Genomic DNA, 123,202 nt, shown 5'->3' on the forward strand with positions numbered 1-123,202 from the left:
TAGGAGTCTTGGTTGACCACAAACTTGACATGAGCCAACAGTGTGACGCGGCAGCTAAAAAAGCCAATGCAATTCTGGGCTGCATCAATAGGAGTATAGCATCTAGATCAAGGGAAGTAATAGTGCCACTGTATTCTGCTCTGGTCAGACCTCACCTGGAGTACTGTGTCCAGTTCTGGGCACCACAGTTCAAGAAGGACACTGACAAACTGGAACGTGTCCAGAGGAGGGCAACCAAAATGGTCAAAGGCCTGGAAACGATGCCTTATGAGGAATGGCTAAGGGAGCTGGGCATGTTTAGCCTGGAGAAGAGGAGGTTAAGGGGTGATATGATAGCCATGTTCAAATATATAAAAGGATGTCACATAGAGAAAGGTTGTTTTCTGCTGCTCCAGAGAAGCGGACACGGAGCAATGGTTCCAAAGTACAAGAAAAAAGATTCCACCTAAATATTAGGAAGAACTTCCTGACAGTAAGAGCTGTTCGACAGTGGAATTTGCTGCCAAGGAGTGTGGTGGAGTCTCCTTCTTTGGAGGTCTTTAAGCAGAGGCTTGACAACCATATGTCAGGAGTGCTCTGATGGTGTTTCCTGCTTGGCAGGGGGTTGGACTCGATGGCCCTTGTGGTCTCTTCCAACTCTATGATTCTATGATTCTATGAACATCACCAGCTTAATTTCTTTTTAGGCACAGGATTAGAGGCAAAAAAGAAGCACCTGCATTGGGACACCTTCCAGTCTTCCTACCAACTTGACATCTTGAATATATGTGTGAGAGAAGTTTAAGTGAAAATATGGGAAGGGGAGAGGGCTTGTTGGCTTTCTCACTGCCTGAAGAATATGCTGTCATTGGACTATTCCATCTGGAATTTCCACGACATATATGTAATATAGCTGTCTCTAGCAGTGTCCTGGTGGAAATCTGGTAAATGTCTGGGAAAATACGGGTGTATGGCAGCCCATGTTGTCAGTGCCGTTTTGGCCTATCTTCCATAAAAATAAACAGCATTTTTTGCGTTTTTGCTGACAAAAAATCTCTGGGCAAAACTAAAAAAAGTTCAGCATCTTTGCCCCCACCCCAAAAGGACTTCCACTGAAAAGCAACAAGTCCATTAACTTGCCAGCCCCATGTGAAAGTTGAACACGAGAAAGAGACTGAATCCACAATCAATCAATCAATCAATCAATCAATCCATTCTCTCCGCCAAAGTCTTGCGCCCTGCCAAGCCTCTCTATACTCCAATCGTGGATCAAGCGTCTTCATTGAGCTCCTATACAGCGTGCTAACATCCATCGATAACCCAGTAGCGGGACTAACTAAAACAGTTTATAGAAGAGATAGGAATTATCCGCGTCATGATTCTCAAGGCTGCAGCACCGCTTTGATGGATTGCAAGGAGGAAGGCACTTTGGCGAAGGAATTGGTGCGCGTCCTCCTCTGTACAGACGATGCGCACGCACTGGAGTGTATGCTCAGTTCACGTGTCCTGGAAAGCCCTGGCGGACCACGAAGGGTGGAGACAGAGCAGAGCTCTGCTAGAACGACACGTGTGCGTGTGTGACCAGTGGCGTAGCGTGGGGGGTGCAGGGGGGCCGGCCGCACCGGGCGCAACATCTGGGGGTTAGGGTTAGGGGCGCAAATCCACGGGTTAGGGGGCGCAAATCCACGGGTTAGGGGGTGCAAATTACTTGCCTTGCCCCGGGTGCTGACAACCCACGCTATGCCACTGTGTGTGACAAAAGAGTGCGTAACGTTTCATCGAGGGAGACACGCTTTATGGGCAACACCTATTGCGACAGGTGTGGGAGAGCGAGGGAATGGGCATTTCATCTCCTGAGAGAGGGGTTAAGGGCAGAGCTACCAGTTCTCCGCCTTCCTGCGCTAAACGAGTCCGCAAAAAACAAATAGCACTCCTCGTTCAAATTCATTGCGGAAGTGATGCCTTCACTTTCGTTTCTGCTGAATACATCGGCCGAGAAAGACAGTTCGGGTAGTCTGGCAGCGCTCGGCTGTTTTCATGGAAGGTGGCGCTGGTCCCTCGGCGCCTCACGCCTCTGCTTCGACCAGTGCCAGGGAGAAAGAGGGAAGTAAGTGCCCGGTTCATTTCCATACAGGGGAAGGAGTTGCTGCTTCAGTCTCAGACAGTGTTGGCGGGGTCCCCGCCCCGTCCCATAGGCCGTTGTTTTGTAACCTGATTGGAAGCCCCTTATAAGGGGCTCCCTGGCCCTTGTGCGCCCACCATCCGCGTCCTAAGCGAGGCTGGAACGCCCGCCGGGGAAGCCTGGGAGGCCCGGGAAATTCGAGTTTGAGCGGGAAACTGGGGGCAGCAGCGAAGGAAGTAAAGCAGCCCTTCTCAAAATGCCATCCTCCAGAGGATGTGTTTCATTAACAGCCACGTCACAGTTATTTGCTTAATATTATCAGACCCGAAAAGTGAAGATTCTCCTTACAGGTGGTGAGCGAGCAATAGTAGAAAGGGCTGCTAATGTGTTTCCTCCAAAACATGGGGGCATTGGCTTCTTTTGAAAATAACGATCAGATTTGCATCCTTGTCACACAGTAAAATCCCCCCCCCCATACACATATGTACAGTACAGTGGTACCTTGGGTTACAGACGCTTCAGGTTACAGATGCTTCAGGTTACAGACTCCGCTAACCCAGAAATAGTGCTTCAGGTTAAGAACTTTACTTCAGGATAAGAACAGAAATCGTGCTCTGGCAGCAGGAGGCCCCATTAGCTAAAGTGCTTCAGGTTAAGAACAGTTTCAGGTTAAGAACAGACCTCCAGAACAAATTAAGTTCTTAACCCGAGGTACCACTGGACAAGTTTTTCCTGCCTGCCAAAGTTTGGACGAGATGTGTAAGAATAATAATTATTATTTATACCACACCCATCTGGCTGGGTTTCCCCAGCCACTCTGGGTAGCTTCCAGCAAACTATTAAAATACAACAATTCATCAAATATTAAAAGCTTCCCTAAACAGGGCTGCCTTCAGATGTCTTCTAAAAGTCAGATAGTTGTTTATTTCTTTGACATCTGGTGGCAGGGCATTCCACAGGTTGGGCACCACTACCCTCTCCTTGGCGCTTCAAGCTGTGGCAATCTTAAGAGCAGTAAAATACGAAGCATACTCCTTTTAAGCATTTGTCATATTTACAACCTCCTGGGGGGTGGGACTCAAAGTAACAGCTCAGATGGGTGTAGCCAGGATTTATGTTTTTTGGGGGGGGGCAGAACCGAACTATCTGCGACACCGTCAGTTCATTTATTTATTTACTTGATTTAAGGGGGGTGGCTGTCCCCCCCTTGGCTACAGTCATGCCCAGATGGTCTTGCTTCTCCCATTGCCACAGCCTTGGATTCAAGCAGAAACGAAGCATGGCTCTCCCTCTCAGGCTTCTGCCTGCAGCCTGCTTCTAAATCCTGCTATCACATACCATGCTGACTTTTGTCCTTCTTACCACCCACTTGCAAAATGACATCATGCACAGAAGCGGTGAATCGCAACCTGCGCATGCACAGACATGCCGCTGCAGGTTGTGTTCCTTTCATCCCGTTCACAACCAGAGGTACCACTGTACTAACAACCCATGCAGTACTTTGGGGCTAGTGTGGCCCCTGCCTGGCTACTTCAACAAAAGAATCCTCCATTAGATTGCTGGATCCAGGAATTGGAAGGACCCAGGCAGGAGAAGAATTTCACTGTATTTATTTCCCCCGATTTGAATTGCATTTAATTTTCCCTGGTGATGATTTCAGGTTTTTTTTAACATTAATCATTTCCCACATAATCTTCAAGTCTTTATATGTCTTTTCCCAGGCCTTTTTAATAATTTTATATTGCCACCACATATAGTAGCTCTTATGCATTTTACCCTCCCTTCCTGCTTCTTCTCTATCACAGTCAAAGTCTCCCAAATCTCAAGTTGCGGACGTAAACCCTCCCGGAGGCACATCCGCAGCTCGAAGCATTCTTATCTAGAACACGTAGCGTTTCTGCGCATGCACAAGCGGGGGAACTGGGAAGTAACCGTCCCGGTACTTCCAGGTTGCCACGGGACGCAACTTGAAAAGACATAACCTGAAGCAGACGCAACATGAGTTATGACTGTAATATCATTTTTGTCTTGAACTACTCTTACTTTCCTTTGTATCTCCCTCATACCTTGTCTCTCTACCATTTTCACGTTGGTGATTTGTTTGTTTGCCTCTTTTAATTGTCTCACAGCCTCTGAAAGTACATTATTACTTTTACAGATTTGAGAAGCTACCTTATTAACATCTTTTATCTGATCAAACAGTTCTCTTTTCATGACTAAAAGAAAATCATACAATTCATCTCTTAGGTTCTTTTGCATTACGGCCTGGTTAGTTTGTTTTAACATATGGATTTTTTCCTCTGCCATTTCTAGTTTGGAGTAAGGGGGGGCTAACTCCCTGTTTCCCAGCTTCCTCTAGGGTTTACTTTCAAAACAAAAAGTCCTTTCCCACCACTAATAGTGTTATTTTTAGCTTTGTCAATACTTTGCCAAGGACATTTCATTAGGTTCAAAAGAGGAAACCAGTGCTTCCAACTTTATCCTGTTAGAAACTTCAGAATCTAGACCAGAATGGAAAAATCCAGGCAGCAATATTTTTTAAACACAAGTTTTATTGACTTTGGTTTAATTTGTCAGACAAATAAAGCAAAGGGGTGCATTCAGGAAAAATGAGAGAATGCCCACGAACACCAGGGGCAGACAACTTTTATACCTTTTGGCAAAAGCACAGTTCAGCCCTTGACCCAGCCCTCAAACATTCCCCTTTTTCCTATTCATTGAAGCTCAACCAATTAAAGAATTGATGGTGGCCCTTTGGTTCCAGGCTGCATTATCCACTAGGTGGCGCTGCGAGTTTAAAATCTTTCTGACCTAAATGCTTTTTCCCGAAAATGCTCCGGCCCCCCATTTAGCAGGAAGGGGTCTTGTGGTTTTAACAAGTTCTGGTGTAAGTCTTCTTTTAGAATTTTGTGGTGGGCTACATCTTCCTGTTGCTCGCTCTTTCCTCGGTCTGTTTACTGGAATTGGGTCAGCAGCTAGAGCAGGTGTGAAGTGCTCAGACCACATTTGCTGCATTTGCAAAGAATGCTTTTGCAAACAGAAGAGAGATAGCTTTTAGCCTTTTCAGCTTGCTCCTTTTAAAATGGCTTTCAGCTTATAAAATGGCTCCAGCCTGGCTCTCCAAAGTGGACCTCTGGTCTCCACTCCTTCATTCCCCCCTTTCCATCAAGAAAATGCTGACCAGTTACGGTTCCGCATTTTCGATCGATGGACCTATAGGTCATAGAGAGCCAGATGGGAAAAGTTGGCATGGGAGGCCAGGGGACTCTTTCCCGCTTTGGCCAATGCCAGCAAAAATACATGAACATCCAAAGAAATAGGGCAGTACATACCACTCCTACCCACCAACCTCAATATTTCCATAGTTCCTCCCACCAATATTCGGGGGCCATTTTACTGCTGAAGGGCCCACTGATATTCGTATTCTATAAACGCTTGGGCCTCTGGAGTCATTTTCCACCTTATTTCGGAAGCTCCTACCACTTGGATCAACTTCCCAACTATTCCCGGTGGGTGGAGACCCCTGTGGTCTCCTGGGAGAGTACTATATCCAAAAGGGGCTTCTTCTTCCACGTAAATGATGTGGCACCCACAAGAATATATCCACCCCTGCAATGGCCTGACACACACAGGGTGACTATATCAAGGGGTTCTGGTCCCAATACCAAAAGTCCTAGTGGTGCCTCTAAATTTGCTGGAGAGCAAGTTTCTACGTTGGGGACGCTGCCTGCTGGCGCCCCTCCCATCCAATTCTTCTGGAACTAGGTACCCTGTCTGTCTACTGGGTGGCAACTCTTATGCAGCCACAAGAATACCCTGCCACATTCAAGGGTATTAGGTATGGAGTTACCAGGCCCAGTAGTTCAGGCAGTATTCTGGGATTTTGGGAGACTCGAGCCACCACGATAGTCACAGGTGGGACTGCAGAATTTACAGGCACCTGTTCAGCAATTTTAATGTGCACCTGATTCAGACACCCTCCCATGCAACACCCGGAGTAAGATTTGGGCCTGGTTTATCAAATGGGGTTGATATATCGCTTTACCATGCAACCAGCGGGCTATTCTCCCACAACCACAAGAGCAGTCTAGAACTCGATAGATTTCGACCGATCCTGCAGCTCTCCGGAGGAGCCACATCCAAGTGCGCTGGGCAATGCAGTGAATAAAGAGCCACAGTGGGAGAGTGGGATGCTGTACTGCGGCCGCCCTATTGAACCCTCGTTCCCAAGAGCCAACGAGTATGCCGTCTCTTACCACCGGCAAGACGAACCAGTCATAGCAGAGATCAGCAGACCAATAGGGTTGGTATGGCTCGGTAGGGTCAGGGCAATAAGACATAGAGCAAGTCAATAAAGAAAATAAGAGAGAAAAGAGAAAGTCTTTGTGACTGTCCTTGTGATGAGTAGTCGCAGGATCTCGTTGCCCGTGGCCCAACGCTTTTCCTGGTAGCGTCAGACACAAGGTGATGATCAGCTTCAGAGGGTCAGCAGGATTTCAGACGCGTGTGATGTACCCAGGGGATCACCTCGGCTACTTTCACTGCAGTAGGGGATGAGGGGGTCGCCAGACGCTGTCACCCAGAGGAACTGGTGAACCGGCTCAGCGAGACTGCCGCGGGACTGCACGATGTACGCTCGAGGGAATACCTGGAAAGGAAGCAAACACACACACGACAAACAAAGGGATTGTACTTGTCCTTGAGTGATGTGATTTTTTCATCTGCCCCAAACTGGCGGGGATGTCTTGGACGAAAGGGGGTGGCCTGCCATACAAAAGTTAGTCTCAGTCTCTTGGTTGGCGCACAGGACACAGTTTTGGGATGTAGCAGCAGTTAGTTATAGCAGCAGTTAATTGAGATAGGTTGGTGATGTAGAGTATTCTCCCAAGGTGTGCTTTAGCAGCTGGGCTTCCCAAATGGGTGGATTCGTGGCAATTCTTTACAATCACGCTGGCCAGATGCTGGGGCACCAAAAACACGGCTGTCTGGTCCTTCCTGGAGCGTTGCTCCTTCTTGACATGCCCACTGATGTTCATCAAGGGTGTAACGCTGTTCCACATCATCTGGAGTGAGTTCTGGGATTATTCTTTTGGCATAGCAGGCATTTCCTGGAAATCTGGGCTGCCAGTTGATAAAGGTTGGCTATATAGACATACTTTTCCAGCTGCTTGGTTGTGGCATCTGGCCCCATGTGGGTGGACTCATGGTATCTCTGAATTATCTGCTGGGAAAGGGACTCTGGGATCTGTATCCTATCATCGGGGTAAGGTACCATCCTTCTTTGGACAATGTCAACTCCTGGGCATCTGCAGTGTCCCTTTCCTGCTTCGTATGGGCTGGTTTGTTAGCAGTGCTTAAGATCCCTTCTGGGACCACTGCTCCAATAACTGAGGCTGGGGCCGGTTTCCGGGCTGCTTCCTTGGCCACTTCTCCTGGTCCAGTCTTGTGTCCATAACCTCAATGCAATCGTGCGTCTGCTCCTCACCTTCTCCTACCGGCAACAGGGTAGCTGGGTTGAGGGCGGTGGTGCCCACTGGTGGAGGTTTCAGAGCTGCCTCACAAGCTGCATTATCTGCTTTCCGGTTGCCTCTAGTGACCATGTCCCGACCTCTGCCATGGCCTTTGCAGTGCATCACATCAATCTCTTTGGGGGCCCATACAGCTTCTAGTAACGTCTCAACTTCTGGACCGTATTTCAGAGCTTTCCCGTGGGCTCCAATCAAGCCCCGCTCTTTCCATAGGGCGCCATGCGCATGCAGGGTTAAGAAGGCATATTTAGAATCAGTATAGATGTTAGCCTTGCATCCAGCTGCCAATTGCATGGCAATGCCTTTCGCTGTTGGACTTCACCTCAAAGGACAAATAACTCTTGGAGACTTTGGCCTCCTCAGAACTCTTGGAATGGCTTCCCTGGCCTGCACCCCCCACTTTTGGGTGCTCTATTGCCTGAGGAACAGCCTGCAACTGCCTTTTCAGCCTTTCTCCAACACACAGTCCATCATACAGATGCTTTGAACCGTAGAAACAACTTCCCAAAGCAGCCTCAGCCCCCTCTGGGCTTGGTACTCAGCCCCCTCTGGACTTGGTACTCTTTCTGGGCATCCTCTAGGCCCCTCTGGGCTTTCTGGGCGTTCCACAGACCCTTCTGGGCTTCCAGATCCCTCTGGTCTGGCTTCTACTGCGGCCTGACATGCCGTCTTCAGTCCCTGCCACGCAACCCAGGGCTTCTCTAGAGCATCAGCCACGTCTGCTTCACAAGCCTCCACTGCGCCTGTAAACTTCTTAATGGGCTGGGCAAAGCCTGTTTCAGCCTGTGTACTTTCCCATAGCTGCTTTTCTGCCAGTCAGTAATACATGCATTTTGACCAGGCTTCCCAATTGGCTCCATGTAGCCTTTTACAGGGGTAATTCTTATGGCCTTGCTGTTGCTGAGCAGGCATCTTCCTCCCCCTTGGCTGCGGGTCTCTGAATGGCTACGGCGGACCCCTCGGGTCCTTGGGCTGTGAGCCATTGCCGTGCCTAACACTGCTGCCTTTTCTTTCCTCCACTGCTTTTTCTCCCTCTTCTCAGCCTCTCCTCTTTGTTCAAACACCTTCTGGGCGATGGCCATGATCTGAGATCTGGACATGCCCTGGAACCCAGGCTGTTTTTGGATTTTGGTTCTAATGTCCTTTGCACATTGTCCTATGATAGGTACTTAGAGCATTGCGATTGTCCACATTATTTGGGTCCCACTGTGGGTTGGTTAAGGGATATCGTTGAGGCCACTCTGCCTCCTGAACCTGCTGTTCTTTTAGGTGTTCTAGAGCCTGTGTATTAATTCTCCTCCTTTCCTCTGAAGTAAAGAGAGTGTTCAGCTATTGCTGACAGTCTGTCCAGGTAGGCTCATGCGCTGCAAATATAGAGGACAGCAAGTCCACAATTGCCTGGGGCTTCTCAGCAAATGCAGGGGTGTGGGTCTTCCAATTCATCAAATCGGTGGTGGTGAAGGGGACATATTGAAGGGTGAATGTCCTAGGCTGCGGTGGCGGGGCAGGTGGAGAAGGGACATTTTGAGCACCGTCTTGCCCTGCCGGAGGTGCAGGGGGTGGAGGTGGTGGATTGTCAAAAACCACGCGAAGGGGGGGTCAGGACTGCTGTCCCTGCCTCTACATTGGACGTGGGCTGATTGGATCTGCACTGTTTTAGGTACTTTCCAAAGGCTTTTTCTCGACCCCTGTGATAAGCGTCTGCAGCATCTCGATACATAGTGGCCGAACTTCTGTATTTGCTCATCTCTTTCCTCAATTCTTTAAGACTGGGGGTATAATTCATCCAGGACCTGGTCACTGGGCTCTGCCTTGTGTACTTCTGGGCTGGCTGGCAGCCCCCCCCTTTCCTGCTTCGGCTCCTGGGGCCGCATATCGGGGCAGCGGTGGAGCTTTGAGGATATGGGGCTGTCCCTGTCCTCCCAAGGGGGGCCACCACGGCACTTGAATCATATGGGGGTGGGGCCAGGACTTTTGCCTCGGATCCCTGGTAAATGGGCTTCTTGAGGCGTTTTCCTGCCTGTGCTCCTTAATTTTGCATTGATCAGTCTTATATTTCTTCAGCCAGGGGGTTGGGGGGGTTCTCTATTATCACGTGAACCTCTAGAACTTCATCCATGTTCACAAACTCATCCAAGTTAAATGGAGAAAGCTCTTCTTCCTCTTTTGGTTCTGTGCAGTTTTTTTTTGTTTGTTTTTTAACTTCTAATATTTCTTCCAACAGACACCTGCCACATGGCTGCTCACACCCTGTGTCAGCTTCAGGTGTCCGGCTTGTTTCTTCATCTCTTCCTTCATCTTTTTCTGTGGCAACTAACTTGTCAACTGTGGTGGCCACAAAGATGCAGGTCCTCTCTTGAGGCTCCTCTGCCTGAGCCTCAAACTAGGGGTCTATTGCAGTGTTCTCTGAGACACACCTAAACACTGAGCCATCCAGCTGGTGCCTGGTTAAGGACACCAATTAAATTGCCCTCCCTGTCTCAACTGTAACTGCTATAGGTCTGAAACCATTTCGTATTTCCTAGCCATAGACCACCTCTCACTGGTCATCAGAGAAGCTAGGGGGCTGCTGGTGGTTTCCCTGATGTGTTCCAAACTGCCGCTGGTCACAGAGGTACCCAGCTCTTCCCTAACTAAGTTCTGGGATTTAGGTTGGCCTCCCTGGTCAAGCTGTAGTTACTATAGGGATCAAAACTATTGGAGGTCTGCAAGGCTCATGTGCTTCCCAGTTCAGTAATGGGCTTTGGAGAAACTAGGAGGCTTGCCTTACTACCAAAGCCACAGCTCAGCAGAGAATTCTCCAGCTCTGCCTGGCTGAACTCTTGCCTTCATTGAGGTCCAGAGATCTGAAACCTTTGTATACACTCTAGTTCTGTATACTAACTTGGATAACCTAAGGGATCTCTGGAGCGATCCCCTCCATCGCTCCCAAAGCTGAATCTGAGTCTGAAACTCTTCCCTAAATAGATACTCAGCCTCAAAGATACCCCTTGTTGCCCTGTCTCAGTTAGGGCCCCTATGTTACTTCCCAGTTCACACAGAGTGCGCAAGCATTCTGGCGTCATTACAACGCCATAGTCTCTGCTGAATCCTTTCTTGAAATTGTTCAGCATACACTGTAGGGGAGTTACCGGACCTTTTGAGCCACCCATCCCATATTTAATATGGCCCTTGTGCAGCGTCCCCAAACACCAAACACACAGACACGCAGTTCCCAACTTTCCTCGCCCAGTCGAGCTCGCGCTGCTGGGAAACGAAGTACTTATTGGTTCTACCCCAGGGGAATACCCTGGGGTTGCACACACACACGCACCAAGTGCCTCTTTCACTGGACGCTGTACCACACACTAGCCTCCCGGTCCCCCCCTTTTTCCTTTCTGCCTTCCTTTAAATCCTTAAGCGTGGGTGGGTATTAGGGGCCAATCCTTCCCTTACTGCCACCAAGCACGCTTGGACATGTGATCAAGATGTCCCTTCTCCTTAGAAAAGGAGGTTTCCTATGTCCTCAGGGCCCTTTGCCATGTACTCACCCCAGCTGGCTGGTTCCTCCTGCCCTGTCAACCTCGGTCCTTCAATCCGTTGTCTCCTCTCACAGGATCCAGCAGAAGGGTCAAATTGGCTTCGCCCTCCTCCGAAGAAAAACCTCGGTGGCGCCAGGAAAGCGGCCTATTGGCTCTTCCCCTGCGTCCTGCCTAGAAAAGGACAAGGGAGCTGCCTTCTGGTCTTTTTGAGGACTTAAGGTCCTTGATCCGAGTCACGGCACCAGAAATGTTAGAAACTTCAGAATCTAGACCAGAATGGAAAAATCCAGGCAGCAATATTTTTTAAACACAAGTTTTATTGACTTTGGTTTAATTTGTCAGACAAATAAAGCAAAGGGGTGCATTCAGGAAAAATGAGAGAATGCCCACGAACACCAGGGGCAGACAACTTTTATACCTTTTGGCAAAAGCACAGTTCAGCCCTTGACCCAGCCCTCAAACATTCCCCTTTTTCCTATTCATTGAAGCTCAACCAATTAAAGAATTGATGGTGGCCCTTTGGTTCCAGGCTGCATTATCCACTAGGTGGCGCTGCGAGTTTAAAATCTTTCTGACCTAAATGCTTTTTCCCGAAAATGCTCCGGCCCCCCATTTAGCAGGAAGGGGTCTTGTGGTTTTAACAAGTTCTGGTGTAAGTCTTCTTTTAGAATTTTGTGGTGGGCTACATCTTCCTGTTGCTCGCTCTTTCCTCGGTCTGTTTACTGGAATTGGGTCAGCAGCTAGAGCAGGTGTGAAGTGCTCAGACCACATTTGCTGCATTTGCAAAGAATGCTTTTGCAAACAGAAGAGAGATAGCTTTTAGCCTTTTCAGCTTGCTCCTTTTAAAATGGCTTTCAGCTTATAAAATGGCTCCAGCCTGGCTCTCCAAAGTGGACCTCTGGTCTCCACTCCTTCAATCCCTTCCCTCTCCCACCTTACTCACAAATATAATTTATAAGAGTTATATATTCAAATCTTTACATCCATTCACATCCAAATCATTTCTATATATTCAATATAATAAGCCTGTACAATTAAATTTTGATTCTAATTTAGGTAGAGGTAAAGGGACCCCTGACCATTAGGTCCAGCCGTGGCCGACTCTGGGGTTGCGGTGCTCATCTGGCTTTACTGGCCAAGGGAGCCAGCATACAGCTTCCAGGTCATATGGCCAGCATGACTAAGCCGCTTCTGGCGAACCAGAGCAGCGCACGGAAACACCGTTTACCTTCCCGCCGGAGTGGTACCTATTTGCACTTTGACGTGTTTTCGAACTGCTAGGTTGGCAGGAGCAGGGACCAAGCAACGGGAGCTCACCCCCTTGCAGGGATTCGAACCGCTGACCTGATTCTAATTTAGTCCAGTATTAATAATGGATGTTCTAGTCCTCTTCTTTTGATCTTGATTTTAGCCAGCAAGTGCCTTTTAATAAATTAAATCACAGTTATAATTCCATTAGGTTAGACGTCTTCAGCACTTTTATAGAACATAAGTTTCTCTCTCAAAGTTATATGATTTCCCAAGTGCTAATCTTAAAAAAAAAAATTCAGTTTTCTTCCTTCAAGAAACATTGTAATCCTTCTCAGATTTATCCTGCATTCTACATCAAGTTCAGTCTCACCATAAGATCCAGTCAAGTTCAGATTAAGTTCAAGTCAATATCTTGTTTGAAAAGTCTTGAGATTGGTATGAACAAAAGCAATGCATATTCCTTTTAGTCTAATCACTTATTAGTTAACTTATCTCCCAAAGTAAATTTCATCCACACTTCGCTTGTATGTACCGTATTTTTCCCTCTATAACACGCAGATTTTTTCTCCTAAAAAGGAAGGGGAAATGTCTGTGCGTGTTATAGAGCGAATGTGTAGTCCCTGGAGCCGAAAAATCAGGCAAAAATCAAATCGCGGCGCTTCACGGAGAAGGGAAACCTGAAAAGAGGAAGCGGCTGCTTTCCTGCATTCTGTCTCAGGGTCTTACTGCCCACCCTCCTCTGTTTCGTTGCTGTGTTTGCTGAAACGGAACAAAGAGCAGGGAAAGCCCCTCACCTCCAGGCAAGCAGAGGGGAAAGCAGCGTGTGGTCTCTGTGCTCAGGTGCTGCTGGGGGAGAGGGAGAGAGAGGGGGGAAGGGAGAGGGGGGGAGAGAGATGGGGAGGGAGGGGGGAAGGGAGAGAGAGGGGGGGAGAGAGATGGGGAGTTGAGGGAGGCAGGGAGAGAGAGAGAGAGAGAGAGAGAGAGAGAGAGAGAGAGAGATGGCTGGCTGGCTGGCTTGGGTGGGGGAAAACTTTTGCCTTTCTTTCCTCCAACCCGTTAAATCCCTCTCCTGCATTCTTAGCCAGCTGCTTCTCTGCACACCCCTCTAATGTCCCTTTTTTGTTTTTCCTTCGCTCCCCACTTAAAATGTGGTTACAAAGCATAGATCCACATGGGTCCTCAGGATCTTTGCATTGGGTCACCCCAAATTCACCATCAGATCACATAGCATGTCCATGGCTACAGCCTGCCCCCCCCAAAATCACGCACCCACTGTTGCCTGGGGCTGCAATGGTGCAAAAACGTGGTTAAAAAGCATGGATCCACATGGATCCTCAGGATCTTTGCATTGGGTCACCCCAAATTCACCATCAGATCACATAGCGTGTCTATGGCTACAGCCTGCCCCCCCCCCAAAATCACGCACCCACTGTTGCCTGGGGCTGCAATGGTGCAAAAACGTGGTTACAAAGCATGGATCCACAGGAATTCTCAGGATTTTGGCATTGGGTCACCCCAAATTCACCATCAGATCACATGTCTGTGGCCACAGCATGAAGCCCAAAAATGATACATCCACTGTTTCATTCAGAATGTTTTTTCCCTTGTTTTCCTCCTCTAAAAACGATGTGCGTGTTATGGTCAGGTGCGTGTTATAGAGCGAAAAATACGGCATTTGGTGCTCACAGTACCCAGAATGGGAGTGGACTTTCTTTTATCACTCCCATTTTCTTGCCAGATTCGCCAAATTTTATGCTAAGAAAGCTGCTGCACAGGTGATGAGAGAAAGCAATAAAGGCTTCACAATTATGATGAATATGCAGACATAGCTTTACAGATATTCAACATACATTAGATGCCATGCTAAAATGTTTTTCTATAGCCAGGCCTTCAGCTGATTATGTAATCTATGGCTTTTAAAATGTGTTTATGCAAGGATAGTTATTGGTGTATGTCTGTTCTTTTGTTATGTATTTTGTGTTCTCATTTTATATTTTTATATTGTAAACTGCCCTGTGATCTTTGGATGAAGGGCAGTATGCAATTTTAATTAATAATAATAATACATTTTTAGTTACCCAGAATGCTGGAAATAACTCTACTTCAGAAGCGAACAGCAGTGACTTATCAACTTCCACAGATGAACGTGATCCTGATTACTCCTTAGGAAATGGCCGTGAGTACAGTACCAACATGGATATGTAGGGGAGTTTAAGGCATATAGTTCAGGGATGAGAGGTTGGTCATGCAAAGAGCCAGCAAACAAACCATAAAGTCTTTCATTATTTATATTTCCATTTCATCTGAACCAGGAAACTATAGTGAAAAGCTTTGAAACAAGCAGAATATTAAGGCATTGCTTAATATCCTGGCTTGCTCCAAAGCTCTTAAGTGCTGTTTTCTGGTTTGGGTGATGAGAGAAGTTCCATTTAATTGAAATTTGGATAATGTTTCACCAAATTATGATTTAAAATGTGGTAGGGTTTCCAGAACAGTTCAAAGACTTCATGGAGTTTGTCTAGCACTGGGCACTGTCTTTAATGCAGAGTGAAGAAGGAACTAGAAATAAGTGTGTGTAATTAATTGGAAACATTTTCTTAAGGAACAACAAATGCAGTAAAGAGAAAGAGAAAAAGAAGGCATCGAATGCAGTATACTGAAAGATGGAATGGTAGAAGAATTCGAAAAGGTAAAAAGTTAAATGCTGCAGAATGTCACAAACTTTTCATATTGTTGTAAAATTACTAAATAAGCTTGCAGTTTTCTGCTGGCGAAGCCCATCCTTTTCCTCACTGTTTTCTTCATTTAGCCTGCCACTCATGCCTTAGTGTTAATAGTTAAGTAATTCATTCCATCACTCTGTTCTAGAACTTCACTGGAGTGGACTGGCAGATTGTAAACTGCTTAGAGGTTTCATTACAACCAAGCAGTATATAAATTCTGTTGACTAGATGAATATAATTAATCTAGAATTATATCTTTTCACTTCTCTCTCAGATTAAAATTTACTCTTACTACAAGTGTTCTGAATTACTTTCAGATGATATGAAATATTCTGTGCTGCATGTTGGTGGTCTGGAGTTTGGTATCAGATTTATTTTCTAGAAGCCCAAAATATAGGAATTTTAACTATTTTACTTCGATTTCTTGATCTCATCTAGTAAAACGAAGGCAGATTAAAATTCAAGAGGAGGATTTGCAGGGCCCCACCCTTCCTGTGCACTGTGGACAAGTTAAAGGTGTTTTGTATAAGGAGAAATTGGCAGCAGGTAAACTGTTGGTTTTGAAGAGTATATCTGTGTGTATTAAATCTGTACAAGGCATATAATACTAATGGCAGATTTAAAAATTGGGATGGGAAGGAAGCCATCATGTAGTTAGTATATGACTACTATTTGCTTTTGGGGAAGAACACTTTCTTCTACATATCTTCTCTAAACAGAAATAAGTCCCATTTCATTTATTTGTTCATTTAAAAGCATAAATTCAGTGCATTCAAACACACAAAACAGGGTCTGGTCTTATGGGTCAGGGAAAGCTTGGGCAAAAAGCTATATCTTTACATGACATCGGTGTTCACTCAAAATCTGGCCACAGTATTCTTCACCAGCTTCAGCTTCTTGCCAATCCCAAGGGAACTCCCACATAGAGTGCATTATACTAGTTCAATTGGAAGGTTCCTAGGTAAGTGTATATAGAAGCCCCCAAATTTTCCCCAGAAGACAGTTTATTTTATATTATACATATCCCATTCTGCTTATGGAGCTAGGGTAGCTTACAGCAATTACTTCAGTATCATAATGATATTTTCAGTCATTTGATTCCCTCTTAAAAGCACAAGTGATTTCGTCAGCTTTAAGTATTTCAGCATGTAATTTATGAATTTGACTAATTTTTTTTATAGTTTTCACTTCCCATATACTGTGAAGTGAAAAGAAATACCAGTACTTCTCTATTGTCAGAACCAAAAGTGTCCAGAAATGTGATTGTAGAGTTTTCAGATGGATTGCCTCTTCAACCTGCAATTTTACAATGGCTAGCCATGAGACGGTTGCAGTAGCTGCTGCTTCTGCTTCTCCTTTGGCGATCATTCGTAGCTGAGTAATACAGCAAATAGAAGGCACCTTTGCTCAGCAACGTAGCCAAATAATGTAGACTGAAAAATTACCGTACTCAAGGTATCTTAGATTTAATCAAAGCCAGATTGCCATGCTGTACCATTAAAAAATGAGGCTATGCCTGATTCATCTTAAAAATAAGCAATCAAACAATTTTATATACCCAGCATGTACCATATTTTTCGCCGTATAGGATGCACCGTCCCATAAGGCGCACCTAGTGTTTTTGGGGGGAAATAAAGGGAAAAAAATTATTCCCCCCCTCCAGGCGCGGGGCTGGGGCGGGGGAAGCCCGAGCTTCCCCCGACCCCAGCCCCCAGAACAGGCAACTTTCTGCAAGCCGCGGGAGCCCAGTGCCGGGCTCCCGCGCCTTGCGGAGAGCTGCGCAAAGTCTGGGCGCGCTGAGCTCGGCGTGCCCAGCCTTCGGCATGCAGGCAGCTCTCCGCAACCCGCGGGAGCTCAGCGCAGGGCTCCCGTGCCTTGCGGAGAGCTGCGTGAAGTCTTCGGCATGCAGGCAACTCTCTACAAGCTGTGGGAGCCCAGTACGGGCTCCCACGGCTTGCAGAGATCTGCGCGAAGCCTGGAGAGCGAGAGGGGTTTCCCAATAATGAAGGGGAAATGCGTGTGCGTCCTATGGGGCGAATGCAGGCTTTCGCTGCATTCGCCCCATAGGACGCACACACATTTTCTCTTCATTATTGGAGGGGGGAAAATGCGTCCTATGGGGCGAAAAATACGGTAAGCAAATAGTGGAAGATTTCAGCAGAGGAGCTGCTGAAGTATCAAGACTGACTTGTGTTCCCTGATCAGTCGTCTCCAGGGAAGAAAGGGGGCGAGCCAGGGGCTGCCCTGACCTTAAGTGGCCCTACGAAGGCCCGCCCCTGCCGCCAGCCGATTGGCTGGCGCCACAGGGTATGCTAATTGGGGGAATCCCTGTCTCCCGCGAGGCTGACGCCAGCCTCGCGAGAGCGAGTGTGGGCGGGGTCGTGATCCCACAACCCCCCCCTCCTCCTGAAGATCGGAAGGGGCATTGTAGTGCTTGTATCAGAATTTCTGTTCATATGGTTTTTTTCTAAAGTAAAAAGGTAAAGGGACCCCTGACCATTAGGTCCAGTCACGGATGACTCTGGGGTTGCGGCGCTCATCTCGCTTTATTGGCCGAGGGATCTGGTGTACAGCTTCTGGGTCATGTGGCCAGCACGGCTAAGCTGCTTCTGGCAAACCAGAGCAGTGCACGGAAACGCTGTTTTCTAAAGTATATATTGCATAAATTGTTGACAGATTTCTTACATGATTCAGTGAACTTTCCTGATTGGGATAGGTGTGTAACATTCATGTGACATCTCTGTTTGTCATAGGAATTTCGCAGAAGTCCATCAAGGGTTCTGATGGAAAGTGGTTCACGCCACCAGAATTTGAGGCTGAAGGAGGACGTGAAAGCTGGAAATCCTGGAAAAGAAGTATCCGCCATAAAGGGCTTCCTTTAGAAAAATTAATAGTGGTATGCAGTTCACTTGTAATGCCTGTAATTTTATTGCCTTATTTTCTACATGTGATCTGAAAGAAGTATCAGATGATACTTTCAGACAGTCACGCCTTTCCTTCTTATAATCACAAATACAATATCCTGTCCTTATGTAATAATATAGTATTGTTGTACCTTCCTTGTACCTGCTACAACAATGGGAGGTGTTGGTGGTGAGATAGACACAAAATTAGACTAAAAGAATTGGAAACAAAGGAATTCCTTTTGCTTGCATTTTCTGCTACTTTTTATTCTTATACAGTGGTACCTCGGGTTACAGGTGCTTCAGGTTACAGACTCCGCTAACCCTGAAATAGTACCTTGGGTTAAGAACTTTGCTTCAGGATGAGAACAGAAATCGTGCGGTGGTGGCGCAGTGGTAGCAGGAAGCCCCTTTAGTTAAAGTGGTACATCAGGTTAAGAATGGACCTCCAGAACGAATTAAGTTCTTAACCCGAGGTACCACTGTATGTTGCTCAGGTGTGTGCCAGTTAAAGGCAAGAGGTGTATTTCCTGGAGCAAAGATGTATTAACATTTTCAAGCACCTATGACAATAACGCATATAAATATATATGGGAGTGATGTGAGCGGTATCTGTGCTAAGAAATAGAGCCAACTTCTTATATACTGATGTCAAAAAATAGATGTTTCAAAAATAGTTCCCATTTCTTTGTGTGGATTTCCTCATTTCAAATACTATTTTGGGATCCCGCTAATGCATCAGAGTAACTAATTATGTCATGCTTATTCCAGAGTGGATATCTTCCTAATCCAAAACGAATATACGGCAGGAGGAAAAAGGTAACAGTGTATCAACAGTTTTACCATATTGGTGTGTGACAGCCATAGATATTGTCAATTTATTCGTATATTATATTTTCCACAAATACACCTGTGCTCAAAGCAGCTGACATTTTAAAATATATATAAAAAGGAACTGCACTATCAGCATGAAAAAAACCCCCTCAGACTATGGGTGCTGCCTGTGAGCCCTAGAAAGATGAAATGGTTGAGCCCACCACCACCTCCCTGTCAATGCTAGTAGGCCTGTTGTGAATGGAACTGGAAAAAAGTGTTGTCTCTGGAAGATCTAGGGACTTCTACACATAATTAAGAGACGTGCTGCAATAACTGTGGCCTAACTGTGGGGCAGGCATGATGGCCAGGCAATAGTAGCCGTCACCAATTGGAAGCAAGGAAGTATGTTCCACACTGAAACTTTTGCAGGTACAAACAGTATCGGAAGTAGGGTTGTGTAAAGGTAAAAGGTAAAGGTACCCCTGCCTGTACGGGTCAGTCGTGTCCGACTCTAGGGTTACGCGCTCATCTCGTTTAAGAGGCCGGGAGCCAGCGCTGTCCGAAGACACTTCCGGGTCACGTGGCCAGCGTGATGAAGCTGTTCTGGCAAGCCAGCACCAGCGCAGCACACGGAAACGCCATTTACCTTCCCACTATAAAGCGGTACCTATTTATCTACTTGCACTTGGGGGTGCTTTCGAGCTGGGAGCAGGAGCTGGGACCGAAAGACGGGAGCTCACCCCGCTGCGGGGATTCGAACCACCGACCATACGATCGGCAAGTCTTAGGCACTGAGGTTTTACCCACAGTGCCACCCGCCTCCAGGGTTGTGTAGAGCTGCCCTAATAACATCATGAGCACAAGCACTCCTGAAGGCACAGTTAAAAGGATGTCTGGTGAGGGCTTCCCGTTTGGCTTGCCATGATGGCGACTGCCCATTACTTCGGAGCCATTTTGCACGGAATATTTTGAGGATGAGATGGGAGTAATCATCCTCCCAATCGCCCCAGGCCTGGGGGGGGGGAGGAGCTTCACCCGCAGATCAGCCAACACCTGCTCCCAATCCAGGAGGAATGAGGGGGCAGGGAGCGCTAGGTGGAAAACACCATGCGTCTCTTTGGCAACTTTCCAAAGTCACCGCCATGAGCAACAAACTCCTGTTTTTTAAGATGAAAATTCGGACTTAATTAATGGGCATGCTTTGAGTGAGGGGAGATAAACTACTCTGCTAATTGATTCAGCCACTGAGGTGCCAAAAGATTTGAGTGGAAGAAGGATTATCATCAGTACGGGACTGGTATGTCGGAATGGAAGAGGTGAGCCTCCTTTGTTTCTTTTTGATATACTTTGTATTTGCTATTTTACTTGGCAAATCTCCCTGGAAGGACTGACTACTGGATTGTTTATCTACGCAAGCGGGACTGGAGAGTATTGTATTCATTGAAATAATTTTGGTCTAATTATTAACAGTTTGGAAAAGATTTATGAATTTGCAATTGTGGAAATCAAGGTTTCTAGCTAAAGTACAGACTTAATTGCTTTGGAATGAGATAAAATGGAGAAGTTTGGACATATGCCTGGTACAACTGGCAGCCAAATTTCCTCCATTTTGGGATGTGTCGCAGTGGATAATCACAGGCGTGAGGAAGTGAAAGTGAAATGCCACGATCAGATTCAGAGTACAAAGAATATAAAGAGAGAGAAAAGGAATATAAACACCCACACAGAAATATACTGTATTGATTTAACTCGCTTGCCAGAAGAACTTGGAGGCTGTTAAAAACAAATGAAGGATTAACATCGGATTGACTTATGGGAACTACCTGGAAGTACTATGAAAAGCAGCACAAATGTGAGATGATCAGCACTCCCCGACCTCAGAGCATGGGAAGCCAACCAAAGATTTATAATTTGGCATAGTATTTGGACTGTTTGATTGTTGTATGATTTGGAATGTTTTTAATGTGGTTTTATTGGATTGTTAAAATGGAAAATTTAATAAATATCATTATAAAAGGATGTCTGGTGAGGCCACCAGAGAATGGGTCAGATGAAGAGCAGGATCCAGGGACCATGACTGATAACCAAAGAATGATTTATGGGCCAGAAAACAGTAAGGCAAGCTGAGATTCTTGACAGCAGATGAGATGGCCTTTTACTGTATTTGCCCCAAACAAGAGCTTGATAAACTAGGAAAGAGTATAAACAAAATGGGGATAGGCAAAAGCTAAACTGAGAAAAGGTAGTTGGCACAGGCAGTGCCAAACACATCTGGCTGAGATTTTTCTTACTAATAGCTTCTGTGATTGGATGATCCTCTGGGTCCCATCCAACTCTAGAACTCTAGGATTCTATTATAAAAAATGCAAGACTTGTCTTTCTAGACAGCAGGTGCTGTGTTTTGCTGAATGACACGCAGTTTGTCTATGCCTGTTGAATCATCTGTGCCTATTTTTATTTGGCAGGTAAAGAATCCATCAATATCATTTTGCGAATCAGCCCAGTTCCAGTCATCAGGTCAGTGAAAACTTTCTGTGAGGTATGTATTACAAAGCAGCGAGAGTGTTGGGTTATATGTGGGAAGCCCAGGATCAAATTCATGCCTTTGGGTCCAAGGCTGGCTTTATAATGTGGTTGCACCAAAGGTTGCCTGGAATGCCCAATTTTGTATTGTGGTATTGTGATGTATGCCCTTTGCTGGGTGAATCTTTGATGTGCCTCTCACAGAGATAGGCAAAGTCATTCCCTGTTCCCATTAGAATGCTACCATAATTCAGGACATGGATTTCCTGGATGCCCACATATGCGAACGTCATTGAAGCTTTGATTCTTTGGGGAATGACATGGCTACTGTGAAGAATAGAGACAGTCAGTTACTGAGCTTCATCATCTCCCAACCCTAGCTGTGATCTGTCATGATGGCCCAGAAGAGGCCACGCCAGGGCCATCAGAAGAGGCCACACCAGGGCCATCAGAAGAGGCCATGCCCGGGCCATCAGAAGAAACTATTCCAGTGGCACCTCAGTCACCAGGCAGGACCCCACACAAGCACCTTCGAGTGGAGCTGAAGCGTCTCTCACCATCTGTACTCACCAGGGCATGGTGCAACCCTCTGGATTCACCACAGGCGAGCCCACTGGATTCACCACAGGCGAGCCCACCGGATTCACCACAGGCGAGCCCACCGGATTCACCACAGGCGAACCCACCGGATTCACCACAGGCGAACCCACCACCTGTGCTGAGGACACATCGGAGATGCCATTGGCGCCGGAGCATGAAGCCCCATACCATGAGTGAGTCTGATAGCCCCAGGCCCTACACCACGGGGCTACAGTTGCTGCATCCTTTCTGCCTTGATTTTTGGTGGCCATGGGGATTTGGGGGAGGTGGCCGGCAAAGGGAGCTGTCTTGGGTGGGATGGCAGATTTTCTCACTGGCACAGGAGGTGGAATGGGAGTGGCTATAGGGCTAGACAGCTAGGATTCCCTCCACCCACTGGAATGTCAGATGGGCATTGACTCTGCTAGGTCCTCACATCAAGACGTAAACATGTCATTATTGTCTCAATCCTCCCCATGGTCTGGTCTTTGTTTCTTTTTCCCACAGCATCCAGCCTAGGATGTGCCATCCTGCGTTCTGTGCATGAAATGAAACGACTATTCCAAAACACCTTGGGAAATCGCAAAGCCTTGCAGGTGAAGCTCCAAGATATCAATGGCCACCTAATTGGCTTGCGGCATCAACATGCAGACCTAAAGAAAGCCCTGGACCGATGCAGTCGGCTTGATGCAGCCCTGGATGTTTTGACATTGCAGAAGCAAATGAACAGCATCATTGAGCACCAGATGCAACTGGAAACATTAGTGCTGAAGATCCTGACAACACTGGGTGTGGAAAGGTCCTAGCCGTAAGGGATGGTTCCCACCCACCCCTCCCCTGTAGAAAAGGAACGGAAAATTGTGAAATATTAAGTCTCACTTGTCATTTTGTTGCCAATTCACTACTTGGAGCTCCTTTCAATCTTCATAAGATGTGATTTTGTTTCCTTCCTCCTCATCTCTAGTTCTATCTTAGCTATTATCAAACTGTATTCCCATGAACTGAAGAGATGTTCCATGCAGTGTTTTACCATTCACTGATTTATTGGTCCAGATTAGTAAAACAATTCTAAAAGAGGTTGGATTTCCTATTTCACTGGTAAAATATGGCAAAAGCTATGCATTTTACATATTTTGCTAATTAAGAAGCAATGATTCATTTGTTTAAATTGCAACCCATCGTCTCCCAAAGGGGATTCCCCAGGTAACTAACGAAAGTTAAAAACAACAATATTAAAATAAAATGTCCATGATATTCATGCACTAGAAAGCAATAAAATATTTGCTAGTTTTGCCTTACCCTCCAAATGCAGCCCAAATGGTTCTTACTGTTTCAAGTTGACTTTGGGAAAGCTTCCAGGAGAACAATTTTATCATTTAGGAGCAGCCACAACACCTTTAATGTTTTAACTCAGCATATGACATGAATTGCTGCAAGGTGCTCTGCCATTAGTAGCTGTGAGAGACAAGCTATAAGGGACAAGCAGACTCACTCAAGAGCAGTCCACAAACACCTACAATATCACATAATCATAAGCAACACATATTCACTCATATTAGTAAACTCATCAGTTGTTATAAACTTTTAAGCCTGAAGGAGATTTCTTATATACCAGACATGGCTGGTAACCTGTGGGTTTTTGGATATTGTAGGACAGCAATCCCCATCATCCCTTACAAGTGGCCATGCTGGCTGGCGCTGACGGCAGTTTGAGTCCCTGCCCTCTTGAATACTTTTGGTTCTATAATGTCCCGTTAGGCAGCTTGGAGTCCCCACATTTCAGAGCATCTGGGAAATTCTGCTGTGCTTTGTCTGCTTGTTACATGGTTTTTACATAGTTTCCTCTTCATGCTGCCTGAGAACTGGAACCATAGCAATGGCTCCTGTAGAACCTTAAAAGTGTCTGATCATTTAATTTGCAGAGTGATAGGGAAAGGCTTCTGGTTAAATCTAGGCTATAGCACACTATAGGAATGGCATAAAGTAATCTCATTGACGGGACGCAGGTGGCGCTGTGGGTAAAAGCCTCAGCGCCTAGGGCTTGCCGATCGAAAGGTCGGCGGTTCGAATCCCTGCGGCAGGGTGCGCTCCCGTCGTCGGTCCCAGCGCCTGCCAACCTAGCAGTTCGAAAGCACCCCGGGTGCAAGTAGATAAATAGGGACCGCTTACTAGCGGGAAGGTAAACGGCGTTTCCGTGTGCGGCTCTGGCTCTGGCCAGAGCAGCGATGTCACGCTGGCCATGTGACCCGGAAGTGTCTCCGGACAGCGCTGGCCCCCGGCCTCTTGAGTGAGATGGGCGCACCAACCCCAGAGTCTGGCAAGACTGGCCCGTACAGGCAGGGGTACCTTTACCTTTACCTTTAATCTCATGGACAAAGGAAGCATGGAACTTGTCCAGGAAGAATGTTCAGAGGGACTTTGCTTTTGAAACCCTCACCAAAAAAATTTGTGGAAAAAAGACTATCCTACAATTCAATTACTACCCCATTACTCAATTATTTGAAGGGTGATTACGATAATCTACTCAGGTACAAACTGAAAATATCAATTCTCTCAATTGGAGATGAGCAGAGAAGTATCAGTTTAACAGAACTATATCATTGCGGTAATATAGACTACATGAAAGCAAGTAGTTTTGGGTGCCAGTGTTTCAGCAAGAGACAATAGGAACATGTTTGACACAATAGCAAAACGGTGCCAAATCCAGAGTCCTATCAGAAAAATCCTTGAGTGTCTGACAGCGGACGAGGCACGCTCTGGAATGCCCAGTGCAAGATCCCATCAAAGGTATTCTGTAGGATTAGAGAGAAAAGAGACATTTCTATTTGTTCACCAGGTCAACAGTACTGAAATAAGAGTAGCAATTCATCGGAGCAAAATGCAGGCAGTAGACAAATATAGAGCTGCTCTCCTGTTTTGAAGTACACAGACTGCACAGGTCCACCAGGCATAACTGATCTGCCATCCTTTCTAGCAGCCCGGAGGAGTTTCTGCTGTGTTACTGGATGTGATGAAAGTACTCTCAAGTTACAACTACTTGCAACTTGAAAGTGCAAAGTATTGAAATTAAGAACAAATTAAAATCAAGGGGGATCTAAAATCTTCCGAATTATCCCAAGCACTGCGATGAACAGTTCCAGAATCCACAGACCTGTTCAGCACTGGACAAATTATAGCACAAGAAGATTTGTTTTCCATTACCTCCCCCAAGAGAGAGTCTAGATCATCCTTGTTCAGAAGGGGTTCAGTCCCAGCAGATTCTTCCACCACCTAGGCGTGGCAGTTGAAAAAAAGACAGAAGTTGAATATGGTTACTAATCTTGAGATTGATGGGAGAAATATCCAGAATCCTGTGGAAATTAGAAAATGCTTCCAGAGATACTTCAGACAACTTTATACACAGGGGCCGCAGAAAGAGACTGATATAGACCAATTTTTAAGAACTAATGGATTACAAAAATTATCCCAAGAAAACAAGACAATACTGAATTACAAAATAACAGAACAGGAAATTGAAGGTGCCATTCAGAACATGCAATTGGGCAAGTCTCCAGGGCCGGATGGGTTAACCTCCAAGTATTATAAGATGTTGAAAGACTATTTAATTCAACCATTAAAGGAGGTGTGCAACGAGATTATGGAGGGGAAGAAGGCACCGGAGTCGTGGAAAGAAGCTTTCATCACGCTTATACCAAAATCTAAAGCTGAAAAGACACAACTCAAGAACTACTGTCCCATATCCCTTTTAAACGTGGATTACAAAATTTTTGCAGATATTTTAGCTAACAGATTAAAAAGAGTGTTAAATGAAGTGATACACAAAGATCAGGCAGGCTTTCTCCCAGGCAGACATTTGTCTGACAATAGAAGGAACATTATCGATATTTTGGAGTTATTGCAAATGAACACTAATACAAGAGCAGTTTTAATTTTTATTGATGCGGAGAAGGCCTTTGATAACATTTCTTGGAATTTTATGAAGAAAAATCTTAAGGGAATGGGAGTGGGACGGGGGTTTGAAAATGGTATAGATGCAATCTATTCAGAACAAAAAGCAAAATTGATAGTCAATAATGTGGTGTTAGAAGAGTTTAAAATTGAAAAAGGAACACGACAGGGTTGCCGTATATCTCCATTGCTATTTATTTCGGTCCTGGAGGTGCTCTTGAATATGATCAGAAGGGACCGGTTGATTAAAGGAATTCAGGTCGGAGCTAAACAATATAAACTTAAGGCCTTTGCAGATGACCTGGTTCTGACATTACAAGAGCCAGAATGTAGTACGAAAAGGGTTTTAGAATTAATTCAAGAATTTGGTCATGTGGCAGGTTTTAAATTAAACAAGCAAAAAACTAAGGTTTTAGAGAAAAATTTGACAATAACGGAAAAAGAAAGGTTTCAGAAGGAGACAGGTTTAAATGTGGTTAAGAGTGAAATACCTAGGGATTAATATGACGGCGAAAAATCTGAATTTATTTAAAGATAATTATGAAAAATGTTGGTCAGAAGCTAAAAAAGACTTAGAAATTTGGTCAAAATTGAAGCTTTCCTTGTTGGGCCGAATCGCTGCTATAAAGATGAATGTATTGCCAAAAGTGTTGTTTTTGTTTCAAAATTTGCAGATTGTGGACAGGATGGATTGTTTCAAGAGGTGGCAGAGAGATATTTCTAAATTTGTCTGGCAAGGCAAAAAGCCCAGAATAAAATTTAAAATATTGACTGATGCTAAAGAAAGAGGGGGGTTTGCCCTGCCAGACATGAAGCTGTACTATGAATCAGCAGCATTCTGCTGGTTGAAAGATTGGCTACTTCTTGAGAACACTGACATTTTGGATTTGGAAGGGTTTAACAATTCTTTTGGGTGGCATGCTGTCAGGGAACTGCCATCGGAGGGACAGGTGGTGGAGAGGCTCCAGGAGAATAGGAGAGACTCTACAGCAGAAGAAGGAACCAGTAGGGGGAGAGCAGGAGTTCCAGCGGAAGGGGAGTCGGGGGAGAGGCTCTGAGATACTTCTAGTGAGAATAGTGAAGAGGTAACAAGACCCCCGTTAGGAACTCCCACCCTTCGCCGGAAACTGTCACGCAGAGAGTCACGAAGGCGCATGTCCGTCAAACAGCTTTTATGTTGGAGTAAGTTCCGTAGACGCCCACTGTCAGATACTACCAGCGACTGACGGAGTCATGCTTTGGGGGCTCCATTAGTGCCTAGGTTTGGGTGACCAGCCAAACCCCAGAGGGATCAAGCTTTTACGCACAAGCAGCTCATTATCCCATCACAGCAATCTGACAGTCTTTGAAAGCAGCTTGTGCAAGCAGAGGGCATCATGAGCGAACCAGCTGGAGCAGGTCCAAGCCTGGAAGGAAGGTACAGGGCGTTGGAGGTCCAGCTCGCGCTGCAAACGGCGAGGCTCGAGGAGAGGAGGGCTCAAGATGCGGATAAGGGAAAAACCACCCCACTTGCCAGAAAGGTGCCTGGATTGGTGCAGAAATTTGGGGCGGATCCCAGGAACTATCAAGCCTTTAGGACAGAGATGCAATATGCTCTCAATCTACTGTTTGATGACTTCCCCGATGAGAACTCTAGAGTGGCGTACGTGATTGGCCATCTAGAGGGAGGGGCGAGGGACTGGATTAGGCCCCTGATGGAAGCCAATAATGAAATCTTAAAGGACACAATGAAATTTTTTCGCGCCATGGACTTGATGTTTTCCAGCGAGATTGAGCAAGGGGTGGTGCGCAGGCAGTTAATGGCGTGTAAACAGGGGAGCCGATCTGTACGTGAGTACTGGACTGAGTTCACCATGCTGATTCATAGACTGGGGTGGGACCTTGCGAGTGAACCTATTCAAATGCTGTTTGAAGAAGGGCTCTCTCTGGCAGTGAAAGATGAACTTTCCCGGGCGCCTAGGGCGGAGTCTATGGACCAGCTGACTAAATCTGCGCTGTCCATAGGAGCGCGCCAGGAAGCCAGAGCTTTGGAAAAGCGGGAAGGAAAGGGGGAACGTTGGAAGGACTTCCGCATTCCGGAGATTCCAGAGCAGCCTTTCCCGCCAGCAGAGCCGATGGAACTTGGAACAGCGCGCACGCGCGCAGTTTCAAACACCAGTGAGGGGCGGAAGAAGGAGGGAAAGAGCGCCAAGAGATGTTATCTCTGCCAACAGCCAGGTCACTTTGCCAGAGTCTGTCCGCAAAGGAAGGAATGGCAAGGGATGGCGGGAACTGTTGGGGGAAAGGAGGAAGAAGAAATCAAGGAGCAAGTAAAAGCCAACGCCTGGCTGCCAACATCAGGGCACAGCAGCCAGGCCAGGGAGTAGTGAATGTGCCCACGCCGGAACCTCCAAGACCAGCGCTTGTGATAGAGGTGTTGCTGGAACTGGCAAACGGACACCCACTAAAGATAAAAGCGCTATTGGATTCAGGTAGTTCCTGTAATTTCATGAGTAAGGAGTTTGCAGCTGAACACCAGATACAGACTATCCCATTAAGTAAGCCTTTGCAGGTTACCACGATTGATGGGAGGGAACTGTTGGGAGGAGAAGTGAGCCAACAGACTGTACCAATGATAATGAGGGTGGCAAGACACACAGAACTGATAGCATTTAACGTAGCCACCTTGGGAGGAGCTCCTATTATTTTGGGAATGAGCTGGCTGGCACTACACGATCCGCTAGTAGGCTGGCATCAGAGAGTGGTTTCCTTTGGATCAGCACATTGCCTAGAACACTGCAAGGAGGGAGAGGCTCAGGCAGGGGCCAGGGCCACTCTAGCAGGGATGGAAGTGATGGACAAGGGGAAGGTGCCACCACAATACGCTGACTTGATTGACGTCTTTAGCGAAAAGGAAGCAGATAAACTGCCCCCGCACAGACCCTTTGACTGTCAAATTAACTTACTCCCAGGAGCACAATTGCCAGTGGGCAAGCTGTATGCAATGTCAGACAGTGAGATGCAGGAGTTAAGGGAGTTCATTGACAAGAACCTCAAGCGAGGTTTCATCAGAGTCACGAGCGGTGGGGGGCAGCCCAGTGTTCTTTGTGGACAAAAAAAAACACGGGTAAACCCAGGCTTGTGTGTGATTTCAGGGCCCTAAATGCAGTGTCAGAACCAGTGACGTTCCCTATGCCTAGAATTGATGACATTCTGACACGGGTGAGAAAAGGGAAAATTTTTACCAAGCTGGACCTTAGAGGGGCATATAACTTGATACGTGTGAGAAAGGGGGATGAGTGGAAAACCACTATGTTCACCCCCTTGGGGGCCTTTGAGTACCTCGTTATGCCCTTCGGTCTACAGGCGGGCTCGGCCTGTTTTCAATCGTTCATGAATCACGTCCTGGGGCCATTGCTCTACAAGAACTGCGTAGCGTTCTTAGATGACGTCCTGGTATACTCAGAGAATGAGGAGCAGCATGTGCGAGATGTAAGAGAAGTACTGAGCAAACTGCGAGAAAATCGGCTGTGGGTGAAACTGGAGAAGTGTCAGTTTCATACCAGGGAGGTGGAATTCCTGGGGTACCGGTTGTCTGACAAGGATTGGCCATGGATCCCAGCAAGGTTCAAGCGGTACTGGAATGGAAAACACCAAAGACCAAGAAGGACGTGCAAAGATTCCTGGGCTTCGGAAACTTCTATAGGAAGTTCATCAAAAACTTTGCCCATTTAACAGCGCCCATCACGGATTGTCTTAGCAGCAAGAAAAAATTTGTTTGGACGGAAGAAGCGCAGCGGGCGTTCGAACACTTAAAGCAGGCGTTTGCGTCGGAAGAGCAACTTTTGCACGTAGATCTACAACAACCAATGAGGGTGGAGACTGACGCGTCAGACCGAGCGGTGGGGGCCGTGCTTCTCCAGCCGGGAAAAGATACGTCCGAATGGAGACCGTGTGCGTTCTTCTCGCGGAAGTTGAACAAATCCGAGAGGAACTACACAGTATACGACCGAGAACTGCTCGCCATTCATGAAGCATTCCGGAGATGGCGGCACTTGCTGATTGGGGCGCAGCACAAGGTTCAAGTCCGAACTGACCACAAAAATCTGGAATACTGGAGAACAGCACGAGTGCTGAACCAGAGACAAGTGAGATGGGCCCAGGAGTTCTCCAAATTCCACTTTGAGATTCGTTACGTGCCAGGCTCCAAGAACGTGAGGGCGGACGCTCTCTCCAGGAAACCTGAGTACTTAGAGGGGGAGGGAGCGCCTGGGGCAAGGCATGTAATCCCTGAAGACCGCTGGGTGTGTGGGGCGGCATTGGTGGGGCAGAGGGAACTGATAGAGGGTACTGAGAACGATGAATACGCCCAAGAGAAATTCAGAGAACTCAGGAGGACAGAGGAGAACACAGGGGGGTTTGAAGAAAAGAACGGGGCGTTGTATTACAAAGGGGCACTGTACATACCAGATGGAGAACTGAGGGGCAGAGTACTCAAGCAGTTGCATGACAGCCCCACAGCGGGGCATTTTGGACAGCACAAAACCATGTGGTTGGTTACCAGGGAGTTTTGGTGGCCCAAGGTGAGGGAGGACGTACGGGAATATGTCAGGGGTTGCGACAGGTGCCAGCGAGCGAAAGGGGAGAGGGTGGCGCCAGCGGGGCTATTACAACCCTTACCCACACCAGAAAGGCCATGGGAGGCAGTATCCATAGATTTTATGACGGACCTGCCAAATCCAAGGGCAAAACAGCTGTCATGGTGGTGGTAGATCTATTAACTAAGATGTGTCATTTTATAGCCTGTTCCCATGCGGTCACCGCGGAGGAAACCGCCAAGTTATTTGTAGAGCATATTTTCAGGTTGCATGGCGCCCCCTTGAGGGTGGTCAGCGACAGAGGGAAACAGTTTACTTCCAGGTTCTGGAGGAAACTTATGAGCTTACTGCACGTGGAACTCAATTTCTCAACAGCCCGGCACCCAGAAACAAATGGGCAAGCGGAAAGGGCAAACGGGATTTTACAACAATACCTGAGGTGTTATGTAAAAGACAGAGAAAATGACTGGGTAGATAAGTTACCTCTGGCAGAATTTGCCTACAACAACGCGGAGAACGTGTCCACAGGGATGAGTCCTTTTCTGGCAAATTATGGGTGTCATCCCCGGGCATTTCCAGGAGAAGGAGGGGAGAGGTGGAGCGTGCCGGCGGCGGAACACTTTTTTGAAGAGATGGAAGCGATCCACCGTCAGCTTCAACTTAACTTAGAGAAAGCCAAGGAAGAATATAAGAAACAAGCAGACAGAAATAGGAGGGAAGGTGAAACTATAAGGGTGGGAAACCGGGTGTGGCTATCCACCCAAGGACTACCGTTCAAGGGAGGGAGTAAGAAATTGAGACCCAAAAGATTGGGACCCTTTGAGGTCATACAGCAGGTCAACCCAGTAACATTCAAACTCAGACTGCCCAGTCACATGAAATTGCACCCAGTATTTCACAGGTCATTACTGTCGCCGTACCGAGAGGGATGTGAGTGGGGGGAGCGTGAGAGAGAGGTCACCCAAACGCCCGTGATAGAAGAGAGAGAACGCGACATGAACGTGGCAGGAATCATTGATTCCAGGTGGAAGGGGAATCAGGTGGAATATCTGGTAGAATGGGAGGGGGAAGTTGAATCGGAAAACACTTGGGTACCAGCAGAGTTAGTCAAGGACGAGGTTTTAATAGAAACATTTCATCAGCGTTTCCCAAAAAAACCGCAACCCGTGGCACAATTTAGAAGGGAACACTTTGGGACCACCGATGAGGAAGGGGAGTTTGAAGGGTTCCCAGAGTCAGGGGTGGGTGAGGAAGCCGACTCCGACGAAGAAGAGGAAGACGAGGAGAGAGACGGTACGCCGTGGTTAGAAGTGTTTGAATCCTCAGACGACGAGGAGAGTTCCTTCAGGGGCTTTCCGCCCTCACCGCCAGTGGGAGAGGAGGCGGGGGGGTGAAGGGGGCCCTGGGGGGGAGGGGGATGTCAGGGAACTGCCATCGGAGGGACAGGTGGTGGAGAGGCTCCAGGAGAATAGGAGAGACTCTACAGCAGAAGAAGGAACCAGTAGGGGGAGAGCAGGAGTTCCAGCGGAAGGGGAGTCGGGGGAGAGGCTCTGGGATACTTCTAGTGAGAATAGTGAAGGGGTAACAAGACCCCCGTTAGGAACTCCCACCCTTCGCCGGAAACTGTCACGCAGAGAGTCACGAAGGCGCATGTCCGTCAAACAGCTTTTATGTTGGAGTAAGTTTCGTAGACGCCCACTGTCAGATACTACCAGCGACTGACGGAGTCATGCTTTGGGGGCTCCGTTAGTGCCTAGGTTTGGGTGACCAGCCAAACCCCAGAGGGATCAAGCTTTTACGCACAAGCAGCTCATTATCCCATCACACATGCATATCTGTGGTACGACAAGGTTAAAGCTCATAGAGCATTCAAAAACCATATTGTCAGGAGAGCAGTGTTTAATGTCTGGACAAGATATAAAGATTTATTAGAAAACAAGACCCCAAGGTGGTTATTACCGATGGAAGCTAAGGCTCTGAAAAAACTCAATATGGAGGCCAAGTGGCCGAAATATTGGGAGATATTAGAACAAAATGGAGACACATTGAGATTGCAGAGTTTTGAGAAACTAAAAGATAAAGTGCGAGATTGGTTACATTATTATCAAATTAGAGAGGCCTTTAACTTGGATAAAAAAATAGGCTTCCAGGTGGAAAAATCGAAATTAGAAACAGAATTGTTAGAACCTAAAACCAAGATACTTTCAAGAATGTATAACTTGCTGTTAAAATGGAACACTCAGGATGAAACGGTCAAATCAGCTATGATTAAGTGGGCGCAAGATATTGGTCATAATATCATGTTTGCTGACTGGGAACAGCTATGGACCACTGGTGTGAAATTTTAAGGCATGTAATGCCTTAAAAGAAAATATTATGAAAATGATATATAGGTGGTACATGACCCCAGTCAAGCTTGCAAAAATATACCATTTGCCCGATAATAAGTGTTGGAAATGTAAAGAAACTGAGGGAACATTCTTTCACCTGTGGTGGACGTGCCCAAAGGTCAAAGCTTTCTGGGAAATGATCTATAATGAACTGAAGAAGGTATTTAAATATACCTTTCCTAAGAAACCAGAGGCCTTCCTTTTGAGCATTGTCGGCCAATTGGTGTTAAAGAAAGAACATTTTTTATGTATGCAACAACCGCAGCAAGGATACTTATCGCAAAGTATTGGAAGACACAAGATTTGCCCACTCTGGAAGAATGGCAGATGCAAGTGATAGACTATATGGAATTGGCAGAAATGACTGGCAGAATCTGAGATCTGGGAGAAGAGTCGGTGGAGGAGGACTGGAAGAAGTTCAAAGAATATCTCCAAAAACATTGTAAAATGTTTGAATGTTAAAATGATGTTGGATATAAAGATAACATGGCATCAGTGACATTGTTAAAAGAAATATGTAAAAATGTTTTAAAAGAAAAGGGTGAAAAGACCAGAGTAAAATTATGTCGAAACTAAACAAAGTGATATAAGGGATCAAGTTATAAAGAATATGTAAAAATGGATTTAAAAGGAAAGGAAAAATCGGAGACACAACAGGTTGAAATGTACAATATTGAATAAGATTTGAAAGAGGGTAAGGAACTGCTGAATTTGATTGTGTAAAAGGGAACACAGAAAAGGGAGATGCGAGGAGGTCAGAAAAGAGGGTCATAAAGATAATAAGCAAAAAACTAGATCTTTTTTGTTTTATGTCTTTTCTTATTTTTTCTCATGTTTTTTATTGTATTTTTTTTGTCCTGCTGGATTGTGTTGTTTTTCTTTTTACTGTCTTTCTTTTTTGGTTTGTTTGACTGTGATGTTTGTTTTATTATATAAAATCTTAATAAATATTATACAAAATCTCATCTTAACAGTGCAATCCTATGCATGTCTATTCAGAAGTAAGACCCAATTTGTTCAATGGGATTTACCCATTTATTGAATTGCAGCCTTAGTAATTCTCCATTATATAAATGCTGAATAACCTAGTCAACTCTAGGAAACTGGAAATCCCTTCTGCAGGATGTATGTAGCCTACAATCAGGGTAAAGACTGAATAATAGTAATAATAATAATAATAATAATAATAATAATAATAATAATAATAATAATTTATACCCCGCCCATCTGGCTGGGATTCTCCAGCCACTCTGGGCGGCTTCCAAAAAAATATTAAAATACAATAGTCTGTTAAACATTAAAAGCTTCCCTAAACAGGGCTGCCTTCAGATGTCTTCTAAAAGTCAGATAGTTGTTTTTCTCTTTGACATCTGATGGGAGGGCGTTCCACAGGGAGGGTGCCACTACCAAGAAGGCCCTCTGCCTAGTTCCCTGTAACCTCACTTCTCGCAGCGAGGGAACCACCAGAAGGCCTTCGGTGCTGGATCTCAGTGTCTGGGCTGAACAATTGGGGTGGAGACGCTCCTTCAGGTATACTGAGCCCACATGCAGCTTTCTTGTGCAGGGGAGGGGGTTGGTTTGATGGTAACAGACTCCCAGTGTTGTCCCTAAAAATGGCTCTGTCATCCATGGAGCACTTCTTAAAAATAAAGTGATAGATGGATGGATTTTACATACTTTAATTATTTCAGTTGCAAAGTTAAAAGCAAGTGATGTTCAATTTGCAACTGAAGGACAAAGCAAAAAACTTTCTTTTTATATTATTGCTGTCTTCATCATTATATTCAAAGGATAAATACCATGAGATAAATACCAACAATATCAAATTCAACTCGTGTATACTGCAGTTTCCTTGATCCATTCTCCCTTGCTTCTTCCTTTGGCAATTTTTAATCCTCATCTATTGAGGGTAACCAAGTTTTTTGAATGTAACTATTTGCTCACATTCACACTCCCTTCCTGCCTGTTTCTCCTTCCTTCCACTGTATTATTAACACACTGATGTTATAGAAAATTAACAGGTATTAACATTAACAATGAGAACCCGTATAGTGTACGCCTGATTGTTGGACTTTGACTGGGAAGACCGAAGTTCAAGTCTCCACACAACCAGTTATCTCTCATCCTAATGGACCTCCACAGGGGAGCTGCAAAGATTAAACTCACTAGCTACTATAAAGTTGAAAAGATTTCGGAAAATCCAGACCTTTACCGCTCGTAGTGTTGGGGTATTTGAGTTTGTAGCTCCATCCAAGCTGATGGTCATGGGATGGTTGCTAGTGCAGGATTTGCACATTAAGATTCCACTAGAACAAAACACACAAAGGATCTTACCCTTTGAAATCACAAACCTATATTTCAGAAAGCACAGATAACAGGTTAAAGCTGGACTGGACTACTTCAGGTCGAAGAGGGGGCTCGGTTGAATGCTCTTCCATACAAAAACATTACACCCACATAGAAAACAAGATGGCTAGAACCTTTCTTCCTGAAACCTAGTTTTTCATATGCATGGATTCCTTTTTGTATGGAGGTTGAGATACTCAGTCATGTGAGCCCCCACCTGTACTGGTACAGGCCAGGCACATGCTTAGCTACTCAACTACTCTGCAGTGAGAAAAAGCCCTAAGAAGAGAGGAAGGAGAAGCCATGCAAGATTGCCTGGTAAAACTCAAGGCTGATTCGTACAATTGAAAACTGATGTTGACCATCCAACTGTATGAGTGAGCCATGAGACATCAGTTTTGCTAACATTAAGCTCATTATGCAACCAGGCCCAGCTTCCAGTTGTATGATTCAGATTTGCTAGCAGAGAGCGCCTAAGTAATATAAGGACTTCAACATCACCTTTCGTTGGAGAGTAGCTAGTTGAAGTCCACACTGGACACTCCAGGATATAAACGTGGTAAAATGCATGCATTCATTTAGAAAACTCTGGATTTTGTCTGCTTTGAGATCAAGATGTTGCTTTGAGTAAAATACTAGAAGATCTATCTGTGAAGGACTTAGGGTGGTGGCTTCAGGTAAAGTGTCCCCGCCCCCTAGTAAGAATCACCATTCTGGCACACCTGACACCTGTTCAAACAATAAATAGGCCACTCTCCATGTTCATCCTGTTACAGGGTAGCACTATTCAGAAGAGCAGCACTTACATAAACAAAATTCCCATCTTGTGGTGCCTGTCCTGCATTTCTGATCTGGTACTATGACATTGGGGCGCAGGTGGCACTGTGGGTTAAACCACAGAGTCTAGGACTTGCTGATCAGAAGGTAGGCGGTTCGAATCCCCGCGACGGGGTGAGCTCCCGTTGCTCAGTCCCAGCTCCTGCCAACCTAGCAGTTCGAAAGCACGTCAAAGTGCAAGTAGATAAATAGGTACCGCTCTGGCAGGAAGGTAAACAGCGTTTCTGTGCGCTGCTGTGGTTCACCAGAAGCGGCTTAGTCATGCTGGCCACATGACCCGGAAACTGTACGCTGGCTCCCTCGGGGTCCCTTTACCTTTACTATGACATTAAACCAGGCTTAGTAAGCCACCATCTGGACACACTCTCACAAACAAGAACTATAAAGTCTGGGGAGCTATGGATGGCTTAATTCTTGGATGTAAATGTCACCTGATTTGATCTGCATGGGCAGGAAAATGGCAAGACCAGTGGAAAGCCCGGAAACACTTATTGCAGTAGATCAGGTCTCCTCCTTTCCTGCATACTCCACACTTCTCCCCAATAGTCAGCTTCTGTAAAGGGGAAAAAATAAAAATTTGGAGTCAGGTTTGTCCTCTTTTTCTTCTTCAGAGCTACCATGCGCTGCATGTGACCATCCCGTCTTATGCTTGTCTGGTCCACTGCAGTTGCTTTGATTTCTAACTTACCACTTCCATTGGGGCCATTGTAAGATTCTTCAGGGCCTCAGATAAATGAACTAAGCAGAGTATAGTTTCATCACAGCAATGTTAGAATCAAGCAGATACTTAATTTGAGACCTAACAGACTCCGCCAAGACTACCAGCCCAAGCGTAGGGTGGGGTAGGAGAAATAAGGCAACAAAATGTTTTGCAGTTCTTATTTAAAGCATTTGAAATGGCTAAGCCCAGTGAACAGTGGAAAGTTCCACAGGAGGTGAGATACTGACCAGCTGTTTCTCTGTTCCCACATTCTGAACTGTTGGCGGTGCCACCCCAGACACTGGGGTCACAGAGGGCAAAGGCTGCCTGAGGGAGGCACACACAGGTTCCTTGATGAGAACCCTCCTTCCATCTTCTGTTGTCCTCTGGACATATACAGCTCCCTAAGCAGGTATGCAAAATAAATATATTGATAGAATATATCACATTACTTGCATAAGATTTGAGTTTGCTTTTTGTATTAAAAAAAGTGACTAAGTGTAATAATGAACACACTGAACTTCATTTTTACCATTTTACTTCTATTGCAATAATAAATATGATACATTGTCCTACAAACGAAATATTTAAAAAAAAATTAAAGAGAGAAATGTCACTCAGCAGTAATGGAAAACAGCCACAAGGGGTCACTGCAGGATACAATTTATTTTTCAGCAGCGTTTTAGGGTGGTGGTCATGTGAAGGTCTTAAAACACCTTCGGAGACTGCAATTTTGTTCATATGAAAGATTTTTGTACTCCAAAGGTCCGGGCCATTTATTCTCCCTTTTCTCACAAAGGAAAAGTGGACTGTAATAAATGAGCACAAAAAGACCATAAACAGCTGTTGAAGGAGACAAGAGCAAAAGAGTAGTTTCTTGGAGTTGCTTCATGTAGGACATTTTCCCGCATGGCAGAGGAAAAGAGAGGCTTGTGAAGAGAGACAGAGAAATCAAGGATCATAATTATACCTGTGTTTGAGAAAGTGCATTCCTGCTGTTCTCTTCTCCATTGCACCGGTATTGTTTCGATTGCCCGGAGGAGCAGGAATCGCACCTCCATGTCCCGCTGCTCAGTGTCCCGAGGGGAAAAAGACAGAAGCATGATCGTGAATAGCAAGTAGAGAAAGAGAGGAAGAAATGGATGAAACAAGTTAAGCAAATGTAAACAAAAACAGTCCCCCATCCACCCAATGGGAAATGGCGTATCAGAGTGCTACCACCAGTCTCAGACACACTATTGCAAGTGAGGGCAGGAAGACATAAACAAATTGCACACAGGAAAGAACCTGAGAAATAGAAGAAGAAGAAGAAGAAGAAGAAGAAGAAGAAGAAGAAGAGTTTGGATTTGATATCCCGCTTTATCACTACCCAAAGGAGTCTCAAAGCGGCTAACATTCTCCTTTCCCTTCCTCCCCCACAACAAACACTCTATGGGGTGAGTGGGGCTGAGAGATTTCAAAGAAGTGTGACTGGCCCAAGGTCACCCAGCAGCTGCATGTGGAGGAGCGGAGACGCGAACCCGGTTCCCTAGATTACGAGACTACCGCTCTTAACCACTACACCACACTGGCTCCAATAAAAGGATGGGTGCTTTCCCCCGCTAGGCCACTCCCTATTCCTAGACGAGAAGAGGCTCTGCCCAAGTTCGGTAATCATCCTCATCTGCTGTGAGAACTGTGGTTGGGGTTAGGCCAATATGCCCTCTGAACATGCACAAGGAAGATCAGCTGTAAAAACTGTCTGATCATGGTCCAGATACTTGTTTCAAACCATTATATCCTGGATTTCTAGCAAGCAAGCATTTAAGGTGGCTTATAATCAAAATAAAACCTGTTCTGCACCCAGATCTTGATGTGATTCCAGGGGGCTACGGAAATACCAGCAGAACTGTCATTACCTGGGAATCTCTGTCAGTGGTGGCACCAGGCAGGTGAGATGAAAGGCCTTGGGGCATCCATCACAGCAGATCAGCTCCCCACCATCCCTGCAGACGGCACATTCGTCATCGTTCTTCTGGCCCAGCAAAATTTGGGAGAATTGAAATAGAATAAAGACTCCATTTTCAGACAGATTCTCTCTACATGGCTAGGGAGCACCACACCTACAACCACCTACCCAGATCACCAGCCTCTGCTACTTTCATCATCAACACTTAAAGTGCATAAAATTGATTAAATGCTCTACACAGGTTTTTTTTTTTAAGGGATTGTGAGACTCCAGGATTGGACACAACACAAAAGGAAAAAGGAATGGGGAGGGAAGAGGAATGCAAGAAAGTCCAGGCAACAATTTATGAAGTTACCAAATCTCAAATGCACACATCCACAACCACAACCCAGCCGCTCTAGTCCCACTTCCCTTGTACTGGCAGCAGTTCTCAACCTGTGGGTCCCCAGATGTTGTTGGACTACAACTCCCATCATCCCTGAGCTCTGGCCTTGCTAGGTAGGGGTGATAAAAGTTGTAGTTCAACAACATCTGCTGACCCACAGGTTTAGAAAGGCTGCCTTACAGCTCTGCAGTCTCAGGGCAACAGGGAGTTGGAGCAGAGAGCTCTTTCTGGCAGGCAAGATCCCTAGAAATGGGTGATTTAATTGTAACACTGGAAATACATGAAGCAGACGGAATTAAAGGGAGGTTTGCCCTTGCTCTGGCTCTTTTATTGAACTCTGCTTTGAGATAGAACACCCAAGAAAACAGCACCAGAACTTTGGTCATTTGTGCAGCAGAGTCTGATGCAGCAGGAATGCTTGACAGTAATAAAGTACAGTGCTGCTTCCTGTAGGAAAAAGGGCTTGTTCTGTCCTTTGCGCTTTGCTGCTTTCTTCAAATACTGCTTTTCCAAAACTTGAGAGCCTTGGTGGGTGGCACAGAGGGCATGCAATGGACATTGTAACTGAGCCTCTGCAAGTTTTGCTAATCTGCCCTTATTAAGAGAGATGGCTTCAGAAGCAAAACCCAACTGAGCAGGGGAAAGTGAGGACCAATACTGGTGTTCCTTGCTGTGCAATAGCCTTTAACTGTGAAATCTTTGGGGAATTCCATTCTGGCAGGAGCGGCACTAAGCTCTGCCAAGGAGAAATGATTCTCATGGTGAAACCTTGTCCCAAGGGTGAATCTGGCACCAGTCTAAGAAGCTGAGGAAACCTGGGACTTCCCAAGTGGGGTGAAACTTTGAAGACATAATGAACTATGTGGCTTGGTGGAGATTCATTTTCTGCTTAAGAGCATCAGAAATGCAAAGGGAAAAGAGGAGGGGTATCTTTTTATATGCGACGGCGGCAGCAAGAGTTCTGATTGCGGCAAAATGGAAGAGTAATGAAATCCCCTCTATACAAGATTGGATCCAAAAGCTGACAGAATATGCCGAATTAGACGGTCTATCAGAAAAAATAAAGAATAAATCAAAACAGGAATTTGTTTCAAAATAGGAGGTTTTCAAAGAATATTTGAAAAATAAATATAGTAGTTTAAACTCTGTTGCAGCATTCAGGGAACTTCAGTAATAGTTGCAAGGTAAATATAAGAAATTAGATATAGTAAGAAAAAGTTTAATTATGATAAAAGTGTGTATTGGCAATAAGTAATATGAAATCGAAATATGGAATAGACGGGAGGTTGGGTCTTTAGTGTTAAGATCAATATATGTTTTATTGTTTGTTAAGAAAATTATGTGGCTATGGTTATTCCTGTGTGTAATTTGGTATTTGTGCTTTTTCTTTTTTGTTGCTGTATCAATAAAAAAGAAAGAAAGAAATGCAAGGCAAAAGGTAGCACTCAACATGCCTGTGTCAGATGTGCCTCTGTCTAGGACAGCTGGAATGCTCAGCACATCTTCTCTATAAAGAAACACTAGTTTTCAGGGCAAAAGACTGGTTTCAGTTTTAGGCATGATTTGTGAATGTGGTGACATCTACACCATTCATTTAAAACACAAGGCTTCCCCCAAGGAATCCTGGGAACTGTAGTTTACGCCTCACAGAGCTACAATATCCAGTAACCTTAAACTACATTCCCCAGGATTCTCCAGGGGAAAACAATGTGCTTTAAATATACGGCGTGGATGTGACCTGACTGTACTGCAGCAAGGGGCTTGCACAGTCTGTGACTCTCACTCCGTCCAGTCTTAATTGGTGTCCAATTTCTGTGGCTTTTACATTTAAAAAAGCGAAGACCATTTCATATTTTCTCTGGCAGATGTGTTTCCAGGTGCCACTGTGTGCATCTCACAACAAACATCATAATGTTTGCCTGCAGTAACCACATGGGGAAGTGTGCCTGTAATCCCATGAGGTGATGCACCGGGGAGTTACCATGGGCTGCCTCCTTTGCAGGTTTCCAGATGTATTTTCCAAAAGCTACAGTGCTGACTGCTTATATGCGGAGTGGCTACTTGGGAAATACACCTGCAGCATAAAAGCACAAGGCATCTCTCCTTAAAAGTTGCTTCTGCCTTCAACTTGTTTGAACAGACAAACTGCCTAACTACCCTCCTTCTACATTTTCTTTTTTCTCTCTTTAAATTTAGCATAATGCTGAAAGCACAGGTGCTAAAAATACCTACAAATCTGTCCCATTTCATATGTGTGTGCGTGCACATTTGATTATGTTTAATCTCAGGGTTTTCCCCTTCCTGACAATACCCAGTGTGACTGTTTGTTTAGAAAATGTCTGTACAGGGGGGCGAGAAAGGGTTAAAAATGTAGACCAATAGGAAAGCTGGAGGCGGAGCCTACCTGTTTATAAAAGGGCTTAGCACGAGGTCTGAGTTAGTTGATGGTGGGTAGTTGGTTGGTTTTAGTGGGTTGGCTGGTTGGTTGGGAAAGGCAGTTGGAAAAGCAGTTGGAAATAGAGAGACAGTGCAGTGGGTTCTTGTGTGAGGGGAGGTAGAAGAGATAGAGACAGGATAAAATAAGACTAAGAACGTAAAGAGTAACAACGTTTAGAATGCAGTTAAAGTTTGTGTCTACAGTAAACTACACTCTTCTTTGTTACCTTGAGAACCTGACTGAGACTAAGTGATTTTACCAGAGAGGACTTGGTTGGTGGCAGTGGATTAGTGGTGTATGGGTCAACAGTCTGTGAAACGACCGGGGGCTCCGTACGAACGCCACACCCAGCCCATGAGTTCTAAATCCCATAAGGGTGGAAACTCCACTTGCTTCTAATTGCACGCTAAAAAAGTGTTTGAGTGGATAGCACACTTGAACTGGACTGGGTAGACCCGAGTTCAAATCCCCACTCGGCCACAAAGCTAACTGGGAGACTTTAGGAAAAGTCACCTTTTATCTCTCTGCCCAACCTACCTCACAGGGTTCTGGTGAAGATAAAGTAGAATAAATAATCCTACGTAAACCACCTGAATTCCTTTCCAGGAAGGGTAGAATACAAATATGATGAATAACAAAATAAAACAACGTTGTGTGAACAGTTTTCCATGTGACTAAAAAAAACAAACCAGCAAGAAATCCCACTATACAACGAGGTGGAAATATATGAAGAACAGGAGAAACCTCCTCCATGAAAAACACAGCAATATATGAAGAGCACTGGCAGAGGGAAGCTGACATACCTTTAGCACAGGGAAAGGAAAATGACATTCTTTTTGTTACCTGCTGGGGGGCTGGATCCACAGTGTGGAAAGGGATGGTAGGGCAACTATTCTGCAAGTTTGCTTTTTGATCTCCATTCTGAAAATCAAGAGAAGAATTATGAACCAAGGAGTAAGTCCACCCCACTGATCATAGCAGTTATTCCAAGTAGGACTGTCCCAGACCTGCCTTCCCTAACCTGGTGCACTCTAGATGCAGCATGGGCTGATGGGAATTGTAGTCAGAAACATCTTTAAGGAGGCACCAGGTTGGAAAAGGCTGCACTACCTGAGGGTCACAATGCATAGTGTTGGTGCTTCAGTGTGTTTGTACTTTGAAAAGCTAAAATGATGCTCCTCTCCAGCTCCTCCCCAATGCCACTGGAGATGTTCTACTGTCTCCCTAAGAAAACTGACAGGTATGGGTCATCCATGGGTCTTGTAGTAAAGTTATTAATTAATGTTGTTCTATCTGATGCTGCCTTTTGCAGCAGCTGTGATGATAATGCACAAGTTCATTTATTATTTAAAAGCTTCTCTAAACAACTTAATATTTTAAAAAATCTGTAAGCAGTACACATAAAATTCTCTCCCGGTATGCCCCACAGAGAGCCTCAAGGTCCATAAATAGCAACACCCTAGTGGTCCCGGGCCCTAAGGAAGTTAGATTGGCTTCAACCAGAGCCAGGGCCTTTTCAACTCTGGCTCCGGCCTGGTGGAACGCTCTGCCTCATGAGACCAGGGCCCTGCAGGATTTGATTTCTTTCCACAGGGCCCGTAAGACAGAGTTGTTCCACCTGGCCTTTGGCTTGGAGCCAATTTGATTCCCTCCCCCTCTTTCTTTTTTCTTTTCCTTCTCCTCCTGCGATGAGGCTACTTTTTAATATTTTAATGTTTCATTATTTTAATGTTGTATTTTAATTTTGTTTTTAAGTTGTATTCATTCAACTTGTTTTTATTATTGCTTGTAAGCCGCTCTGAGCCTGGCCTTGGCTGGGGAGGGCGGGGTATAAATAAAAATTATTATTATTATTAAAACAATAAAAGAGCGCCATAAAGGCTTTGCAACAGACATACATTAAAACACAGCTGATCCAGAACCTAACAACACTGGATCAGCTATAAATTTCTCCTCCGTAGCCTTTGAACTTTGACTGGAATGTACAGAAAACTCACACAAGCTTCCCCACAGGTAAAAGAGTCAAGCTGAGTTGTTAGGCAAAGAGGCACAAGCCACACCTGAAGGAAGAGTGTTGGTTGGAGTGTTCAGCTGAATAGGACTCCTGCATCTTCAGTAGTTGTGCAGAAGAAGGAATTTCAGCCGTTGTAGCTACCATTTAACCTACTACTCTTGTTGCAATTCCCTCTTCTAAGCAGCTATTAAAAGTGCAGGAGCCCAGCCCTCCTTGTTTCTGTCTGACTCTCGGGTGCAGTATTAGACTAAGGCTTCACTTACGCAACTGCTTGTTCTGTTCTACCAGTAAATTCCCTGAGTGAGGTGGGTGGGTGGGTCATGTGATTCGCTTGCCATGAGCCGAAGCTGCTGGGTTTGCCCCTTAATAGAGAGGTTGGTAATTGCACACAGAAGTAATTGTGAAGCACCTTACTGCAGGTGCTGCATAAACAAAAACCGGCAGTGTCTGCCCTTGGCAAAACCAATGCCATGATCCACTCACCTGGCACTGTGGTCTGAAGGACTCTGTGGCCCCCAAAGCTTGCTAGTAACTTCAAAGCAAAAGAGGTAGAGAAAATGTGAAAGGATTAGAAGTATATTGTGTGGCATATGTATTTACGGACCTGGGATTCTTTAGCTTTCCCGCTGGGCTTCAGATCCTGAGCTTTGTTCCTCTCTTCCAGTTTGTCTGCTGCATAAAACTCACCACCAGTTTTGATGCATTTCTTAGTGTCACCTGGAAAATGGAAGATCACACTGGATTTATCTCATCAACACAGAATTTATACAGTCTAAATTTTTATATCAGCTTAATTGCCCTCGTTTTGATGTAGAACAGGGTGACGAACCTTTGCCTCTCCTGATATTGTTGGGACTCCAGCTCCCATCAGCCCCAGCCAGTGTAGCCAGTAGGCCACAATAATGGGAGATGTAGTCCAACAAAATATGGAGGGCCACAGGATCCTCATCCCTGATCTAGAATCTAAGTAAGAAGAAACAAAGTTTGGTCACTTCTGAGTGAAATAAGTGAAGGTACCGTGTTAGGTCAGTGCTGGATAGATACAAAGAACGGCAAAGTGCTGCACATACCACCATGCGAAAGGGGATAATGCTGGGTCTCAACATTTTCTGACTTCTTCACAGATTTTGCCTTTGGAAGGGATCCTGTTGATTTATAGGACACGCATTACAATACTGAAAACAAGGTCCCCCCCCCCCCCGAATAAACAGCAAGTATGTGTTTAGGACAGGGGTCAGCAAACTTTTTCAGCAGGGGGCTGGTCCACTGTTCCTCAGACCTTGTGGGGGGCCAGACTATATTTGGGGGGGGAGGGGAATGAACAAGTTCCTATGCCCCACAAATAACCCAGAGATGCATTTTAAATAAAAGCACACATTCTACTCATGTAAAAACACCAGGCAGGTCCCACAAATAACCCAGAGATGCATTTTAAATAAAAGGACACATTCTACTCATGTAAAAACACGCTGATTCCTGAACCGTCTGCAAGCCGGATTTAGAAGGCGATTGGGCCAGATCCGGCCCTCGGGCCTTAGTTTGCCTACCCATGACCTAGCTCCTAGTATTGCAGCTGAGGTGGCCTCTCCCTCCCTAACCACCACCACCCTGAATGAGGAGAAGGAGAGCTGTAGCTCTGAGAAGAAGGAGATCTAGTTTTCAGAAAGTTCTTGCCTTGGCTGTTTCTTAGAAAATATATTTTTAAACTGATGCTCAGTTTGTTAGCATTGCATCGAAACTGCTTTGCAAAGCTCGCCTGAAAACTGGTATATCAATATCTTCAATAAAACAAATCAAGGTAGTGAAATACTACCAAAAAAGAGAATGGCTTGTGCTGATGTTCTTGAAACTGAAAATTCTCATTCCAGGTCCTTATTTCTTCCTGGAGGAAATCCATTCCTAATCCTCTTTGGCATGTTTAATATCAACTCTTGCATCCACAAAACACACAGCAAAACCCCAGCAAATAGTTCTATACCAAGGTGTGGGTCGCCTTTTGCTGAAAGTTGAGGTGGGTGCAAAGCATCTTTTTCATCTGTCGCTTTCCTCTTCCCTTGGGATTTGTGCTGAGTCAATACCTTAGGACTGGCTGCGAGCTTCCTTGCCCTGCTGCAATACCTACTGAGATCCAGGTCTGAAAAAAAAGCAAATTCTGAGACTGGAGGCATGTCTAGACAGGGCTTAATATTGTAAATAAGGCAACGATGGGTTGCTAGCAACAAGCTTTTCTTATTCTTATATTTTCCCATTAACGGTAAATACAGATTAAACAAGGTATGATGCAGTGGGAAATATAGGCTGGCATTTTGATGCCAAAGATATGTGGACACTGCAAATAAATGTGTATGCATAAGGAGCATGGATCCACAATAAACACCCATCCATACGTCTGTTTTGTGGGATTCTCGCCTGATTATAGAAATTGTGCTTCAGGGTGGGGGAAATTGTCCCTGGAGCAGGAAAACACATTATATTATGCAGTAAAATAAACAAGCTAAACAAGAAAGGTGAATAAATAAATGATTCCCAGCTTTTAAACATGAGAGAGGCGTTTCTAAATCTATTTCCACTTATATTTCACTCATCTTCCATTTCTTTATGGCTATGATGACTTCAGCAAATACCTTTAGGAAAGCTGCTTCGAATGGACTGGAGCTTGGAATATCTCTCCAGGTTATAATCCTTGAAGAGAACCCTCCAGAAGTCCCGGATGGAAGAGGAGTCCTGGCTCAACAGCCACGTTAACATGGCATGGAAGGCCTTGTGGCAGCCATCCTTTTCCTTCAGATGGAGAGTGTCCTTCAGGGAGAAAGAAAAAGCAAGGCTAGTCTGCTTTCCAAATACTGGTAGATTTAACTGCTCTCCTAAATTGCTTAGGTACACTGCAGTCAAATCTGTCTTCTGCAGTTACAGCAAGAGTCTCAAATTCTTGCACTGCAGGTAAAGTCCCGAGGACATATTATAGACTGAAGAACAACAACTGTGAAGTGCCAATAATGTTGAAAAAAGGGGAAACCAATGAATTAAACATGGGCCATCACACAAGCACTCCAGAACTGCTCATCTCATGAACTGCTCACTTTAAAAGTCTACAAAACAATAGTGCTTCACAAGGCTTAATATTGTAGCCAATGCTAGTGCTACTTAGAGTAGACCCATTGACATTAATAAAACTAAATTAGTAATGCTCATTAATTTTTATTTGGTGTGCTCTGATTGTTCACAGCCCTTAGGATTTTGTGCCATTTGCAAGGATTTTCATACAACACCCATGATCTTTGGTGTATAAAATAATATACAATGTACACTGAGATTCATGACTACAAATTGGTGCTATGATACAAGCAGCATCAACCAAAAATAGAAACCTCTCTCTTTCTACCTGACCTCCCTAACTGGGTCCAGAGAAAACGAACTACCAGATTAAAATTTTAGAGAAAAATAAAAGAAATGAAGGCCAGGAATGAGTCATAGTCCAGCAGTACACAAACAAAAAAAGAGCTAGCAAGCTAACAAAAGAGATTGTTTTAATAGTTAGTAGGGAAACTTGAAGTATATATCATCTCTCACCTTGAACATCTTTTCCGTGACAATGTCATGATCTGCCAGTCCGTGGAGCAATGGGAACACATCGTCGACTGCCATGGAGATCTCTGTGCGATAAAGTTTAAGTAATTTCCGCAGGTCTCCTTCTCCTAAAGGTTTGTTATCAGAACCGAACATCCTGAGACAGGGTAACATTTACAGGATTGTTAGAAGCATGCATCTTCCATGCCCATTTCTGGTCACGGTGCAGCTATAAACCCTTACTAAAAGATACCTTAATTCTAATGTACACTTGCTTGGGTCATGGCAGACGCTGTGAAGGAACATGCATCTTGGGTAGAAGTGACCGTACAGGGTAGGGTAAGCACGTCAGATCCTGGCTTATTTTAGAAACCTCACTCTCAAGACCACCTGCCTGTGGAAATTCAGATTTGCAAGTATAGCTTGTAAAAAGAAACTCATATTTATATCACTCCTTTTCTATTACTCATTGCCTTTCACTTCTTCAATGACTGCTGAACATCCAGATTAGATTTGTTTTGCTTGCTCTGTCTTTGCTAAACAAAGGAGGAAGGTGGTCTTATTGGCCTCACCTGTCAAAAGGAGATGTTATTTGGTATCTGTATTTCACATGAACCTGTTTTCTATAATTCCCTGTGCTTTTTATATGCTCAGCCTGTGGAGCATGGAGTGGGGGTGTAATGAAAAAAACCACCACCAAATAACCCTGTTGGTGAAGCGATAGAATCGCAGTGATGACCCTCTGATAGATCTGGGAAGCTGAAGCTATCTCCAATTAAGTCTATTTGGCTTGCTTCGTTTTCTGAAAATGCTTGAGAGATTTTCACTCCACCCTACACCATCTGCACACACTTACAGGACTGGAAAATGGAAGGATTATGGGAGGTACTTTTCAAAACAATTAAGACATGGATTGGGCTCTATAGGCTCGGTGTTGGGGCTATGTTAGTGTTGTTGTTTTTTTTAAAAAAAATACAATGTATTCAGAGGTGACAACAATCCATTACATAACCACCCTGAGAAATAAACCCTAGATTCATGTTGTCAGAAGATATTGTTACATTTGTCAATTTCCAAATTCCAAATTAAAGAACCCCTTGGGTGGGCCTAGAGCAAGGGAGAATCTGGGGTGATCAGGGATGCAGCCCTAATATAATCTAGCAGGTCAATGTCATGGGTGCAACCAGCGTGAAATCCACTGGATCATGATTGGCATTATTGTGGGTGGATCTTGATTTGCAGAAATTTGGGGAAACCCAGATTATATGGTCCATTGAGAACCTGATATCAGTTTTCTGGTGGAACATGGTTCTACTAGGCAAACAAGTACATTGTTGACTGGCTGGCAGCCCGTAATATTTTCCATCTTTAAGTCAAATCAAGGGATCCTTTATTGCAGATTGATAGGGAAGAAATCCTTAGGTCCACAAATAAGAGTTGCTTCTCCAAATCGTTTCTGCAAGTAGCTAAGGATTGCTGGTTATGATGCTCCTAGTAAGATCTGTGGGTTGCCCCACCCTTCCAAACTTCAATGGACTTCCCAGAATTATTTTAGAAACCAAACACTTCTCTTAATTGTTCTCCAGTGTAATTCAGGATGGCTGGCAGCAGTTAATTACAAGCAGTGGGTGGGTTTGTTTACTTTTTACATGCTAAATCTGGGAGAACAAGTTCAGAGATGAAAACTCATGCAAACTCCCAAGCATACCACTGGCTTCAAAGCACCTTGAAACATTGCTGTCAGTAGCAGGATTTATAAAGTTTGATACCTAGCTATTATCTCTTAACTGCATGGAACTCTTCCTACTGGATGAAGCTAAAAAAAGGACAAGGCTTATTTATAGTCACCTAAAATAGGGGTACACAACTTCAATTACTCTGTGGTCACTTTGGGGGGGGGCAAATTTAAACCCTCCCCCTTTAAAAACGTCATACTCGTTTAACCACCTTTTCTTCTCCATGGCCCATGGAACTGGCAGAGCAAAAAGCTGAGAGACCAAGTGGAGATGGAGCCAGAACCAACTAATTCTATGTCTGCCCCTATTCTCTTTACCATGGGTAGGCAAACTAAGGCCCAGGTGTTGGATCTGGCCCAATTGCCTTCTAAATCTGGCCCGCGCATGGTCCAGGACTTAGCGTGATTTTACATGAGTAGAATGTGTGCTTTTATTTAAAATGCATTTCTGGGTTATTTGTGGGGCATAGGAACTTGTTCATTCCCCCCCCCCCCCAAATATAGTCCGGCCCACCCCAAGGTCTGAGGGACAGTGCACCATCCCCCTGCTGAAAAAGTTTGCTGACCCCTGCTCTTTACTATAGTGGTACCTTGGGTTACATACACTTCAGGTTACAGACTCTGCTAACCCAGAAATATTACCTCGGGTTAAGAACTTTGCTTCAGGATGAGAACAGAAATCGTGCAGCGGTGGCGCAGCAGCAGCAGGAGGCCCCACTAGCTAAAGTGATGCTTCAGGCTAAGAACAGTTTCAGGTTAAGAACAGACCTCCAGAACGAATTAAGTTCTTAACCCAAGGTACCACTGTATTGAAAATCATACTTAGTAGGTGGGAAAGCTTATTTCTATGGAGGGCCACTGACTCACAAGTGTCATTTGGGGTCTGAGCCTATGTTGGGTGGAGCCATCTCTTCCTGCCACCCACTTTTCTCTTTCTTCTAATCACCAGAACATGCCCCTGCCCCAAGAGGTGTTCTTGCCTTGCCCCAGATCTCGCACAGCATCTGTGAAGTGCAGCATGAAGTCAGGGACAAAAGGGAGTGCCTCTACTATTCCCCTAAAGTCTGAAGCCAATGGGCAGCAGCAGAGACATGCTGGATTTCCACCTCTGTACCTGTTGGATGGCTGGAGCTCCAGAGGAAACATACAATGTAGGGCGCCTTCAGACGGCTGCATTCAGTGCCCTAGTCCCACCCCAATCAGCATTTCCCAAGGGGAGATCACGGGGGCCAAGGTGAGTGAGATAGGATAAACCACAGTATGGCTGTTTGGCTCCATAGTCCACCTGTGGAGAAAGTGGTGCCAATGCTATCACATGCCCCTGAAGACAAGGAACAGAGCAGTGTCCATAGAGTGAGGCATTCAGCCACATCTCCAGTTTTTGCATTGGAGACTGTGCAAAGAAGCTCCCAGGTTTAATCCCCAGTTATCTCCAGGTAAGGCTAGTTAAGACTCCCATCTGAAATCCTAGAACCAATGGTTTGACTCGGTATTTATGCACACCCTTGATGTTTCTATTTGTGAGGAAAGGCTCCAAATGAGTATATGGAATTCTCCATGGAAGCCACAGTTAGCTGCAGTTTTAGCTAAGAGATCAAAAGATAGTCATTCATATGCTTACAGCAGAAGGTTCCTAGCTAAAATTGTAATTATTGTTGAAAAGTTTTGGTCATCCAACAATCTTTTTCTAGGCACTACTTCCCCCCCCCCCAAAAAAAAGCCCCACTCCCATGGTGCACAGATTACACCATCAAGATGACGAAGACAGCCAATTGTAAGTCTCTGAGCAGATCATTGCGAGCTTTTCTCAAGCCATGTAGGATTCAATTTTTTAAAACTTTATTGGGTAACAGGAGCATGCTATACCTGGAAGACGACAGATAGCCACAAGCATACTGTGACTTTGGTACAAGATATCGCCTGCTGCAAGAAGCAAGGCACCACATTTTGCAGCAGAGTAGATTTCCAAGTGGTTGTTAAAGAACATTATTGCTGCCAAGGATCAAGGACATTAGCACCTTGTGTTACCTAGGCCTGGTGCTTGGCAACACTTTCAAGGGGCTATTCCCCTGTGCACCTCTTAAGCCGAGTGAGGCAGCAACGGCAACAAGAGGGCTGGGGAGAGGACTTCTTATAGTTCTGGTCCCCCAGCACCTCCACCGAGAGTTCTGAAAGCAGAAGCTGCAGCTATCATCTGCCCACTGAGGCCTACAAGACGCAGGTGAAAGTGTTGCATGACTGTGCTTGAGAATAATTTAATTGCTCTCCTTCTAAGAGAAGCTCTTGTTGGAAAATAGTATATATTGTAAATAAATCAAGTCTTTCGAGTATGAAAGTAGGAAGAGAGTGGACGGATTTGATGAAAAACCCTCAGGCAGAGCAAGAGGCTTACTAGTCTGTTTAGAAATGCAGTCTTGGTAATCAGACACTCCTATACATGCAGAAGCATCTGACATTTTATGTCATCAGAGAACACAAAATGTCAAAATTTTCAGAAGCAGAACCAATCAACACTTTCTCTTTTGCTGCTTCTTTTGAACATGACCAGTCTATCAAGAAAATCAACATGATCTTTTGGCAGGCCTGTCATCAACAAATTCCAGAAACCTTTAGCACTGGGCCTGATTATTCATACTTTTTTTTAAAAAAAAAGTAGGATTAATTCAATCACACACTTACTACTAAATCATATATCCCCCCCCCATTACTTTGAGTTTTAAATGAACCTAACCAATCAATACGAACACATGGAAAAAGAAAAATTAGCTTTTTTTTGCAATGTATGGAGTGAGGCATTTGTATGTATGCTACAGAACAGATATCATTTGAATTACCCCTTCCAAGAAACAAAAAAGATTTTTGATCCCTAAAACATTAAACTCAGAGTGACTGAACCTCATTCTGACAATTTCCTGTGCCTGTGCAGAAAATATATTGCAATTTGGGAAGGCATTTAATATTAGGACCAACGAGGAATGATAATTTTAGATATTTGGTTAGCTTATATTGACTGGGAATGGTAACACAACTTCAAAATTAACTATGACTACTGAATGCAAACATTTGGAGATACTCATCTAAAAACTTTAAAGGAGACAAATTTTAATGGAAGCATTAGTGATGGCTCACTTGTTTTCACGAAAAAAAGAGGGTGCTTTTATTGCTTCAAAGATCCAGTAAAACTGCTTGTATTACTGACATAATGCACATCACCCAATTACATTACAATTAATTGCATCAATCGTCTCTCCAGTCAGCCTTTTTGACATGGTTTTAGAGCGGGGCTACTTCTCATATGGGAAATCAAATGTATAAGCAAGGGCAGATGTAGTAATAAATCACTGTTCCTTAGCTTGACACAACATGCATATAATGCTGCATAAAGTTACATTTTTGGTCCATATGAAAAAAGGCAACAGTTGAAATAAAACTATTTCTGGCAAAGGGTAACAAAATAAATGATGGCAATTTGTTATTAGGATTTTGGGCTAGACAGGTGCCCTTTGCCTAAAAGTAACCATTTAATATTCTGAAGTACCTGTATTTATGGAAATTATGTGAGCAGAATTTAAAAGATTATGCTAACTTTAACAGGCCAGTTTTATCGCTCAACGTTAATTCCACCATACAGCATTTTGGTGCACAGTTCACATCTTCAGCCAAGAACCATTAGGTGGTGATAGATCAAGCGATGTACATATATCTATAAACCATTCCCAATACCCCATGATTTCTAGGATTTAACTACTATACAGCCAATGGGGCAGTGTACTGAGGAATATACTCTTCCCAACATGATGGGAAACATGGGTATGGGTATGGGTGTGTTGCCGGGTGTTTGTGACTTTCCAGAGATAAGATTACAGCAATTCCATATGTGGATGTCTGTGTATACACCATGTGATCCAGAGGTCATGTAATGTAACAGTACATGCACAGACCATCATGCATACAATATGTCTGGATCTGAGACTGTGAAAACTAGCCATCTGTATGCTGGGGAAAAACCAGTGAGGTATGAAAACAGAAGTTTTGCCTAGCTTTGAAAGGGCTGCAATCCGTATTACCAACGCTCACTGCAGGCAGAGCTACAAATTTCTCAAGACGGAAGGACTTGCTTCTGTTTCAGTGGACATTATAACTGCAGTGCAGCTACGTCCTTCCACTGTAGCAAACATTGCAGTGCATTCATTTCCAATCCTTACTCAATGAAAAGAAGAATTAAACACCTTTAAAATAATTTGTAAGGCAGTTCCAACCCAATGCTATGTTCAGTGCATTATACATGTTTATGTCTCAAATATTTTCAATTACAAATTCTACTTTTCCACATATATTTCTCACCACTGATATTTAATTGCTAAGAATGCAGAAAATATACAAATAGTTGTTACCACCACATTTATACCAAAAGCCATTTTTAAAATTTCCTGACCCTTTTTTCTTCTTCTCACATGAGCCAATGCTATCTATCAAAAGCTGCTTTTCAGAACTGTATAGGTATTTTAGGAACTAAATATCTGCAAGATCAAACAGAGGAAACCTATTTTCTTTCACCTGCAAAGTCTCAATGAAGTAATGGCAAATTGTATATGGTCAGTCTCTTAAGACCATACAAGTATTATCAAGGTATGGAGGTGGGCATTACAGGAAACTATTGTACTTTTTAGGTAATTTAGCCAATTACTGTTTTCCCTTCAGGTGTGCTTACTTACTTACTTACTTACTTACTGTTTTAACAGGCAGGAAGTTAGCAGTCTATTGTGAGTCTCAAAAAGATCCTGCATTGTGACACACAGCCCCATAACCATGTTCCCCTTTTAGCTGCCATCTCACTAGTTACCATTTTTTATTTTAATTGTACATGGTCTTCCAGTCTTGGGAGACACTGAGGTTGGAATGGGCAACAGGTTATATAATATGACTCTCCTGCAGGAGAGTCTGCATTTTCTCCTCACACTTCTATTTCAGGTCACTATACAACATTTCAGCAAAATGTTTTTTTAGGAGTGTCCAGCCCAACATGAAGACTGTATGAAATGGAGAATGCACCACCTTCCTAAGAAGTCTGTTCCAGTGGTTAAATTGTTATTATATAACATAACCTACTATTGTGCATTTGGTTTGCTTTAACATCCAAACATTGGTTTTTCTTCGCTACACTATAGCTTTTTAGTATACAGTACTTTCACCTTGTGAAAGTATCAGTACAGGCCTAAACAAATCTTACTTTCTCAGTAAGCTAAAAGCCCATTTCTACTGGTGCCATTGCTTTGGTGGTGTTGCTGTACATTAATGGAGCCCAACAAAATTATCTACATCAACTTCCAATTAGTCAGGGTATTAAGACCTCCCAAAACTTCAACAGAAACAGATTTTGAATGTTGGGCTAGCAGTTTTCATATTTGTCAAAAGTCTCATAGAACCCTGGTCTGACTTTTCTGATGCTCATACGTATATGTTGACATTCAGGTGCAACTGACTCGCTATAGCTAGTTGAAGATGCTGTCCCAGTAATCCAGCCAGAAGATAGGCGCTTTCTTTTTGCCTTATGTGAAAAGTTCCCAATTCCTTTGCTGCGTCCAAGGCAGGGGTCATCTTTCTTCCTACTGCTGACATCTTCAACTGGCTGCTCATCTCTATTGGAAGCCATTCCTTTACGCTTACATGCATCTTTCTCTTCTTCTGCAATCTTTCTGAAGTGCTCCAGTGATTCTACTTTTCTTCGTCTTTCTATTGTTTCCATTTGTTTCTTGTCCACGAAATCCTCAAAGTACATTTTTCTTTCACTCCTCTGATCTTCAAGAAATTTCCACTCAATGTCAGTCATCTTCACACCACTGTATTGCTCCAATTTCTCTCTTGTTCCTGTGTCTGTACAAAATATGTCAAAAAGCTGCTCTGAACTCCTGTTGAAATCATCTGCTTTCTGTGTAAACAACTCATTTTTTCTTCGCTTTCTGGACTGATATAATTTTGAAAATTCCTCATACACCTTAAGAATATGCTTCTTTATGCTTTGTGTTGCTATGGTATACAAATTGCAAAACAACCAGTGCTCCTGCAGAAGTTCAGCAAGCAACTGGGCAGCATCTTCTTTGGATCGCTGGGCTTGCCCAGCCCTTTTCGGGTGCAATAGATATAGCATGTTTTGAATGACATCCTTCTTGGTAGGCAGAATTCCTTGTGCAAATTCTGATGACTCCACATAATCAACTGTTCCCAGAGTTTTTTTTGCTTTTGCTTTAGTATCCAAAGCCGCCATCATTCCTTTCCAGTGTCTCTTTATACCAAAAGCTGAAATAAAGAGATATTAAGAAGCTGAAATAGAGTAGCAACAAGAATAAAAAGAAAAACTGAATTATGTGAAGCTAAGAATATGTAAGTCAAGGTGGTCAAAGTGTTCAGGACTGCAGCCAACATAGACAATCAAGTAATTTATGGAGAGAGCATTACTTAGTTCTACCCATTTGAACTAAGTATGTTCCTATCTGAAAAACAAAACTGACTTGTTGAGCAGTAAAGCATCAATAAAGTATTTTATTCATGTTAGCTGCAGTCTGAATTTCCCCCATGATCTGTCATTGGCACAGCTAAATCATTCATATATAATTCAGTATGTTCTTATATTTTAATATTTAAAAATATAGTGCAATAGCATACAAGGTAGACCCACAGTACTTGTCCGTTGATTTCAGTGGGTCTCCTTTGAGCACGATTAACATTAGATACCATCTATTAAACCCTATTAGGGAATTCACAAAAAGCCTTCTAGCAATGGCACAGGTGTTTCTCCGATTAACTACAAATCACCTCAACAAGCAGTCTTAATACTTGTATTCTGTCCATTATAACTCAGAAATCTGTGGTGGCCAAGTTACCTTCAAATCTTTAAAAATATTTATTTACAACATCTCTCCTATCACACAGGTAGCCTTTAACAGATTGCACTGCAACAGTTCCAAGTAGCTGTACCTTTTCCTCAACCTTGCTTTTTCAAAGCTGCCTGCTGCAATAAGTGCCCTGGTATAATTACATTAATCTTCCTGTCAGTGCAACCTGATGCATATATATTCACAAGTAAGTCCCAATGAGTTGACTACAGCATTTCCTCCCAGATGTGCATAGTGTTGCAATCTGAAATGGAACAGAGTATTTTTCTAAAGGAAACCCGAATCCCAGAATGGAAACAGGCAAATAAATACAAATAGCACCTGTCAGCATATATACAATTATGCTTCCAAGTTTTAGCCTTCAGGCAATTTCCTATTTTCAAACTGTAAGCAAATTCTCAACTGAAGGGCTCAAAACTTGGATTTTTAAGGCGATGCAATCACGGAATTTATGAAAGTCCGCGCTAGGTCCTGGAAACTATGAGCGCAGGTAGTGCACTAAACCAAAGAGGCTTGAGAGCATAGCGTCCGGGGATCACGTTCTGGAGGTCAACAGGGGGGATTAAAACAGCCCACCGAGAAGGAAGGGATCTTTCTAAAACCTGTCAAGCGGACCAACCCTGCACCGCCTCAAACCACGGGGCTGTCAAGAGCACCAGAGAACACCTGCGCGCCCCACTGCCCGTCTGCAAAGCAGGGCACCAGGCACTCCACGTAAGGCAGTTGCCAGCCCTTATTCCTGCCTGGAAAATAACGCCAATGAGGCGAAAGCCGCCACAGGCGCCATGAGGCGGATGGGGGTGGGGCCCGGCCGCCCTCCCTCAGCCCCAGCAAGTTCCTCCCCACTCCCAGGCCGAAGCCGCCTGAGGCCCAGGCGCCGTTTCCCCTGCCCGGCCGGCCAACCGTTGAATAGCCCGGCCTGTCCGGCTCTAATCCCGCCTATCCCGTTATCCCCAAAACCTGCCTTCGATCAGCAGAACCAGCCAGAAGAGGTAAAGCGTCAATTAAAAGCCCGCGGCCCATCCTTCGCCATCTTGGTAAGTGAGAGCGAGCGAGCGAGCCCTACGCAGCGGGAAAAGGGAAAGCGGTGCCGCCGCCGCCATCTTGAGGAAGGGCAGCGCGAGCAACCCTTCCCCTGTGGTGGTCTCTCATGCCGACGTCTCTATGATCTCAACTGTCATTCACCGAGTTGCTTTGAAAAAATAAACTGGGCGTTGGTAGCTAAATTATAGTTCCGTTTTTGCAGCTAAGGCGAAAACCGGCCCTGTGAGGCCTCCTTGTGGAAGAAAAAAAGGACGAACAAGTAACGACGACGGCAAAAAAAAAAAAGACCCAGTCGCCAACTACCGTCAGGTGAGCAGAACCAGTAAGCGAACCCAAGGCAAATGGACGAAGGGGTCTTGCTTCTTAAGGGGAAGGTCGGAGGCAGGTTATCGTCAGTGCGAGGCAACCGATTGGTTAACTAACGCAGCCGTGCCCTGCTGAGCGCCATTACGCACTGGCGGAGGAGGAAGCTGATTGGTCCTTGAGGAGGCAACCCGCCTGGTCGCGATTAAACTAATGGCCTTTCTTGGGCGGAAGCTGAAGCCGCACCAGTACCAGACTCGACCATAGACCAATGCCCTCTTTCGGGAGACTGTCGTCATATTACTAATGATAGTGAGAGTGGGAAGGGAGAGTCAGCGGATGCCCCGGCTCCTGCGTCTCTACTACGCGTCAACCCGCCTTGCCACTGTCAGTCCGAATTGTGTGGCGCGGATCTGATTCGTCGGTGGCTGGAGTGTTAAGGAGCCTCAGCAGCCAATAGCTACCTGGTGAGTTGGAGGACGCGGATTGGTTCGTAGCTGAAATTATGCCGTAGTAGCCAATAGGTGCGCCGCGAAGTTTGTATAAAAATGGTCGCGTTGAGGCGGAAGGTTGTGCAGTCCAGCATTCTGTTTTTATCTGTTCTTGGATAGGCAGCTTTCTCACCCGGGGGGCGGGAGTAGTCGTATCTTTGCTTTGTTTCTATTAAGATATACGCTCCCTAGTCCAAAGGGAGGTTCAGTTTATGTCTTGTGGGCAAGAGCTGAGGAGAACAGTTCTCCATTTTGTTCAGCACAATTTCAGCAGTAAAAACACATCAGTGTAAATAAAATAAAAGGAACCAACTTGGTGACTCATATAATTTTTTTTTTTTTTTGTATTAATGGTAGTATGGTGCCATCCATGTTCATGAGGCTTTGCAACAAAACAAGAAGGAGCTGATAGGTCCCTGCCCCAAGGGATTCACAATCCAGAAATAGGCAATGACAGAAACGGGAGGGAAGCAGAGACAAGGCTTAGATAAGCAGTTATTTCAGGTACATGTATTTAGGGTTAATTACAGTAGGCTATTGGGATTAGAAGGTTGTGCTAAAATCTTAATGGAAAGGGCAGGGTTTCGGTGCAAAAACAAAGCAATGATAATTACAAACGGAGAGGAACAATAACAATTGTGGATAGGACTGCAAGACATCTAAGGGTCTTTCATATAGTGTGAGGCTCTCCCATCCGTTGTTGAGTGATTAGCTACACAACAAAATTTTATTCTAGTAATGTGTTGGAAGTGTCTGAAGCTAGAAGCAGGTCTTTGCCCATAAACAGTGCCTATGCATTGAGCCTGTGAGAGAAAATGGAGTAGCAGGTGAAAATTGTAACAGAATAACTACCATCACTGCAGATTGAACTACAAATTAGAATTTTTGGCTTTCTATGGGTTTTTAAACTGTGGGGAGTATTGTTTTTGTTTGCTATTATGGTATGTATGGTATGTATTTTTGTGTTTTTATATTGTCAACCACCCTCTGGATGAAGGGCGGTATAGAAATTTAATAAATAATGATAATAATTTCCCCTCTACTATGAGCTTCCTTGGGGACATTAGGCAATTCAACTTTGAGGAAGAGTTGTAGCTTGGTAGTGTAAAGCACATGCTTTGTATGCAAAAGGTCCAGATTCACTTTCAGTCTCTGGCATTTTCAGGTAGGATTTTTTGGGGGGGCGATTCTGGAGAGCCACTGTCAGTCCTAAAACATATCTCCCATTTACAAATCTTTTGACAATGTGTGTGACTCTTTCTTTGACTGCCTTCCAGCTGGAAACCAGGGAGGATAGCATATCAGTCCTAGGAAGACAGGGAATCTGAGAGATGGGAAATATTTCTTCTAATTTTCTTATGTCCATCTTTAGAAGTACCTCTACAGAATGGTAATGCAATATTCTTGACATAGGTGCCATCTCTATAGGATTGGACCCCCTCAATATTTGTAGGCAGGCCAAGCCCCCCCCCCCCATGTTGAGGGAGTGGAGGAAGCCTCCCAGTGATGTGTGTCTAGTCCTTGGGCTCCTCCCACCACCACCATCCTGCCTACAAATGCAGCTGAACCACCTCAAACCGCTGCTGCCTGCCGCCTAACCTTCACTGGAGGCCTTGCAGAAGAGACCTTGGCATAGCTGCTGCAGTGGCTGTAGAGAGCCAGTGGAGGTAAGGCGGTGCATGGGTGGTGGCATTCTGGTCTGCAGTTGCAAGCAGGGGGCAGTGGTGTTGGGCTTCATTGCATACCCATTGGCCTCACACGTGTGATGTCATGATGTCACGTTGCGCTTGCGTGTGATGCTGGGCCGCTCCAATCTGGGGCGCAAGTCAGTGCCTCTGATTCCTGAAGATACAGCAGAACGAGTAGTGGTGTCTTTTTGATTAATGGGCAAAGGCATGTCAGAATTTGCGTGCTATTTGAAGTCTAATGTTTCATGAAACATAGTGGGCTGTGTTTTTCTTAAAATAGGTTGGTGGAGAATGGAAGAGAACCAAATGAAGAAAGTATTAGTGAACAAAGGAAATGAGAACAGAGAGAAAATTGACTTTGATGGAGAAGAGAACAACTCATCAAACAGGTTTGTAGCTTCCCTTGACTTTAAAAAATGGAGACAATTTTTTTTACAATGGTAAGTGCTGAGATTTTGCTATTTTACCCACAATATACCTTGGGAATGAGTCCTGTTGAATTGAGTGGAACTTACTTCCAAGTAAATGTGTGTAGATTGGATTACAAAACTCCAAGCAAGTAAAAAAATCCTAGGGTTGAGCTCTAGGAACTGAAAGATTATTACAGCAATCCACTCTTAAGTGCTAGAAAGCTGTGGTTTTCAGCAAAATCACTTTAAAGATTAGCAAATACATTGTGGCATATGCTTTCATGGGCCTGGGCCCACTTTGTCACATTCATGTGAGTGTGTCCTATGATGTATACATCAAAACTGGCACCACATTTTAAAGCTTGGGGAGAGATAGTGATGTTTTACTGTATTTCAAAACCTCAGTATCATCTTTTTGGAGAGGCTGTGGCAATGATGACTTCAGAAGTGGTTTGGTTAGGGCAGCATTTTTCATAACCATTGATGCAACTTTGGCCCAAAGAGTGCTAGTGTTATTCCTATCTTATCTTATTCCTTTTTCTATTGTAACTATTCTTGCATTCTGTTCCCTTCAGGAAGATATACCTAGATTACAATGCAACCACCCCTCTGGCTCCAGAGGTGATTGAGACAGTTACAGAAGCCATGCATGAAGCATGGGGCAATCCGAGCAGCTCTTATACAGAAGGTGAGAGCAAGCCTGGATGGAAACATTCTATGAAAGCATCCATCTCATTTTTATATTCATCTTGCCTTTTTAAATTCAAGTTACTGCATTGAAATGGCCTTAAAGGAATGTATTACTGCATGTGATCCACTCTCTAGCACTCGCTGAAATAAATGCTCATGCAAGGAACACAGAGCCAAATCTGGCACTTCTTCTTACCAGAAATAATTATTCTGTATCAAAACAACTAAACTCTTTCAGAATTTGGGTGGACTTAATAATTTGTTTATTTATCACTTTATTACATCCTGGAACTCAAGGTGGTAGTCTTCCCCTAATGCCACCCTTTGGAGACTTTCCCCCACCTTGCCTTGATAATAAGATAAATGTGCCTTTGATTTCACAGGTCGAAGGGCTAAAAATATTATAGATGGAGCCCGTGAAAGTCTGGCTAGAATGGTAGGGGGACGACCCCAGGACATCGTCTTCACTTCTGGTGGGACAGAGGTGAGATATGAGATGCTGCTAGCACTGTTTTGACCTGGTAGTCATTTAAGAGATCAACCCATAACATGCTAGCTGTCTTTTTTTCCAAAATGGAGTCTGACTTTATTTGCTTCTCATAGCATTGGTGACTCCATTCTTAATTAGTGCCAAGTAAGACCCAGCAAACACCCATCAGATAAAAAGAAAGTCTATCCCTCTTCTGTTGAATGGCTCTATCTTTTATTTAAAACCTGCAAAGGAGCATGTATTGCAATTTGATTCACTCACATGGAGGTAATGACTACAAATCAGTCCTCTGCCTCTGATCCTTCTGAGACTGAAAGACAAGTCTGCCAGTGAACTAGTTTTTGGGTAAGAAATTCAGCATTATCTACTCCAGAGGACTGCACTGGTAAATCTGGATATTAATATGAACATATGAGATTGGGATTTGTATCCCTCCTTTTTCCATTCAGGCAAACAATTTAGTGATCCACACTGCAGTGAAGCATTTTAAGGAAAGCAACAAGCAAAGTTCTGATGGACCAAGAGAAGATAAACAAAAGACTCTGGGGCTGTGTCCACATTTAATTACATCTTGCATTGAGCATGACTCAGTCCGTCTCCCTGTGGAGCACCTAGTGAAAGAGCATGAGGCTGGTGAGTATACTGTAGTGGATAGTCAGAGATTGCTGATAAATTATATGCACTTGCCAGAATCTGCTTTGGCAAAAGCTCTTTTCATAGCAATTTTAGTTTCTGAGTAGCAAATACTACTTTTTTTGGTATTGTTGTTCAGTTGTCTTAGTCGTGTTCGACTCTCCGTGACCCCATGAGCATGCCTTGGAAGCTCTCACTTTCTTCTCAAAGCTTCTCCTTTTTTATGTCCATGGAGTTTTCTTGGCAAAATACTGGAGTGGTTTGCCAGTTCCTTCTCCAGGTGGATCACATTTAGTCTAAACTCTTGGCTATGACCTGTCCGTCTTGGGTGGCCCTGCACAGCATGACTCAGAGCTTCTTGGAATTATTCAAGCCCCTTCACCACAACAAGGCAGTGATCCATGAAGGGTGTTTTTTTGGTATACTGTCTCTTTATTGTTTACTCCAAATGTGAGCTGTCTAAAGCTGGCTCAGCAGTACTTTCACTGTGGTGCTAATGGTCCAGAATTGGGGGCAGTTCTGAACCTTTAATTCAAATTCATTTCTTTGCATCATTTCCTTTTCCTAACCTATCCTATACTATCCTTCTCGCCTGTCAAAAAGTGACCAACACATGGAGTCAGAGATGGCATTCCTAACCTGGCTGATAAGTGGTCTTATCACTGCATAGGGAGGGGGGAATATATAGCTTGTGTTCAAACAGTCATAGTTTTAATCTCTGGTGCTTCTCCAATTGGGCAGGATCATGGCAGAACTCAGTATGAGACTCAGAGCTCTTAGTGGGGGCTTTTGCAAACTGAAGAGACTTAAACAGCATGCAGCATTTCCCCTCAGCTTCCTCCTCTCTTATCTTCCAAGTATCCAGCTGAGCTCCAGGAAAATGCATTTTTGGTCAGCTGCCTCTTTCATTAAATGCTGCTTCTAAGCCAACAGCCACTTCCTCCCAAATTCCCTTATGACAGCCATATCTTAATCTTTCAAGACTAAGGAGCGCTTGGCTGTTGCCTAGCAATAGGTCTGCTATTCCCTGTGACTTTCTCCACTGCTGCCAGATACATAGTAACTGCTGATGAACGCACTGAGCTATGGGATCAACATCTGTTTTGCATCCTGATTTACAGAAGCCACTTTTGTACCCGTGTCGAAAGTGACAGGACAGGTGGAAGTAGATGAAGTTGTTGCAGCAATCCGTCCAACTACATGTCTAGTTTCCATTATGCTGGCCAATAATGAAACTGGAGTTATCATGGTGAGTTGTGCCTTCAGTTTTTATTACATGTTTAAGGAAATGAAGTTTCGACTGTCCTCGGGTCCAGTATTGGACCACTTTGACCGGATATCTCCAGCCGATGTGGACAGACTCCTCCGAGCTGGAAAGCCCACCACCTGTCCTCTTGACCCGTGCCCGTCATGGCTGATTAGAGCGTGTCCAGACGAGGTGCGGGCCCCCCTGGGGGATATCATCAATTTGTCCCTTGGCACTGGGATATTCCCAGGGGAACTGAAGGAGGCAGTGGTGCGTCCGCTCTTAAAGAAAACATCATTAGATCCCTTAGATCTATCCAATTACCGCCCGGTCTCGAATCTTCCATTCCTGGGTAAGGTGATTGAGAGAGCGGTTGCTGAACAGCTTGGTAGGTTTCTGGATGAAACATCTGCTCTGGATCCATTCCAGTCCGGCTTCCGCGCTGGCCATGGGACCGAGACGGCTCTGGTCGCCCTAACAGATGATCTCCGCAGGCAGCTGGATCGAGGCGGGTCGGGGCTGCTGATTCTTCTAGATCTGTCAGCAGCCTTCGACATGGTCGATCACGAACTCCTGGACCACCGCCTTGCCGACGTGGGGATCCAGGGCACAGTCCTTCAATGGTTGCGCTCGTTTCTCTCTGGTCGGGGACAGAGGGTGGCGCTTGGGGGGGAATTGTCATCGCGCCACTCCTTGGTGTGTGGAGTGCCTCAGGGTGCGATTCTCTCCCCGATGCTTTTTAACATCTTTATGCGCCCCCTCGCCCAGCTTGCCCGGAGTTTTGGGCTGGGCTGCCATCAGTATGCTGATGACACCCAACTCTATCTGTTGATGGATGGCCATCCTGACTCGGCCCCAGACACACTGGCGAGATGTCTGGAAGCTGTGGCTGGATGGTTACGTGGGAGCCGGTTGAAGTTAAATCCTTCGAAGACAGAGGTCCTCTGGCTGGGCCGGGATTGAGGGGGCAACTCCCATCTCTTGCGGGGGTGCAATTGGTGCCAGCACCGTCCGTTAAGAGTTTGGGTGTAATCTTCGATACCTCCCTCTCTATGGAGGCGCAGATTACAGCTATAACAAAGGCGGCATTTTTTCATCTCCGCCAAGCTAAGCAGTTGGTCCCTTATCTCTCTCGCCCTGACCTAGCCACTGTGATCCATGCGACGGTCACCTCCAGACTGGATTATTGTAACTCGCTCTACGTGGGGCTGCCCTTGAGACTGACCCAGAAACTCCAGCGGGTGCAGAATGCCGCGGCAAGACTCCTTATGGGGTCTTCACTGCGAGATCACATTCACCCAGTACTATACCAGCTGCACTGGCTCCCGGTGGAGTACAGGATCAGGTTTAAGGTGCTGGTTTTAACCTTTAAAGCCCTATACGGCCTAGGACCCTCGTACCTACGGGACCGCCTCTCCTGGTATGCCCCACAGAGAAACCTACGGTCTGCAAATAATAACATCCTCAAGGTCCCAGGCCTCAGAGAGGTTAGGCTGGCCTCAACTAGAGCCAGGGCCTTCTCGGCTGCGGCTCCAATCTGGTGGAACGCTCTGTCACAAGAGACTAGGGCCCTGCGGGACCTGACATCTTTCCGCAGGGCCTGCAAGACAGAGTTGTTCCACCAGGCCTTTGGTCAGGGCGCAGCCTGACTCCCTCCTCTGGCAACCTGCACAGAATATTGCTTAATTGGTTGCCATTAATTTGATTTTAATTAATTTTTATAATGAATATTTTGAATGTGTGATTATTTGATTGTTTGATTATTTGATTATTGTTAGCCGCCCTGAGCCCGGCTTCGGCTGGGGAGGGCGGGATATAAATAAAATTTATTATTATTATTATTATTATTATTATTATTATTATTATTATTATTATATGTGGTCAGATGATCCCAAGAGCCAATGAGAGGGAGCTGATGCTCCCCAAAATATTTCCACTCTCCTTTCACTCCACCAACTTTCAGTCTCAGTATGTTTTAGGTACAGTAAGCCCTACAACTCCTCCTGCCAACCTAGCAGTTCAAAAGCACATCAAAGTGCAAGTAGATAAATAGGTACTGCTCCAGCGGGAAGATAAACGGCGTTTCCGTGGGCTGCTCTGGTTTGCCAGAAGCGGCTTAGTCATGCTGGCCACATGACCCGGAAGCTGTGCTCTGGCTCCCTCGGCCAGTAAAGCAAGATGAGCACCGCAACCCCAGAGTCGGCCACGACTGGACCTAATGGTCAGGGCTCTCTTTACCTTTTTAAGCCTCACAACTTACACAGGTGTTTACGGTAAGTTCTGGGGATAATGCATAAAGCCAAAATCATGTATAGTCAAAGCACACTGGATACAACACCAGGTGGGATTGCCAAAGTTTCCCCCCCAGATGCCTGCTCCTCTTTCTGCCCTCCTTTTAATTTTTTGTTTTTGCCAAGTGCCTAAAGCAGAATGCGCACATGTTAGATGTACATAAATCACAGGTCTACTGTATAGTAAAACCTTTAGTTCTACAATTTTTGTCACATTGCTCACCCAATCTAGTTTGGAATTACAGGTTTTGCTCTCTGGAGACACAGAGACATAGCCCTATGCCGTAAACCATGGTCTCCCTGTGTAAGGTTATGTGTTCTGTGGAGTTTATATGTGGTGTCCTTTGTTTGGATGCTGAGTTACACCCAGTGCTATCTTCTACCTTGAACACCAAGGCGGGGCAGTTGTACTACATAACAATAAAGCCATATAATACCATCAATAACAGTTCAAAGGCAACCCATCAGCTTTCCATGCAAGTAATTCTGTGAAGGCATCATATGCCAATCAGTAGGGCAGTAGCAACAGAGAGAGCCAGAACACTTGTGTTTCTGGTGAGATGATGCCTCCTGATGGTGCTTTCTTCTACCAGCCTGTCTCCGAACTCAGCCAACGGATTCAAGCTCTCAATCGGAAGAGAACAGCATCTGGTCTGCCACGGATCTTGGTACACACAGATGCAGCACAGATGATTGGGAAAGGTCAAGTGGACGTGCAGGATCTGGGAGTGGATTATCTCACTATTGTGGGGCACAAGGTATGGTGCTTCTCTCTTCTGTCTCCAATGTAGTTTCTACATGCAGAGTAAGAGATATCCATACATCTAGGTCATCTCCCAACATGGTAAATCCAATACCCATTGAGCAGAGAGTTGCTGTCAGCCCATAGAGTCGTCCTTTATTGTTGATAAAACATTTAGAGAGAAAAATAAGAAAGAACATACCAGGGCTCCCTGAACACCAGCCATCATTCTGAGAACTAGACAGTAACCATAATCCAGAGGTGCTTTGTGTGACAGGAAGCTGGCAGTAAAAACGTTTGGTGTTCATGATTGGTTCTCTCACTCACAGTTCTCATTGTGCAGGATTGCAGACTGACTCTATTAGGGCGAAAGGTGTTTTTCTTATGTTGTTTAATAAATGTGTCTAATGCTATCTACATCCTGGTTTCCAAAACCTTTTTTTTCATTTGAAAGTTTGTAAAAACAGTGCACAATATGTACACACAAAGAATAAACAATGAGGCCATCTCACTTTGGCCTTTTGTGAACTTTGGGAGATTCCATGTGCTAGAGCAGCAGTTTCTCAGGTTTTTTTTAAAATTGAGAACCATTGTTGATTTGCTTGCTGCTGACAATTGTATTTTGCTACAGCTGCCATGCAGGTTGTCATATGGTGACTGTAATGTAAACTCTGCCCTGAATAGTATCTTGACCCTCTTCTCTGCAGCCCATGAATCTAGCATGGTTGCACAGGAATGCAGAAAGTATTGTTTATATTGTCTTTTATTTTCATCATGAACTCTTGGAACACCTAAAAACATAGTGGATAGTCGATAACTCACTTCTTAGGATGCAATGCAACTCAACAGCTTCTCCACCAGATGGCAATCTGGGAACAATGTTGAGCGAATTTGTCCACATTTTCACATTGCGCAGGAGAGCATGACACACAGCAGGAGATGTCCAGTGTGTCAACATCACTTTCCATTACAGTATTCAAAAACAGCTTTTCATTTATTTATTTATTTTGCCAGTAGCCAAGTAATGATTCAAGTTAATCTCCAGGCGTAATTAGTTTAATAACTGGCATCTGGGAACATGTTTGTCATGTATTTTTTGAAGCACACAATTGCCTGTCAAGTGATACAGAACAGGGGGAGAAAACACAGGAAACTCTTCTGTTATGTGTGAAATAGCACTGAGATAGTCTAGGGGACGGGTAGCAGTGAGCATAGGATTTCCCCAAGGATTAATGTTTGCTTCTCTGCTCTTGTCAGCCTTACTTCTCTGTGGTCAAAGCACCTCAGTTTCCTGTTGGACACACCACTTAGTTCTTGTCTGGAGGCCTTAGCTTTGTGATTTATTGTTTCAGTTCTATGCCCCGCGTATTGGAGCGCTGTATGTGCGAGGCCCTGGTGTCACCACTCCTCTCCATCCCATGCTGTTTGGAGGTGGGCAGGAACGGAACTTCCGCCCTGGGTAAGAAGGATGAGGGCACAGAGGAAGCCAGTTAATCCAAGGAGAGGCCAAGTAAGGCAGGGACCTCTCTTGGATGTGGGAGCAATATGTGGGTAGCCCATGTTCCTCTTCTTCACGCAGGGGAGGGGCTGCGAGAGAAGACACCAAGCAGGTTTTTTTTAAAGATAGTTTTCTCTGAGACTCCAAGGATCCATAGATTAGTGAGTGAAAGGCTCAGCTTTTGAAAACCTTCCCCTTTCGTATCATGTTTCTCATTTGGCAAAGTGTGAAGAGTTTCAGGATAAGCTGCTGGGAAATGCAGTGTAGGGTTTACGTCATGGGCTGTGCACGCACATGGGCTGTGCGTGCACACACTTTGCATGAAAAAGATTCTAGGTTCAGTCCCCAACATCTCCAGGAAGGGTTGGGAAAGACCACAGCCTGAAACCTTGGAATGCTACTGCTGGTCAGTAATACTGAGCTCAATGGGCCAGTGGTCTGACTTGGTATAAGGCAGCATCTGAGCTTCCTAAGTCACATTCAGATAACAAGAAAGACCAGATCTCCTCCCCCCACAACTGAGTAGCTCAGGAGCAGTAGCTCCTATTGTGCAGTTGCGCCATTTTCAGTCCCTGCATTATGCTAGTTACCCAAGTAGATATAGCCCCTGTGCTTGTGTCACTTTTATTATGCTTTAGGAATAAATACACACTGCATTTCTCTGTTCTAGGACTGAGAATACACCAATGATTGCTGGCCTTGGCAAGGTAAGCTGATGAGGGCTAATAATGACAGTTATGGATTCAACATGAGATGCTGTCCTGGTAGCAAGGCTCAGATTTCAACCCAGCATTCTTTTTACAATAATTTAAAGGCAGAAGCAGTGCAACAGATTTCCCTGGGTTTGCTTATCTGTGCTGGTGCTTCTCTTCCCTCACACCCTCGTGCTCTCATGCCAGAGGTGGAGGTGGAGTTGCTATTTGACCTATGGAGCAAAAGTTCTAAATCTGTGCACAGTGGGACACTGATAGGAGACAAGGATGCTTAAAAATGCTGTACTGTAAACTCTGGTTGTTTCCCATCATTGTGAGGATCTGGTTACTGAGGACTTGTTGAAATACTAGAAGTTGTTCTTCTAGGCATGTTTTTTCAGAGCAAATAGCTAATCTTTACCACAGAGCCAGTGTGGTGTAGTGGTTAAGAGCGGTAGACTCGTAATCTGGTGAACCGGGTTCGCGTCTCCGCTCCTCCACATGCAGCTGCTGGGTGACCTTGGACTAGTCACACTTCTCTGAAGTCTCTCAGCCCCATTCACCTCACTATTTCACTATTCACTATTCACTATTTCACATTCACTATTTGTTGTGGGGGAGGAAGGGAAAGGAGAATGTTAGCTGCTTTGAGACTCCTTCGGGTAGTGATAAAGCGGGATATCAAATCCAAACTCCTCCTCTTCTTCTTCCCTGTGGCTCTATGTGAATAGCATGCCAGAACAAGAAAGATACATCAAGTTGGCCTATATATACACTGGGGTGGGGTGAGGGGAAAGCCACTGTTTTAGGGTCTGTTGGAGAATATGTTTAGATTTTCTCTAGTAGCCCTCTTCATGTGCTGCTTTCACAAAGGGACAACATAGATACCAGGAGCTGTGGGTCAGCATCTTTAGCCCCATGTCCAAGGTTGTGTAGCTCCTCCCAGCTCCTGCTTTTTGGCCAAATGCCTCCCCCCCCCCCAAGTAGCAAACAGTATATTAAAACAAAATGCACCATAGAGGAATAGGTTTTAAAGCAGGGAGCCTTTGCTATCTGTGTAGGCTGCCAGTGCAGTTTAGAACCCTGGTAGATCAGGTGAGTAAACTTATGAAGAGAGCTTATGTCACTGAGGTTGCAGGTATATAGTTATATGATTAATGGGTTTTGCTAGAGAGTGGTGGGTACCTTGCAGGTGTGCTCTAGAGAGAGAGGCTCGTGCAAAATTGTGCCATGTAGACTTTTCTTGGTCTCTGACAAATCACTGTCAGACCAAAGGAATCACATTATGAATAGGCACAAAAGGTGATTCCATTCAGATTTCCTACCCATTATCTGTTTTCATCTGTCTGGATGGGAACATTCTATGGGAATCATCATTCCCTTCATGGTTATGTCTCTTGTTGTAGCCACTGAGAAACATGGTATGCTGATTGTCTTCTTTTGCAGGCAGCAGACTTGGTGAGCAGGCACTGTGAGGTTTATGAAGCTCACATGAGGAAGGTCCGGGATTACCTGGAAGAGAGACTTGAAGTGAGTTCTTTGGGTGATTGTTTTCTGCTTTCACCTGCAACCTTTGCATCGGGAAGGGAGGATTGACCCCTGTTTGTAGATAGAATTGCATGGCACTTTCTTCTTGCTGCCTTCCTTTGTAGGAACGCTAAGCTGGGGGATAGTGAAGTGAGGCCAATCATTAACAAACATTTCTTGAAAGTATTATTTTTGCACATTTTAGGCCGCGTTTGAAGAGCAAGGAGTTTATTTTAACTGCAGGCTGAAAGGCTCAAGGCGACTGTGCAACACCTGTAACTTTTCTGTCATGGGCTCAGGACTAAAAGGTATCCCCTATGGCTCTAAATTTTCACCATTCCTATATGGCTGCTGTCAGTCTATTTTAGGTGGTGTTGGGGATTTTTTTGCCTACAGCTTCCTCGGTGAACAACACATGTGTTAATCCTGTCTATAGCTCTCAAGACTGCATTGCTCTTAAGATAATTTCAGAGCAGATGAAGACCAGACTGCTGCTGTGTGAGGGGGAGTGGGGAGATGCTAAAATATGGTATTGGAAATTGGTTTTCTAATTGCTCAAATAAATTACAAATTGTGAAATTTTGCAAATACAGTGGAACCTCGGGTTACATACCATCCCCCTTATGAACGCTTCGGGTAATGAGCTCCACTAACCTAGAAGTACAGTGGTACCTCTGGTTACGAACTTACTTCATTCCGGAGGTCCATTCTTAATCTGAAACTGTTCTTAACCTGAGGTACCACTTTAGCTAATGGGGCCTCCCGCAGCTGCTGCGCCGCCACCACCACACGATTTCTCTTCTCATCCTGGGGCAAAGTTCTTAACCCAAGGTACTACTTCCTGGTTAGCGGAGTCTGTAACCCAAAGTTTTTGTAACCCAAGGTGTTTGTAACCCGAGATACCACTGTAGATACTCCTGGTAGCAAACTTTGCCCCAGGTTGCAAGCAGAGGTCACATGGCAGTGGCGGCGCAGCAGTAGCAGCAGCAGCAGCAGCGGGAGGCCCCATTAGTGAAAGCACTCCTCAGGTTAAGAACAGTTTCGTGTTAAGAACGGACCTCTGGAACGAATTAAGTTTGTAACTGGAGGTACCACTGTAAACAAAGGAAATGAGTTTTAAGCTTTGGCTTTTTATAATTTCAGCATGACTTTCATATTTATTTCAGGAGGGATTCTAATGGTAAAAGCCACATCTTGATTTTATCTATTACACCTTTTTGTCATTAAAACCCTACTTTGCCTGTTCAGATCTGCATTTGACAATTTTATATGTATGATGTGCATAACTTTTGCATTTGTTTATTTTTTCCTCCCTCCAGCTTTAGTGAGAAGCCAGTCCTAGCAAAAGTGTAGATGGGATAAGCATTGAACGGAGGGGGGGGGGTGTTGAAAACGGATTCTGTGCGTTCCTTCCTCCACCAGGTCCTTGGGTATTTCATGGCATGCCTATGTCTTGTGTTTTCTGCAGGGCGGCTGGTGCTATCTCACTGTAGGACTTTGCTTGCCAGTGTTGGTGCTGCATGCCACTCCGAGAAGGGTGACCGGTAAGGAACCATGTTGGGAAACTGGGTATTCTGTGGCTGGAGGGAACAGATCCATTTGATGTAGAAAAGTGAAAGCAAAGGGTGCAACACCTGTACTTCCCCACCTCCTCAGGGAACTCTGCTTCTTAATGGTAGTAATAGAGTGTGTGTGTGTGTGTGTGTGTGTGTGTGTGTGTGTGACAATAGTAGGATTCACCCAACCTACCCTGTCAGCAGCAGCCCTGCACAAGGACTTGCACTTGCACAATGAAACTTTCCCATTTCCCACCGTTTGCCCCAAAATTGGCTCATGGAGGGGAGTCAGGAGACCCCCACAACAGTGGGTGGAGATGGTGGGATCGTTTCATCTGGCAAGCTGAAATGCTTGTGCAGGCAGAATGATTGGAAGAGCAGAATGTTGAATTCCACCCTATGACAGTAACGCCAGCCCTTACATCTTACAGTCTTCCCTCCTGCCCCCCAAAGATGTACAAAAGGAACGTTTTCCATTTTCAAACTTCAAATCCTCCTGCTTTAGGAGAAGACTGCCAGAGACATGTGACACCGCCTCCCACAGTCTCTCACCCTGCATCCAGGCCATGCCATTTGCCCCTGGACAATGGGCAGACTAATCCTGTCCCTCCACTTAGCTGTGTGATCTGCCCTTCACCTGGCCTTAAAGAGCTACTGGAAGGGGTTGTATAGTTGCCACAGTGCCAGTCCCACTTTTTCCCCAGGTGATAAGGGCAGCACAGGAAAGGGTGCTAGCAGTAGGGGGTTACTGAGATAGTGTTGCAGACTGTTGCCGCTTATTCAGGAGCTGAGCTTATTATGGAAGCTGGTCAATCTGCTTTAAGTTCATAAGCTGGTTAATGTATTTGTATCTTAGTGGAAAGTGTTTTCTTTGCACTTTTGTACAAGCCAACATTTGCATAAGCTGTGGCCTTTCTACCTTGGCATCCACTCTTTTGGAACTCACAGGGGATGGTTCCAGCTGGGCAGGGAAATAGGTGATCAGCTAAGTGCCTAGGATTAGGATATCATCAAGTGGTTTTCCTTTGAATAGAGAGAGCAGTGTAGTGTGACAGATCATGTGTCTGAGCAGCAACTTGCTCCCCTGCTGTTGTGCGCTGCTTGTTTCAAATACTGGAGAGAGCAGTGGAAACCTAAGTGCCTTGTATTGTATTTCTTTCATCTAAAGATTTTCCTAGAATGCTTGTGGTTCAACTTAATGTCTGAGGCCTGCAAAATCATATGAGAATATTGGTATGACAAGCCTTGTGTACCAATTGATTAGCTACATAATGCTGAAGCCAAATCTGAGAACAGAATGTGCTAGAATCGAGGCTTTTGCTCACATACCTGCTCCAGAGATAATACATTTCAGTTCCATGTTTCCACATGGATGCGCACAGGATCACGTTCAAAAGCAGGTTCCTGAATAGCAAGCGGGAAGCGCCAAACAAAATTCAGATGCCATTCACGCAAGTAACAACTGCAGGAATGTGGGGCAAGTCTGGACTGGCACCCTGTTATTGGGGGAGAGAACTGAACCACTCCTCCCCTGCCATGGTGGTCCCAATCTGGATGGAGCTGCCTGTGCCTACTATATGCATGGGGGGAAAGCTTCCACTGGAGAAGATAGAAACATTTTCCCCCAATGTGATTAATAGGGGCAGGGGGCCACAGCAGGGTCAAAGCTCCCTTACAGTACCTCCATGCCAGGGTCCCCATCCAGCTCTTCTTGCTAACACTAAATGGTGTTGCATCTAGTTTGGGCTTAAGTCAGATTTATTTGTTTGTTTTTTACATTTCTTTCTCATTCTTTGATGAGTTCAGAGCAGCATACACAGTTCTTTGACTCTCTTTTGACACCAAACCTGTGAGGAGGTTAGCTAGTCACTAGCTCAAGGTCAGTTAATTATGTCTGAGCTGGGACCTAGGCTCTCCCCAGTTGTTATCTGACACTCTAACCACTCTACGTACCAGTAGATGGGGAACCTTTTTTAGCCACATTCCCTCCTGGGCAATATTTCAGAGGCTGCCTGCAAGAGAAAAGTGTTGCCTATCATTTAAAACCAACACTGCAGTGGATCTGCACCTAAGCTGGGGTGACTGCAGCATTCTTAGGAAGAACAGTGATGTGAATGGGCACTGCAGAGGCAGAGTTTGCGGCTCATATTGGAAACTAATGAGACTTAGAAATAAGTATAGGACTGCATAATTTTTGTTTCCTTCCTCTGTTCACTTCTTGGAACCACTGTAGGGAGTTTTAGGAGGTTAAACTTGACTTACTTTATCTTTGTTCACCAGGCCATCCGCTATCCTGCTTAGCTGCGGAATTCCTTATGACGTGGCACAGAACGCCTTGCGTCTCAGTGTGGGTCGTGCTACCAGCAAGGAGGATGTGGACCTGATTGTGGAAGATCTGAAGCAGGCTGTGGCTCAGCTACAATAGGCCAGATTTTCAGTCACCTAGTGAGACAGTTTTGCCCTCTGAAACCAGGAATTGAGCTTACCTGACCTTAATTTCCCATTGCTCTAGGTGCTATTACATTTAACAGAATGAGGCTAGATAACATTCTAGTCAGCTTCTGGCCACTGAATTCTTGTTGAATAATCTCTAGTGATTCCCCAGCCCTTGAATACAGCAGGCCAGAAATCAGTGCTCCCTGAATGTAGTCACTATGCTGAGCAGGCTCTGCCAGCAGATTTTACTCATTGAAGTGGGTAAACATTTCTAGTTGGATGTTTAGATCTATGATTGAGGTTTTTGTGTGGGTTCAGGAAACAAGCCTAAATATTATGGTTTGAATGGACAGGTGAATCCCAAAATATTGAAAAATTGGGAGCTTGCCTTGGTACCTGGAAACAGCCACTCTTTTGATGCCACCCTTCTGGGGTATTCCTTACCAGGAATGAAAAGCAGTTGCCCTCTATATAAACAATGAAGGAACATGAATATTTCTTCTTGCTGCAGCAACAGGTTGTAGCTGCTATAGTATTGCACTGTGTTTAGCATTGAGATGTGCAGTGGGACTAGAATGTGCATTCTTCTAGAGCTGAAGAGGAGAGAGAGAAAGAGAAAGAGAAAGAGAGAAACTTTCATTTCACATTGCTGTGTTTTGTGCTATGAAGGCTGCATAGATACCAACCTCTCTAACCTAGGGCTTCTCCACACTTCCATTGTCCTGCTGCTTTTTCTAGAGAAAACTGCTCTTTAGCACTCAATCAGAGCAAATGGCAATTTGGGTTTCCCCTGGATTGCTATTTGTTCTGATTTGTTGCTAAAGAGCAAGTTTTCCCTTGCAAAGGAGTGGGTCAAGCAGAAACCCCCTCAAAAGTCATACTTTCTAGGCACTGCACAAGTAGAAGTGTGGATGATCCCCCTAGTGCTAAAGGGCTATTTAAGTTATGAAAAGAATCCTACTGGAAATGCCAATGGTGATGGTGGGGGATTTGAACCAGAAATTGTTACTGCTACTATCTGCCCTGGTTGCCAAAAGGAGGAAATCAATCATAGCTGTCATCTCCTCACGTAGCTCTTGCAACAACAGATCCTGGTTGTAGCTGTTGCTGCTGGTTTACCCTAAATGGAGAAATACTCTAACGATGGGGCAGGTGATGTCAAGAGAGCCAGCATAGCAATCGTTTCCCATCAGCAAATCGTAGACAACTGCATGCTGGTTCTCTTGTCATTGCCTGCCCAGCTGGCTTGCATCTTGATCAAGCCAACAGCAAGGATCTGACTGGCAATGGTTTTCCTTCCCATAAGAACAGGTGGTGGGGAGAATTCTGGCTTTCCAGGCAGTTCTCTTCTGCTGCTCTTTGTCTTGCCTACAAGGCATTCTGAAAACCCTGATCTTCCTTGTCAGGATGCATGGCAGGGGTTGCTCTTACAGTGAGTTTCCCCCCGCAGGGAAGGACAGGTACCACATGGACCCATTGCTATAACTGCTTGCCTTGTCTGTGAGAAGGAGGCACCAATATGCAAGAATATCATGGGGGATTTTGTCATTTTATATATAGAGAGAAAGTTAGAAGCCTGGTGAATCAAGGGGATGCTGTGGATGTAGTGTAGCTTGATTTCACAAAGACTTTCGACGAAGTCCCCCATGAGATTCTTACGGAGAAGCTGGTAAAATGTGGGCTGGACAAGGTTATTGTTAGATGGATTTGTAGCTCCCAAATCCAAAGAGTGTTCAGTAATGGGAAAAAGTGACAAGTCGGGTGCCACGGAGTTCTGTCCTGGCCCCATTGCTGTTCAACATCTTTATAAATGAATTGCATGAAGGAATTGAGAGGGTGACAGCCAAATTTGCAGATGACACTAAACTTGGAGAGGTACCTAATGCTGCAAAACACAAAATTGGGATTCAAGATGACCTTAACAGATTAGAGAATTGGCCCAAACTAACAAAATTTCAATAGGGAGTTGGGCTAGATGACGTTAAGAATCCCTCCCAACTCTATAATCCTATGAAATGTAAGGTTCTGCACTTAGGCAAGAATGGGGGACACCTGGCTTGCCAGTAGTAGTTGTGAAAATGATCTAGGGGTCTTAGTAGATCACAAGCTTAACATGAGTCAACAGGGTTTTGACAAGCTAGAACATGTGCAGAAGAGGAATTGTTGAGGGAGTTGAGTATGTTTAGCCCGGAAAAGAGGAGATTGAGAAGAGATATGGCAGCCATTTTCAAATACCTAAAGGTCTGCCACCTTGACCTGTGCAGCATATTATGCAGTTGCCACTGCAGGCACTGTGTTTTGTAGCATGGAGAGTGAGGGGAAGGATGAAGGTTATGCCTTCTCATTTATATAAGCAAGTTAGCACATTAAGCTACCATAGTCCATCTCTGTGCTAAACACTGTGTTGCACGGTGCTCTCTTTTCTAGCATGAAAGAGCCAGTACTTTTGTTACAAAGGAGGGAACTGGAGAAGGGGGTGGGGCAAGGACAGAAGAGTGGCAAGGCAAGCAGAGTTCAGATCCTCCCTCCTTTTGGTTAGTACCTTCAGATCTTATCTGGGGTCCCTGGATTGCTGCAGCCTTGATAGGTATTATAAAATAGTAATTTAGTCAGGATGGATTGTATACGCCATAGTGTTAAGGTGAATATTCTGTTGGTGCAAGAACATCTCCTTGCACAGCAGAACATTCTCCCCCTGTGTAACGCTGAATCTGTTATGGGGGTTCACCCAACCCTCTGGAGCAGTTTTGGAGGGGAGTCACAGGGGGAGGAGAGGGGTGGGGTCCCACTACACTAATGCAACTATTTAGCTGAATACTGTCCTATATTATTTTGTTTGGGGGCAGAAGAAGGGACCAATACATATATATTCAAAGTCCCAGGTGTGGCACATAGGTAGGCTGGTTATATTATCAGAGACAATTGTTAGCGCCAGAAGCAAATGCCCACATGCAGTTCCTCAGTTTTGTGCATGGGAAGCTAGTAGGTCTAATCCTACAGGAATAGGAACGATTTTACTCATCTCAGGGAGACAGGCACCATTGTATTTCCTTAGACTGACTACCCTCAAATAGGGTACTAATATTTGTTTCCTGTAAAAAGAGTTCAGAGAATTTAGAGAAAATAAGAATCTTGCCTGGTATCCTCTTTCCCAGTAGATGGTGCCTAATGCTTTTAGGGGATTTGTCACATCTGTAGGAACAAATGCTTTATTTTTTAACTGGTTAGCCTTTTCCTTTATTTTCCTGGCACGTAAGCTGATTTCATAGATCTGTATCAGCTCCCTGAACTGTCTTTTGTTTGTATCCATGAAAAGAAGATCCCAAGGACTACTTTTCAGTTAACTGTCATAGGAAAACATCAGACCTGCTGTGAAGAATGTCTTGCTGACCCTGATTGATGGGGAAACACTGATAAAATGAAACTTGCTGGATTGGGGAGGACAGCCAGGCACAAATATATGGGGGGGGGGATGTCTGTCTGGAAATGTTATGTGTTATGCTATATTATGTGTATTTCTTGAAAGCTTTTGAGTTTCAGAACCATCGTGGAAGGAATTCAAAGAAGACAATTAAGTAGGGCCTAGGATAGAGTCACGTCTATTTCAACTTATTTTGCTGCACAGATGCAGCCAGTCCAGCTGATAATAGGGATAAGAAGACAAGATCAAGGGTTGGTTTCACGATTCTGTGGCTTTTTATAAATGTGAAATCACAAGCTATTTGCTGACCTATCAAAATGTTAATCTGGTATGCTGCTGTCTGTAGCCTTGTTCTGTGGAGCCAAGGTGGGTAACACTGTAAAACAGATATTAACTTAAAGTCTAAAATACATTAAAATGTGGTAAGTTAAAAATAAGCCTGTATCAATGCCAGCCTGATTTATTTATTTTTTAAGTCTTGCTATGACACAGCATTTTTCGCTATTCACAGAAGTGTAGATTTTACATTGTGAAAGCTTCAGCCAGCCAGTGTATCTGTACTTACTTTTATCATACTTTAGGGCTAATTTGAAGATTCTATTCTCATACACCCCCATACTTCCTGCACTGAATATCTCAATTCTCTCTGTTTTGGGGCATTTGAAGAGAAGTAGCCAAAGAGCTGTCGTCAGGATATTTGTGAGTGACTCTGTCTAGTCATTCTGCTGTCTGGGGGAAAGCCAATCAGTCTGAAATCCCTCAAGACTTACCTCTTTTCCTGCTTTAGTATGAGTGCTTCCAGTTATTAGCTTTGACCACAGGTCTAGAGACCTGGAGTTCAGTCTTATAGCACCTTGCATGACTTGCCCAGATTGAAAGGATGGCAGTTTCCCTTCTGTCAAAAGGCTGAATTCCTCTTTCTGACTGGGACCACAGTCAAGATAAAGGCTGTATTTACCCACTCATTACTTTTGTGCAGCTGTTCTGAGCATTGCATTTATTGCTCCAGCTGAGTTATTGTGCACCAGAACTTTGTAATCATAGTCCATTATTCCAACCTGATCACCAATAGGGCCAGAGGTCTGGCATTCTGGCCACCAGCGGCTTGTGTATGTTTGTGTGCTCTATCTGTAAAATATTTTATGTCAAAGGCCATCCATGACTGTGCATCAGAAAATACATCTGCCCCCTTGGCTAGTGTCTGGAAGATAAGAGTAGCCCACAAGGAGGTGGAGGATGGCTGTCTTTGATAATGTATGAAACTGAAGAGGAGAGAATTTTCCAGCATCAATCTACTAGACTTCAAAAATGTGTGTGTTTGTAGAATTCACAGAGACTTCTATTATTAGAATGGTGTAATGGTGTATATTCCGCTCATATGCAAAAATTCAAAAGAAGTGGGCTCCATAGTTACCTGCAATTCTATGCTTTTCCTTTGTATTTTTTTTTAATAACAGGGTGAAAAATCTCTATTAGGATGGAAATACACATACTAAGCCACACAGCTTATTTGCTCTACTTGAGGCATTTGTTTATTTTATTTATTTGCCTGTCCTTCACCTGCAGGTCCCAGGATGACCAGAATTTAAAATTCAGTATTAAAAACAGTCAAAACAAATTGCAGTTGAAGGCCTAGGGCGGGTCCTGAAGACACCTCAGGTATGAAAGGCCAGAGTAAAGAGGTGCATCTTCAACATTTGTTGAAACCTGTATAGCGGGGGTCAGCAACTTTTTTCAGCCGTGGGCCAGTCCACCGTCCCTCAGACCATGTGGTGGGCCAGACTATATTTTTTTTTGGGGGGGGGGGAATGAATGTATTCCTATACCCAACAAATAACCCAGAGATGTATTTTAAATAAAAGCACTCATTCTACTCATGTTAAAACACCAGGCAGGCCCCACTAATAACCCAGAGATGCATTTTAAATAAAAGGACACATTCCACTCATGTAAAAGCACGCTGATTCCTGGACCATCCATGGGCCGGATTGAGAAGGCGATTGGACCATATCTGGCCCACGGGCCTTAGGTTGCCTACCCCTGCTGTATAGTGAAGCTGACAGGCGCATCCCTGTACTCAGCTGGTTGACTGACAACCTATGTCAGCCTTCTTCAACCTTGGCCCTCCAGATGTTTTTGGCCTACAACTCCCATGATACCTAGCTAGCAGGACTAGTGTTCAGGGATGATGGGAATTGCAGTCTCAAATCATCTGGAGGGCTGAGGTTGAGGAAGCCTGACCTATGTTTTACATGCAGAAGTTTACAGGGTCAAGCTTTGGCATCTCGTAACTACAAGAATTTGGGGTAGCCAGCCTAGGGATGACATGGCCTAAGACCCTGGATTGCTGACAAAGGCAGCTCCATGTGTTCATGTATGATCTAGCAGGTGTGGCATAGAATGCACTTTGTCATATAAGATACTGGAAGGGGTAGGTGTCCTACCAAAATGCATAATGAATGGGGATTTGGGTTTGAGGCCTGTCTTAGCTCAAGTAAAAGTGAACTGATCTGCATTGCAGGCACAGCTGTAGAGTGAATGGAGATAAATTAATTATTCTCCTTCAAATAGCAAATTCTGCTTTTACAAAAGAAGAAACAGAGTTGGGAGATTGTGTACCCTCACAACAAGTGCTGATGCAATGATCCAAATGGGAAGACCCTGGGAAAAGTTGTTTGTGTTCTGGCGGCAGAAAAATATTCTATGTGATCATTTGTTCATGTGATTTCCACAGATTTATTATGAAACAATTATAGGAAACCATAGGGAAGATCTGCACCGTCATGGGAGGAGCAAAAATATTCTTTCTGATTACTTGCTAATGTATTGTGCATAGATTGATTATGGAACATTTATAGTTGCTTTAAATATTTTGGATTGGGAACAAAATGTGTTAAATAGAGAAAGATACCGGTAACTGGTGATTGTATATTATCTGTTTTAGTTCATTATAAAGAAAATGGAGTAAAATAATAAGGCAGCTTTGACATCTTGCCTCTGTAGAAACCCTCTTTATTAATTCACAATATTTGCCCTCTTTGGTAATATTAGAACACTAATTTCTTTGACGGTGCAGGATTGTTGCAATCCCAATGTGGCAGAAGTCTGTAGAACCAAATTATTTATCATCATCAGTATTTAACCTATCTCTCTTGAATTTCTGTTATTTGAACAGAAATCAGCCGCACCATACTAGAGACATGTACATCACAATTATAGGGGAAATATTAGCTTTCCTGTTTACAGCTGTGGTTTTTACAAATTTGAATCTAACTCATACACCATCTCACAGCGTATTTTCTGTGTTTTATCAGTCAATGCAGGAAAATCCAGTAGGAACTGAAACACATGCTAATTGCATCATAGAGCTGTTGCTCCTGAAAGCCTGGCTCGTATTTTTCAAACAAACACTTACTTTATATTTTATCACGCCACTCTTTATAACAATTCAGGATTCAGTGCCACAAGTGGAAGAAGAGTTAATAACATCCCTGATTCTGCCAGGAGCTTTTAGCTGTTCTCTCTCACCGGCCATGTGCCCCTTCTTAAAAAAACACACACCCTGCAGTACATATGCTTTCTACAGTACCTTACCCGGTAACCAGAGACACATAGCACCTGGCTGGTACATAAAACAAGAGACTCTGCGAAAGTAGGACCTTCCAGTGAAGACAACAGCAAGGCTCTCAGAGATGGGAGACCAAAGGGCTATTTTAGCTGCCAAGGAAGGAGACTTGCCTATGCTGGAGCAGCTGCACATTGATGGTACTCTGGACCAGAACATCACTGACGGCTCGGGAGCAGGCCTGGTGCATCATGCGTCACGAGCAGGCAGGCTGGAGTGCCTCAAGTTCCTGGTACTGCAAGCAAAGCTTCCCGGGAATCAGAGAGCAAACAATGGGGCGACCCCAGCACATGATGCAGCAGCCATGGGCAACTTGGCTGAGCTGAAGTGGCTGATCAAAGATGGAGGCTACAGCATGCAGGTAAGGGGTCTGACAAACAGGGATCTAAACAGCGGGAGCAGCTAGACATTCAATAAGTTTTCCTATCGGGCTCATTTAATTAAGGTAAGTTAGTAATGGCCATTAACGACAATAGGTCTACTCTGAGTAGGAGCAGCATTGAATACTACCCAGTGTTTTGACTGGGGTGGCAGAGAGTGCAGGCACCCCTTCTCTACTAACAACCCTTGCTGGACTACCAACAGCATTTAATTCTTCTTGTCCAAGGGAGACTGTGGTGTTTAGCAAGTCCTCCTTTGTGGTGGGTGTTGTGTTTAAAGTGGGCTTGTTCATTGCCAAAAGTCTGAAGTGAGTTCAGTATATGCTCTCCATGGAGACACACATTAACACACATTATTATTATTATTATTATTATTATTATTATTATTATTAGGCTTACAGCATATAATGATACATAATAAAACATCAAAAATTCAAAACTTCCCGATACATGGCAGCAATTGTATCTCCCGCAGGATATTTGTCACTGAATGCTGGATCACGAAGTGTTGATGGGAAAGGGCAAATTTTGACCCCATGGCAATGTCCCCCAAGTGCAGCTCTTTCCCTACTCCCACATGGAGAAAGCAAGCAAGTGTGCTGGGGACATCATTGGGGTGGAGCATTAACTTGCTCCCTGCCCCTCTTGCCCCAGCTATTTAAAATCAAGCTCCTTGTCTGTATAGCCGACTGAATTATGGTTCTCTCTAACAATGGATTTTTGGGAATTGGCTTTTTGATTAACATGGTGTCATGGGCTTCCACTTCAAGCTGCAGCATATGCTAGCAAAGGATGCAAATGAAAGTATAACACTGCCATAACGGTTAGAAAAGCTGGTGCTTGTCTTTCTAATAATAATTACTGCTTCCAGATGTCACCACGTAGGAACACTGTATTAAAATCCCATTCACTCATCCAAAGAATGCATGGAGGGGGTCAGCAGGGATGTGCCTGAGGGCTGCCTACACTCATTCAGGTGAAGGCATGCCATCAGTGCCACATCCTGTGGACATGACCCCTCTCCCTCTTCTACTTGTTTAATGAACATGTGGGCATAAATGAGTGAAAATAGAGGCAACGGCCAATTCATGTGCATCCGATTGCACATGCATGCATGGCGCCAAACCCGGAAGTGGTCCAAAAACATACCTGGAAGGGGTGGAACGCTTTACACAGGCCCCGCCAATGCGCATGGGGGTCCAGAACGTAACCCCTGCACAAAAGACATGCATTTGTACAGTACTATACTGGCCTTCTTCCATACAAATGATTTACATCGTTTCCAGGCCATATTCACACTAACACTTCCATTTTCCAAATCCTCAGTATACTTTCACTTCTGTTGTATTCTAACGAAATGAATGATGATGAGTGCAGCAGCTTGCTAACGGAGAAACATAAGAAGTTGCCCAAACAGAAACAGATCAATACTGTCCACACAGACTGGGAGTGATTCTTTCAGGCCAGAGGTCTTTCTCAACTCTTCCCAGAGATGACAGGGATTGAACCTGGGACCTTTTGCATGTAAATCCTATAAAGATGCAGGATCTCATCATCCTCCAACACACAGTGCATGGTCTCTGGGCCATGACGCACTATTGTTACTTAATACATTTATATAGTCCATCAATAAATATTCCACCGCATTAAGTTTGGTAAATGGGTATGTGGGCCTGTTTCAACATCCCCCAGAAGAGGCTGTTTCAGGTGGTCTCTGGGTCACAATTACAAAGCAGTCATGAGATGGATGTTAAGGAGTGAGAGTGGGTGGGGAAGAGTTAACCACTACTCCTGAACTGTTTCTTCTCCTCTCCATAGGAGCAAGATGCTTCAGGGGCTTCTCCCCTCCACTTAGCTGCTCGCTTTGGACATCCAGAGGCCATTGAGTGGCTGGTCCAGGCAGGCTTTGACACTGCGATGAAGACAAGGGAAGGTGCCGTGCCAGCTCATTATGCCGCAGCTAAGGGTGATCTCACTTGCCTCAAACTGCTGGTTGCTGCAGACCACAGGTAGGTAAAAGCACAGCATACTGATATTCAGTATAATGCTATTGCAAGGCACTGTTTCCTCACTTGGAGCTGTCACTCAGGTCTGCACTATGCACATGCAATGCATGGGGACATTGTTTTCTGTGTTTGCCCCAGTGCAGTTCTACATTTACCACCTCCTTCTGCCGCATGCAGTGATGTTCTCAAGTCAGAACTTGGAGGCAAAAGTCCAGGTTTCCACTCAGAGGAGGGCTCCCAAGCACAGCAGGGCTGGATAACCACATTTTGAAGTAATACCACACATAGTCATCTAAGGAACAAATGCACGCCAGTACAATCATTGACCAGAGTTGCTGTGCCTGCCTGTGTGGTCTAGAGAACACACACTGTTGATACAAAAATTATTCAGTGAAATGAAATCAGTGTAGCTGACCATGACGGCCACACACCCCTCCTGGGCTATTCATGTGGTCAGGGCTGATGGGAGGTATAGTCCAGCAACCTCTGGGAAGGGCACAAAACTGATGGATTGCATGAAGAAAGTGCTCTGGCAGCTGAGTGTGTTTTTGCATGACTTCTACAATTGCAACTGTGCTTTCTGGTGCTGTTATTGTGCTGTGATCATGGAAGATGCTGCAACCAGGGGAAATGCTTTCCTGGGCAGAGCATACCAGTGTACTTGCTCTTTGTGCTGGACTTTCTTCCTGCAACAGTACACTGGGACAGCTTGTATGGAGGAAAAAGCAGCTCACAGCAACCATTTTCAGAGTTCTGAGAGTACATAGCTAAGTTAGCCTAGCAGCGTAGAGTTTTCCTTAGTGTTTTGTTTCTATACCATAGCATTTCCCAGATGCTCTGTGTTTGTTTGTTGATAGGACAGAAGGCAGGCGCTTAAGATCTTTGCTGAAGTGGATTGTGTTTCCAAAGGCAGACGCCTCATAACCATCTGCCTGAGTGCTTTTAATCTCTTCCCTCATCTACTACAGCGCAGCATCTTTTCCTCCTTCTCTCCCTCCATATATATATATTTTCTCATTCATTCTGCAAAGCCATGCAGAAGCTGTACAGTGCAAGAATGACAGATGTGAAAGATTAGCGATGCAAGTTGTGGGAACATAGGGAGCTGTTTTAAGGTGGTCCTTGTGACAGATTTTTACATAGCATCTGTGTGTGCAAATTTAATATACTTAGATACAAATCTAAACATAATTACTACAAAGTACATAGATACACAATGCATCTCACTGTAGTGGGGAAGACGATGCTTTGTATGGAGACATGTCCCTGCGAGTCTGCTGTCCAGACGCTAGCAGCTGATGGGAAGCATCAAGTCCCTTTCTCCTACTCTCTCTTCTTATGGTTCTTTATCTTGGACCAGGGAATCTTCTCTCCTTGGTCAAGGACACATGGCCACCCTAGTCTTATATCAGGTCAGACTATTTGTCCATTTGGCCCAGTACTGTCTACTCTGTCTACTCTCTAGGATCTCAGGCAAGAGAGGTATTTCCCATCACTTGCTTCTACCTGAGCAACTTCACTACAGATTCCAGAGTTTGACATGGGGACCTTATGCACTCAAGCAGGTGTCTTCTTCTCTTGCCTAAAGCATCCAGAATTCAAGGAAGTCTATCTGGGAGCTCTTTCCATTCCCTTCTTTCAGTGGGATGTGACCCCACTCAGAGAAACAGGTTCCGTCTGAGGGGCATCTGGTTCTTTGTGTTTATCTACCACCTTTCCACAGTGAGCTGTGCCCAGTGCGGCCTACAGCAAACACCCTCTTATTACCATATACAAAACATTGGTTGGTGAAGGTTGGGGGAGAAAACCGTTAACAAAATGTATCACTAAATTCAAAGAAGAGAAAGATCAACAATTCAGCAAACATAAAGTAAATTCAGTATTACAAAAGAAATGATCTAGACTTAAATGCTTAAGTGCAAAGCAATGTGTTCTTGTTATGCTTGAAGCTGTTGCTGCCCTGTCAATGTCTTTCTGATGTGCTTATCGTTTGGGTGGATTTTCCAATATATCTCTGATAGATATTCCCAAAGGGTCAGATTCCTAATTTCCAGAAGGCTGTTGCCCCCTAGAGCCCTTGTGTGTTGTTACAATTCCCTCAAGCTCATCTTTCACACAGAGCCCCCAAAGGCTTGTTATCTGTTAGTATCACTAGACTCCCTCAGCTGTTTACTCTGCTTCCTCTTGGGGAAACATGAGGAGCAAAAATGCTGGGAAAGACAGAGCTAAGGGAGAGGAAAATGTAGAACAACTCATCAAAGCACAGTTGAGGCAGGCTGTGGAGTGCACTAAAGCCATTGGGGTCAATATTTAAGATTGGCTTGTTTGCCCCAAAGGCTGAATACATTGTGAGAAACCTTTTTATACTCACTGTTAGGGATGGAGGAGAAATTAGATAGGCTAGTGTGTGTGTTAAAATGCATGTGTTAGTAAACATGACATACACAAATGCATGCTATTAGAGGAAATTGCTTTGCAAAAATGTGTTGATAGGCAAAATAGCATATAAAGATGTGTAGAAAAGGAGAAATGTGCCCTTGAATGCTGATGAATTTCCACGATGACTTTAAAGAAAAATAAATTCGCAAAATAGTGTGAAATTTTTCAAGAAATGAATTTAAAATTGAAGTGGGGTGGGGAGGAGAAACTAAGAGAAACTGAAATTGACAGAGTCACCTATCTCTACTCTCTCTGTGTGTCTTTTCCCTTTTACAGTAGCAATATATAAGGCTAGGCCCTTAATTAGGCAGAGGGAGGCAACTACCTTAGGCAGTTTATTATAGGCATCATGAAAGAGCAATAGTTTGTTACTTATTTATTATTCTAGTATTTTTTTATTGCTAGGGAGGGGAGAGAGGCTTGTGGGATTTTCTACCTCAGGTGCAAGAATAACATGACAGGCCATGCACCTTGGTTTGTTGGTGGGGCATAGTTGATATTTGCTGCTGTGCCTCAGGCAGCAAAATGTCTTGGGCTGGCCCTGGTACTATGAAATATTGGCTACAGGAGACAGGTCAGAGGGAGGGAAGCTCACTGAGAGGTGATAGGAAGGCTGACCTAGGCCATTATCACATGAAGGGCGTAGATCACTCTAAGCATTTACCACTTTATTGTTGTTGCTGTGGTGGAGAAAGTGGTGAGGAAGCATTTATAATGAAGCATTCTGGCCAAGAGCAATTGTCCTTTGCATTAACAGCTATTGAAGTAAGAGCCACTTTGAAATGGTTTTAAAACCATTGAGAAACCTGGTCTGAACAAAGACCTTGGATTCTTATCTCATTATACATGACAAAGCCATTTTTCACCTTTTCACCCCTCGCTTCTTCCTGTAAGACCTATTGCAGTCGTTAAGAGTCGTCAACAGGCTCATCACAGCTATCTGCCAATCACCCATTCCCACCACCCTTCTGAGTAATACCCCTCCCCACCTTCTCACTATATAGAAGGGTCTGGAAACTTCTGTTTCAGTGTATCTGAAGAAGTGTGCATGCACACAAAAGCTCATACCAAGAACTGACTTAGTTGGTCTTTAAGGTGCTACTGGAAGGAATTTTTTTTGTTTTATAAAATAAACATGGTTGCCCTCTGCTGGTAATGGCAGTGACTGAAGTCCACTATAAAACTGCTTCCAATCAAAAAAAGAACTGCTTCCAATCTGTTTCCTTCACTTCTTGCTTTTAAAGGGTTAAAATGTTTTAGTAAAAAAAAAAGTTTATCTACATGAATCTGAAAACAATTTATTCCACTCTTTTTTTCAAGAAGCTCAGGGCAGCAGACGTGGTTCTCTCCTCTCTTCCCCAGACAACCTAATTTTATTTTCACAATAAACTTGTAGGGTAGGTTTGGTTTAGAAGGAATGACAGGCCCAAAGTCACCTGGTGAGTTTCATGATAGAGTGGAGATACGAACCTGGGTCTCCCTTTTCCAACATTAGCTGTTGCACTGCTCTAGTTCTTTATACACACGAGCGTTTTCACATTTAATTCAATATGCATTTTTTGTGTGCGCCATTTCCCCCGAGATACTAAGTCCTCTTGATTAATCATAGGATTCCAATTTGACAACAATTTTGCATTTTTTTGTCCCAAACCTCTATTTCTGCATTATAATAAAGTTACATTTTTGCTGCTACCCCCACCGTGCTGCAGCTCCTTCTGCTGCTATTTCTGTTATTGCTGCTGCTGTACTATACCTGGTGCCAGGTACATTTCTCAGTGCTTTGGGGCTTTGTTGCATTTGGGAAGTTCTCTTTTTTAATAGAGCTTTTCAATTTTCCAATCCCCCATTTCCATCAGGTGCTCCCCTTTGCTTTCATGTTAGAGTATTTCCCCCAGTGTCTTCAATAAAAGTAAAAGTAAAAGAAAATATTACACAGAAAAAAGAAAATTTAATAGGACTAAAATATCAATTAAGTAGAAGCTAACGCAATTAAAGCAGGCCAAAGACACAAGGTAATTAGTAGAAAAATACAACCGTCTCCCTTCGCTGTGATCAATCCGATGCACGGTCGAAAAGAGGAAGCCCTAGCCTCATGCAAGGAGTTTTAGCATTTCTGGCTGTCAATCAACAAATGGCAACATTAACTTCATCCCAACAACAAGGGAAGCCCCAATCGCATCAGTGGCCAACGAACAATTAGCCCGCCCCCAACTTTGGAGTGTCCTGGCGGCCCCCACCGCAACACGTGCTCTCCATGAAGGAGAACACACTTACCCCTGAAAAACGTCAAAATACAGGGAAAGTTCTGCTATAAGACATCTGGCTCCTCAAGCTCTGCCTTTCAAATACAGCCTTCAGCCTTGCTCTCAGATGCCCTCATCACCTGGGCTTTTGGCTTGTCACCTTTGACCTGGCAGAGAATCTGTGCCTCTGACAGCTTCATGATATATATAAATTCCATGTGTCACTCTGGGAATGTGCCTATGTACATGCAAAAATACATTAAGTAAGGAACTATGTAAGTATCACACAGAGGGAATGAATTCCCAACCCCCATCCCTTCTAATATTGGCATAATTCCTCTCCTCCAACAGTTGCGTGAACAAGCAAACTCAGAGTGGAGCTACCCCGCTGTATCTTGCGTGCCAGGAGGGTCACCTGCACATCGTCCAGTTCCTGGTGAAGGACTGTGAGGCTGATGTGCACCTGAGAGCACATGATGGCATGACAGTGCTCCACGCAGCTGCCTGTAGTGGTCATTACGCTGTTGTCGTCTGGCTGGTAAACCTGTACTTTTATATTTTAGGTAGCAAGTGTCGTTTCTCGACATGAATATGAATATGTTCCTCTGGATAACTGTGCGACTGAAGGCCCCTTCATAATTCCTTTTTATTGCACATTCATGATGTTTTCTGTTCCTTATGTTATTGGGACAGTCACACACAATCCCACTTTTCTCCTTTTCTTTAAAAAAATATATTCATTGATACTTGTCCAAAGATATACAAAAATTCATACCCATTGTGAACTATCTTTTTATAATGAAATAATATAAAAAAGAACAGAGGCAGAAAGAGTATAAGAAAGAAAAGGAAGAGAGAGAGAGAAGAAAGATAAAAGACTTCTGATTCTCTGTTCTGCAGCTAAATATAGTATTCACTGATTAACGTCCAACCAGTCTGTCTTCCGTAAACCAGTATTTTTTTCAATCTTCAAATCCAGATAAGCAAGAAACATTTACATTTTAGCAATGGGAGTATATTATTTGAATCAACCATGACATCATTTTGTCCACTATAGATTGTTCTGCAGTCATATGCCAGCCATGGAGCTCAATATTCCTTTTTTATCATTCATGTTCTTAAATGCTGCATTGTTAACTAATTTGATTGCCACTCATATCTTTAATAATCAGAAACTTCCAGAATACAGAGGTCTGCCACCAAAAGGTTTAATTGCCCTTGTACATCCTTCTGTATTTAATACAAAAGGTATGCAGTCTTAGTTTCATTAATTTCTAACACCCCTCATGTCAGGCACAATTCTGTGGTATGTATGGCATGCAGTGTATATAGAAAACAAATTGCAGAAATGGAGGGTGCTTCCACGCTATTTATCTGTTTGCAAATTCCCTCTGCTTTCTGTGCTAAAGTACCCAAGGCAGCTGTATAAATAGGTGAATGAAAAAACAACAGCTCATCTTAAAAAAAAAACATTTGGCTTTGACTCCTATGTAACCCTCCTTTCCCCCCCTCCATGTAGGTTACCTTCACTGATCTCGGCCTCACAGCTCAGGATGCAGAAGGAGCCACTGCACTCCATTTTGCTGCCAGAGAGGGACACACTGCAATTGTTGACAGACTCCTCCTTATGGGAGCTAACGTGGTGCTGGACCATTGGGGAGGAACCCCCCTCCACGATGCAGCTGAGAATGGGCATCTCGAGGTATTTGGTGATACCATGTAGGGAGGGAAATGATCAGAACTCAATTGATGGCACAGCCGTACTCACACGGTGTGTTCAGCCATGGTTGATCATGACGTGTGCATGCCATCACTCCCCTCTCCTATGTGGCTGACAGGAGGATTTGAAATAATAATAATAATAGTAAAAAGACCTGGAACTGCGTTCTGGTGCGTTCCACCAGAAAAAAAGCATTGCTTTCCCCGGACATTTACTCTCCCCCCCCTCCACCTGCCTCCCAGGAAACCATCCGTGTGGTTACTTAACAGATTCAGAGTAGCCCACTCTTGGCTGTTTAAACAATCAGCTCATGCATCTTGTGTTTGTGTCAATCCAGCATCCATAGTGTTTAAACAGCGTAGGGAGGATTTTTTAAATGGAAGCACAAAATGAACAAATGATGGAGTTCAGTGGGAATGGATTTTTAAGCAATGTCAGCCTACCTTCTTCAGTTGATGCAAAAAGCTTACCTTGAATAATTATTGATTTATTTGACTATTCTTTGACTGGCAAAAAAAAATAATGAAGAAAAAGCCCCAGTTGCATTCATGATTCCCTTATTTGCTATAAATTGGTTGTACTGATTAGGGTGATGGTGGTTGTTTATGCATTTATTTGCAGTGCTGTCAAACCCTGATCTCCCACCAAATAGATCCAGGCATCCATGACAGGGATGGTTACACTGCGCGAGACCTGGCAGAATACAATGGACACAGGCAGTGTGCATGTTACCTACAGGAAGCAGAGAAGCTGGTAATCTAAACATTATATTTTGATCATGTACAAGTCTTAGTGTTCATGTGAGTCACTGGAGACAGAGGCTTCTGTACTGTTTGCCCGGTGAGCTGGATATGTCACCACAAGGCAGAAGACCACCACACGAGAAAGGTAAATTATCCAGGCTTCCACAATATTATGTATCCCTTGTTAAAAATCAAAGCAGAAACCTTCTCAAAACATTACTCTAAAAAAAATGAGCACTGTGAACATTTTCAGCTCATGGTCATTGAAAGCTGACTTCCATGAGTCATTAACATGCAGCAGATCAGTGGACAAGCCAGGGCAGATGTTCCTGATGTTCTAGCTTGCTAGGAACAAGAGGGTTTGTTTCTTTTCTTTGTTGCCTGGTGCAGTTTTCCGGTCCACTTGTTGAGTGGTGTTCTGAGCTACAAGCACTCATTGAAGCAGGTGGGCAGTGGAGGGGTGGGGAAATGGAGTATCCTGAATGAAGGTATAGCTGGTCGGCTGGCTGGAACACTGAGCAGGAGCAGTGTTGCTATGTAATTTTGCATAGCAGGCTCTGCTTGTTAGATATATTAGTCACTGGGTGACTAATTAGTCACTGAGCCTGTCCCCTCTGAATCCTTAGATCTGTTTGCCTCATACCCATTCAACCCACATAAATTTATCGCCCTATCTCACCAATCGCCGTGTGCCAGACAAATATTAGGAAGTTATGTCATTGGGCTTCCACAGTCTCCGCTCTGAAACAAGTGGTTGGCTCCCTTCTGCAGCCCTGATGGAATTCATTCTGTGCTCCTCTTGCCTTTGCAGCTATTTTTGGCATGCTGTTGAGCAGAGTGGAAAATTTCCACCTATTTATGTCCCTAGCACGGGGCAACAAGTGGGCAAGCATGTTGAAGAGCCTCCTGGATTCCTCTGCCAGTGTGAGGACATGGATACTAGACAGCAATTAGCCAGCATCTGATGGTGAGATAAGAAGGGTCTGAAGGAGGAGCTCAGAGGCTGCTGAGTGAGAGCCTTCAGTGGGGCAGCGGCAAGTTTCCACGGCTGAGGCTCTTCAGCAGCAAGAGAGAAGCACCATGGGGCATCGGAATGGCACTGTGGCTAACTTGAGAAGCTGGCTCTGAAATCCTAATCAAGCTCTTAGGTTTCACCGAACAAAGCATAGTAAATCCTTGCCACAGCCTGAGATTTGGAATGGGAACTTTTGAAACCAGAACCTCTTCCCATCACTCAGTTTGCCATTAAAATATTAATGGGGGGAAAAAATCTCTCCAGAACACTCTTTGGCGATGACTAATTAACTCAGTGCTGACGCCCACATGTGGGTCGGGGTTCTGGAGACACAAGGGCCTGTGGACCTCTCTTGCTCAAGCCTTATGGGCTGAGGGAGGGGTAAAGACTAAAACAACTTCAGTCACGGATGAGCACAGTCAGTTCTGTTCATGCTGTAATTCATAGGCGGCGACTCCTAGAGGCCGAGGCAGTTTTGGGGGCCCCCGTGTATTTTTTGAGGGGGCCCAGCTCCTCATGTTTGGAGGAGCCCCTTTGTTCCTCCTTTTGCACAAGCAATGACTAAGCCAGGAAGTCCCAAACTAACCATAGTTTCTTATTGTCCAGGAAACAATGTTTACCATCTCTGGAACATAAGATTCTGCTTTGTTCCAAAGCGGGTAAACCATAGTTTGTATAAAATGGAAATATATGGTTCATTACACATTTCCTCATTTAATTGCAAGCAGAGACTGAAGGCTCAGGCAAGAGACTTGTGCATCTCTTGGGTTAATAAACTAAGATATCATCATTGAAATACTGTTGCCAAATGTGCTAAATGTAAATATAGGTATGGAAGTACTTTCAAATTTCAATCTTCTCCATTTCTAGATTTTCCAATCTTAGTTCAATTCTCCACACTTCTGGATTTTTCTATGTTATTTCTACTACAGTGGTACCTCGGTTTAAGAACAGTCCTGTTTACAAACGATTCAGTTTACAAACTCTGCAAAACTGGAAATAGTATCCTGGTTTGTGAACTTTACCTTGGTCTAAGAACCAAGGAGTGCCTGGCATGCTCTGGTCCATGGGGTCACGAAGAGTCGGACATGACTAAACGACTAAACTACAACAAAGAACGGAATCTGAACAGTGGAAGGACACTTGCGGCAGGAGGGAAAATGCACCTTGGTTTAAGACCGTTTCGGTTTAAGAACGGACTTCCGGAACAGATTAAGTTCGTAAACCGAGGTACCACTGTAATATATTCATTTTCAATGCACGTGCTTTCTGAAAATATAAAGGTAAAGGTAAAGGTACCCCTGCCCATACGGGCCAGTCTTGACAGACTCTGGGGTTGTGCGCCCATCTCACTCAAGAGGCCAGGGGCCAGCGCTGTCCGGAGACACTTCCGGGTCACGTGGCCAGTGTGACAAAGCTGCATCTGGCGAGCCAGAGCCGCACACGGAAACGCCGTTTACCTTCCCGCTGGTAAGCGGTCCCTATTTATCTACTTGCACCCGGAGGTGCTTTCGAACTGCTAGGTTGGCAGGCGCTGGGACCGAGCAGCAGGAGCGCACCCCGCCGCAGGGATTCGAACCGCCGACCTTTCGATCAGCAAGTCCTAGGCGCTGAGGCTTTAACCCACAGCGCCACCTGCGTCCCACTTCTGAAAATATACATTTTTCTAAACATTGGTTGGAGGACTATATCACAAAATTTGGATAATTGTGAATTTTGAAGGATTGCTGTGTTTCTGTTCTCATATTGTTTCAGAAAGTGAGAATCTGATAAATTTGATTTCAAATATGAACTGAACCATATTTCTCCTCCATCCCTTATGTGTACATAGCCAAAGTCGCATAATGTATAGAGTGTGTTAGGATGAAATTAACTATATTTCCCCACCAGCTGTGAGCATAAGATGGTGCCTGGCTAAGAGGCCGTTGGGTTTTTATGTGGTAGACATTTGCTGGTGTTCTGTTCTCTGCCTGTAATTAGCACCACTGTACATAGTTGCCTATGCTGAGAGAGGCTTTGTTCACTAACATCCTTGGTTAGAATTACATGTCCTTCTCAGCACCTTTGACACACATACTTTGATCCAATTTCCTCCTTGCTAGCACAACCTTTGTTCCTTCATGGGCCCGTTACTTCTTGCATTTGTGCAATGTCTTACAGTAAATGTTAGGGGAAACCTTTTGGGAGGCAGCTGCAAGAGGAGCGAAGTGTGCCAGCTCCTCTGTGACATCCTTAAGAATGCCTCCTTCTGGAGAAGCCATCTTTCTCAGCCATGCTCAGAGCTGGAAGGTTAACCCAAAGCACGCTCTTTATCAAATGGCCATCAAATTGTTACTGTTTTAATTTAGTGTTAATGTGACATTTTGCATTTTTACATTCCCCAAGAGTTTGAGATGGGCTTAACGCTAGCAGTAAAATTGGATTAATAGATCAAATGTTTAGGAAACGGAGAGAAGCATTATTTTGGAGTAACACATGAAAACTTCATCCACTTGAAAACTGCTAGCTGGATGGGGGCAGTAATTATCTCCCTGAACTCTGCAAATAGCTCTGAGTTCATTAGTCTCATAGTTCATTATTTTATTCTAGCCCCGTACTTAAATTACACTTTTGTAATCTATCACTGCCAATCCATTATATCCATATATAATGTATGGAGGCTGATCTGATGAGAGAAGTTATTCATGTAAAGACCATACCACACAGGACATGGGCATTCCATGGTCAGATCTCTCAACTTTTAAAAAAAAGTCATCGAGAGGGCTCCCATTTTGAACCAAGCGATGATGAAGAAGAAGAAGGGAAGTTTAGCCCCTTTCTCTCTCTCCTATTCTTCTGAAATAACTACTCTGAACCTGCCATTAGCTCTGCAGCTTTAAAAAAACCAGGCATGATATAAGTGCTCCTCTCACCCAACTGCACAGTTTATAGCAGCTTTGGGCTGGGGGGGTAGCAATGTAAATGTACAAAATAGCATGAGGGGAAAGAAAAATCAAATACTCTCTCCACAGTGCTGCTGCTGTGATCAAAATTGCAGTGCTGTGTGACTCCTTTAAGGTTTATTTGCCTTTTTAACAAAAGTCATCACATGATTTATCTTAAGGCTTTGCAGAGGAATATGGGAGAATTCAGGAACTCATTTTCCTCAGGATGCCTGCGGAAACTGGAACAATTCAGGCAGCCTCTGGGTCTAAATATTTTCTTGACCCTGCTGACCTCTAGGGCTGGCTACCACAGACAGCCGGGTTCAGTTTGTGTGTTGGCTCCACTAAACCCAGCTGAGCACTCTCTTTCCATACAAAACTTATTCATTTTAGAAAATGAATGGAAAAGGAAGAAGGGCGCAGGCAGTTCAGTCTCCTGGTTACAGCTAGAGGTTCTAGACCCCTTGGGCTGCTTTGCCAGTTGCCACCTGATGCCCAGCCTTCAAATATTAATGCAATGCTAATTGTGACTCCCTGACCTCCACCCTTTCTCCTGCTGGCATTTGCCACACAATGCAGTTTCTGGCTGCCTCTAGACCGAGTGGGTTCTCCAGTTTCTCCTCCTTTTAAGAGTAGTTATTAATATTCCCTGGTTTGTTATGAAATTCTGATCTCCCTAAGGGCTGGATCTAATCTGAGCAGCGTTTGTTCATCTTTTCCCTTCCGTTCCATATGGACCCCACAAAGGACAGGAGGTGAATAACTGGTATGTACATCTTTGGAGCAGTTCCATAAATTTCTGCCTGTCATTTCTGCCTGGTGGATAATATGGGGGCCCCCTGGTGGCAGAGAAGAATTCAGGGCAGGGCGACCAGTTATGCCACACTGGGCTGCAGGGCATCACAACTATGACTTAGTGAATTCAGAAGAACGGAAGGGGGGCATGTCAGATTTTGGGCTCACACAGGGCACAGGAAATTTGAAAGACCAAAGTTGACCCCTGCTGGTTGTGGTAGAGTTGGGGGTTAGCACTTTGGGTGATGGTGTAACAATCTAAAATCTAGCCTTTGGGTGTCAGTTCAAGAAATACAGAACAAACCTACAGCATGTTGATGTCTTGAACTCCAGCTGTGCTGTGCAATTTTTTGTCTTCGACTGATTTTCTGAAATGCAGTGTCGCTGATGGAATGTTTCAATATCGGAACACATGTTTCTGTTGATTTAGCTGAACATATCACTAATTTAATTCTAATGGCTTTTAATTCTTTTTATTCTAATGCCTTTAGAATTAAAGGCACACTTGTTTATATTTTTAAGAATTAAAAGTACTAGTGTTTTAGTGTAACAAGTAGAAATAGCATATTATCTCTCACCTCTTTTAGTGCCTTTATATTGAGGTCCTGGTGATATGCAAATATATGCCAGTCAAATGAATCAATTGGTTGTTAAAAGGCAGAATATTATCAACTAAGCACTTTTGCTGGCGTAGTGTAATGGTTAGAGTGCTGCATTAGGACTTGGGAGACTAGGGTTCGAATCCTCACTTGGCCATGAAGCTCACTGGGTGACCTTGGGCCCATCACTCTCTCTCGGCCTAACCTACCTCACAGGGTTGTTGTGAGAATAAAAATGGAGGGGGAAATAAATGTGTATGCCATCTTGAGCTCTTTGGAGAAAAGGTGGAATATAAATGTAATAATAATAATAATGTAATATTTTTTAATTGGATGACAGCCCTTATGTTAACTAAATGCATAAGTCTAATGCTAATACCAAGCTGTGTGGACTGCAAACAGCAGAAAGTACAATTAAGCGCAAATTTAGTGAATGACAGTATGGTAGACTGAATGATAGGATGCCAGCTAGCTTGTAGGCAGGAGCGCATCTTAGATGCAGTATGGGATCAGGTCGTAAAGCCAATATATAACTTTCTATCTTAGTTTCTTTAACTGTATGGTTACTGCTTTGCATTTTTCTATCACGCCATGTAACTGAGTCCTTCAGCCCTATGCTTTGCAATTCCTTTCAATGTTTATTCTTTTTCTTCTCATGACTTGTGCTATTGTGCTCTTATTCAGAAAGCTGTGCACCCCATATTGTTCACTACCACCCCGCCGTACAGCAATGTTTTTCCTCAGGATCATACAGAGCTACAAGGGAGTACTATGTGATGATTTGTTCTGCTATCCTCTACAATTCTTGATGCTCCGATTGACTAGAAGGGGAAACGGCAACACAGCCATGCAAATGTGCAAGAAGTTTTTGTATTTAGAACCTCCTGGATGCTTTCCATGGGGCTGATGTACTGATTCCTCTCTTATTATCTATAGTCCACAATGGATAACCAGACAAACCTCACTGTACATAGGCATGCACTTAGAAGCTTGTGCGAGAACTAGTGATCTAGGCCTAGACATGAACCTGCTCATATGCAGTGTTCAACATTTTGAGGCCCTGCTCCATGTTCTGCCAACTTTGGAGGGGTGCTTGGTGGGGGCACAGGAACAGGCCTCTTGGTACTGGCACCCAAATTGTGGGACTCCTTCCCGAAAAAGGGTTTGGTTGCCTCCTCTTTTGAGCCTTGCAAGGGTGGCAAAGACTCTTTGATTCTACCATGCCTTTAAGCTGCTTGAACTTCCAAACATATTGCTCTGCTTTCCTTTGATCCACATCAGTGAGGCCAAGGAGTGGGTCTTGTCCTCTGAGCACCCCAGGACCTCCATACACACTGCCTGGGCTTGCACCCTGGAGGGGTCACTTTGGTGCTGCTAACACAGAAAAATCAATATGGGCGGCAGAGTTACCAATCTCTCACCCCTGGGGGCACACTCCATTGTCTCTCGAGACAGATGGATGCCAACAACAGAACAAACCAGGCCAGAGACAGAAAAAACGCTTTTAGTTTTCAAAGGTTACATCTCTAATCTTCCCTTGTGTATTTTTAGATCCAGCAGCCAATGAGACCTCTTCAATCAGATGTAAGTGCTGCATCAAATATGCAGAAAAAAGATACTAATAGCGCTCTTCATAGAGCACCTGGTGAGTAACGCCACCCAATTAACTTTCCTGTGAAAAATATAAAAACTGAGCATCCCTGAAATTCAGTAGAGTAGATTCTTTCACATGTTAAGTGACCTCAAAGCATTCATATAAAGCTTGAAACTTGACCTTCATAATAGGAGAACCTGCCTTTTACAGGGTTCCCAGTTGTGCAGAAAGAGCCTATGTGTATGCAGGAACCTCATTAGACCTTTTAAAAAAACATGGGGGTTGGTTGTGGAGACAGAGTGTTAGATATGTTCTCTGAACACCTGCAAAAGGCTAATGTGGAGGGGATGCTGTGGGAAAGCCAGTCAGTTTATGCCACAAAGCAGACTGTTTCTTCTCGCAATTTGGGATAGGAGTGACTGTGCATACCTACATCAGTATCCCATTTGCCACAGAGATGTTAGAGGAGGGGTTATTTATTTATAAGATTTCTTACCCACCCTCCACCATAAGTTCCCAGGGCAGGTTACAACTATAGAATATCCAATTATAAAATCAATGATAAAACACATAAAAATGGAGCAGAACAGTAGAAATTCAACAAGAGGTGGGTCTCACAAAAAAAGGTGAGACCTTAACTGTCAGAGGCCAGGGTAAAGATGTGTATATTAGTAACCACTTCAAGTACACATGTATATATGAATAAACTCATGATCATCATCATCTCCAGCATGTGGCAAAAGCTCTACAATAAAGTGGCCAAAATGGTCTCCTCTGGATCTTGCTCAACTACATCTCTCATCATCCCCGACCATGCTGGGTGGCTCTGATGGGAGGTGGAGTCCATTCCAGAGATAAAAAAAACTTTGTTTGCTTGTGATTGAGAGTGTCCTTGAGAAAGATTAGTTTAAAACACATTGGATGAGATATAATAAGATATACTGGATATCTCAAATAGCAACTTTCCGTGGAAGGTGGTTTCAATCATATCAAGGGATGGACGATCCCCTGCAGTAACTCCTTTGCTCTTTAAAAACAACAGCGTGAGAGATCTTGTTAACAGATCTCCCACATCATGTCTAGTTTGCCCTTCATATTATGGGGGTAGGCAGGCGTAATTGTGCAATGTTCCTTTGTTTACGTCCTTTGCTGGCATGACAAATACTGTTGTGTGGATGTCTACATAATTTGGAAGGAAATTAACCTGTTCTCAATGGTGCAGAACAGAAATGCCTTAAGCTTATCAGTGGTCAATTCAATCTTCTAGCTCTCAGTGTGGATTTTGGTGCATCACTGTAGGATTACACTATGTTTGTCTTTCTTCCAGCTTCAATGTCGTTCAACATGGTGAAACCCACTGAATCAAACAAATCACTGATACCCGAGCTGAAGATCAATAAATCTCTGCAGAAGGCGAGAATCACCACACTGTTCTCAAGCTCTGTATGTTGTATGATAATCTACACCTCTTTGTCTCTCATCTGTTTTGTATTTGTAATCCCCACGATCTCTCCTGCGGTTCTCTAATGCCTTTTTTTTTTTAACTTTTCTTTCTCTTTTCCTGCTAGATTTAGCCATTTGGCTGACCTGCCTCCAAACACATCCTTTCAGAAGGGTTAAAAATAACCCACAAATGGAGATATATAGCTTTATGTTCCACAACAGGGACAGGGAACCTGTTGACCCTCTGGATTTAGGTGGACTACAACTCCCATCGGCTGACTGAGGCCGATGGGAATTGGAGTCCAGCAACATCTGGAGGGCCACAGGTTTTCCAGCTTTGCTGTAGGTAGCCCTTCTAATAACTTTGGGCTTCCTGCCATAATGTTTTGAGGATCAATTGTGGTAGATTCATGAGCATCTGTTCTTTTTAAAACTCCTTAAAAGTCGCTAACAAGTTAGGTGTCCTCCACGCAGGGTGAGAAGAGAGAGACACCAGATGCTGCAGTACCAGGCAACCTGCTCTCAATGCTGGATGAGCTAGGAACATCGGACATTGATGCCTTGGTGCCTACTCATGATGAGCAAGGTTGTTCAATTCCAGAGTGGAAGCGGCAAGTGATGGTGAGGAAATTACAGGCGCAGCTGGCATCCGAAGAAGGGATGGGCAGGAAGGTACTGTATTGAGCCAATAGAAGGAAACCGTGTCACTGTGCTGTCTTACCCGATTCACACGCTGGCCTCCATTTTTATTGCAATTAGGTTGCCCTAAGAGCAGACGGGCAAATAATATACACATTGTCTATGTTTTGTAAATGTGCTCTGCTAAGATCTAGGAAATTTGGATTTCAAAGTAATTCCCAGCATTTCCTTTTGCATGACTCTGTTGCTCCTGGATCAGTAAATAACCAGACAAGACAGTGAATGTAAATTTGGGATCAAATAGGCCACAACTTTATAGATTACAGATGTGAATGGTTTGGTCTGAAGGCACATAAGGCCACCACCATGCTTAGCAGGGTTGGGCCTGGTCAGTTCCTAGATGGGGAATTGTCCAGGAACAACATGTAGTATTGACATCAGGTATACACCTTCACTGTACTCTTTTTGGTGCCTGCTGTTTAGACAAGCCTACACAGATATGTAGAATGCTGATATGTATTTTAATCTGTTTTTATCACTGAATTTTTTTTTGAATATTTTAAATAGCTGTTTTTAACTGCTTTTACACATATTTTATTGCTTTATTTCTTTTTTAATAATAATAATAATAATAATAATAATAATAATAATAATAATAATAATATAGTTTTTGTAAACCACTCTGAGGTGGGGTTTTTTGGAATAGTCAAGCAGTATTTAAATTTTATGCAATGAATAACTAAAATAAATAAATACGTTGCCTTGGATTCCATGATAGACAAAAGGCAGGTCACAAGAGTAAGTAAGTAAGTAATAAGAAAGTAAGAAAGTAAGTAGTAAGTACATCTATATTCAATCACTCAGGCAGGTGGCTTACTTTACAGTTGTATATCCAAGGCATAAGTGTAGCTGATGGTAAATAGTTCTGTGACAAGATGAAATTCTTTGTTCTGACTGAGGCCAGGACTTGATGATCTGTTCCAGCCCTATATATGAATCTGTGATGTGCTCATCTGACTCTTCATTTTTGGCAGGCTGGGGAAAGGGGCCTAAAGGGATGTCTTTGAATTTAACTGATGGCAGTCTTTCTTTCTTCCCTGCTTCCCCCACCCATCTAGAACAAGGAAAATTGCACACTGGAGATGGATGACTGGCAATATTCTCAGTCTTACAATGCCATCCTGGGCCCTTTTGGGGAATTGCTCACCGAAGATGACCTGCTGTACTTAGAGAAGCAGATTGAGAAACTGCAGATGAAGAAGAAATGCCAGGAGTATGAGAGTGAGCTAGGACGCCTGACAGAGGAGCTGCAGACTGTTCTCCCTGCTCCCGTCGTCAATATCACAGTCAACCGTCAGTTTCTGCAGCAGGGCTCAGAGGATGGCAGCCAGGAGCTCCCTGCCTGGTGCAGTCATGTGTCTGGACTGGTAAAAAGCATGTCCATGCTGCTCACCAATGTCAATGGCATGAAAAAAGCAGCTAATGAGAAGCTAGCTCTAAGGGATTCCCATAAGTCAAGCAAAACCAAGTGTATTTCAGGTGGCACTGTCAAGAGAGAAATCCTGGAGTGTGGCGTCTCTGTTAGGAATCTGAGGGGAAATTTTGAAAAGCAGGATCTTTGGAGACAAGACAAAGCTTTTGAGCAGCGAGGGTTGAATGCCATGCCCTGGGAACAAGGGACAGCCAAGGAGTCATCCCCTCAAATGTTTCTAGGTACCTGTAAAAACAAGAAGCAATTGGTTTGTGAGGAACATGAGTTTGGAGACATGGAGAATGCCAGTGATTCTGGCATCAGCTGTGAGGGAGCCTCCTCTGTGAGTGGTTCTTGCGTCTCAACAGCAGAGTCTAGCAACCTCCGAAAAGAGCGCATTGTGCTTCTTTTTCTCAGTCACTGGAAGAAATCTGCCTATACGCCTTCCTTGAAACTCATGGCCAGGAGGACTCTTGACACCCAGCTGCCTGGAAAAATGGGACTGGTAGACGTGATGGCAGAGCTCAAGAAACAGCAGCCTCCAATGCAGAAGCCCTTGGTGGAAATGAACAAGCTTGGCCATTTAGTTCAACAGAGATACGCTATCAAGAATCTGATCAGTCACTGGAAAGACATCATCTCCCTTGTACCATCTCGACAGATCAGGCGCCTCAATCACCGGCATGCAATCTACTCTCCAGAACAATTCCTGCCATATGTCAATGGTGAGCCTATTAATTACAGTAGCTTAACTCTTGACCTGTTTATGCTCGGCTATTTCCACATCCTAGAGCTGGACCTCTCTCCAGAAGAACGTAAGGCTAGGCATCTCCTTTGCTTCGAAGTTTTTGACCACTTGGGTGAGCATCGGTGGGAAACAGTGCGGGCCTTCCACAAAGCAGTGATTGATGAGATTGCTGCAGGCAAAAGAAGCTGGAAAGACAGTTTTGAGGATATTAAGAAACAATTTTTTGGTAATAACAAGGACCCAACTGTGAACATGGAAATCAAAAGATCACCAGTGGAAACAAATCTGAAACCAGTACCCAAAACAAGAGTCCCAAGCCTCTCTCTGGAGGAGGGAGACTCTGCCCCTGGAAAATGCTTTGAACTAGACACCTTTAGCAATGATGAGATCTGCAGGTATATAAACAGGAGTTTTGCATTCTGGAAAGAAAAAGAAGCAGAGATCTTTAGCTTAGAGGGATGAGGATCTTTACATTAACAGTCTTCATTTGTGAATAGGTGTCTATAAGATTCAGAGTGCACAGAGTGGCCTGTCAGCACTATGACATGGAATAGACAGACATCGACTGTTCATTTTGCAAATGGCTACAAACGCCTGCAAGATTAATTTGCAAAGGGGTAAAGGACAAGTGATACAGATGAAGGGTCAAGCCTTCACTTCCTCTCCGTTGCTTCTTCCCTTTAAAAAAAGGAGCAAGAAGTGTCAGTGCTTCATTACATATGGCTTCCCTTGACACAAGCACCCTGAAAAGGGCAAAAAGACTATGCCCACTCTAATGTCAATGCAAGGTGTGGTTTTTTGGTGTGTTTTTTAAATAAACATAATGGAGAACAGAATGAAAAAAGTGAAAAGCTTCCCTCCCATCTTCCATCCTGAGCAAAGCTGACAGGGCTTAGGAAGTGACGGGTTCTCTGCCATGAAATATTCACCTTGGGATTGCTTAGTTTGTATTCAGTGTGTCTTTCTAAGAGTTCAAAAAGAGATAATGAGTTTTCCAGATATTTCCATTATATCTATATTTATAAGTTACAAACAGTGTATCAGCAAAATGATCCAACTTGGAAAGGCCCCCAAGCCTGTTTCTTTCGCTGTTTCTCTTCTCACATCTTCAGAGGACTCACCAGAGATATATCAACTGCTGTTATCCACTCTGGGCATGCATTTGAGTCTCTTTGGCAGCCGCTGCAATTAGTCATTTACTGCTGAACCAGAAATGCACAGGTTTCATGTTCTGCTACTTGCTTACTAGGCTTCATGGACTTAAAACACCTGAATGGATGTCCAAGTATAAATAATTTCATTTTGTAACTGTACATACATTTTCTATTTTAAATTAGGTTGCATGTTTAATAAAAACATTTCTCTCAGTAGAAACAAAAGGTATTTCCATCAAATTATTACTTAGAGAAATCGCTAGGTTGTGTGTGTTCTTAAAAAAAGATCAGAAATAATGCAGGGGTTTTTTTACTTGAGAATCTCCATCTAGAAACACAAAACTAGTGTCCGTTTCTTACAGAAGGAAATACAATGGGCTTGTTTAGGGACTGCATGAAACCACTCATAATATACATTCAATAATGATGGCAATGAGGTATTGCCTGCCCTTCATTCTTAAGGCCCCAGGGCAGGTTAGAACAATTTAAAATACAACACTAGAAATGGTTTTAAAATGTACAATTTAAAATTTAAAATTATGAAATGTAGGGAACAAATTTTCTGTGCTTATCACTGCAGTAACAGTTGCTAAGGAAGAGACTGCTAAGGAAGAGACTGATCCAGTGTGCTGGGAATGAGCAAATAGAAAAGATCTTGGGTGCACGAAGCATCAGTCAGGCTGAGTCACCACGGAACCTCCATACATTTCCTTTTGCCTTCCCTTTGCCACAGTCAGACCCTTAATTTATGACGTGATGTGGGACAGTAAAAGTAGCTCACTCTTTACTGTAGGTGGAAATGCTACCCTCTGTAACTGTTGCCCTGGTTTATTTGTGGACATTCTTGGGAAAGCAGCAGGGCACTACATAGGCAACCCACTGCAAGCTCTAGTATAAGCTCACTGGACTATATTTAGCAGCCAACAGTGTGATTGGCAGAAAGCTTTACAGAATGAGTGAGTGTTTTAATCACCGTCACTGAATAAATGCAGGGATGAGGGACCTTTCTTTACATTGCTATCCTTTTGTACAGTTTCTAATTAAATAACAGGGCATGTGTTGAATCTATTTCTGGCAGTCCATGGCTCATAAGCTACCCCTCCGCTCCTCCTGAATTTTGCACTTTAGACTATTAGTTCAAAAAGGCACACATCTATAGTGCATTGGTCAGAACCATCGCACATTCTCATGTGCTTTTGCATTTCTCCCAGCCTGCCAAACAGGTGTGTGTGTGTGTGTGTGTGTGTGTCTGTCTGTCTGTCTGTGTCTGTGTCTGTGTCTGAATGTGTGAATGGCCTCACCCTACACTGGCTCTGGCCCCTCTTACTGGAATGCAGACCCTTTCAGGGGTCCAAAGAGGCCCAAATCATTTCCAGATTTTGAAGCCTCTAGCAGCAGCAATGGCGGCGATGACGACAGCAACACATGACAACAAACGAAAACAATATAAGGCACGAAAAAGAGTGAGTGGTTTATATAATCATACATTTTGAAAGCGCATGTTTGTAACCCAACCTTGTGCCATCTAAACCAATATATTTTTTCTTTTCTTTTCTTTTGACATTCTTAACTCTTAACTATGACTATGTATCCGCTAACAAAAGAATTATATCTTTTGCAAAACTGAATCTCCTGTTTGCTTTAATTTGCAGCTTTAAGTGAGGCAGTTTGTCACATTTTGATCCAATGCACACAAAAACAAGTTGTGAAACTTACCAGATGCCAAAAGAACCCCAGCAAGTGTCTAAATCTGAGGTCCCTTTGAACATGAGGCCCAGGCCCAGTGCCCCCCTGCCCCAATTGGCCCTGAGGGCATGCAGCTCTCACCCACTGCTGCTGCTGGCCTCAGAGATAAAAAGATTGCCCCAGCCCCCCCCCCCCAGTCTGATTAGCTAACGTGTGTCTGTCAGCCTGCCCCCAACAACTAACTATGGTTGTCTGAGGCCATGGTTTTAAGTTGGTTTAGCTCCTTTTAACGGTGGTTTGCTGTTACACCTAAAACCAGAATCCTGGCTTAATCCTAATTTGCTGAGTCATTCCATCCCTGCTGCCCACCTGGCTACAGGGGCACAAGTAATGAAAATGCCCCTGCTGGTCCTTTCTGGTCCCTCCTTTTTCCCACCCACTTCCTCCTCACTGACAATGGCTGCGTCCACATGACGTTTTATGTTAGAATCAATGGAGACTGAGTACCTGGTTTTTCTGTGGAATCAACACACAATGTAGATTTGTTGCATACTTTTTGCCCCTGAAATGCACTTCTTGAGAAACTGATTTCATTCTGAAAATAAAAACTCGTTGCAGATTGATTCTGCATTATCCCAGCACCGTGCCTATTTGAAAACAGATGTAAGTGCACAATCTCTTGAGCAGCTTCATATCTGCTTCCAATGGGCACATGACATGCTTTCCTTCCAATGCCCTCGTCTTCTTATCTCTTCGTTGGTGTGTTGCTTTAAGAGCAGGTGGCCTGGAGAGAATAACTGTCAACACACTTCCCAGCCCTCTCTGGCTGTAAGCCTCAGTCTAAATATATATATACATACAGAGAAACAAGCATTGGTTGCCTCCAGCCTACAACGGCCTTAAAAAAAACACACCACCCAAACCAACTCAGGGTAATTGCCTCCTCCCAGGGTCAAGGCAAGCCATTCCCCAAGCATTATTCGAGCTCCGACTGTCTGGCTGGATGTAAGAGAAGTTAACAAGGTAAGAACCGGAGGCCAGACGGTTTTGATTTCTGGCAGGGCTGAATGGGACAACATGAGATGAGAGGGAACAAGCAAACTGGATTTGGGAAGGTGGAGCTGTCAAGTCAAAAATAGTGTACAGGCCATTAACATGAGGCACAAGGAGCTGCCACAGTTAGAAGCCATTATCTGTAAGGAAGCGAAGTATCAAACTTTTGCAGAGATCAAATACCAAGAAGTTCTTATCAACGCAGCACTGCTGAACAGCAAACTACTGAGAGGCAAGTTTCCTGGATATCGGGAAGGAAAGGGGGTCAATATAACCATTAAATAAAATGAGAATATAACCACTAATATTGTTACTGGGGATTTTATTATTGGTAGTGTTTTGCTACTTAAAATGCATAAGTCCAATATTCAATTACTTTCTAGGTCAGCACTGAGGACCCGGTAGAGTAGATTGGGAAGGCAGGAACAAAAATATACTTACCCACCTCCCCCACCAAATTTCATTGCTTATGAACTACAAACTTCCTTTATTAAGAATGGCAACTGGAGTAAGACTGCTTACAATACTGTTTTGTCTCCGCACATCATATACGGGACTGTGTGTGTCATGTTTCTGTGGAAGCTCATAAAAGCACTGAATTTGTTATTAGGGTCATAGGGGAAGGAAGTTCGATAGCAGAGCAATTGCTTTGTGTACAAAATGCCCCAGGTTCAATGCCTGGCATGTCCAGGTAGGGCTAGGAAATCAGGAACCCTGGAGAACTGCTGCCAGCCCGTGTACACAATACTGAGCTAGATAGGCCCCATGGTATAAGGCAGTTTCCTAGAAACAGAATTCAGCAGCCTTCTGGTAACTTTAGTTTTCATTAACACAACAGCCCACCATCACAATGAAGATGGGAATGAAAGTGTTTGGGCAAGGCTGGTAAAGCCTTAAATGCCATAGTGGGCTCCTGGAGGGACTTTTGGTGGCCTTCCTTCCTCATAACTAGAAAAAACAGGATAAATTATGCAAACTAATTTACAGAGAGCCAAGGTAGCTGTATTGGTCGGTAAGTACCTTTATTGGGAAGAACAAAAAAGTCACAAATACGTGGCAAGCTTTCAATTACCCAGAATGCTTCATGAAGCAAGATGCAGCTTTCTCTGTTTTTGAGAATGCCATCTAAGAAAGTGGAGTTTCTGAACTGAGAGATTTGAATAAGGTCTGTAGCTCATTCCTCGTTCTATGCAAGGAAAATGGACAGAAGTACTTTTGAGAGTCTGAAAGTCAGGGGTGGGGGACATCAGTATAGAATTTTCCTTTGTTATCCCTGCAAGTTCCTTGTAGATACTTTGATCAGGACACACACATATGGCACTGTTATATTCAGTTGTTTGTTGTTTGGGGGTATGGGGTTTTATGCCTAGTGTTATTATTTGGACATACCAGGTCACAACAGTTTGCGCTTCCTTTCAGGGAGTTCCATTGATCCAAAAATGTCACTATGGAGATTTCACTTCAAGTCATGATTGAGGAAAAATATTTCCCATTTGAAGCACAAAACTTATTTACGTCTTCTTTGCTTTCTGATTAGGACTAGGAAAAGTTTGTTTTCCATTGAAGTCATCTAAGGCCATTTCCGGCGACAGGAGTGGAGCACCAGCATGGTGAGGAACATCGATGACTTCGATTTTTGCCTTCCATCCCACCCCCAGTCTATTCTGGAAGGACTTCAGACCCTTCGCTCCAATCCAAAACTCTCAGATGTCACCTTGATAGTCGAGGGACATGAATTCCCCTGCCACCGCAGTATCCTAGCCCTCTGCAGCCACTATTTCAATGCCATGTTTGCTGGTGACTTCTTGGAAAGCATTTCAGCTCGTGTAGAGATCAAAGAGGTGGATCCAGCCATTATGGAGACCTTGATTGACTTTGCTTACACAGGGAAGGTGACCATCAACCAAGGGAATGTGGAAGCCTTAATTCGGACATCCAACCAACTCCACTTCCCCGTCCTCCGGAAAGTCTGCAGTCGGTACCTGAGGCAGCAGATGGATGCGACCAACTGTTTGGGCATTTGTGAATTTGGGGAGCTGCATGGTTGCCCAGAAGTGTCATCCAAGGCCTGGTCATTTCTGCAGGAGAATTTTGAACTTGTATCTCAACAAGAGGAGTTCCTGCAGCTATCCAAAGAGAGGCTGGTTATCTACCTGTCCAACAACTTGCTCCAGGTACAAGAAGAGCAGAGTCTAGTTGAGGCTGTGCTGAGGTGGGTGAAGTATGAAAAGTCTGCGAGAGCCATGCACCTTCCAGAACTCCTTGATCTAGTACATCTGGTTTCATTGCCAGATCAGTACCTGCAGAACCTCTTGTCATCAGAACCACTGATTCAAGAATCGGAGGCTTGCAAGACCATCATCACTAGACATCGTAGCACGGTCAGTTCTTGGAGGCACCACAGTACCCTGATTAAGCTCCAGTTTCAGCCCCAAAGCTAGAAAAGGGGTGCTGTGATCCAATAACTATAGGTGTCCTTAACTGCAGTGCCTAGAATCTGTTCATCTTGGTATGCCAACTTCTTGTTTGAGATAAGTTTTCATTTCTTAATTAGCCTATGAACTGTCACCTTTGATTGGCAGTGGAAGAGTTCCTGACCTTTTCCCACTAGTTCCCCTCTTTCTTCTCCTCTCCCCGCCTGCCCATCCATCACTAAGTCCATCGACTCAGGAGGAGCAAGGGTGTATGTGCATGCAGTTCTCCTAGAGATGCCACTGTGAGGAGCAATGACTGACTTCTTGGTGTACGTGGATTATGGTTATGTCTTTCCCAAAGACAGTTATAATTGGATAATTACCAAAAAGGATAGTTTATTTAGATGAGCCTATCTGAATTAACGAGGGAATATGTGCCCCAAAGCCTGAATTTAAAGTGATCACAATTCCAGAGGAACACACTTTCTTCTAGCGCTTATATTTTAAGAAGGTTTAAAGTATGGTCCAAGTGTTCCTAAATCAGTGCATCCAAATTAGTCTAAAAAACAGTGGGAAGTGGCAACAACCATCTGTGAGGAAAGCAGCTAGAAGTCCCTGCCATGGTCTAGCATTTGCAGTGAAGTATCCCAGAGTTTTATTTGAGAATTTTGCTTTACTGAATTACATCATACAAGGTCATTGTATAAAGTGTTGGAGAAAGGGGAGAGGTGTTGGGCTTCCAGAATCATTGGGTTTTTTCCCCCCTTGTCTCAGTTGGAGAACAGGCCATTTGTCCAGCAGAGACTGAAGGCCCTGCCACAAAAGCTTGAGGAGGTTCTAGTGGTGGTGGGAGGCAGAGCTCTGGAAGAGAATGAAGAAGATGAACAGCAACCACTAATCTCCAGGAATTTTGCCTTTTATAACACCAAGACTAGTAAGTATCTGTCCCCAGACAATGCCAGAACTGCACACTCCAGCTCAGAGCATCTTTGCGTCAGGGAGCAAGTAGGCTCACGGTGCTAGGCACTGCAAGGGATGGCAACAACTGAACGGGTGTAGCGTTTAGAGGTAGGGGAAATAAAGTCTTCACCTTGGTACCTGTTGCTATCATCTTTATGAGTTGGCCTTTGCAGGGTAGATCATGCTTGATGGTGCCACTCTGTAGTGTTTTGGGGAAATGTGCATGTTTCCAGACCCTTGGTGGTGGGTGGGTGGAAAAGATGAGACCCGAATCCCTCAGAAACAAGACAGAAAGCCAATTATGGCAGAATAACCAGAATATGACTACAGAGGGCCTAGTATACTACAGCTCCCATCAACCCCAGCAAGCACAACCAATGGTCAGGGGTGATGGAACCGGTATTCCAACAAAATCCAGAGGTCCTGCCAGTTATCTCATTGATTTTGTGTACACCAGTCAGGTTGTTTTAGCTCTTAGTGAGCAGTTTGGTAGAATATTACACGTGCTGTTGTCTTTCTATCACAGCCCCCCCCCCAAAAAAAAACTATGATGGGCTGGAAGTTTAACTTCCTTTGCTCCTTTTGCTTTCTCTTCCTTTACGGAATTCCTCTGGAATCAACAATAAAACCTCTCACCCTTCCTCCACAGAGTGGTTCCACTCTTTTATTGTTATTTATTTATTTGGCAATTATCCAGTTCTTAGATTTGCCTTTATCTATTTGCTGTTAAGTGAAAAAGTTTGAAAGATATAGGTACCATATTTTTCGCTCTATAAGACGCACCAGACCACAAGACACACCTAGTTTTTGGAGGAGGAAAACAACAAAAAAATATTCTGAATCTCAGAAGCCAGAACAGCAAGAGGGATCACTGCGCAGTGAAAGCAGCAAACCCTCTTGCTGTTCTGGCTTCTGGGATAGCTGCATTCGCTCCATAAGACGCACACACATTTCCCCATACTTTTTAGGAGGGAAAAAGTGAGTCTTATAGAGGAAGAAATACGGTATATAAACATTTAACATTTAGACTTGCCATCTCAAAACACCTAACATTATCCAAAGCCACTTTCTGTAGCAGAAACACTGGTGAGGGCAGAAGCAACCATGCCTTGGACTTCGACCTAGAATAATGCAGGCACCGACAAACAAGGATTTCAGTATGATGTAATGCTCTGTGTTCTTTTGGCGTTGGTGCCTGCTGAGCAGCTGCATTCATCTCAGGCCAATGTTGACGTTGGAAGCTGTCGGGCAGGCCTGCAAATGCAGTGCATTGGGTAGAAAAACTAATTTGGAGAAGAGGACCTTTCTCATCGTTGGCATTATCTACGCAATATGATGCAATCGGAATGTATTCTGATAACACTGTGAACAATGAAGCAGATAATGACCATAGATAATTACCTTCAAACACACGTAGGTTTGGATAGGACTGTTTCAATATGGAAAAGTTCCATGGAAAAGAAGTGCATTTGGTCTAATCATATCACTGTCATGGGTCATGGTCTTGATTTAGGGTAGTACTATGGAGTGATGGAACCCATAGGGGGCAAAGTCTCTTCACCTAAGAGCAGTAAAGAGTCTCAGAAAAACTAGAGCGTTTACTGGTTATACTGGTTACCTGGTTATAACACTTTGAGGGCCACTTACATATTTGGTTCTATTATTTCAGAAAGATGGAATGCTCTGCCTGATTTTCCAGACTACAATAAATGGGGTTTTTCTGTGATTGCTCTAAATAATGATGTTTATGTCACAGGTAAGGATAATGCTCTCTCCAAGTCTATGTTGTTACTAAGCCTTTGAACCTTTTTGGCGTGTTCCCATACTAAGACATTCTGCTGAGATCTTGGGAGGATGGATTTAGTTGTTTGGCGTGTGTTCTGGTCTAAAACAGATATTTAAATCAGGGCAGCCAGATTGCATAGTTATCTAATAAAATGTAAACCGAACCACAACCCACCATTTTGAGTCATATTTTGCTCACAGATTCCACAAGATTTTCAAGAGAACCAGAACTCCTAACAAAAATATCATGAGGGTGTTAAAACTGGCAGAGGAAGAGGAGTGTGGGGGGAGCGCCCCGCCCCTGGCAGCGCAATCCCGGTGGGGTGCCATCGTGGCTGCCCCTCCTCCCATGCTGGGCACCATGCCCCATGACGCGTGCCAGCCCCGCCCCTACCTGCTCTCCGCCCCCCCGGTGCCGGAGCATGAAACTCCGCCACTGGGTGTTAAGCCATAATAATGTATTAAGCCGTAATATTGAAGTGCTTGTACAAAAGTGGCTACTAGGACTCTGTGTAAGTATGATGACTATTTCTGTTTTCAGGTGGCTCCAGAGGATCACGAAATGACACGTGGTCAACAACTCAGTCCTGGTGCTTCTGCCTCAAGGATGGTGCCTGGAAGCCCATTGCACCAATGCTGAAGCCACGAACCAACCATGCCAGTGCTGTCCTCAACGGAGAGATCTATGCCATTGGTGGTAGGGAATGAGATCTGTAACATAGGGGACTCTCGCTTTACGTGCATGGGAACAACAGGCACTAACAAGGATGAGGCAGGTTTAGTGTGGACAATATCATAATGTGCCTTCTGGCCATTCCAAATCCCTATACTACAGCTTGAGCAGAAGAGCCTGCCTTTGTAGGACTGAATTTCATACAGAAGGTTGTGTCTAATTCATTTATATTCAGAGGACTTGGATGCTTAAGAGCCAGTGTGGTGTAGTGGTTAAGAGCAGTAGTCTTGTAATCTGGGGAACCGGGTTCGCGTCTCCACTCCTCCACATGCAGCTGCTGGGTGGCTTTGGGCTAGTCACACTTCTTTGAAGTCTCTCAGCCTCACTCACCTCACAGAGTGTTTATTGTGGGGGAGGAAGGGAAAGGAGAATGTTAGCCGCTTTGAGACTCCTTAGGGTAGTGATAAAGCAGGATATCAAATCCAAACTCTTCTTCTTCTTAAGTCCATCGATTTCATTAATGTACTGTGACTATGATTTAGTTGGAGACACAACCCAGACCCTACATATTAGACTCGTGGGTTATTTTAGCACTAGTGTTGCTCAGTGCAAATATCTGTAGGCCTTGACTGTGCTCAAACCTCCTTTCCCCCCACTTCTCACATTGTCTGTAGGCACCGCGGTGGACGTTGTGGAGGTGGAGTGTTATGATCCTTATAATGACAGCTGGTGCTTTGTGAGCCCTGCCTTGAAGTACGTCAGCAACTTCACCATCGCCGGGTGTCTTGGGAAATTGTACCTCATTGGCTCTTGTGCTGTCAAATACAACGCATTAACCCTGCAGTGTTACAACCCTGCAATAGGTAAGAAGGAACAGAGGGGAACGTGTATGAATGGCTTTTCCAAAGCAGGCCATGGGCTCACTGAGCAGGCCAAGGGGGTGGGGCAGGTGCAAAACCAGAATCCTTTCTATTCTGCAATCTTGGAAATGGGTCCTGTGGCAGGGGCTTTGCTAGGTACTTAAAAGACCTGGGGCATAGACCCATGCAAAAATCAAAATGGCAGATGTCGGGTCTCGTTGGCACTATGCTTTGTAAAATGTCCAGCCACCCTGTTTGCAGGGTGTGTGTGGTTGAAAGGGGGGAGGGGCAGGAGATCCAGGGCCCAGGGCAAAAGGCCCAGAGCTTGGGCAGCTAGGAATAGGGGGAAATTTGGTTCAGTTCATACTTAAAAGCAAACTTTGTTTGTACTTTCTGAAACAATTTGCAAACCAAAACACGACTATCTTTTGAAATTTGCACCTCTCCTAATTTCACAATGCAGCTCCCCAGCCAATAAATGTGCATGAAAATGCATTTACTAGGATAAAATGAGCATATAGTTGCATATATTGGAGAAAATAAATACAAAAACACCTTGCATTAGGCAAAATTGCTTGTAAAAATGTGTATTAGACATAATTGCATGAAGATGTACATTTAAGGAGAATTTCATACAAAAATGCTGATTTTTTTTATGGGGACTTTTTATATTTTAAAAAGTGCATACTGATGAGGAAATATGCTGAATCAACCTAAGACTGGAAAAATGAGAGGAAATGAAAGAAAGTGAAATTGATGTGAAACTGAATTTGCCCATTCCTACTTTTGCCCATTGCCTCCCTTCCCATGCCCAGCAATGCCCCCTGCTCTGGTTTAGTTCTAAATTCCTTGTGAAAATGTTTTTGTCATCATTAGTATTGAAACTGAAGCCATTGCGTGGACAGGCGGAGTCCCCAGATCCTGTGTGGTCCCCCCGTCATGTGGAATAACGACTCAAGACAACGTGCTATGGGATTAAATTGGCCACAACTTTATTAAATTTCAAATGTGGGTAGACCTTGGCTCAGGCATTGGGCGTTCTCCCTCCGCAGTCCCCAGCCGGGGACCTAGGGAGCATCAGGGTTATCCAGTGTGTGGGGGGGGGGGATGGGCCGGCTCTGGAGAACATATGTTCAAGCAGAGATAGCCGCCCCCGTAATGCCGCCGCCGCAGGGGAGAGCAATGACGACCTTCCGGTGTACGGTCAAAGCCTCCCTTCAGAAACCCCTTTAACGGGGAACCCTGGTATCGCCGCCGCAAAGAGGAAGATGGACAAAAGGATTCCGCCCAAGGCCTGATACCGCCAAAGTTGTGACGTTTTGCTACGGGAAAGGCGAAACCTGCCAATGCAGGGAAATTCCTTTCCGGCCCTTTAACAGCGACCTTAACGTAGCAGCGCCCGCATACCTGTGAAGAAAAGTTAACCTGCAAAACCTGTGAGGAAAATTAACCTGCAACATAAGACATTGACTGAGGGTGGGTAGGGTGGAAGAAGCTCTGGAGCCAAGTGAGAATTCCCAGGTAAGATCCTCCCTCCTTTGTGTGGGCAGGTAATCCCTCCCCTACCTGGCCTGGTCTCCTTGGCAACTCTTCCCCCAGGTGGGATTGGACAACTGTCTGAGGTAGGCGGAGACCTCCAGGTATCCCACCTGAGGGAAGGCAAAGCCTAGCCTATGCTGTTGGAGCCGCTCCAGATCTAGGGGCTGCACGCGTCCACGCAAAGGGCGCCCCCCGTTTTAAGCGGGGAGCGGTCATTACTTCCTACCACATGTCCTTAGAAGAATATACAAGACTTGCAAAATGCTTTTCATGAGAGAGGGTGGGATGTGTGTTGAGGGACACATTACCGGTACTTTTCCTCTCCCTCCCATTGGATTAAATACTATAAATATAAAACTGGCCGGTTGTTGATTTGCAGGAGAGGCCCTTTTGAGAATGCCATCACTTACAGAGTTTCACTTAATGGGCATGAGGGATGTATTTTGTGTTGCTTGCGGATTGTGAAATGCACCCCCTTCAGAGCTACGATAGTCCCCACTCTCTCTGTTTCTAGAAACAGTGTCAAGAAGACACATACTTTTAATTTGACCTTCTAGATTGCTTTTAGTACCGCTGTTGCTTGTGATGTTTTAAACAAAGCTTTATTGTTTTAAGGTTTTTATTATGATGATGTTGTTTTCATTGGTTTGGTTTGCTTAGTTTGTTTTATTGTTTTGAGTTTTGTTCTCCTTGCAGCTGAGCCACCCCTACCTAAGTGCAGTGCTTTATTTTTTCATTTCTGAGTGAATGCCAACTGTGTTTTCTCGCACTTAAGAATAAAGGTGTGCATTCACGCATGCCTGTGAAGTGGGGCCTACATCTGCTGCCAGCCTCTGGTGATGATAGCCCTTGCGAATCATTCTTCCCCCCATCCACAGAATAGCCCCATCTTTCGTTCTGTTTCTTGGCCATGCCAAAGTGTTGTGGAATGTGGGCAGCTCAGTTTTATGTATGCAAATATGAACAGTGGGCTTGCTGTTAATTTCCTGCTGCCCATTTGACCTGTTTGAACCCTGATGCTGCTTTGGTATGGCTTTTTATTTCAATTTGTCTTATGTCCCAAAAGCTAATTTATATGTGGCGGAGGAAGTTGTTAATGGGGTGTGACTTCCTGTACTGGCTCACAGCCCAGAGTATCTTCCGGAAGCTAATGCTAGACTTCATTTGTGTCTTTCTGCTGGAGACACAGCCTACTCCACTTGCTACTTCAGTTTCTGGAGTTGCTCCTAGTGCTCCTTGATCCAGCTGCCTATACAGTGGTACCTCGGGTTAAGAACTTAATTCGTTCTGGAGGTTGGTTCTTAACCTGAAACTCTTCTTAACCTGAGACACCACTTTAGCTAATGAGGCCTCCCACTGTTGCTGCCGCACGATTTCTGTTCTCATCCTGAAGCAAAGTTCTTAACCTGAGTACTGTTTCTGGATTAGCGGAGTCTGTAACCTGAGGTACCACTGTACTTAGATGTGCAAGTGATCTATTTGCCACGTCTTTTAGAAAAACTCTCAGCTAGCATCAATTTGCTTCACGTAATCAGGAAAGGTATTTGGTACAATGTGACTCAGGTTTAGTTGCCTGTGGGGGCCATGTGACAAACTGCAGCACCTTCCATTTTTGTCTCATGATGTTATGCTATATAGAAAGGACGTCGTTGATCCGTTTGCCATGTCAGCTCCCACCCACAAGCCCATCTCAGGATGTTACATAGCAAGCACTAATAGTACCTTGGTATTCTTGATACCTTGGATACTTTTAAATGTGGCTTTTACTCATGGTCTCTTACACTGTTACCTGCCACAAGACCTCATATACTCCTTTGGCTATTAACACAGAAGAGCTGTGGCTCAGTGGTAGGGCTTCTGCTATGCCTGCAGAAGACTCCCTGCCATCTTTAGGTAGGGGATTGCCCCCCTGCCAGAAACCCTTGAGGGCCACTGCCAGCCAGTGCACGCAATACTGAGCTAGTCGGACCAATGGTCTGACTCAGTAGAAGGCCGGTTCCTGTGAACCTATGCAGACGTTGTTTTCCTGTGATTCTCTTGCTTCCTAGCCCAGTAAAGGCAGCAGTGATGATGGGAATGATGTGATCAAAAGTACAACAAAGTGTGTTGAAAACTCACATAAACACACGTCTATTGCAGCCAGGCTGAAATCAGGACAGGCTGTTTCACTGACGCTGGTTTTACATGTAAGCAATCCTGACCTTTGCAGGACTGATCTAGGGCAGTCGCTTGTGACAATCTGCCCCTGCTCCATTTCTAGTCCATCTTCCTTTTTAGCTCCCCCATCCCCTGAGATTCATATGTCATTCTAATATAGAATGTTTTTAATATATAAAATTATTATTATTATTATTATTATTATTGCTGCTGCTACTACTACTACTACTACTATTATTGTTATCTTCTAGATGTGTGGAGTGTAATTGCATCCCCTTTCATCCCCAAATACCTCTCTGCTCCTCGATGTGCCTCTCTGCATGGAGCCATCTACCTTATTGGCGACAACACAAAGAAAGTCTATGTGTATGATCCAGATGCTAATATATGGCAGAAGGTGGGTAAGGGAGTAATGTTCTTTCACCACTATGTTTCCAGGGAAGGTCTGTGGCTGTAGCACCCATAGAAGTAAATACAGATTTCTGTGGCCTATAGGTTTGTTATGGGGAGCGGGCGTTTTAAAATGCCGTATTTCTTTCCCCTGCTTCCCCCCCCCCCCCCGACACTTTTCCAGAATGCGTAACCCAAAGTAATATGTGAACAATGAGTGTCCATGTTCCAGCATGGCAGGAAGCCTATTCCTTGAGTGAGGATACCCCTGGTAGCAAGCACAGCATGGCCTGTTCCTCCAGCCTGTTTGGCTTCAGTGAAGATGTGTGTAATGTTGTTGGAGGGTTGGTTTACGCAGCGTCATCCTCAAACCCTGCGGCAGCTGTTTGCATGGCGTCAGTGCTCAGCTGACTGTGTAGCGCCCACTCCAGTCCTCAGGACAGGTGCAAAGAATGCCCTGCCAGTCTCTCCATCCCCGTAGATCTATGAATAATGGTTAGTGCCGTCAGTTTCCGGCCTTCCATTGGTTATGCTCTTGACGGCGGCCTCTTTAACACTTTTATGGCAACATCTTGTCATCAAGCAGTTTCACAGCAAGCGTTTTGCCTGGTTGGACCCAAGAACTATTCCTCTGCCACTTCGCCCTGTGATCTTTTCATGGTGTTCTTCAGGAGAGGTTAATAGAAGTTAGGACAAACAAGAATATAGCCCAGCCTTGGTTAATAGTGTAACTACATACAGTTGCGGGGGCGGGGGGAGACAGAGGATAAAGGAGAGGGGTGACTTTTACAATTCAAAGGACTACACCACTGGTGGCCAGTCTTTTCGGCAGGTGTAAGTTCGCAGTATAGCAGGGGCATTATAGTACACACGCAGCCTCCCTCTGTGCTTCATGACAGTTTAGCATCTTCTCTACCGAGCTGGGAAGCAGACAGCAATGTGGTATTAAAGAAATCAGCTGGCGTGCAGCCCTGACCTTATGCCACAGGCTCAGGGGTCAGCCTGCCACAAACTCCTGCTGCATCCACCACTTCTGGCATATGCGCCCTACTAGATTGGACACCCATTGCTATGCCATATCAGGAATGGCATGTCTATACATGCCTAAACATAGGCAACGAGACAAGGTGAACTCAAGTATATGTAGCATTTCAGATTTGCTTAGCTTAGTAGACAGAAATAGGTAAATGTGTCAAAAATGTATAGTTAGAGTGTGCTTAAAATGCATATATTCAAGAAAATAGAAGGCATTCTATTAGGGGAAATTGCTTTGTAAAAATGTGCGTATTAGACAAATTTGCTTACAAAAATGTGAACGTTACAAGAAAATTACACTAAAGTGCTGAAGAATTTCCACGATGTCTTAAAAAAAAATCTGCAAACCAAATTTAAGAGTGGGAAAACAGAGAAACGGAAACCAATCAGTTCATCCATCTCTAATCATGCAATACTATACACACTTACCTAGGAGTCAGTCCCACTGAATTTAATGGAACTTGCTTCTGGATAGACATTCCTAGAATTGCACTGCTAATGCCTTTGGAATTAGAGCTCTTAACTGAATAACGTTGTTAATATACAAATAAATATATTCTGCATTCATTTAATTGTAGATATGTTACTCGCTGCCATTGAAAAGAGCCTCATCCTCCAATCTGAGGATGGTTCACATGCTCCTCCATCACACATGTGTGTCTTGGCCTATTCTCTGAAATACAGGCTACTATAATCAAACTTTTTGCATCCCACATTTCAAGCAAGAGATGCAAAAAGGACCCCATTTGGACTTTTCTGCTGAACAAGGTATCTAAGGCTAGTGTGTACCAAATCAAGCTTTTTTACCTCTTATAGAAATACCCAGACAACAACTTAATAACTCTGCTAAGGAAAGGGTGAGAGACCCCCCCACAAGGGGTTTGATGATATTTACTTGCACTATATTTTTCAGCCACTGGATGGCAGCACAAACCCCCCTATCTTATGATTCCATCAAGGAACTAGGTGCAAACTGTATGTTGCCAATATGCTGTCTTGTTTACAGCGGTTTCTGCTGCGGTTGTTGTATATGATTTGCCACATAAACACAGATCCAAATCATGTCCACTCTGTTTTCAGGTGCAACAGCTTCACACCCTCCACGAAAACGGAGGGATGGTACCTCTTGGAGGTAAACTCTTTGTCACCGGAGGATACTGGAAGGGCATGGATGGCGACTATCAGGTGGAGATGGAAATTTATGACTGCACTAAGGATGTCTGGAGAAGGGAAGGAGCCCTCCCATGCTTATGGCTCTACCACAGCTCCTCCTCTATCTTCATGGATACTTCGAGGTGGAGGGAACCTTTCCTAGGAGACCATTTGTGAACAGAGGGTGGAACAAGGCCTCACAGCACAGCAGCTCCTGCCACAAGTTCGGAAAAGGAACAGAGTTTTCAGTATCACACTTGTACACTTCCTTTTGCCTTTTTTGTCCAGACCGTTTGAATGGTTCTATCCCCCCCCCCCCACTACAGCTCTTGTTGGGCTGAATCACCTTGCCCACATAATTAGGATGGATAACTTTGGTCACAGCACTAGCACAAAAACACCAGTGCAGAACGTGAAATGATAACCTGCCTTTATAAATTGCAAGAAGCGAGGGGTTAAAACAAAAAACCCTGCAATGGGCATATCGTCAGAAACAAAAGGCTGTGTTAACCTCTATGGTTAAACATAGTGCCAGGCTGCCTTGACAAGTGTCTACCAACATAATGTGTGAATTAGGAACTTACAGAACTTAGCCAAGAAAGCTTGGCAATTTTTAAAACATTGTTCGGTGCCCGTTCTGGAATGATGCCGCAGCTGAGACCTGTGAGATTCCAGTGCACAGCACATGATGAATATTATGCTCATTATGCTAAAGAACCTGACTTCCCTGAGCAATGCTGCCCGCAGTTAAGTGTGCATAAGTCCATTGATGTCCTTGATTGCTTCACTCTATTGGACTGTGGCCAGAGTCCAAAAGGGGCTAGATGTAACGTGAGCCAGCTCTAAATTAAAACTAGAAGTTTCTCAGTGCTAATTTGAGATCTTGGTGACTAAGATCGATGAGTGACATTAGTGACCCATTTATTAGAGGTTTCTCTGGTTTCTCTGGAATTCTTATTTTTATATCTGTTTTTATTGCCCTAGGATTCTTTCTGCACTTCACGAGGCACATTTTCTGTTCAGTTTAAATTATCTTGCATGTGGACTGTATGAATTTTACCTGTAAAATGGAGACTCACCTCTTCCTGTTAATTTCTACAATTCATCAGTATGGTCAAGAAATCTGACAATAACTTCATCATCAATTATGTAGTCTTTTCTTTCTACTGTTGGTGCTTGATTAAGTAACTATTTTCTTTTAGGTAGGTTTTAAATGCTGGACAGTCACAGAATCCCCCTTCCATCGTCATTATAGGAGTGTTTTATATGAATCATACGTATGTAGCTGACACAAAATGCAAAGGAGAATTCAGTATAATGTTGACAGGGGACGCGGGTGGCGCTGTGGGTTAAACCACAGAGCCTAGGACTTGCCGATCAGAAGGTCAGCGGTTCGAATCCCCGCAACGGGGTGAGCTCCCGTTGTTCGGTCCCTGCTCCTGCCAACCTAGCAGTTCGAAAGCACGTCAAAGTGCAAGTAGATAAATAGGTACCACTCCGGCAGGAAGGTAAACGGCATTTCCATGCACTGCTCTGGTTTCAGCAGAAGTGGCTTAGTCATGCTGGCTACATGACCCGGAAGCTGTACGCCAGCTCCCTCGGCCAAAAAAGCGAGATGAGCGCCGCAACCCCAGAGTCGGTCACGATTGGACCTAATGGTCAGGAGTCCCTTTACCCTTTACCTTTTTATAACGTTGACAACATTGAGACTGTGGGGTTGAGCACAGCAAGATGAAATTCAATAAACACAAGATTGGCTTGGCCAGTGGACAACTTGGGAGAAAAGGGGACATTTCTATTTGTCCAGGTTAGCCTGGGACAAAGCTTACTTCTATGCAAGCTTGTAAGGTAGCTCTCTAAATTCTTTACCTTGACTTGTGAGATGTTTATGAAATTCTTACTTTGATTTGTGCATAGAGCCCCTCTGAATGCTATGACTCATCAAATCCTAATAATAATAATAATAATAATAATAATAATAATAATAATAATAATCCCACATCAATATGACTGGTTTTACTATTTAAGTAGGGTTGCCATACGTACGGGAATTCCTGAACATGTCCTCTTTTGGGGTCCTACATGCCCACCCAGGAGGAATTTTACATTTTAAAGCAAATGTCCTGGATTTGGGATTTGGGTGGGTGGCTCTGGCGCAGGTGACCTGGGCTCTGCCATGGGCAGAGGGGCTATCGGACGATTGCCTTAAAAAAGCTCAACAACTTTTTGTGTCTGCATTTTTACCTTTTGAACTATGGCAACCCTAATTTCTGTATTAATTCTGACTTTTTCAGGGGATAACTACATTCTTTTAGGTGGTTTATCTTTCAAACAAACCTATGGGGTAGGCCTCTATCTTTGCTAGTTACAGGTGGAGCAATGTCTTATTTATACCCCATCCCCCATATCCTCACTCTTTCATCAACCAAGCCAGGTGGGGTACAAATAATATAAGAATTGTTGTTGTTATTATTATTATCTGCAGGGTGTAAGTTTTCCCCAGTCTCCGATTGGCTTCCAAACAGCTGGAGCCTTTTGATAATATTTATTGGCAGCCACCTGCTAACAGCTGCCTCGCAACACCTGGTTGTGTTCTAACTGAAAGGGAGGAACAGCTGCTGAAGAATCTAGCAGGTAGAAAGGCTGGCCTGTCTTTCTCTTTCCTCCTGCCATCAAAAGACACTCAGGGGATGGATAAGGAGACCTCTTGCTTTGCTCCACCCCACCCTGCTCCCTTATTTTGAAACTCAAAATGCCAGAAAGATTGAAATTATGTCAATAGTTGTGGTTGTTGTTGGCATCTGTCTGTCTCAAGAGATAATGGAGTTTGCCTCCCTTCGCTCTAGAAAGCACCTTTTTGACCATTGGGCCCTCTGTTGGTCTCGTCCACTCAATCCTCCGGAGCCTGTCTTTGCATGCAGGAGAAGTCCCCACCAGCTACCCTTTCTTGGTTTAGCTGGCCAGTCAGAAGCTCTTTGCCAGGGTGTGGCTGCTGTTGCATGCTGACAGCTTCTAGGAGCCACAGGTAAGAGCTGAGTGCAGGGTGGAGGCCAAAGGTGGCCAAACATGCACATGTTGGCACATCACTTGCTTTTAACTTGCTGAGATAGAAAAACAGGAGCATGAAAAGCTAGGGTAGTGGAGGAAGACATATAAGCTTCCTTGCTGATTTGGTTGCCCATAATGTTCCTATAAAATCCTGTCCGGTGTTGTTGTTGTTATCATTTATCATTGCAGAATTATTTAATACTGTACAGTAATCTGTAAACTTGCATCCAGTTTATAAAAAAGAATCATTTTAAGAAGAAAAGTCCTGGGAAGTGCTCATTTTACACTGTAGTTATAATACCGAGCCATATATGTGTTTGTGTATGTGTTTATATATATGTATACTTTACTCACACCTCTGTTATACTGAGTATCATTTTTGCTTGCACTCACCTGCCTTGGTGGCCTGAGATCAGGCAGGAAAGGCGGAATAGAAACATTTTAGATAATATGTACAAAAGCAAATTATTTGTAATCAATGCACAGGCTGCAGGGTGTGGCCTTCCAGATGTTGGACTCTACTCCCATTGGCCCTGGCCAGCATAGACAATAGTCAGGGATGATGGGAAGTGTAGTACAACAACATTCGGAGGACAACAGCTTTCCCACCCTTGTCTTACTGGGACAGGCACTTTCTGCCACACAATGGAGCACCAGTGTAAAAATGATTAGATGTGGCTGATGTAACAGAGTTTGCAGTTTTCCGGCAATAGAATACAAGTTATCAGGGAATCTGTATACATTGACAACCCTTCTACACTACATTTGTTTTCAGGAACAGATGGAGTTTTCATTCCCATGACTTCATCCGTGTGGTCCTTCCCTTCACGGAAAAGGAGAGCGAGAGCGAGAGAAACAGCTTGGTTGCATCACTCTGCTGGGAACAGGGGGCCAGGGCAATGACATGAGAGCTCAAGAATGAAGCACAGATTTCACACAAGCGTGGAGAGGAGAGTTGATTTCGTTTCTCCTCTCCCCCCTTCCCTTCTTCATGGTAGTTCTACATCTATATCCCGTCAGTAAATTCCCAGCATTTCACTTAAACCTGACCCTAAAAGAACGAGGAGCTGACATCCCAGGCAAAACAGTCCTGTGCATCCATCCTTTAGTTTAGAACACTCACCTAAGAATGGTAGGTAAATGTGGTGAAGTAGACAGAGCGCTGGACTTGGAAGTCCTGGCTGCAAATCCCCACTCAGCCAGAAATCTCACTGGTGACTGAGGTTTTTGAATATATGGTCCTGTTCAAACATCACAGTAGCTGGGTTTGTACACAGCACAAAGCAGCGGAGGAATGACAAGGGTGCTGGGAGTTGTTTGGAGAACCTTAACAAATTACAGCTCCCAGAATCCTTTGGGGGAAGTCATGCAGCGGCAGTGCATACCATTTCGCTGCTTGAGGCAAAACAGGAAGTGCTGCCCTCTTCTGTACCACCTTGGCCACTCACCTGCCACTGCCAGCATTATCTCCCTGGAAATCTCACAAGACTTCTCACACTCTGTGTGATCTCATGAGATTTGGGCAAGACATCACAGGAAATTGGTGCCAATGCCCGCTCCATTTCTCCGCCAGTGGCAGGTGGGCGGGGCACCTGTGGGGGCACTGTCTCAGGGGCTTCTGCTGCCTGCGGGGGTTGCCTCACCCCACATCATGGGTGGGTCTACCCTGAAACCATGACTGTTTAAAGTGGTATTGTCATGCTTTGGTGCAAGTATGGCCTAAGCTATACTTAGAGCAGGCCCATTGAAATCAATGGTGCTTAAGTCCATTGTTTCAGTGGGTATTTCTCTTGAGTATGGCTCTTCAGAGGAGATCACTTCATGTTTCCATGAGCACTTGAACCAAAGCAGAAGATTCCTCCATAGACTTTCATCATTCCATTCTCTAGCTTGTGTTTTAGAGATGTCACTATATGTGCATTTATTGAAGGTCTAAATCAATTCGATCTGCTGGCAACTCTTTTGTTCTAATAGTTCTAATATATATATGTACCAGACATGGACAAAGAATTGTGATATAACCTCCCTTCTC

The 123,202-nt window shown here is 44.4% G+C and overlaps 6 protein-coding genes and 1 long non-coding RNA gene across 15 annotated transcripts; 5 read left to right on the forward strand and 2 right to left on the reverse strand.

Moving 5' to 3' along the window:
- Positions 1–937: 937 nt before the first annotated feature.
- LOC310845976 (uncharacterized protein) lies at positions 938–23,252 on the forward strand. 2 transcript variants are annotated; one of them, XM_083741912.1, is made up of 10 exons: positions 938–1,568; positions 1,744–2,086; positions 14,476–14,577; positions 15,004–15,090; positions 15,563–15,670; positions 17,878–18,020; positions 18,799–18,846; positions 21,309–21,360; positions 21,747–22,139; positions 22,453–23,252. In XM_083741912.1, the coding sequence occupies exons 2-10, from the start codon at positions 2,017–2,019 to the stop codon at positions 22,749–22,751; spliced, it is 1,302 nt and encodes a 433-aa protein (XP_083598038.1). In that variant the 5' UTR covers positions 938–1,568; positions 1,744–2,016; the 3' UTR covers positions 22,752–23,252. The 2 variants fall into 2 exon arrangements, with proteins under 2 accessions (XP_083598038.1, XP_083598039.1); XM_083741913.1 differs by lacking the exon at positions 938–1,568 and having other exon boundaries at positions 1,734–2,086.
- Positions 23,253–24,312: 1,060 nt separating this feature from the next.
- AIRE (autoimmune regulator) lies at positions 24,313–47,293 on the reverse strand (the record flags this gene model as incomplete). Its single annotated transcript, XM_083741892.1, is given in 14 exon segments — positions 24,313–24,737; positions 25,147–25,215; positions 35,067–35,166; positions 36,475–36,596; positions 36,992–37,147; positions 37,714–37,810; positions 38,642–38,757; positions 42,357–42,434; positions 44,132–44,244; positions 44,598–44,672; positions 45,506–45,661; positions 46,152–46,326; positions 47,098–47,266; positions 47,268–47,293. Coding segments are annotated over 14 exon segments (1,530 nt in total). The 3' UTR covers positions 24,313–24,659.
- Positions 44,253–46,278, forward strand: LOC310846038. The gene is made up of 3 exons (XR_014565107.1): positions 44,253–44,540; positions 45,396–45,538; positions 46,145–46,278. It is a non-coding gene; the product is annotated as an uncharacterized lncRNA (long non-coding RNA).
- A 5,802-nt stretch (positions 47,294–53,095) lies between the features above and the next one.
- LOC310845996 (uncharacterized protein) lies at positions 53,096–56,823 on the reverse strand. The gene is made up of 2 exons (XM_083741967.1): positions 56,687–56,823; positions 53,096–55,126 (listed from the first exon to the last, which is right to left on the reverse strand). Exon 2 carries the CDS (start codon positions 55,095–55,097, stop codon positions 54,219–54,221), a length of 879 nt encoding a protein of 292 aa, XP_083598093.1. The 5' UTR covers positions 55,098–55,126; positions 56,687–56,823; the 3' UTR covers positions 53,096–54,218.
- A 565-nt stretch (positions 56,824–57,388) lies between these two features.
- SCLY (selenocysteine lyase) lies at positions 57,389–77,317 on the forward strand. 7 transcript variants are annotated; one of them, XR_014565077.1, is made up of 14 exons: positions 57,389–57,536; positions 59,529–59,637; positions 60,234–60,346; positions 60,732–60,832; positions 61,288–61,471; positions 62,593–62,720; positions 65,602–65,766; positions 67,103–67,209; positions 67,919–67,955; positions 69,387–69,470; positions 69,673–69,775; positions 70,936–71,011; positions 73,304–76,163; positions 76,270–77,317. XR_014565077.1 is itself a non-coding variant. In XM_083741902.1 (13 exons), the coding sequence occupies exons 2-13, from the start codon at positions 59,540–59,542 to the stop codon at positions 73,446–73,448; spliced, it is 1,341 nt and encodes a 446-aa protein (XP_083598028.1). In that variant the 5' UTR covers positions 57,389–57,536; positions 59,529–59,539; the 3' UTR covers positions 73,449–77,317. The 7 variants fall into 7 exon arrangements, 6 of the variants coding, with proteins under 6 accessions (XP_083598028.1, XP_083598029.1, XP_083598027.1 ...); XM_083741902.1 differs by having other exon boundaries at positions 73,304–77,317; XM_083741903.1 differs by having other exon boundaries at positions 57,453–57,593; positions 73,304–77,317.
- Positions 77,318–77,451: 134 nt separating this feature from the next.
- ESPNL (espin like) lies at positions 77,452–102,643 on the forward strand. Its single transcript, XM_083741801.1, has 9 exons — positions 77,452–80,866; positions 82,704–82,894; positions 87,925–88,111; positions 89,093–89,275; positions 89,915–90,046; positions 96,921–97,014; positions 98,291–98,406; positions 98,881–99,078; positions 100,164–102,643. The coding sequence occupies exons 1-9, from the start codon at positions 80,573–80,575 to the stop codon at positions 101,724–101,726; spliced, it is 2,958 nt and encodes a 985-aa protein (XP_083597927.1). The 5' UTR covers positions 77,452–80,572; the 3' UTR covers positions 101,727–102,643.
- Positions 102,644–104,886: 2,243 nt separating this feature from the next.
- On the forward strand, positions 104,887–119,260 carry KLHL30 (kelch like family member 30). Of its 2 annotated transcripts, none has more exons than XM_083741858.1 (8): positions 104,887–105,127; positions 106,695–107,538; positions 108,346–108,505; positions 110,201–110,287; positions 110,858–111,013; positions 111,664–111,852; positions 115,797–115,942; positions 118,051–119,260. In XM_083741858.1, exons 2-8 carry the CDS (start codon positions 106,765–106,767, stop codon positions 118,297–118,299), a joined length of 1,761 nt encoding a protein of 586 aa, XP_083597984.1. In that variant the 5' UTR covers positions 104,887–105,127; positions 106,695–106,764; the 3' UTR covers positions 118,300–119,260. The 2 variants fall into 2 exon arrangements, with proteins under 2 accessions (XP_083597984.1, XP_083597985.1); XM_083741859.1 differs by having other exon boundaries at positions 104,909–105,127; positions 106,701–107,538.
- The last annotated feature ends 3,942 nt before the right edge of the window (positions 119,261–123,202 follow it).

The sequence above is a fragment of the Podarcis gaigeae genome (genome assembly GCF_964106915.1).
Source record: "Podarcis gaigeae genome assembly, chromosome: 5".
NCBI classification, from domain to species: domain Eukaryota; kingdom Metazoa; phylum Chordata; class Lepidosauria; order Squamata; family Lacertidae; genus Podarcis; species Podarcis gaigeae.

Coding starts and splice junctions, on each gene's coding strand:
- LOC310845976 (XM_083741912.1), top strand. CDS start 2,017: ATGGAAGGTGGCGCTGGTCCCTCGGCGCCTCACGCCTCTGCTTCGACC. Junction 15,671..17,877: donor TAAGGAGAAATTGGCAGCAG/GTAAACTGTTGG, acceptor TGTTTGTCATAG/GAATTTCGCAGAAGTCCATC. Junction 18,021..18,798: donor CTTTAGAAAAATTAATAGTG/GTATGCAGTTCA, acceptor TGCTTATTCCAG/AGTGGATATCTTCCTAATCC.
- LOC310845996 (XM_083741967.1), bottom strand. CDS start 55,097: ATGATGGCGGCTTTGGATACTAAAGCAAAAGCAAAAAAAACTCTGGGA.
- SCLY (XM_083741901.1), top strand. CDS start 57,773: ATGTCTTGTGGGCAAGAGCTGAGGAGAACAGTTCTCCATTTTGTTCAG. Junction 62,721..65,601: donor ATGAAACTGGAGTTATCATG/GTGAGTTGTGCC, acceptor TTCTTCTACCAG/CCTGTCTCCGAACTCAGCCA. Junction 71,012..73,303: donor CACTCCGAGAAGGGTGACCG/GTAAGGAACCAT, acceptor TTTGTTCACCAG/GCCATCCGCTATCCTGCTTA.
- ESPNL (XM_083741801.1), top strand. CDS start 80,573: ATGGGAGACCAAAGGGCTATTTTAGCTGCCAAGGAAGGAGACTTGCCT. Junction 88,112..89,092: donor ACGCTGTTGTCGTCTGGCTG/GTAAACCTGTAC, acceptor CCCTCCATGTAG/GTTACCTTCACTGATCTCGG. Junction 97,015..98,290: donor CGCTCTTCATAGAGCACCTG/GTGAGTAACGCC, acceptor TCTTTCTTCCAG/CTTCAATGTCGTTCAACATG.
- KLHL30 (XM_083741858.1), top strand. CDS start 106,765: ATGGTGAGGAACATCGATGACTTCGATTTTTGCCTTCCATCCCACCCC. Junction 111,014..111,663: donor AGAGATCTATGCCATTGGTG/GTAGGGAATGAG, acceptor CATTGTCTGTAG/GCACCGCGGTGGACGTTGTG. Junction 111,853..115,796: donor GTGTTACAACCCTGCAATAG/GTAAGAAGGAAC, acceptor GTTATCTTCTAG/ATGTGTGGAGTGTAATTGCA.